General features: G+C 45.5%; 1 protein-coding gene and 1 pseudogene across 2 annotated transcripts; both read right to left on the reverse strand.

Annotated features, from left to right (window-relative positions):
* Window positions 1–33,870: 33,870 nt before the first annotated feature.
* Window positions 33,871–109,744, reverse strand: LOC144823048 (uncharacterized; annotated as a pseudogene). Its single transcript, XR_013608726.1, has 2 exons — window positions 109,689–109,744; window positions 33,871–36,669 (listed from the first exon to the last, which is right to left on the reverse strand). The product of XR_013608726.1 is annotated as an uncharacterized LOC144823048 (transcript).
* Window positions 50,667–110,213, reverse strand: LOC144822985 (uncharacterized). The gene is made up of 2 exons (XM_078681119.1): window positions 110,148–110,213; window positions 50,667–57,223 (listed from the first exon to the last, which is right to left on the reverse strand). The coding sequence occupies exon 2, from the start codon at window positions 56,530–56,532 to the stop codon at window positions 55,363–55,365; it is 1,170 nt and encodes a 389-aa protein (XP_078537245.1). The 5' UTR covers window positions 56,533–57,223; window positions 110,148–110,213; the 3' UTR covers window positions 50,667–55,362.
* Window positions 110,214–128,791: the final 18,578 nt, after the last annotated feature.

A 128,791-nucleotide genomic window follows, 5' to 3' on the forward strand; every position in this document is an offset into this window, starting at 1 on the left:
AATTCCGTCCGGGCCCGGGGCCTTATTTTTACTTAGTCCAATTATTCCCCTTTTGACTTCTTTCAAAGAGAAGTCTAGCTTTGCCGGCTGGTGTTTCCTCGATGTATCCTCCAGGGCTAGGTGATTTGAGTGGTTATATAGGCTCTGGAAGTGGGTCTGCCATTGCTCTGGTAAGATGACGTTTGTGATTTTTGGAGCCCCTTGGTCCTGAAAGCAAGGGGAATTAATCACTTTCCAGAAGCTAACAATATCTTTTCTTTCGGCGGCGTCCCTTAAGTCCTCCCAGGCCTGGTTTTGTAGGTTTTGCTTTCGGATTTTCAAGGCCTTTTTATACTCCGCTCTGCTCTTTATCACCCTGATCTTATCCCTTGGTTTGCAGTGGAGGCTATCCTTCAGTTCTTTAAGCGCTTTGGTGCAGTTCACATCGAACCAGCGGGGATTTGAGTTCATTTTATTAGATCCCTTGGTCGTTAATGAATTATTTACGTGTTGTGCGATTTCTTCGAAAGCCTTGACCACCCGGTCCCCGCATACACTTGGGTCTAAGCATTTGTCAATTGCATCTGACGCATCTGTTAGTAATTTTTTATAAAAACTGACCCCATCAATTTTTGCCCATTTAATTCTTCTTCCCTGATCCACAGCTTTTTCCACGGTGTCAGGTTTCTTTGGGCATGTGTTAAAATCAAAACCTTTGGTTACAATAAAGACCGGGTTATGATCATTCCTCTCATTCTTCCTGACAAATCTGTTTACCCTCCAACATTCTCCTTTGCTCTGTGCTAAGACCTCTATGATAAAACAGTACACCCCCAGTCACCATTTTGTGTTCACAAGCCAGTGAAACCAGCCCCCCTGCTTCCCCCGCTCACCAGCAACAGAACTATTCTACATCAGAGGGTGCTTCTGTGAGCTATTTAAACTGTGCTTACTAGGGCTTGTGCACTTCGTTTTTGGCCAGCAGGGGGAGTAAAGTTGTATTCAAACAGTATTGTTAGACCAAGTTAGTGAGGCCTTCACCTGCAGTAGTCTAAAGTGTGGATTGAGCCTGTCTGTCTCCTAGGAGATTCTGAACAGGAAAAGCAGCTTCTTACTCCCTGGCCTGCAAACCTTGTCTGAGGTGTCTGGGACATTATATGGTCTGCTAGTGGTTGGTACATGTGTACACTGATTGGTGGTTGTATCTGGTGTTTCTATTGGATTGGGGTTAATGTCCTTATTGGTTGGGTATTTGAGGGTTCTTATTGGTTTCTGGGTCTGTGATTCAATCATTGTAGGGTTGGGACTAGGGCTAGGGTTAGGAGTTCTATTGGAAGTAGGGATTAGGGCTTCCTATGTTATTGGTTGTTGGGAGTAGGGTGGGACTAGGGCCAGGGTTAGACCTTTAATTGGAAGTAGCGACTAGGACTTCTAGTGTGATTGGTTTCTCGACTAGTTTTGGAACTAAGAGTAGGGTTAGGCTTTCTATTGGAAGTAGGGACTAGGGCTACCTGTGCCATTGGATGCTTGGACTTGGGTTGGGACTACTGGTAGGGCTAGGGCCTTTATTGGACGTAGAGATCAGGGTTTTTTAACTGATTGGGTGCTTGGACTAGGGCTAAGATTGGCTGCAAGGTCCTGGTCTCCTATTGGTTTGTAGATTTTAGGGCTAGTTTTGTGATTGGATAGTGTTAGGGGTAGGGCTCCCATTAGCTGAAGGGGTCACCTGATTACTAGGGCTATAAAAGGCTAGGCTTAGAGCGTCTCAGCTAAGGGCGGAGAGGACAAGGGCAGTTACCTGTTTGAGCCTGTTCGAGACTGGTCGGGACTAGGGCCAGAAAGGCTGCCCATTTTCCCACTTAGCAATACCCAGCCCACACCATCCACATCCACAAACCGAGCAACACACTCACACCAAATGTACACCACGCACAACACTATGCATTATGTATCTATATACTTTCAATGTACTTATGGATCTATATATTTATCACTTTCTTCTAATTTAGCATTTCCAATGTACTACCCTATTTCTCAGCCTATACTTCGCTCAATATATCTTCTAGCCCAACCTTCTGACTCATCTCAAACTTCTTTCTACTACTCCTTCAAATGCACTACCCTATCTCCTGTTTTATACGTCTATTATTACATCCTCTGCATCCACTCTCTCATTTATCCCAAACCCCATACCACTACTATGATCGCCAAAATAACCCTTTCTAGACTCTCTCCTACTCTACCCCTCCTTGCATCATCTGACACCTCTTTTTACTATACTGATCCCCTAAAACAAACCTTTCTAAACTCTTCCCTCTGACTCCTCCCCTCCAAAACTCCTTTTTACTCATCCAAAAGCCTCCTCCTACTGCTAAGACCTAAAAAAAAACACTCAAAAAACCTTCATTCTTTTATCCCTCCACTATCCTTTTCAATCAAAATTAACAGACTAACATGTTCACTTCCCACATTCCATATTCAACTATACTAATATACTACCCAAATAACTGAATAAAATATCCTCTACTCAAATTACTTCATATTTATACTATACTAATTTCCAACACTAATCCTTTATGTGTTCCGGTGTGATGTGCTACTTTCCAGAAAAGCGCTTCAACACCCATCAGGGTTTCCTGAATAGCGTGCTTCAACAAGCGCTATATTAATACACACCTTTGTCCTCCTCTATCATTCTGCTATCATTCCAAATCCAAATAACTGACTAACCTATCCACCACTTAGAATGTACTAGGATGTCTCACTATACTAATTCAACACTAATCCTCTATGGGTCCCGGAGTAGCGTTCTACTTGCTGAAAAAGCGCTTTGACGCCTCGTCAGGGGTAGTAAGCGCTATATAAATGCAATTACAATACAATACAAAATACCGATTCCTTATTACGATTCCTAATTTACTGATTCGGATTTACCGAACACCCAAATACCAAATCGGTAAATAAGAAACGGTAAAAACGAGAAAAGAGATGTAGAAAAATTCGGTAATACTGAATTTCGACAAATTCGTTTTTTAAGAGTCAGTAATTACCACTGACTCAAAGCAGGTGGCAATCAGGTGCACTGTATTTAAACAGACCCAAAATGCAACAGAGTGATCACTATGGCGGCCCTCTATGTTATTGCAAGGCGGCTACGGCTACAGGAGTGAGGATCTGGAGACGGGAGGAGCGCGTTTACAGGCAGCGCATCACACTCTTCCAACTGACTGAGGCAGAGATCCATGAAAGGTACAGGCTACACCCCCAAACCATCCTGGACCTGATAAGCGACCTGCACCCACTCCTGGATCATCCAACACCAAGGGTGCAGGCTATACCACCACATGTGCCGGTGCTCTGTAGCCTACACCTACTTGCATCTGGCAGTTACCAGGGGGGGATAGCTGCGGTAGGTGGTGTGTCACAGAGTTGCCTGTCACGTTTCTTTAACAAGTTCCTGGATGCCATGATGCTGAGAATGCATCACCACATAAGCTTCCCAACCACACAGGCGGAACTGCAGAAAATCAAGACAGATTTTTACCAAAAGGCACAGTTCCCGCATGTTATAGGACGCATTGATGGGACACACATTCCAATCTGCCCACCTGCAGCCACTGAGTACATCTACCGAAACAGAAAACCTACCCACTCCATTAATGTGCAGGTAATCTGCGATGCAGCTAACAACCACTGACATTGTGGCCAAATTTCCAGGGAGCGCCCACGACTCATACGTATTCCAGAAGAGTGAGATTTACACACGCCTGGCTGCAGGAGAATTTGGAGAAGGATACCTGCTAGGTAAATCAGTGTGACACACCCTGATGTATACTGCAGATGAATGTGTAGGTGACTTTTATTAATGGCACTGTCTTCCCCACCTAGGTGATAGCGCTTATGCTGTGTGGTCCTTCATCCTCCCTCCTTACCTAAACCCATCAACCCCAAGTGAGAGACGATACAATGTGGCGCACAAATCGACACGCAACGTTGTGGAGTGCACGTTTGGACTATTGAAAAGCAGGTTCCGCTGCCTCCACAAAAGCGGAGGCGCACGTCAGTACACACCCATCATCTGCTGCAAGATCATCGCAACTTGTGCTATGCTGCATAACCGTGCCACTAAGAAAGGTACAGCAGTTAAATTAACTGACTGAGGACGATGATGATGAATTTGCACAGCCAGAGCCCAATGCAGCAGGAGTGGCGCCAGCACCAGATGGGAGACAAAGACTGGCTGAGATCACACACAACTATTTTTAAGTAAGTAAGGAGACACATCCAGCTGTATTTTAATGACGTAGTTTAATATATTGGTACTATGCCACCACATGAAGGGCTCAACATGGCAGTCCTATTTGTAAACACCCTACAAAGATGTCATGGGTTAAGTCACCCAGTTAGCTAGACTAAGTGTGGCTTGCATACCGCCTGCGGCCAAGCACAACATTGCTGCTTTCTATTTGCAGACTGTCGTCACTGGCAATCGATCCAGTGCCAGCACCTTAACGTCTGCTGCTCCTCCTGGACTCAGTTTCAGGGGGCGTTACACTGCTGCGACTGGTTGACTCCTCACTGTCCCCCACATCACCTGCACCAGTACTGGCAGCCTGATTATTTAGGAGAACTTCAAGTGCAGTGGTCACTTTCACAAGCCCCTTTGACACATCACGGCTGCAGTGGGCCATCCCTTCCTGCACAGCCACAGAGCGCCTACAGAGCAGAGAAGTGGCAATCGAGAGGCGGTTCACCGCCTTTGTATGATTCTCCATTTTCTGCCTCTCCCTGCGCCGTGCCATCCTGTCCTCGTCAAGCTTGCTGCACAGCAGCCTCACTGACTGGGACATGTCCCTCATGCCCTCAGCCATGTCCCTCATGCCCTCAGTCAGTGTCGTGATCAATGAGCAGATGCCCTTCTCTATACTGTTTGCTGTAACGTGTCTCATCTGCCGCTGAACTGATTGGATTGCTTTCCCTTGAAGGCGCTGGACCTTTAACATGTTCGCCTCTAGACAGTAAACACACCATGCTCCTCACCCTGCAAAGGTGAACTGGGTTCCCTAGCCCTGCGGCGTCTGGCACCTGTGTGTGATCGCTCTGTGGTAGACTGTGATCGTGAATTATTACCACACACTGGCACCGTTGACAGTTCTCCCCCTCTGCAGTCTTACACGGACAACTCCATCTCTTGGAGTCTGGCAACTGCATGCCTCCTGGGTCTTGGTAATGCCAGTGGTGACGCTGCTGGTGGTGTTGTTGTTGCAGGTGGTGGTGGTGTTGATGCTGGTGGTGGTGTTGTTGCCGGTGGTGGTGTTGATGCCGGCGGTGGTGGTGATGCCGGCGGTGTTGGTGATGCCGGTGGTGGTGGTGACGACGGTGGTGGTGGTTGGTGACCTGCAGTTGAAATGCCCTCCTCCGTTCTCTCCCTCCGGGGTGCCTTTCCTGCCTGGACAGAAATTGTACATTAGCTCACTTGTCTAGCAGCATTTTTCATGTCTGCCAATGTATCTGGCTGGCTTCTGCTTGCTTATCACTGATGTGTGTCACATGCCTTTGTGTTCAGTGGGATGACAGTTATGATAGGTGTTACACTGACTACATCTCCTATAATGCATTGCTGGAGTTTACTAAAACATGTACTGGGTGATAGTGAGATTCACACTGCCTCATTGGCGAATGGGGTCAGATAGTGGGGGGCGCTGCTTGTTTGTTGCCAGCTCTGGCTGAGCTGTCTGCATCCCCGATCCCGCTGACACTCTAAGGCTCAATGGTGGACTCCACCAGCAGTTCCACCGGTTAGGCTGGCTTGTTTTTTACTTTCGGCCATCTTCTTCTTTGCTGGGCTCCTGACGTCGTACCACCTTTTCTTGAGTACGTCTATTTCACGGTGGGTCACTCCAATGGCATTTACATGTTCCTGAATTCCAATCCATATTTTTCTTTTCTGGGATTCTAGCACTTGTAGTGACTGTTTCCCAAACAGCTTCTTGCTTCTTGTTCTCTTGCCACCTCCTCAATCAGGACCTCCAGCTCCCTTTCACAAAATGTGAGTTTCCTTTTCCTTTCTGCACCTTCATTTTCACTCTCCTTGCTGGCCATCCTGCAGTTTGTGTCAGGAAAAGTTATTTCAGTTCAGTTCAGTTAAAAAACAAGTTTGTTTAGACAATTGTCCATAAAACATTCTAAACATTACACATTAATTAAAACCTTTAAATGAACCTCCTCCTCACCACCCCATCACATTTCATTTTTTAGAAATTCTGTTTAACAGATCGTAGGAACCGAGCAATCCCAACTGCCACGTCTAAGTATCACATCTCAGACAGTAACTTTACCGTCTTGTTCCTATGAAGAGCATCATATTTATAAAACAAAGGTCTTGAAAATGTAATCCGGTTTGCAAGATAAAAAACACAGTCCATAAGAATATACGTAATAGTGCATTTGGCTTTCAAAGGGCAGGGACAAAGACCACTATTATTTTGCACCCCTATCTTATATGGGTGGGATGAATAGATTGGATTACATCCCACCTGAACCCTTAAGATTTCTTTTCTCAAACCTATCGCCCACCTGGACCTTGCACAAACTTCTCCAACACACTACTAGAGAACCTTGCCCCTTATGTAAACAATGACAGGGATTTTGTACTAGTAGGAGATTTTAATATACACAGCGAGCAGAAAGACTGCAAGGAGGCGCAATCTGTACTAAATGACCTATCCCTACTAGGATTAATACAACGAAACTCGGGACCCACACACCAGGCAGGTCACACCCTAGATCTGATCCTATCTAATTCCCCTACAGTCACATGCCTACCCCCTATCCAGGTTAGCTGGACCGACCATTTTATCGAATTTTACACTCCTCACTCCAAACCTGCCCCCTCTGGGCCAATTTCCCTTCCAAGCGAACGGCGTCAATGGCACAAAGTCAATGAAAGTGCATTTAAAGAAAGATTTACTGAACCCTCCCTCACACCCTCTGAAAATATAGAAAGTGCCCTCAAGAAATTCGAAATAGCATCTAGGACTGCCATAGACTACATAGCCCCCTTAAAACAATTTAGACCCCGACCAGCCAATAAGCAAGAAATCTGGTTTTCTGATGACCTTAGGGCACTGAAACAAGCAGCTAGGAAACTAGAAAAGAAATGGAGAACCTCTTGTCTGACGACTGACAGGAACCACTACTGGGACTCACTATCCACCTACCACAAAGCCATCCGTACTGCGCGAAAAACCCATATTGCATCCCAAATCACAGCCGCAGGAAACTCCCCCAGGGTCCTAAACCAAGTATTACAATCCTTTGTTAAACCTGTAGCATGTGAAAGCTCTGAGCTGGCATCACAACAACTCTGCGACAAAATATCTCTATTTTTTACCAATAAAATAGATACCATCTATGGGACTTGGAAAGTGGAGCCCTCAAGGCTCCGGGCTCCTCTTCTCCGGCCGGGCGCCCTGGCCAATCAGAGCACGGCGGCGGGCGGGACTTCCTTCAGCAACCCGGAAGTCCCGCCTACAGTCAGGCGCGATGCCGCCTGACTTCCGGTTTTGCCCGAGGCTGCGGCGGTGATTTCTCGGGGCATAGCGAGGGGTGGCACCCTCGAGATTAATTAAAACCAGCACAGCGAGGTGGGCACTCGCCAATTAATTAAATAAACGGGGTGGCACCCGTATTTAAGACGAAAGTGCAACGAAGCACTCTGGGGCACCAGAGGGGCAGGAGCGCTTCCCTCAGAGGGAAAACGACAGCGCTCTGCCCAGGCATGAAAAATAAAACGCTCACAGCGCTAGCAGGACACAAAGCGCTCCAATGCGCTAGGGACAGCACACAAGCGCTTCCAGGCGCTAGAAGCCACCAGTCAAGCGCTCCCAGCACCACTAGACAGGACAAAGGGCCTCCAGGCGCCTCAGGGGAACACAAGTCCAGCAAAAGTCCAAGCACAGCGCTAGAGGGGAATAAACAGCGCTCCCAAGCGCTATAAGGGACCAAAGTCCAGCAAAGCTCTTCAGAAGTCCAGGGGCTGGGCAGGGCCCAGGGGAGGCAAGCCTTCCCCCTGGGCCCAAGCAGCAGCACGCCCCTGGCAGATTCAAGCAGCAAACAAGAACATTTTCATGGGGTCACAGCCCCTCTTTTATACACCTTTTCCCTTTGTCTTTAGGTGCAGGGTGGGGGCAGAACCAGTCACAGCTGGTCTGGGAGTACTGTTGATGGCCCAACCACCCATTCTATTCACAGGCAGGGCTAGGGTCATCAGTCACACCACAGGGGGGCGGAGCCAGCATTGTGTGGGGAAAACCCAGCCCATCCAGGACACAGGTACACTCCTCCCACACATCACTCATGCTAATCTCCCACTCACCACCGGGGCAGACCCACACAGACTTCCTGGAGCCTGGCATCCCAGCCAGCTCCAGCCAATCACACGCCAGGCATATTTTACACTAATATGCCAACTCCTAGAAGTGGCGCTTCCGCACAAGACACATACACGCCGCACATACCGTTGCGCAGCATTCACTCTCACGAGTTCGCACATACCAAACTTAAGCATGCACGCCTCACGCATCAGGAACTACCAGGGACACAGACATTCCCCATGCATTCCTATGGGAGGGCAGGCCAGTCTCACTCCACGCACTCAGGGAGCGCACGCACTTTACACTGCGCCACAGTGTCAAGGTGCGCAAAGACCAGAAATCACTACACTTCAAGGCAAAAAGTTCAGGGGTGAACCTGCCAGAAGGCCCAAGTCCAACACGACCCCCTTCCAGCCAAAACGCAGGGGAGACCAATCACCACCGTGATGGACTTCCCTGCTTGGGGCGATAGAACACGGACGCGGGCCCGCACTGCAGGGACACCCTCCGGTTCTACGCCAAGTTAATCCATAAGACAAGCACATCCTTAAAAAAAAACACAGGCCCAACTAGGCTACCCCACTGGTACTCCTTAGCTGTCCACGGCTAGGACCAGGCCCTAGGCCACCTAGATACCACTGGTCCTTGCCAATACACAGAGTGGGGGGTAGTAACCCCTGGCCTGCACTAGCCATTCTCCACTCCCTCTCAGTGTAGTTCCAAACTACCACTGATCCTTCAACCTAGGGTCCGCACCCTCAGGCTGACCAGAGGTCACGGGCAGGAATGCCCCACCCTACCTCTATTTCTGAAGCACCCTCCAGAACACAACTCTCCCACCAGTTTAGGACCTGACTTCCTCAGCAGCAGTGACCACAGTCAGACCAGCACAAGATCGGTGTAGTAAGGCGTTGCACTTTGCGGGTTGCCAGATGCGGCGCAGGCGGCGGCTCACGGACCGCGTCGAGACGGGGACGGCGAGCGGCATAGACTGCGCGGCCGAAGGCAGACGCGGCTCAGTGCGGTGCCTACAGGACACCAGGCTGGTCATGACAGAGTCACAGCTCCCTTAACTGGTCTATCACCTGGGATTCAAATTCACCGGATGCACAGGGGTCAGACTCCCTCTGACCCCCTTCCAGAGTTCTGCATCCTCCCACTGTAGAACAGGGTCCCTCCACTTAAGGTAGGCCCCACCTGCTCTCAGGGTAGTACCACAACACTCAGCCAAGAACCCTAAAGATCCCTGCTAGGCCTGTACCACCCCTTCTGGGAAACACAGGGTCTCTTCACTTAAGATGAGCCCCACCTGTGTTCACAGGGGTACCCCTAGAAGACAAACCGGCCAGGACACTGGCTACAGTCGCCCTGCCGTCCAGGACAGGCAACACCTGAACCTGGCTCCCTAACCTAGGGACGCTACCCTTTGGTTAGATGCCTGGCGCACCAGGACTTCTACAAGTTGAAAACAAAAATCTAAGACTTTCTCTCCTCCTTCAGCAGCAAGGCAACCACTGCAGGTCAATACCCCATACAGCTTACCCGGTTCCTTCTCATCAGGCAGGAGTTCCCTCTTGTAACTTCAGGACACTACATACAGTTGTCCTTACGTCCAGATCCGGAAACACCGGCTACTGGCTCCCCAACCGAGGGACGTACCCTTTGGTCAGATGCCTGGCGCACCAGGACTTCTTTGAGGGTGACACAACTAATGTGTCGTGTACAAGTCTGCCTGACACTCAGGACAGAAGTGGCATCACCATGGTCACTCACTGGCGACACAACCCTTCTGGTTGGCCCCTGACCCACTGGTTCTTCCACTGGGGAACCTATCCCCCTCGCACCCCTCCATCTGGACTTCTGCACCCTCCCAACTGGAGCGGTACTGCCAGACACCAGAACTACTGGAACCCTGGTTACAGAGGTTCCACGTTCTCCAGACACTCTGGAAGATCCTCCTCAAATGACCTATTGGTACAGCCTAGGCCCCCGACCTGATGTTCCCTTCAGAAACATTCCAGGCCCTGACACTGGGTTTCGGGCACCTGGAGACATTTAGTCCCACCCACTCCTTCTCCTCTTGAGACAGGACGTGAGCCCCTACACCGAGACCTAGCTGGGCTACACTGAACCTCTTCCACCACGCAGGGCTGGAAAACACCTCAGACACTCCTTTTGGAATCACTCCATCCCCTATGTCTCCCTACTCCCAGAACATTACCAACTCCAAAATTCTGTCTCTCAACAGACCACAGAAATCAAAAAGCAGGCTCCACTGTCTGCAGACGTTCTTGGGAAAAGTTCAACACACAGGACTTAAATATCTGAGCAAAACTAGCATTCAGCAAGCTCCCCATCCAGAGAACTCACAAACACGTCCAGTGCCACACACCATTCATCCACACACACCCCTCCCCAGACTGGTAAGGCAGTTTCTACCACCCCTGATTTCTCAACCTGACCACACTTGACACAGGTACCATTACTCCAGGGCAGGGACGGGGGACACATGCACTGGACACACTTATGCTGCCACCACTGGATCCCACCCTTCTGGTGAATCCAGAAAACACACTGCACTTAGGGGGATGATCTACCCTCCCGAGCTAGGGACACCTAACTCAAAGTGCACAAGAAACACATTTCCACAGAAATGACATTTTCAGCAAACTCCATACAATAATCCCCAAAATGTTTTTATCTAAAATGCAGAGTTTTGTGGTGCAGCCAGCTGCTACTAAGGTACAGCGCAAACACAAATCCTTATCCCACCGCTTGCCGCCAATGTTGGAAATGGGATCCCCGGCTGGCCAGGGCTTTCGCCAAAGTCAGTCAGAGACCACCACACCCAAGTCAGGGCAAGGGAGTTACACGCCAAGATAACCCCTACTCACCCTCTAGGTAACGTGGCGCGAGCAGCAAGGCTAAACTTGGAGGCGATGTAGGCTAAGTATTTGCGCACGCACCCCAGCAAGAACACCCAAAGGCCCACCACAAAGGAAACTCCACACAAGGTTTATAAAAAAATAGCCTTTGTATTACACCAAAACACATTAGATAAAACACACTTTACAATGTGCCAGAGGCACGGGCAGAATTTACAAGGGATTATTTACAAGACAGGGCCACCTGGACCACTGTCAGGAATCAGCACTTTTAGAAGTAACAATACAATACTTGTAGGCCTAGAACTTAGAACATAGCCTATCAGACAGTACCTTCCGTCCTGGTTGCACGGGATAATGCGAGTGACCTCCTTAGTAAGCTTGAGCGGGCGACCCAGCGAAGCGGCGCGGCTCAGGGGAGAGCGGCGCTGCTCGAGGCTTGGACGGGCTGCCGGCACGGTACAAGCGTTTCTCTGGGGCGACCAATGTGTGCGGCTCAGAAGAGGAGGGGGAGGCAGGATGCGGGCGACCCAGCGAAGCGGCGCGGCTCAGGGGAGAGCGGCGCTGCTCGAGGCTTGGACGGGCTGCCGGCACGAGCTGCCGAGGGGAACGAGCGAGGCACACTTCAGCGAGGCCCCAGGGGCCCAGGGAGATCAGACAAGTCCCATCAATTTGGCAGGGAAGGCACCATAGAGTCCACTGGTCCTGGGACTCTGGTCAGGGGGCAAGCTTAGTATCAAGCCCTTGGGATCACTTATAACAGAAGATCACTGTAACACAAAATAGGACATAAAGCACAAAACCAGTACCCACTGGTACCTGGTAAGTCCCCCCTACGCAATCCTAACCACCCTAGGAACAGGTCACGCAGGGAACCAGGACCTTACTAGCACCACCTGCACTAGCCAGAACAACCACCTCAGTATCACAATACACATAGGGGCATAGACCTGGGGACAAAACACATGATGCAGAACCTACATTCAGCGGTGTAAGGAACACATGACGCATCGACACACGTTCAGCGGTGTAAGGAACAGGGCACATGATGTATCAACAACACATTCAGAGGTGCAGAACACAGGGTGCGCAAAACATACTACACATTGTACATTTCCTAACACCCAAAAGCAATAGGACATAGATCATAACAGCATCTAAACCTTTAGCGTAGAACTCACAAAGTCCAGGTTGCGCCACTGCGCCAAGACCTAAACGTAGCAGCTGCCCACAAAGTGCTGGGCAGCTGAGGGACAGAACAGGGGGCCTAAACGCTGCAGCTGGCACTAAGTGCTGCGCAGCTGGGGAAAGGCCAGGGATGAAGGAGTGCGCCTCACTCCTAAAGTCCACAGTGTATGTCCCTAGGGAAAGAAATACCTACACGGGGCAGCTGCCCACTACTTGCTGGGCAGCTGGGATCAGAACACGCCAGGGGCTCTCACTAGCCCCTCAGGAACACTGCGCCACACTGAGCCATCTGGCTCTCGAAATACTGGGCACCTTAGAGCCTCTCTGGGCTTGTAAATAGGGCGGTGTTTTCGCTGGAGTCCCCCCTCTGGGGACTCGATATGGCCAAACTAGGTAATAAACCTCTCAGGGCTCGTGAATCAATGTGGGACCCAGGGGAGCCTCTCGAGCAAGGTGGGCGGTAGGCGGAGTCCCTCTCGGGGGACTCGAAATCACTTATGGGGCCCAACAGCCTCTCGGGCTCTAGGCATCACTCTGCCCCTGAAGACAGATATGGCCACATCGGGGGAGCGGCCCGCTATCATGTGGGGCCGCTCAAAGAACAATCAGGACAGCCCCGAGGCCCCTCTCCTTACCGGGCACCGGGCGTCCATTCTCTCTGTGTCCCCTCACCGGGGGCAGCGCAGGACTTCGCCTCTGGGGCTCCCCTCACTCCTGGGAGCCCCAACACGCAACATCCGGCTCCAGGAGGGGAGGGGGCATCTTCACCCGGTCCCCCATCTCGGGACCGGGACTTGGAAAGTGGAGCCCTCAAGGCTCCGGGCTCCTCTTCTCCGGCCGGGCGCCCTGGCCAATCAGAGCACGGCGGCGGGCGGGACTTCCTTCAGCAACCCGGAAGTCCCGCCTACAGTCAGGCGCGATGCCGCCTGACTTCCGGTTTTGCCCGAGGCTGCGGCGGTGATTTCTCGGGGCATAGCGAGGGGTGGCACCCTCGAGATTAATTAAAACCAGCACAGCGAGGTGGGCACTCGCCAATTAATTAAATAAACGGGGTGGCACCCGTATTTAAGACGAAAGTGCAACGAAGCACTCTGGGGCACCAGAGGGGCAGGAGCGCTTCCCTCAGAGGGAAAACGACAGCGCTCTGCCCAGGCATGAAAAATAAAACGCTCACAGCGCTAGCAGGACACAAAGCGCTCCAATGCGCTAGGGACAGCACACAAGCGCTTCCAGGCGCTAGAAGCCACCAGTCAAGCGCTCCCAGCACCACTAGACAGGACAAAGGGCCTCCAGGCGCCTCAGGGGAACACAAGTCCAGCAAAAGTCCAAGCACAGCGCTAGAGGGGAATAAACAGCGCTCCCAAGCGCTATAAGGGACCAAAGTCCAGCAAAGCTCTTCAGAAGTCCAGGGGCTGGGCAGGGCCCAGGGGAGGCAAGCCTTCCCCCTGGGCCCAAGCAGCAGCACGCCCCTGGCAGATTCAAGCAGCAAACAAGAACATTTTCATGGGGTCACAGCCCCTCTTTTATACACCTTTTCCCTTTGTCTTTAGGTGCAGGGTGGGGGCAGAACCAGTCACAGCTGGTCTGGGAGTACTGTTGATGGCCCAACCACCCATTCTATTCACAGGCAGGGCTAGGGTCATCAGTCACACCACAGGGGGGCGGAGCCAGCATTGTGTGGGGAAAACCCAGCCCATCCAGGACACAGGTACACTCCTCCCACACATCACTCATGCTAATCTCCCACTCACCACCGGGGCAGACCCACACAGACTTCCTGGAGCCTGGCATCCCAGCCAGCTCCAGCCAATCACACGCCAGGCATATTTTACACTAATATGCCAACTCCTAGAAGTGGCGCTTCCGCACAAGACACATACACGCCGCACATACCGTTGCGCAGCATTCACTCTCACGAGTTCGCACATACCAAACTTAAGCATGCACGCCTCACGCATCAGGAACTACCAGGGACACAGACATTCCCCATGCATTCCTATGGGAGGGCAGGCCAGTCTCACTCCACGCACTCAGGGAGCGCACGCACTTTACACTGCGCCACAGTGTCAAGGTGCGCAAAGACCAGAAATCACTACACTTCAAGGCAAAAAGTTCAGGGGTGAACCTGCCAGAAGGCCCAAGTCCAACACCATCTATGAGAAAATAGTCAACACCAACAAAGCCATGATCACTGACATAGCCCTTGTCCAACACGATACGGAACATAAGCAAAACATACACACCCTGGATATTTTCTCTCCTATCACCCCCGAGGAGACATGAGCACTGATCACGCAGATCAAAAGCGGCAGCCCGGATGACACTACAGCCAGACTAATGCCCACTCTACTTAGAATACTATGCCCGATGATTGAGAAACTCGTTAATCTGTCACTCAGCACAGGCACCGTCCCCAGAGAATGGAAGCGTGCCCTAGTAAGGCCTATTAGGAAAAACACTTCCACACCATGGACCGAACTGGCCAATCTCAGGCTGCTACCTTTTCTGGGGAAACTGACTGAAAAGCACGTCAACCATCACCTATCCAGCTATATCGAACTTGCTGGCGGCCTGGACTACTCCTAATCTGGGTTCAGGCCGAAACACAGTACAGAGTCCACCCTTCTGTCTGTTACTGATGACTTGCACATGTACCAGGACAAAGGCTACTCAGTGATCCTGGTATTATTGGATCTGTCGGCAGCGTTCGACACCGTGTCTCATACCATCTTGGTTGACCGGTTGGCGAACGTGGGAATCAAGAACAAAGCCCTTGCCTGACTAAGGAGCTTTTTATCCGATCGCACCCAGACTGTCACCATGGGTGCATATCGTTCAGCGGAGGTAGAGATTTCAAAAGGGCTCATGTCTGAGCCCAACCCTCTTTAACATCTATGTGGCATCCCTGGCAAGAGTGATGCGCAAATTTGGCTTCATCCCCGTGTCATATGCTGATGACACGCAGCTCCTCTTCCCCTTTAAGACTCTCTCCGCTGAAGTAAAGAGCTCCTCATCAGGCATGAAGGCAGTAGCACAATGGATGTCCACTAACTACCTACAGTGCAACTTCAGTAAGACAGAGGTCATGCTGTTCGGGGAGGCAACAATATTATGGACCCCAGACTGGTGGCCACATGACCTTGGAACTGTCCCAGAACCTAAACAGGTAGTCAAAAATCTGGGGATCCGACTTGATCAGGAACTATCGCTGAAACAACCCAGTAACTACGTTACAGGCTCATGTTTCCACACCATCAGCCTGTTACGTAAAGTCTTTCCCCTGCTACCAGACTCCTTCAGGAAAACCTTAGTCCAAGTCCTTGCCTTAAGTCGAATCGACTACTGCAATGGCCTGTTTCTCTCCGCCAATGAGGGAGTGCTGGCCAGACTCCGGGTAATTCAAAACACGGCGGCCCGTCTAGTCCTCAATGCCCCCCCAAGAACTGCATCTAAGCCCCTCCTTGACAAACTGCACTGGCTCTCAATTCGACAGAGGACTAAATTTAAAATATGCTGTCTGATACATAAGAGTGTTAATGGACAAGACCCCACGTACCTGGAAAAGAAATTTATTCCATATATTCCCCCCATATCTCTCAGATCCAGCAACAGTCATCTACTAGTAGTGCCTCGTGTCAAGAAGGCTAGACACGGAGGTAAGGTACTCTCAGTAGTGGGACCCACACTATGGAATAAACTACCTCTGACTGTCAGATTGTGTTCTGAACATCTGAAATTCAGGAAACAACTCAAAACTCTTCTGTTTAAAAATGAGATCTAGTCCCAGCCAATACCGCATCCTCTGTTTATGCTAACTGGCCCAAAAGCGCAGAGATACTCCAGTTGGAGTCGATTCAAGCGCTATAAAAACCCATAAATAAATAAATAAATTGATCTGGTAACTGATACGTAAGGGAAAATACAATCTTGACCAAGTGAAGGTAACGAGAAGCTTATAGATGGTTTCTTCTCTAAATATAATAAATCACATTTTTGCGACACCATAGCAGCAGATTCTCTCAATACTCGTTTGCCTGGGAAAGTGAGCCAGGTTGTGACTGTACCACTATTTAAATGGAGATTCTTCATTATTTCAGTTGCTCCTGTGTTCTCCTCTGCACTCCCTGCTTCTCCAGAAGATTCTGATTTAGTGCAGCTGCATGGGTGTGGCCACTTCTTGGTTGGGAGGTGGGGTGGATGCACGGGATTGGCTGATTCCTCAATTGCAGGAATTTTGAATTACCGATTCGGTATTTACTGATTCGGTAATACAGATTCAGTAATACCGATCGGTATTAAGGATTCAGTATTTTATTCCGATTTTTACCGAATCGGTAAAAATTACAGATTTTTTACCTATATCGGAAATACCGATTTCTTAATACCGAATCGGTAAAATTCGGTATTAAGAAATCGGTATTTCACATTTACCTACATCTGGCCTAGGTCCTTTGCCATACAGGGCTACATGAGCCAGCACCATAGACTTGAATTTCACTCTCTTCCTAACGGGCAGCGAGTGGAGATGCCGAAATGCAGCATAATGCACAACCGCCTTGGGAGATTGAGCAGAAATCGAACTGCCACATTCTAGATCACCTGAAGTTTGTCCTGGTGACGTTCCGAAGGTCTACATAAAGGGCATTGTCATAGTCAATAAGGGACGTGATCAGTGTCTGAATGGCTAATTTCTTGGAATGGAACGATAAGAGAATCAGAAATTTCTTCAGAGATCTCATGATCCCAAAGCAGGTTCCAACCAACCTGTTAATTTGGGGACCAAATGACAGCATATTATCAAACGAAAATCCCCAAATCTTTTAGCTGAACTCTTGGGGATCTAGCAGGGGTGCATCGCCTGACCGCCTGAAGAGAAGATTACATTTGATCCTCATTACATTTCAACTGCACTTTTAGTAGCAATTGAAAGACTGCGGTAAGACAGGTGTTAACACGAGACCTCTCCAAATCTGTTCTCTTATTCTAGGAGAACAACAACTGTAAGTCATCCGTGTAGGAGATCGCCTTCGTTCCTAATTTTTCTGCTAGCTGGATCAGCGGGGTGAGATAAATATTAAAAAGTATAGGGCTCAATGCCGATCCCTGAGGGACCCCTGTAACCATCTTTTGAGAACTTGCAGAGCAGGGGGAATCCAGATTTGTTGGCTTCTGTTTTCTAAGGAGGATTTTAACAAGCTTCAGGCTAACCCCGTCACTCCTATCTCCTGACGACGATGTAAGAGAAGAGAATGCGGGACTGTTTTGAACTCTGTTGACAGATCTAATAATATTAGTGCAGCTATACCCCCGGTGTCCAGGGTACCCCTAATAAATTCAGATACCTCTACTAGAGCCGTTTCTGTGCTGTACTGGGCCCTGAAGCCTGATGGACTTGGGTGGAGAAGCCCATTAATCTCCACATATTTCTACAGTTGTCCATTTACCTGCCGCCAGCAGGGACAAGGGTCTGTAGTTAGATGGGGGCGGCAGTATCGGCTGTTTTTAAGAGGGACTGTTTCCAGTCTCTAGGAACCGTGGCTGTTCTTAGAGTTGAATTAAGAATCTTATTGACCAATGGATTAATGATATCAACCCCTGCCGCTAGTGGTTTAAGGGGGCATGGGTCAATCAGGGAGCCTGACTTTAAAGTTGTAAGAACCATAAGAGATCCCTCCAAAGAGATGGCTTTGAAGGAGCTCAGTTTTGGGTTGGGTACAGATAACTTCATATTTGGAGTTTCTACATCAGCATCTGGTATTCTGCCTACTCCTAGGCCTGCCTGAATACTTTGGATGCAAAAAAACCTGCCCGTTCTTTTCACCATTTACCCGAGGTCTCTTTGGAGTGAGTGCAGGCAGCTGGGGTAATAAAACTCTTAACCATCTGGTATCCTAGTAAGTTTAGGGGGTTCAGATGGGGCACTGTGAGCTAGTTAGGAATCATGCCCAAACTTCCTGATCATACATGTGAACCGAATTACCATATTCTGACATTTATGTTGCCCAGAATACACAGTCCTGCTTTATTCGTATGAACAGTATAACATTCCCAGGGGTATGAGACAGTCAAAGAAGGAATTGGATTTCAAGTCAGTATAAAAATGAAAGAACATTCTTTCAAGCTAAAAGGAATAACTTACTACCGGGGTCACACTGAGGGGGCATTCAGTAAAGAACTATCAGGCGTCAGACGTGTCTCAACAGCACCCATTATACTGAGTGTGTTGACTTGGATAATGTCCCCCTGTTGGACCCAATCTAGCAGCAATCACCATTTTCAAAGGGGTCACAGACGTTCCTTGGTGCATCCATCCAAGTACATGGGGTCTGTGTTGTGAGCTAGCTTCAAAGGGAGGAAGGAAAACCAAAGGTGATGATGGACGGAGCGTTGACAATACAAACACTCACCCCCAGTCATCTGACTTTACAATATGTAGTTTGGCAGATTTCAATTGTAGTTGTAAATCCTGCTGACATTGTATCCTTTTCTAGAGTTGAAATAATGTCCCTGCAGTGACTTCGGGTCAAGAGCTGGTGTAAATAATGGCCAGCAATGAAATATTTCAATTATTGTCTCATTTGAGGTGTTGAGACATTTGGTGAAATACTGAGACTTCTGGAAATGATCAAGAAACCTGTGTGTGTGGAGAACAGTTGAACTCTGGACACCAATGGTCACATGAAAAGTATAACGGAGTCAGTGAGCCTTTAGGCTTGAAAAGTTACAAACTACAAAAAAACTCTGGTAAGGACAGTAGAAGAAGTGTGATGAGACAAGAGGTAACAGCATGGCAAGAAAGGCTGGTCCTGTGATCCAGCGGGCAACCAACCTGTGGACATCTATTACTAATTCTCATCTGGGCCCATAAACAAACACACACACACACACACAAAATATAGGCCAGTAAACACCGATGGGGATCAATTTATAGAGCTAAAATAATTGTAGATTATTTTGCTCATAAAATTTCTATTCCTTTACTGATCTGAAGCCCTGTTTATGACAAACGGATCTATTTTAGTTGATTAGATTGAATGAGTATGACATCGGCTCATTTTCCCTTTCATCTCATTGAATAACCACAGACTCTGGTGACTTAAATGTTTATCAAAATTATTCATCAGAGCAAAACAAATTACAGAGTTAACTCCATGTCTCCACGGAAGTGTGATCAAATATACCAATTTTAGTATAAGATTTTAGCAATAACGAGTACCTTAGGAAAAAGAGGACAGAGATAGAAGCACATTCACACAAATACACAGAGATATATTTACCGAGGATGGTGTGAAATCAGACCCTCTGGCCAAGAGTTAATGGGTCCCTGGAAAAGTTCAGGTGACAAAAGTATTCAGGACAGGTTTCAGTGCGGGACAGAGGACCTCTTCTGGATTTGACGCCTGCGTCTCACTCCTCCCTGACAATAACTACCTCCTTCATTCTTTCACCATCTTCTTCTAATTCTATTACCTCCTTGAGTCTTCCGTGGTCTTCTAGCCTTAAAATTCTAAGTCTGCTTTTCTATTATTTCTATCAGCATTCGGACCACATCTACGTCTCCCAGCGTTCTCACTGCAACTACCTTCTTTAGTCTAATTAACTACCCCAATTATACATTCCTAGGGGACATGTACCACACCCAAATGCTTCAACCTTATGAAACGCTTAATTCTGATTGGACGGGATGAGGGGATGATCATCACACCATGCTAAGTTTTAATACTTTTTCTTAAGAGCATTGTCTTAGGTTCCTGCCCATTAATTTGTTTCTTCCAAGCTTTATTTCCCATCCATGTTCATAAATGTATCAACAACAATATATAGAATTTTCACGGTTGTCTATGGAAAATTCAGGATGTTCAGCCGGTACCCAGGACATGTAGAGAGAGTGTCCTTGGCCAGTCCCAAGACTGGAGTTCACTGTGTCAGAGCGGTCCCTTCCACGCATGCGGCTCAGCTCACGTGGTTTCAGACTTTAGTACTCTTTTAAGGCCCAAATGCGAACTAATAGAAAGGTCAGGAGAACATATATTAATTTCAAAATAAAATGATGTCACTGCATACCACCTTTCTCTACTCTATTCCCATTTACTTGTAAAGAATACAATTGCATTAGAATTTAGTATATAATTCGCTTTAGTTTCGGCAAGGCAGATGATAAGCACGTGAGCTTCCAAGCGGCCATTTTAAGTGCTATTGAGCAGAAGCAGGATTTTCCCTCCAAGCATTAAGACGTCATATAGCTGACGCATGCAGAGTTCATTTACCCTCGTTAGCAGCCATCTTTAATCACACTCGGGTTACTTGTTAGTAAAACACATAGACAAGCTTCCCCCTTTCTAGAAAATGTAAAATATTGTGAAATTAGTATTACGAACATTATTAATACTTAGTTACATAGTTATATGAGAGGATTGTGTCCGAGCCAGTCTCTTTTTCATGAGTCCTTGCTCTATCACTGTGACTTGCTGGAATCAGAGAGGTCATCTTTGTGAAAATAAACCTGCAAAGGAACCAAGTGCAGTGTAATGCACAGGAGCGGGACGAAGTCCTGAGCAGGAACCCGTCCTGACCAGAACAGCTGAACACACCCAGTAGAACACTCTACCTGGGTACTCTCAGGTATTCTCTGTCAGGTGCAGGAGCTGAAGAAGCATTTCCTTGGGGTCTCGTGATCAGTCAGTGGTGACTTGGCCCTATTACAGGCAAACACAGTGTTTTCAGGGACATCAATGCTACAGCACTTCAACTATATAACCAGGTTACTTTCTTTGAGTAAATGACCCTCAAAGTAGTAAGGTCAAGCAGTTAAGGAATGCTCTGGCACAGGCTAGAAATCATACACAGCACAACATAGTAAATCACACGCAATAAGGCCAATGTCCAACCAGAGCTACAACGTGAAAGAAGAATTTGACTATCACAAAGAGGTACAAAAAGGAGCAGCAAAAAATATACAGAAGGTGCCGGGACCCTCTTGGTGAGATAAAAAGTCAAAAACATTTACTGTGTGTAGGATCACAAATTGGCGTCTCAAATAACATGGAGTCCCATGCACAATGATAACCTGGGGGATAGCGCTTGGATGTTCTCTGAAGTCTTTAGGACTCAGTGGGTCTTCCTACGTTTTTTAACAAAACTAGCCAATAGGAAATTGGTGCCAAGTAAAAACTGGACAACTCATTGAACCCGAGTCCTTGCTTTTATGTTTCATATTATAAACATTCAATAAATCCCTCCTTGCCCACCAAAACATTTAAGACACAAAAGGGCCCACCAAAGTTAGTTTTATGGCACCAAACATCCCAGTGTCCAGTCAGAAAGTCGTTGATGGATCTGCTGATGCCCGACTGCAACGCACAAAAAAATACCTGCCAGGTGTACATTTTTTGACACTGTATAATCTCCAGTCATATATGCACAGAATTACACACACATGGTATGCTTTGTCAGTTTGTATGTGTAGAACTCCAATTTAAATTCTTGACAACTTGGAAAACGTTAGATTTTACTTCAGCAGAATGCTGGGGTAACTCTCCTACCATGGTGGGAAGGCAAATGGATCACCCACCAAACATTGTGGTGTGTACAAGGGTGTCTCAAAGGGAAACTGGGGAAATGACAATACGCACTGGGAAAATGGCATGTCACCAAAATGGGATACATTTTCACTACAAGTGTTTAGACTTTATTTTTTACAGATTGGGCACTCTGTGTTCAGTTTATCAAGGCCCAGTGCTTGGTATTAGGTCAAGACATAGAGCGGGGTTAGACTAATTAAGACCTCAACAGGACTGGTAGCTGCAAGGTACTCAATTTGACACAAAGGCAGTTCTGAATCAGTGCCCTCTTTGCAATCCACTGCAATTGGATTCTGCTGCTGTGTCTTGAAAGCTTCCAGTTGCAGCCGCTGTTTTTAGTGGTGCAGGAAGCTTAAGGACTGAGTCCAGTCTCTAAACAGCTTTAGAAACTTCCTTTCGGACAACATCCACAACAAAAGGAACAAGTTCACTGCCTGCATGATGGAAATCGCCACCAGGATGAATTTTAAATGTCTCAAACTCAACACTGACAAGATAGAAGTGTTGATCTTTGGAAACATCACCTGTCCATGGGACTCCACCATCCAATCTACGACCTACTCCCACCTCCAGCTCTTGCGCACCCGCAACCAAGGGATCATCATCAACAAAAAGGTGGACAGGTTCGCCCAGGTCAATGCCGTCACTGCTTCCACAACCTAAAGAACATTTTCAAATGGTTCCTGAGAAATCACTATAAGACCATCATCCACACACTCATCAACAGTAGTTTGGACTACAGGAACTCTCTATGCAGGAATCATCCAACAGCTCATCAGAGGGCTGCACACCACCAAAAACACAGCAGCCAGACGTATCCTCAACTTCCCACTCGGAACATATATAACAGCTCCCTGGCTCCAGATACATAAGCGTCCACAGTTCAAACTCTTCACCCACACATTAAAGACACTACCCAACAAATCCCTGCCTACTTTAACAACTGCATCTCCTTCCACCAACCCCCTATGCACCTCCGTCAGCCAGCTTCATACTCAGACACATCTCATGCATACACACAAACAGACCCAGAGGCCAACTCTTCTCATACATCACCCCATAAGTGTGGAACCGTAGAAGTAAAAAACCTTTTTAGGGGTTCACTGATGCACCTGGTCCTTAAACCAACAAAGGAGAGATTAGCACAAAAGCTGTAAAATCAAAAGAAGTATTTATTAACCTCACATGAGGGAGACTGCGCCAATACGGTACCCTTAGGCCCCTGTAGGAGGCAGTCTAAGGAGTACAAAGATCATAGGTCTTATATACCCCATTTACCGCTGAGTGTGAGGAAAGACTGAAAAAGAGGCAGTATAAGTGTGCACACAAATACATATAAGGATGCATAAGAATCGCTTAGTCAACAGGGTGGGAGGAGAGACTAAACTGCTTACATCAGTAAGAATAGCCTGAAAGTTACATACTAGGACAGGTGTATTGGCAGCTACAGGTCTTTCTGAGCATGTGCAAGACTCTGGCTGAGTGATGAAGGAGTTAACTAGATCACATGACACAAGCAGAATACAAGGGCAGTCAACAGTGAAGAGGGAGAAAGGACATGGCGAGCACATGGCTAACTAAAATGGCTGCATAATAACAAAGGGGGAGTAAGTGATTTTCCACAAAGGTGGAGGGAGGTACTCCTGGTCCCCTGGACCCTAATCTATATAAGCAATTGAAGGAGTATCACCATTGGACCAAGTCAATGATCCTAAATGGGATGTAGGGAGATGGAGAAATAGCAAAAGAAAAATATTCTTTTGTTAGAATACCCCTCACTCACCAACCTGGTTGGTGACATGCTTCATCATCTGGGTCCCACCGGGACAGCCGAGTGCCATCCGGGAGTGCTGCGACACCTGACTACAGTGGAGCGGGTTGTTTTTGTAAGTGCGGTGCAAAAAAAGTGAGGTTGAAAATTGTCAGACTACAACTTCTTGAAAACATTTTTTATTCTGAAGCTACTGGTCAATGTTAAAATCAGTTGTGTGATACTTCTGTTGGCTAAATTGACCAACAGTATCTATGGGAGTGTAAAACAGAGGTCTACATGTTTCAACCTGTGATGGAATCTACCAGGTTTTCGTCAGGACCAAGTGAGCGGAACCTGGTCAGTATTTTTGCCACCAGCGTGGCAGGACTTTATGTTTATAATTTCGAACTGAAATTCATACTGAATGACCAAAATCCATTCCATAACCACATCAGTTTTTGGAAGCGATATATTGAGGATGTCCTTGCCATCTGGCAAGGACCAATAGAAACACTCCACAAATTCATCATTTGGATTAATACCTGCAACCAAAATCTGAGATTCACCAACACCATAGACAACGACACCATGGTTTTTCTGAACATTACCATAACCAAGGAGAATAACCGCCTTGAAACCAAAACCTATCATAAACCCACTGCCAAAAACAATCTTTTAAAGTTTGACAGTTTCCACCCGCGTCCACTCATAGAAAATGTACTATATGGCCAATACTTGAGACTCCGCCGAAATTGCAGTAAAATAAATGACTACCATACACAAGCCGGAATACTCACCGAGAAACTAACTACCAAAGGATATCTCAAAAAGATAATCCAAAAATGTCAAAAGAGAGCGCGTAATCAACCTAGAGAGGCGCTGTTAGAAGACAAAAGAACTGAAGATAAGGACCTACTACTCACGTGCGTAACTACCTTTAATACAGCATCAAATCTGATGACGAGGTCTATCAACAAGCACTATTCTATCCTAAACACAGGAAATCTCTACTGGGAGAAACCCCTTTTTTCATTCAAAAAATCCCGCAGCCTGAGAGATTCCCTGGTGAATACCCAACCTAAAGACACCAATCTAAACAAAATCCAGTCAATTACAAAAACATGGGGGCTCCCTGATGTGACGGGCCACTTCCGTTGTGGTAACTGCAGTGTGTGCCACCTAACCAGCAACACTAAAACACTGTCTCTGGAGCCTGGAAAAACCTGGAACCAATTGGCACACACCAATTGCAACAGCAACAACGTCGTCTACCTCATCAAATGTCCCTGCAACAAATCATACGTGGGCATGACATGCAGGAAAATTAAACAAAGGATATGCGAACTTCGCAGTACTTTCCGATGCAGAAAGAGTGCTACAAAACTGACAGATCACTTTTTAGAAATGAATCACACCCCCAAATGACATGGAATGGACCGTCATCGAACAGGTCCAGGCAGGGCCCAAAACACAACAACGCCTCTTTGAGAAAGAGCAACGCTGGATTTATAGACTTGCCACACATGTGTCTGGACTTAATGATAACATCCCCTGGGGTTCAGTCCTCCAGAGATGATCTAGCAACACCTTACCATATTTGGTTTATCAGCCTAGTTATCTCAAATGCACCCATTATGGCTAGCACATCTGCGTATCCACACAGTCCACTTTGCACTCCATTAACCTATGATCAGCTCAGACCATTCCTAAATGATTTCCATCAACATATTGTGAATGACCATTATGAGCTTCCCTTGCTATTTCCACCTTGCTCCTTTTTAGGTTTCGCCTGGCGAAAAGCTGCGCAAGCAGCGGTTCGCGCAGGCGAAAACTTTTGTTTACCAGTATGAATGTTCGTCCCGCCTCTGTTTCCCATTGGCTAGCTCCATAAATGGACGCTAGCCATTGGGAAACAGAGGCGTCCGTCATTCTGCGAGGCGACTCGTGGGCGTTTTTGAGAATTTTTCTCATCCGGCCCCTTTTAGGACGTCAGTGCGGCGGTGGGCGGGGTTTATTTTTTTGTTCGTCGAGGTTTCTTTTCGTCATTCCGCGGCCGACCGCCGCCGGAGGAAGTCCAGGTCCAGGTGAGTGCTTTCCATGTGCCCATTCGTTCCCGCACCCCCCTCCCGCTGTCCGTCTTCCCGTTCCTGCCCCCCTCCCGCTGTCCGTGTCCCACTTGTAAATGCTTGTTGGGTATTGTTTTCCCTTCGGGTCCATCTCTCTTGCTTTTCTCTCTCGCTCTCTCGCTGCAGGTTTCATGCAGTGTTTTCCCCTCCTCTTCTCTCCCCCGTGCACTCGTTTTCTTCCCACTGTACTGCTGCACCCACCTGCCCTCGTGCTGGGTACTTCAGGCCCGGCTCCCGGCCGAGCTTAGGCCGGAGGCAGAGCGTGTACTGAGGGCAGCTCTGGCCCAAGTGCGCATTGAAGACCAGAGCGTGCGCCAAGAGCTCATAGAGTGGAGGGTGGATATCTAGATGCCTCATTGCTTTGATGTCCCTCACCTGACGGGTGCATTGTGCACTCAGGGCGTGTGCCGCGAGGACCATTTTCCTATTTACACAAAGGGGTTTACAGTAGGTGCCCAGGGCAGAAATGTGTTCTGAGGGAAGGTCGGCCGTGAGCACTCAGGAAGCACTTAGGGAAAGGGTGTGCACTGTGGTTCAATAACACACATTGTATTCAGGAATGGTGGGGGTGGAGGGGGGGCATGGCCTGTGTGTTGTTTTTGGGGGGGGGAGGTCATAGTGCACCATGGGTTCCAGTCGTGATGAATCTGCCCCGGGGCTGTGTTTGGTCACTGTTTTCTGGACAGGGGATGTGTCCTCCGAGTGGGCCAGGTTGGGGGTCGGAGTATGCACGGAGGATAGTATTGTGCAGTCGCCGGCTGTGCTCCTAGTCTGCTGCTGCTTCTGGTCACAGTGGGGGGTAGTCTATCGAGTATTTTCTGCCTCGCACGACTAATCGAATTTGGTTGGGAGTCTTGCGCTTAGCCTGTGGTGTAAATGACGAACAGATGGGAAATCATTGTTAACTAAGTGGCCCGCCCTGTTTCCAGTGTGTGCGAGTGGTGGCTGAGATGTGTACATCGCAGGGTCCGAGTGCAGCTCTGGCCTGTCACAACGTCATCGCTCAGGCTTCAGTGTTTATAAGGCACTTACACGAGGAGCTGGGCGCAGGGTGCAATCTGTCGGTATTCTGTGTACCTGTCTGCCCATAGCTTACTCTGTAGATTGAGTGTGTCTGTCCTTCTGTCTGTCTAACTCACTGCCTGGCTGACCAAGGGCTACGTGTCTTTCTACCTGCCCGCTGCATTACCTACATATATGCCAATATGTTTTTCCTGTCTAGTTGCCTTTAAGTTTCCTCTTTCTCTGCCTGTCTATCTAGATGCATCGTACTTTGCTGTCTGTCGGTATATTTAACTGAAGTGCTAGCCTACATACCTGCTTGTCTCCTTACCTGTATATATAGCTGCATGTTTACCTGTCAGTCCCTCTCTCTGCTTCTGTCTGTCTTCGTTCCCGTCTCCATGTCCCTCTGTCTCCATCTGGCGGTCTGTCTGTCTGTCTGTCTGTCTGTCTTCCTATGGCCTACTTCTTTCCCTGTCTGACTATTTTCTGACTGCCTCTGTCCCTCCTTATTTCCCTACCTACCTATATGCCAGCATGTCAATTGTGTGCCTTTATATCTGCCTGTCTCTCTGTTTCTTATGTCCAAAAACCTGTTTACCCATCTGCCTGCATGCTTGTCCAACCTTCTAGTCTATCTCTCAATCTGCCTTTACGCTGTGTCTCTATCTATCTGGACTCTTTTTTTTGTATGTGTTATGATGTCTGCGCTGTGAAGCACTCTCTCCTTGCTTTATAATCCTTGCTTTATAATGGTCGAAGTTTATTCGGATGCGTCGAAAGGGTGTTTGCATAAAATGATTGGTACCAGGTGGTGTCTTGATGCCAAACCACTGACTCCTGGAAGCAGGCACCGCTTTTGATGCAGTTGGTGTTAGTTTAGTATGTTTCACATGGTTTACAGGCTTATTTGCCAGTAATGTGAAATGCCACACCGTTATGTTGCCTCCCACTCCACAGTTGCTTCAAGTGACAAGTAATCTTTTTGAACAGTGAATGAGACAGGTTGTCGCGACTGTCATCTGAATGTACATTTCTGTGGATGTATACCACAGACCTAAGGAATGAACCCTGGCTTCAGGGAGCCTGTGTGTGCAGCATGCAAGGACGATTGCAGGTACAATGCAGGCTGCCAGTCTCACTAAATCTGCCATATCTTATTGCTTCCACATGTCAATTACAGCATCTGGCTACCCCAGGGGTCTGTTCAAGTTAGGATCCGTCTATAGCTGATTTACTCAAAGATTTGATATGACAGTGGATTCATGCATTCAGGGTTGTCTCACTCAAGTGTGTCAGTGGAGGCATGTGTTAATTATGGTCTCACTCAGGTGTACCAACAGATGCAGGCAGTGAGAATGGCGGCAGCCCAGGCAGAGTTGCAGCCCGTCCTGTGCTTGCTTCACTGCCTCCTAGCTGTGCTTGCTTCCCTGCCCCCTGGCTGTGCTTGCTTCCCTGCCCCCTGGCTGTGCTTGCTTCCCTGCCCCCTGGCTGTGCTTTCTCTCCTGCCCCCCGTTGCTCGTGCTTGCTTTCCTCCCCTCCCTCCTCATTGCTTGTGCTTGCTGTCCTGCCCCCTCGTTGCTTGTGCTTGCTCTCCTGCCCTACTATTGGCATTGTAAATGACAATGCCATTTATTTATGTTTAAAAAAAAAAACATAAATAAAAATAATGTCATGAGCAATGCCAATAGCTCTAACTTTTGCAAAGGCGAAACCATTGCATTGTAAATGCTTGTTACTAATTTGGCGCGGGTATTTTCACCCAATATAACTAACACTTAGATGTCACGCCTTTATATTCCTGCAGTACCTTTGCAGAATGTCATTTTATATGAATGTCTTTTTCTTCCACCTATATTACAACAGACATTGTTCCCATGCATTTAGTTCTTAATACGCCCTATTTTACATTCACCACAGGCAGGTATTACCTACACCTTCGGCTCGTTTATTTTATTTTATTTAGCGAGCACACATTTATTCTTTTGGAATCGCCAGGCCACCGTTCTCCTTGCTTTGGCGGTTGCCATAGTTTCCAAGCATCACATCAGACACGTGACGCTTAGCCACGCCCAATCCCGGAAGTCTCCGACTCATAACGCTACCGCCCGCAGTATCCCACTGCTACGGGGAGACATAACGGCCTTCTTCCTTCCATAGAAACAGTGAGTCTAGAGAGACCGAGTTATTAACCGGCAACACAGGCACATCCATCAGCTGTTACTGTGAGTAACGTGTTGGCGAGCACTCGGCATTTCCCTGCCTGCTCTCCGACGCGATTTTCGCCCGTATTGTATTTAAGAGTCCTTTCCCTCTTTTACCTTAACAGTATTAGTTTCAGGAGGAACATGCCTGATCCTCGCCCCCATGAAGCATAATCAACTTGCATTTTGAGTAAGACTTTACCTTTCTTCCTTGTACCATCCCGCCGCCATCATCCAATTACGATGCTTTATTGATAACCCATTTAACAATGCATGCTATTGTAACGCTTACACGACTGAATGTGAGCATTGATAGCCACTTTTCTAATGAATGTAAAAGTGACATAATTATAAATTTACGCTCACCCTTGCACGAATATTGATCAGTGTACATTTGTGAGTGTGAGAACTTAATCACAGGCTATTGAGCCTTTCTTCAGAATATACCTTTTACAATCCCTGCATACTTGGATCACAATGCTAGCTCGCGCCAGCATTTTCTGCCACTATTTAGTATGCATTCTTTGGGTTTGATTTCTCCAGCATGAAGGGGAGAGCATGGAGCATGTTGAATACTGAGAAACTACACTACACTACGTTACAGGCACGTAATCTGTTTGTTTGTGATTGTTCTCTTTTTTTCCACAGGTTTCTCAGTTTTTCCTCGCCTATTAAGGCAGTGAGGACACCAACTGCAAGTATACAGTTAGGTTTTAGGGACCGAGGTTTGGATACACCTTAGCGAGTGTATACCGCCCAGGTTCCGCTCACTTGGTCCTGACGAAAACCTGGCAGATTCCATCACAGGTTGAAACATGTAGACCTCTATTTTACACTCACATAGATACTGTTGGTCAATTTAGCCAACAGAAGTATCTCACAACTGATTTTAACATTGTCCAGTAGCTTCAGAATAAAAACATTTTTCAAGAAGTTATACTCGGCCAATTTTTAACCTCACTATTTTGCACCACGCTCACAAAAACAACCCGCTCCACTGTAGTCAGGTGTCGCAGCACACCCGGATGACACTCGGCTGTCCGGGTGAGACCCCGATGATGAAGCATGTCACCAACCAGGTTGGTGAGTGAGGGGTCTTCTAACAAAAGAATATTTTTCTTTTGCTACTTCTCCATCTCCCTACATCCCATTTAGGACAATTGACGTGGTCCAATGGTGATACTCCTTCAATTGTTCATATTAACTAAAATGGCTGCCACAAACAAAAATGGCTTCAGCTGATGCTACCAGCAATGGCAGCTAGTTTTCCATAGAACGACTTCCCTCAACACATCAGAGCCTCCTCCTCACTTCTTGAGCTAAGCAAGAAGCTGAAGACATGGCTCTTCAAAAACATGTCTAGAGTTGGGACAGATTGAGGTGATCTTGGGTGCAAAATTGGTGCAGCTTAAATTCTTTTTCAATGTAATATTAGGAATTTGTTAGACACAGCACTTTCTGGCTGGGATGCATCTAAGCCAGGCAGAATCCACTGTCCTAGATAAGATGAGTACAATACACTTGTCTGATAACCTATGATCACCCTTGGATAGCTTGGCACAGAGCAGTCAGGCTTATCCTCAGGGTCAAAGTGTAAAGTGTGGATACAACCCTCCACCTCACAACACCCTGTGGATGCTACAAAAAGACTCCACACGGTATGTATACAACACTCGTCTTTGTATTGCACACACATTGAAATCAAAACTACATACACATTGGATATATACTTTACAGTTATATTTAATTTTCAAACTCTTCCTTTAGCAGCAGAACGGCATTAACATATATATAATTGTCCTAACATATATATAATTGTCCTGGGTGTTCGCTTGCACCATTATCCCTTCAGCCTTATAAGCAACATACCCACAATACAAGCAATCCCTTCCACATTAAAAGCAACAGAAGCATTTATCCAGGCTGTTCAGAGGTATTCCACTTTTCCGCTAACACATTTGCATAAACAACAACATTCCCATTATCGCGTACTCGGAATACTTGGAATGGTCAAGAAATCACAGGTTATCTCTAGACCTTGTGACTTAGCCCCTCAGCCACTCAAACTACACCAGCCAACGATACAGATTGCCCCTGCTGTTGACACTTCGATTAGATTAAGGGACCACCTAAAGCGGAAGGAAACAGTCACGTGTTTTCGTCCATCCAGATTAGGTCCTCAGGCACCCAGTGGCACCTTCACGAGTGCAGGATCACTATCCTCCCCGCAGGAAAACGACTGCAACACCAGAAGCTGACACCCTCCCAATTTGGAGAAAGATTTCGCCTTTGGCAGAGGTGGGAGCTCCAGTTGCTCCAGGGAACAGGTCCTGAGTGCACATAAGGCACAGCTAGACCTTTCAGTCACACTATCCTTAACAACGTAGTACCTTGTGGCATGGGCCTGGAGAAAGGGAGCCGGTGACCTCAGACTGAGGCCGCGATGTCAGGCACTGTCGTCCTCCCAATCTGGAAGTCAGACAGTCTATGCTGCCAGCTTGGCTAGAGCAGAATCTGAAAACTTTTCTCAACACTGCTCAGAAACCATACACTAAGGAATACTAACTAGCAGAGGTTTCCGGCTGTAAGCTGGAGCCTCTCGGACTCATTAAAAGTCCCCCGCACTGGTCGAACTTGGAACAGTATAGCCACCCCAGGTGTGCCACTAAACTTTACAAGCTCACTCTTGGGCACAATCTGATGACTGCACACGCCGGGAGGGTCCTTGTCCCAACCGACGATCACTTCCACATGTTTACGCCATTCCCTACGGGGTCCTTACGCTCGTGTGGAAACGGGGAGATCTTTTCTGTCCCTGGGAACTCGTGGACAGGATGCCAGTCAACTAGCCCTTGGGGAGTGCTTGGGGACCTGGGCCACAACAGTTCAGTTGCCAATTAGCTGCAGGCCAGCAACATCCAGGCAAAATCCACCAAGTGATAGTCCCCTTCCTAGAGCACAACAAGCCCCAGGCCACCACTAGTCTGCAAATAATCCCGTTGCAGCCCCCCCGCCCAAACAGTTCTTCTTGTTGATGTCGCAGCATCGAACCAGCGTAGTATGTTTCCAATCCCCAAAGTGTCTCTAACTCCTAAGGGCAGAGCCCCAGTGGTTATACCCACAATGACCTATGAAGATGAGATCAGCTCCAAAGGCCACCTTTGAAATGCACGGGCCCTCTCTAAATTTTGTCATGTCTGACATCCTACCCTGGGAGGCTTGATCAGTATCTTTAGTGGGGCCACAACCCTGCCCTTTGGAATACAGGTGCCAATTCCACCCCCTCTTAACCAATACAGGAAGGCCCCTCAGAGTGAGAGGTCTCCAGTATAACTTGAGCCCTTAGTTTGTGGCTTTCTTATCAGAAATGCACAGATGTAGCCATCCCCCCAGCAGCCAGCTGTGAATTGGAGACAGGTGGATAGGCATACAGAGCCATGAGTACAGACATTCACACTTTCCCAAAGTGGTATTTCCACCGTCATAAGGTCACATTCACTCTCACCACCGGAGCAGGTTCGCCATTACAAACTCATCGATATCAAACACTATACTGACACTCTTCTACATGCAGGAAATCCAGCTCAATAGCCTTTCCACAGATCCCTCAGGCCAATTCAATATGGGGAGCAGGCCCTACTGTCCCAAACACACTACTGTGTGCTATTCACTAGCAGTGTATGTAGCAGACACACGCACCTGCCCTGCATCAACATCGCACCCTGTCCCCAGGGAGTACTCAGATATAGCAAGAGACATGCAGAACCTTGGCAAGCGTCTTCTTGAAATGCCAATCCTAGTAACAGTAACCTACACACACAGGCCCAGTCATGGCAAATCTGTGGCACATTTAAAGAACTACCTCTGTGGGTGGCACAACCAGTTCTGCAGGCCCACGGAGAAGGTGTTGAGTTACATGACCTAGGTATAATTCTTACCTTTAGACAATGGATTTACAGCTAACTCAATTTAGCCACTCATGTATTCACTAATAACCAGTATGTATAGGACAAGCAGATCAATTTGGCACTGAATGGCAGTGTAAAAAGCGATCAAAGTCCTTAGGCTATTACATAGATCAACAGAAAACCAGGAGGGACAAAAGCAAAACAATTAAAAAGTTGAGGAAAAGCACCCTAGAAAGGGCCACCTCCAACAGAATTTATTAGGATTGGTATGTGTGAAACAAAGGTATCACAGATCTGTGCAGTATGTGAATAAACACATGTATAAAGGAGGACAGTTGGAACCTGGGACCTCTTAACTATCTCACTTGAGCTGAGATTGGTAACCCGAAAATACATTGATTCCTCCCTTTGGTTCATTTACACCGTTGGCTAATTGGGATTAAATCCCAGATCCAAAGCTATAAAGTTGGTTCAAGTATTGGTACCACTAAACAGCACATAACACCTATAACACTTGAAGACTCACATTCACGTCACACTTAAACTACATTTTTAGCTCCTAAAATATAATTCAACTTTTGGCAATTTATAAATAATGTTCATTAGAGTTCTTTTCCTGGCCATCTTTTAGAACTATCGTTCCCTCCCATACAAATTTCTTTCTTTCACATTTTCGCCGATATCTATTAAGTACTTTTCTCCATCCTTCGTGTGTTTTCTCTCTGTATCCCTTTTATTTCTCTTCTTGCTTTTTTTGCTCGCTCATCCTGTTCTCCCCTTCCTGCTGAAGTGACAACTAGAGCAGAATAGAATCCTGGAACACACCGTTGATGAGAGAAAAAAACTAGCATTTGCACATGGCATTTCTTGAGATCAATTGTGAGTAGCCCCATAGCTTGTCCCATCTCTCCTCAGCGAATTGTTTGCTCTATGTTTCCTTCCATGTTCTACATTTGTATCACCTGGTATAATTCGGTCACAGCCTGACATCCAGTGACAAACCTACAGGTGGGGCTTACTGGTGGGCTTTTAGTAGGGTATTTGTGACGCATAAAATTAAAGCATTTTTTGCTTATGAAATTAGAGGTGGTACTATCTCAAGCAAAGAACCGCCTCTCACTCTGAGAGAAGGTCCACTGTCGAGAATAGTCCACTCTGATACCACCTGCGCCAGACTCCCAGCAGAAAGCAGTCATGCTATCGAGATTTGACCCCTCTATGCCAAATGAACTAGGCTCCTTGCTGACATCAAAAATTATCTTTCAAATTTAGTGAATAAATCACATTTAAGTTCTCCTATACAATCAGCAATCAAATACCATGAATTCAAATAAATGTGTTGTTTTATTACATATCTAAAAACATACATTTCATATTAATATGTAAAATCTAGTCATCATTGTGTACATTTCATAGCCTCATGTTAATGTTAAAGTAAATTGAGTTTGATCCTGGGACACACCTCTGTAGTGTGGTTTTTAAAGGCTCTTGGATGTCCATACATGGGTGGTGTTTGGATGTTTGGTTATGTATCATTCATACAGATTTATAAAGTATTGGGTTTCAAATGTATTATGCAACTGATGGCCGTACAAACCACTTGTTCCTAAATATAATTTGTTCAGTTTAGAACTTGTTGCTGATAATGTGTAAGGAAAGAAAGTTTGACCCTGGAGCAAACCCCTGTAGTGTGTTATGTATAAGGATGGATGTGCTGCAGAGCAGTCTCGTTCCTTGACTGGCAGTGTGGTTGGGTGGTGGTAGTGATGATGATGATGGTCGGCAGCAGGAAGAACTTCCCGGACTCAGCACTTTGGTAAAATGAACTCGGTGGAAAGCATTCGTTTCTACTATCTTTGGCTACTGAAGATGTAGCCTTTCTTCTGATGTACATATTATATCGAAGAACTCCTTCCTCTAGACAAGGCTTGTCTATGAGAACACTGTGCATTTGGCAGCTCCAGCAACACAGAAGCACCTTACAGATCATTAAGAATGCTACGATCTAGTGTGTGTTCACTGATGTCGCCGCAGAATTGATAACATACTAAAGCTCTTCATACATTCCTGGCACTGTAATGGCGTTTCCCCTATGTGTGTTCGGTGATGATTTCTGAGATTTGAGGAATCACTAAAACTACTTCCACATTCATTGCAATGGTATGGTTTTTCACCAGGGTGTTCAAATATGTTTTTGTATGTCTGATGACCCACTAAAGTGCTTCACACATTCACTGCAATGCTATGGTTTTTCTTCTGTGTGTGTTAGCTGATGTATTGTGAAGTTTGAAAACTGACTGAAGCTCTTCACACATTCCTTGCAATGATAAGGTTTTTCCCCTGTGTGTGTTCGCAGATGTATTTTGAGGTGTGATAATCGACTGAAGCTCTTCACACATTCACTGCAATGGTATGGGTTTCTCCTGTGTGTGTTCGCTGATGATTCCTGAGATTTGAGGAATCACAAAACATACTTAAACATTCATTGCAATGGTATGGTTTTTACCCAGTGTGTGTTCGCTGATGTATTTTGAGGTGTGATAACAGACTGAAGCTCTTCACACATTCAGTGCAATGGTACGGTTTTTCCCCTGTGTGTGTTCGCTGATGTATTTTGAGGTTTGATAACTGACTGAAGCTCTTCACACAGTCAGTGCAATGGTATGGTTTTTCCCCTGTGTGTGTTCGCTGATGTCTTTGGAGTTGTGATGACAGACGGAAGCTCTTCACAAATTCAGTGCAATGGTATGGTTTTTCTCCTACGTGTGCTCGCTGATGATCTTTTAGGAGTGCTAACTGACTAAAGTTCTTCACACATTCATTGCAATTGCACGTCGCTTCTCCTGTGTGTGTTTGCTGATGGCGCTTTAGTAGTGATGACAAACTAAAGCTCTTGATGCTTGTGTATGATTTCTCTTTCTTGGTTAGTGTCTCTGGGTCAGGTTTATATTTATCTGCATCCCGTGACTGGGTTTCCTGAGGAGCTAACATGGTTGATAAAGCACTTGTGTTACTCTCACATTCCTTGTATGTGTGTGGTATTTTGGATGGTTGATTTCAGATTTCACAATTAAATACAAGACTCACCAACCACACATATTATAATTGTGGAAGGTAAAGCTTCTTTGTAGGTGGTTTTGCATGTTTATGAGTGAAGATTAGTCTTCCTTCTAGTCGAAGCAAATTGGGACAGTCTCAGAGACTCTCTTTCCTTTGCCCCTAGTTGTCTGGCTCCACTCCCTTGGGCTTTTCTCTTGCTACTGTGGTTTGGCCAGGAAGAGTTTACAATATACCTAGCGTGCTCAATGGTGGTCTGTCATCATCACAGGAAGCAGAGCAATGCTGTATCCACCTCATACCGAACACATTATCAAAGCTGGTGGTGGAGGCCCGTTAATACAGGAAGTGGTTTGCCAGTGTGGTTGCCTTAATTTTCTAGAGGTAATTTCTTAGTCCTGTTCCGTGGAGGTGCACAGCTCAGACTCTTACATCCACTGAATTGCTCTTGACTGCCTCTTCGAGGATCTATCAGTTTATGTTCAGGTTTCTCAGTCTCTGACTGTGCAGATCTTTTCCTGAATATTGGAGCTCATTTTTTTACCACTTTTTTCAGATTTGCACGATTACTGTCATTATTCACGATCATTTGTGCATTCAAGGCTGGTTTCCTATTGGATGTAAAGAGATTTAAAATCACTAAATGGAAATGTAAGAATATGTGAATACACAATATTTAACTAGTTGTAAAATACATCTCGTCATGACCATTTATGAAAGTTACCAAGAGATATTTCCCCATACACAGATATTTAACTAAATGTTCTACTGAACATGTAAATCTTACTTAATTCAGAAAAGGAGGTGATTTTTCAGTGTTCACAGAGTAACTTAGTACAGAAAGAGCACACATGGAGCGCCCACTTGCTAGAAGTACAGCTTTACGAAGACACACATGGCTAAGATTTCATTTAAACAAGAAAGGATTGTGTAAGAAGAGATGGATCAGGATGTGCTGCTGTCACTTCAGTTTCAGGAAGTGTATAACAGCAGCAACCCTTTCAAGACTAAATGACAAAGAAAACTCTTCATGAAGTTTATAATAAATGTAACACTTCAGGAAGTATATAACAAAGCTAACGCTCCAGGAAGTATATAATAAAGCTAACGCTCCAGGAAGTATATAATAAAGCGAATGCTCCAGGAAGTATATAATAAACGTAATGCTTCAGGAAGTATATAAGAAATGTAGCTCCATTCACACTCTTCTTGACAGTACTTCACAGTTTACATTGGAGGAGCTGAAGTTCTAACTCCTGTCTTTACTTTTCTGTTAAGTTATTTTTGCCACATTTCTAAGGATGGTTAAAGCACTTGTTGGAAGATTGCACAATTTATTATAGTGATCCCATCACAACTAATAATATACCTGCGATATCTCTGCTGCCAATACATGTCTGCTTTTTGTCTTTTTCTGCCTTTACCAGGGTATCTGACTAAATGTCTTCCGTTTGGTGCCAGCATGCTCCTCGGTCAGTGGATGGAGCATTGGCAGAGTAAGACAAGATGTCCATTGCTTGAGGGTGAGTGCAGCTCTTACACCTCTGGATATTTCTTACATTCAGCTCCCTTATGGCTGCATACTCGCTCAGCAGGGTTCATTGAACGCTAAAGCAGGGGAGTGAAACAATGAACACAGCAGACATCAGGTAATGAAGTAATAGACAAACGCCATGATAGCGTAGAAGGATCAAAAGCATCTTTAGAGAAGCTCGCCAGGGACATAAAAACGGAGGAAGTGCACAGGTAGCTACTTAAGAGGTACAAACAGACGAGGCGAACATGTAGGTACATGCTCCATTTTGGGTCTGTTTCAGGCTTTTACTGAGCTGGGAATTGGGGTGCACTGTATCTTAATCCTGCGGCTGATAAAGGCACTTGCTGAAAGGGTGTTACCACTTTGACCCTTTACAAGAGGGGAGCCGAGCCTTAGAAAGCACAACACCTGAAGGATGCCTGCCCTGAGGGGAAGGTGAGGGTCCGGGTGTCAGAAAATATCAGCAACGGACATAAAAGGATCCTAAGAAACACAGCGGCAGAGAGGCAAAATCGGCAGCCTAGATGGAGAAGAGCTGGGTCCTTCACTGGTTCCAGAACAGTAAGTGATATTGAATCTTTCTAAGGTTAGGAGGCATAGAATTTCATTGGATCGGAGCTAAGACAAGGAAGGAGAAACCTTTCGTTCTGTCTCTCCTGTGACGAGGGATGTGGGCCAGGTTTAGATTGGATGGAGCGTAGCGTTCTGGAGGGCATGTAAAGTTGCATCCAGGCAGCTAGGCTGGTTGCTCCTTAGAACTCTGTTTTTTACATTAAGTTTTAAACAGTTGTCATGCATACATTTGGCCAACGCTGATACACAGTTTTTAGATTTGACACAAAAGCCAGTCGACTCTGCCGACAGTGAAATAATTAGCTGAGTGTCATCAGCATACACTAGTGAGATATTCCAAAATATTTCACTACTTCTGCCAGAGGTCTGATGTAAATATTAACAAGCATTTGCAATGCAAATAGGTCTCGCATTTGTGAGTTAGAGCTATTGACATTGTGAATGGCAATTATTTTTTACCTACACATTTTATTTTTAGAGTGAATGTATGTAGTGTGCAATATCCCTTGGAAAGGTCCTGCACTTTGTAATAAACATATTGAAAAAGACGCAAAGTGTGGATTGTGTCAACAATTGCTTGGCAAGTACCTCATGGGTGAAGTGTCGCCACACATGTACACCGTGGTGCTTTACTAATGAGAAACTCATTAATAAAAGTAGTGTTTACAGACTAACCAACGCGATCGGGGCATGTGAATCCAAATCCCTGCTCCTCTTTCATTTTCTAGACTATTTGACTCACTCTCCTGCGTCTTGGTTATTTCCCCAAACACTTGGAGGCAATGAAGTTTGCCAAGGGGATGGGGGCAGGGGGGCTTCGGAGGTACATGAAAATGTATTCATTGCCTAGTTGTCAAAGTTAGCCCGGTGCTATTAGTTAAAAGTGTGCAGATATCATTAAGATTACTTTACTCGCATCTATGAGAAAAACAACGTTAATTATACAAAATGCCAGAATGCGTGTCAGTTTTCACAGCGCTGGTTGATTAGTTTCCTTGCATTAATGTTTGTATTTAATCTTTTACATAACATCCTAAGTAGGTTACCTAACCCCAAAGCCCAGAGTTGTTAAATGACCCATAGTAGGGAGTGTTTTACAGTTGATCAAATGTATCGAAATGTAATTTTGGTAGTGCCATGGAATGATCAGCCAATGAGGTACTCGATGAGCAGGTATTTAACGACAAGTTCAAAATGTTCAAAATGTACGGTATTGTGGCTGTTGTTTGTTTGTACACAACCACCTCACTGAATGTGTTTATTAACACAGAGCTCCATCTAGCCCAAGGGTGAGCATGCGCTTTATAAATGCTAATTTCATTTCATTTCATCTACCAGACAGTGCTCACAGAGGGGCGACTAAAGCACAGAACAAAATGTATTCATTTATCCTGAGTGTGAAGGCACCCAGAAGGTTTAGGTGCCCGCCCTGAGAGGGTGAGAATAGGTGAGGGGGATGAGGTTGGAGCATGCACGAGTTTCCGGCAGGTTTCCAGGTTATTGAAAGTGATGATACTGACGGGAGGCAAAGAAGTCTGACTTTGTCTTTTTGCCTGCACCAGTCTATTTCTCTACCATCTACGGGGCTCACAGTCATTTATCCATTCATCTCTCTTTGTTAGAGGTGTGTGAGCCAATATATTAATTAGCAGATAGAGCCAGCCCGAGACAAGCCAAAGCGTATACGAGCCAGTGGGCGAACCGTGAAAATGATCGGCATCTTAATCATACAGTAAACATGATGCAAATGTGTAAATGTGCGATAACATCTCTTCAGAATTCAAAAAAGTGCATTTCGCTAGCGCGTCATTTCAGTAAACAAGATTAAAGTGCTGAATTGAGAGGAAGTTATTAAAAGTGCTTGTTTTAAGCATGAGTTAAAACACTGCCGCTCCTCCGGTCTGACAACAATGCCAATTGGGAACTAAGGGGCGTCAGTTGCCATGCATACCCCGAATGTTGCTTAGAGTCCTAATATAGTTAGAGTAACATCAAAATCCAGTTAATTAAACAGAAGAAGTTTTTGTATAGCACGCATCGTGAACATGCATATTTCAAAGTGGCAATAATAAAGATGAAAACGGAAGTGCCGGCAGGCAAGAAAACACGAACGGCAGTGGGGGGAGGGTGTAAAGTCACAGAGCGAGGGAGGGGGCGGGTGGGGTGGGGAGACAGAGAAGAAAATAGTGTTAGCAGTAAAGGGGCAAATAGCCGTGGAAGGATACAAATGATGAATGAGGAGGGACAAACAAGCCTCAAACCAATCGGAAGGCAGCATTTAATCTGTTTGCTGCTACCGCGATTTCGCTGTAGTGCGGAACTTCCGCAAAACATGCGGGGCTGCGTCGGCCGTTGGACGTGCGCAGCACTGCGAAGGTAGTGCTCGCAACGTGCAACGGCCAACAGCAGCACTTACGGGGTTAAGACAAAAGCCAATGGGCATAGAGAGGGCAGAGCTTCCATGAAGCTTCCACACTACAGTGTATAATGCATGCCTCGCAAAGCTATGGTAGGGCATTCACGCTGCTACGCTAGGCAAGACCTAAAAAGGGTGGGAATGAGCTCCGAACCCCGAGGGACACCAGGAGCCAGTCCTCTTTGTGATGAGGCGAAAGGGGAGAGTATAACTTTAAAAGACCACTTGTTCAAGTAGGGGACAACCAGACGTCAAATATGAAGTTATAGATAGTTTTATTGTAGCTTCTTTCATCAGACTGAGCTCCCACACTCCTGCCTCAGCAACCACCACTCCTAGAATGACCAGAAGACCTGGAACAAACTAGAGTTCCAAGGATGACCAGTCAACCTCACGCGACAGGTCAATGAGGAAAGAGAGAGAACCATCATAACACCACTCCTTTAAAAAGTAGGTAAACCAGGCCAGACCTTTGCCCTGTACCCCCAGGTCAGTGAGGCGCGTTAATATTATTGCATGTGAGACAGTGTCGAAGGCCATACTTAAATCTAGGAGTATCAGAGCTTGGGATTTGCCAGCATCTGCCGTACTGCAAAGGGATTCAGTAACTGTTAAAATAGCAATTTTGGTGCTATAAGATCTAATTCTATTTTGGAAACAATCTAATAGTTTATATTGTTCTAATATTTTAGTTAGGAGATTGTTTACATGTTTCTCCCCATCCTTGGACAGAAACGACAGAAAATAAATAAGTTGATACTTTTCTGGCTGAGTGGCATTTAGCGAAGCCTATGTAGAAGAAGTCAAACCTTGGCATGTTTCCATGATATTGATACTTCTTCAGTGCTCAGCAAGAGTTTGGCTAATTCTAGAAATATGGGTGTGACGCTCTCCTGAAATTTTAAAATATAAGCAGGTTTAAATAAGTCATTGGGAGATCCAGATTTCACTTGATGCATTAAGGTGGAAATAGAATCCGTGTCAAGTAGAGCCAATTGGTCCAAGGTAGCCCATTGTGAGTGGTAGGTCCCTGTGTCAAGAGAGGCAGGTTAGACTGTTTTCTCACCTCTGTTAAAGTAAAGATAAAGAAAACTGACCAAGCTTGCTGCAGTGGCTGTTAGAAGCTTCCGCTAATCCAGGAGAGGAGGTGGGTTTAATCAGGTTGTTCACAACAAAGAAGATTACTTTTGAAAGCTTGCTGCTGCTTTTGTTTTGTCGGCAAATAATTTGACAGAGAAAGTTTTAATCAGTTTCATGTAGCATTTAATCGCTCTCAAGTATTGAATTCATGCGGCAGCATCACATGATTTGTAGCAAGCGCACTCTAGTTCTTTGAATTGCTTCTTTTATGAGCAATGCTTTATAGAACCAAGCAACTGGGGGGCTGCTTCCTACTTTTATAGAGCTTGGCAGGAATAAAATGATCCAAGTCAGAATAGAGCCATGCTTTGGTGGAAGTCTCCGCACATTCTATATTGGAGTCTAATAGAGGCACACTCCTTTCGATAAACCTTGAAAAGGCAGATGGGTCCAGTTTATGCCACTACCTTCTCATTGTGGGGTTACCGGTAATGTTTTTTTCAACGCTAGGTGTATCAATGGTCATAGGCACCAAATAATGGTTTGACCAGGTCACTGGAACAGGGGGAGCAGTTTGAAGGGTGGCCAGGTTGTAAAACTCAGGGTTCAGCAGATGGCCAGCCTAGTAGCTGAATGTTTTAATAACTGAACTAATTGGAAAGTGGCCAGGTCATTAGTAAAGTCATGGATTTCTTTCTTGTTGATTAGATCAAGATGAAGATTCAAGTCTCCAATTATGCTCAAGTTGGACAATTGAAGTGAGTGCAAGGTAGAGCACTCTATTTGAGATTCCCTGGGGAAGCATCGGAGCAGAGCCGGGGCACTGACTACAGTCCCCAGGCTCCACTACATGCCGCATCACTCTTCCTGTGCCCGGAGGCGCTTAAAGGTCCCGCTGTGCGGGACGCTGACTACAGCCCCCAGGCTCCACCACAAGCCAAAACACTCTTCCTGCACCAGGAGATGCTGCAAGGCAGCAGCGTGGTACCTCTGCACGGGACTCGCGCGGGGCCATCCACGCTCGTCGGAGGAGGCTAGGCTGGGACCCCCCCCCTTTAACTTCTACACTCCCCTGTTACAGGCCCACCATGGGCAAGAAAAATCTGAGAGCAACAGAGGAGGTAACTATTACTTCTTTAGATACCTTTCTGACCAAGGCAACATCGGCTTTAGAAAAATAAATCCCACTTATAGAAAAGAGACTTTGGTTGGGGGCAGGGCAGTCATCTAGTTGTTTCTCCAACCAAAGGGGGGTGTAACAAAGCTAGATGGGGTTTCTCTTGTAGAATTGCCGGCAGTCTTTGTACCAACCCACGAACATTCACAGCCTGCCTCTACCTTTAGTAGGAAACCAAACGACGCTACCTCCGTCAATGGTAAATGAAAACAAGGCCATGCGACACTGCCCTCCAAGTGTCCTGCCAAGAAGATCAGAAAGGTCGCTATGCCAGCGAGTTCCACATGTATGAATGGGCACCAACATTCAGAGACTACATTTCCCTCATATCAGTGTGATCTTCTTGATAACTTTAAACAACTCTTGCGACCGATCTATGCCGGTTTAGATTCTATAGCTCGCACCTTACAAGGTTAGCACAACAAATGACAGTAGATTCCAGTGGTAGTTTAGCTACTTCTATCCTCTAACCACCAACTAAGGTCATCCCCTCCGATGTCTGTAAAACTCTTAAAAACTATGATTGTGAAAGTCATAATTTGTGTACTAATTGTGAAAACATGATCCTTGGTCGTGAGTTAGTTAAATCGCCCTCTAATCCTATTGGTCATCCTCGTGTTGAAAATCAGTGGCTCCCAGCAGGGATCCAATAGGTCCAGACCATGTAGATTTGGTCCCTAGGTGTTGCCCACCGCAGGTGACCATATAAGAATCAATGGGTAAGGGGCAATCACATGACTTATCAAGACTACAGGTTAAGGTAAATCCCCCGTCTACTCGGGCCCATAGCAGACCAAATCAGCAATACATGAACTTCCCTCCTGCAGCGTGTCAGTATGTTAAAATTTTAGTCAACGTGCCTTTACTATGTCCCAATCTTAGAAAATCTTCAATTCAGCTGATGGCCAAGGCCCGACACTGGGTGACTCAAAACTCTAATCAAGGTCATCTCATCCAAAATCATTTGATAATGGCCAAAAGAACGCAATGAATTGGGTCTGATGTAAAAACAACCAATAATGACTGGTTATTTTAAGATTTCATCGTGAATGGCTAGTGAGAGACCTATTAGGGAGTGTACCGGTTGCCCCTTCACTCCATTCTAAGATGTATGCAGTCTTGTTGGGCATTTTTTTATAAGTCCGCACCAGTACGTAGTTCCACCGTATTCACTCAGGGCCTTTCTTTAGTGAGAACCGGTCATAAGCCTGTGCAGGTGGCTTTTGATGTCCTTGCCCTATCACACAGGTAGGGTGGTGCATAGCTAAGGGTGGTGGCGTCCTTAAGGTCTTGTTTAGGGACCTGCAAAAGCTGGAGACTGACTTGCATGAGCTGGAACACACACTCACTCACGGCCCAAACGACAACACAACTAAAGCCCAAATGCAAGACAAATTAACTGAATACAAGTTGGTTGCAGATAAGGAATATAAATTCCATGGGAAGCTGTACATGGCACGCATTTATGATGAGGGAGACCGCCCGGGGAAGACACTAGCGAGCGCAATTAGACCCCCCAATTTTGCCAACTATGTCATTGAAATTCATGATGCACAAGGGGACACCTACAGGAATCTTCCGGACCAACTCCGCATTTTTAGAGATTATTATAGCGTACTCTATTCCTCTCATAGGGGTATGCCGCTTGATTTAAATACCTATTTTGAAGATACTGCACTAGCCTGGCTGGGAGACACCCAACAAAAGTTTCTCAACTTAGAACTGGAGCTCGATGAGATTACTGAAGCCATCATGAAGATGAAGTCGGGGCGTGCCCCGGGTTCAGATGGCCTCCCGAGAGAATTTTATAAAGCCTATGCTCCTTTATTGGCTCCCATACTGAAAGAAGTCTTTTATGCAGCGCTAGAGGAAGGATGCCTACCAAGCAATATGAGAGAGGCTCTTATTACTTCATTGCTCAAACCCGGCAAACCTCCCACACAATGTGATTCTTATCGGCCCTTGTCCCTGCTGAATTGTGATACTAAAATATTAGCGAAGGTCCTGGCAACCCGTCTCAAACTCCTGATGGAACGCCTAGTTTTGCCGGACCAAGCAGGGCTCATTCCCACTCGTGCAACATCGTATAACTTACGGACCCTTAATGCAGTGCTGCAGGTTATAGACCCCAACAGCGAGGCAGTAGCTGTATTTCTGGATGCCACTAAGGCGTTTGAATCGCTAGAATGGGATTACTTGCTGGGTACGCTGGGGTGCATGGGAATACCCCCCAGCTTTCTAAATTGGGTGCAATTGTTATACTGCCAACCGAATTTATTGTTTAACGGCTCTAGATCTTCTCCTTTCTGGATTTACAGAGGCACGTGCCAGGGATGCCCGCTGTCCCCTATCCTTTTTGCGTTGGCTATCAAGCCTTTTAGGTAGGGATATTTCAGACGGGGAATGGGCACATATATGGAGGGACATCTCCAAGCACAACAAGTCCATGGCTCTCCGAGAAGCTCACTATAAACCTTTATATGATTGGTACCTATACCCTACTAAGCTGCTACGCATTTTTCCAGACACCTCAGATCTCTGCTGGTGGGGATGTGGGCTACAGAGGGATTTCAGGCATATATGGTGGGATTGCCCTAAGATTTGTCCTTTTGCGAAGAGATTTTATCTCATATCAAAGACATATTGGGTTACCCAATTCTAGTTTCCATTGACTTTGCCCTCCTTGGACTTAGAGACCCCACCCTGATCAGGCAAACTAAGACTGTTAAAGCGATTATGTGGACGTGTCTGGGGGCAGCCAAGCTCACTTTAGCAGCTGCATGGAAGAAGACAGATGCCCCGGCGATATCGTTGTGGCGTGCCCGACTGTGGAGGATACTTTCCATGGAGCATCTTGCGGACATTTTCCGGAAACATTACGAAGATTTTGTGCTCCGCTGGGGCCCTCTGGTGACCTTTCTGTCTCAGGGTCTGCCTTCTGCAGTTTGTCCTCCGACGGTGCGGGCCATACACCTTTTCCAACTATAGGTTTTCCTTCTCTGACTCGTTGCCCCCCAGGGGGGGCCCTAAGCTATATTTTAGGTTTGCCTGAATCTCAACACTAGTCAATATGCCAATGCCCAAATTTGCCTCCTCTATATTATTTTCTTATTGGTTCATTATAATTTATTTACCACCGGGTGGGGGGGGTGGGAGGACTTTGTTTGTGTTGGGGGAGGGGTGTTATATGTTCTTTAAACTAGCATCATTCACTTTGTGCAGGGATGTAGCAGGCCTGGGGATTATGTGAAGCTGAATCCACCATAGCTGTTTGTAATGCAACCCCGGAAACTGCACGCCCTCTGGTACCCTTGTGGTCACCATCCTCTCTGTTATCCTTTGTTTGATGCTCAATAAAAAGAAAATTAAAAAAATAATAATAATTAATCCGTAACAAATAAATTTTCCCAGAAGCTTCAGTCAAGATAACATGAAAATGAGGCGAGTTATTGATAAAGGTCACCTTACCTAGGGTGATCGTGTTTGCTATAATTCTGAGTAAGCCCCCCTTAGATCTACCTGCCGCTGATGGAACTGCTGGCGTAATAAAGGAGCTGTAGCTATTTACCTAGACAGACTGCTCTGCCCAATTTTCCTGAAAGCAGATAATATCAGAATTCTAAACACTTTATGCCAATTTTGATTATCCTTTTTGTATTCATAACCCTCTATATTCCTAGAGAGAAACTTTATATCACTTGGGGACTCCTGCGACCGAATCGCTGTCGGTACTGGTGAGAAGGATGATGTAGGGTCAATTGCTAAGGATGTAATACTGCTTAGTTAACCTAAAACGACCAACTGAACCCTCTCCACAGGTACCAAACCAGAAACCGTTTGATAATCGTTAAAAAGAACAGACTGTGGAGGCAAATTATTTAGTAGAGAGATCAGTCAATCACATGCCTCCATATCTTCCAAGAGTGAGTACCCTCTCACAGTAACTTTGAATGCCTCCCATACCGTCGTAATACTGGAGACAGAAGTCAGGTTACGATCAAAGAAATCTTGAATGTCCTGTTCCAATTCGGTCTTGAATACAGGGTCACAGAGGTGAGAGGAATTGAGACGCCAATTTATATATGGGGAGCATTCCAGGGGAATCTGACGGTCGGCAACAACTGGGGAGTGATCGGAGAACGTGAGAGCCAAGTGTGTCACTTGGTGTAACCAATGCGCCATTCCTGCCGACAGAAACACGTAATCAAGGTGGGCCCAGGTCGAGTGAATCGCCGAATGATGTGTGCCCTCTTTGAGTGTGGGGTGTTTGTACCTCCAGGTGTCTATCAGGCAATTTCGGTCCACTATGTCTTTTAGCGTCCTATGTGTGACTGTGTAGTGGGCAGGGAGGGCGCGTGACCTGTCCAGTTGTGGTTGCAAAGACGTATTGAAGTCCCCTCCTAGGATTATATATTTGATACCTAACGTTTGAATCTTACCCCATAGCAAAAGCAGAGTGTTAGGGTTGTCAATATTAGGACCATAATAACAGGCAAATAATACAGAATCAGCCGTCCGCATCAGTCTCCGTCCCTCCGGGCACAATTGCCACGCCGCGTTTAATCAAGATAGTCACTCCTTTAGAGTAGTTGGAATAGGATGCAAAGCTTCGACATGAAGCCCATCTAGAGGCGAATTGGGGAGGGCCACCAGGCGCCAGGTGTGTCTCCTGTCGGAGGGTGACCGTTACCCCATGTCTATCAAGATATCCCAATACCTGTCTACGTTTCCTAGGGTCATTAAGGCTTTGAACATTCCATGAAGCCACTTTGATAGTCCGAAGAGCTTGTGTTTCACCCATAGTCCCTACAGCGGGTGGATGTCTAGAGGTATATGTAGATTGAGTACGGTCTCCCCTTCCGCGCATATCAGCATAATTGCAATAACACAATGTTTCTCCAACCTAACCAGTGACCCCATCTTGCCGGATACCACCCTCCCACCCCCCTCCCACACTGGCCCCCCCAACTAGCCAGGAATAACAATCCCTCCCCCTTCTCTCCCCCAATCCTACAAATGGCATCTGTACCCCAAAACATTCCCAGACAATACAGAGAAAATATAAAACCAAACCCAAAGTAGGGGAACGCCCTCAGTCGGGGACTGCTAGGGGCTTTCACCGCACCCACTCAGCCTCCCTATCTCACCCATCCACAACCCTAGTTATCTTAGGGGTCGTTCTGGCGGGACGGAGGCGAGTGTCCGGGCGAGTCAATAAGTCAAGCAGGCAATAAATTGTGTAGCAATACATCACCAATCGGCAAAGTGTCCAGAGAGCTCTTGGCCACTGCTCTGCTACTGTCCTTATCTCATTCAGCGTCTCGGTGTCAGCCAGGTTCCGACAGCGGCGAGTGAGACCGGGAATGCCGTCGGGCAGACTTTTCCCGAGATGCTGATCTACGATCATGTTTGAGGTATTCCTCCACTTGCTGAGGAGAGCTGACGAGATGTTGTTTCCCTCGGTGATGAATCCTCAGCCTCGCAGGGTATAGCATAGCATATGTTATTTCTTGCGCTTGTAATTTCTTGTTCACAGCTGTGAATTTACGACGGGCGTCCTGTACGGCTTGTGTGAAGTCATGGTAGAAGGCTAAAGTGGTGTTCTCATAATGCACTGCACCTTTTTGGTGTGCCAAGCGTAGAACAGTATCTCTGTTGAGATAATTCAGAATTTGCATTATCACAGGGCGCGGTGGGGTACCCGGGGGGGGGGGGGGGTGCCGATAAGGATCTATGGGCCCTTTCGGAGACCAGATGTGCAGAGAGGAGGCGTCTTTGTCAAATAGGTCAATCAGCAAGCGTCCCATAAAGTCCTCCAATCGCCCTGTGTTGGTAGATTCCGCAAGGTCTAGCATCCGCACGTTGTTCCTTCGGGAGCGGGCCTCCATCTCCTCATTTTTGTCTGCGATAACATTTAGGAGTTTGTCCATTTGCAGCACATATTGTTTATTGGCTACCGCTCCATCTTCCAGCCCCGACACTCTGTGCTCCGCTTCTTCTAGTTGTTCTTCATGCAGGTCGAGTTTAGCCACCACTGACTCCAGCCTGTTGTTCTTCGCGTACATTTTAGCGTCAATTGAGGTACGGCTTTATTGCATCCCCACCAGTAATGCCTTCCACCCCTCATTTCTTGTCTCCGGCGGATCCTCTTCCTCCCGCTCTCGTGAGTTGGAGCCAGTTGCCTTACGTGCATCAAATGTGAGTTTCACTTGCTTAAGTTCCGTTCCCCCATGTCTGCTTGTTAGCTGCGATACGCGGAGTTCTGATGTACGTGACACGAGGGGCCAGATGTGCCAGCTACAGCTGTGAGCCCATCCACCACACGCACTTTCTCAAGTCCTGTAGGCCGATCTTGATCTTCTCCCAGCCAGCTGTTCCACTTATCCCCTCTGGGGATAAGTGAAACAGCAGTTCTCAGACAACACCCACTGGTACCTCAGGGCAGATGGGGGTCCCCGATGTCCGAATGCGCTAGCTGGGTGGGTCACTGTGCCTCTGGTGGGTTGTGGAGGCCAGTGTCTTGTATGCGCATAAGATGGCGGCTCAGGGTCTACAAAACAGTACAATCAGCCTCCAGTTTTGAGCTGTAACTGCTCACACCCACTCACGCCGTCTGCCTCACTTGCTGCAATGTGCCACTGTTGTTCGCGCCTACGGGGCCTCTAGCCGTCAACGCCACTCGCCGCCACCTTTGCCCCTGCTGAGTCAGAGGGGACGGCGCCTCACATGTGCAGAAAATGGCGGCTCAGGGCTTGTGGTATAATACAGTCAGCCTCCAACTCAGAAGTATGCGCTTTCGCCTGCTTCCACACCGTTAGGCTCCTGTGTAGCAGCGCGCCACTGATACCAGGGCCCCCGATGTCGCCGGCAACCTCAGCTTTTTACCTCCGTTGTAGTCGGGCCTGCGGTCCAACCTCCGATCTTTGGCTGCCGTGCACCGGTACAAGGGCCTCAGTAGGACCGTACGCTAGGGTCGCGTCGGCACAGCTCCCGCCGGGTTTGTATCCTGCCAGGGTAGATCGAGCTCGAGAGGCTGCCCAGACTTGTCTCAAGAGCTGCACCGAGCCGCAATCAGTTCCGTAATGCGGCCTAATTTGCCCCGGCCTCGCGTGATTCATCCAGCCGGTCGAGCGATCCAGTCCGCCCACACTCCTCACCACCGCCAGGTTCCGTGGCTCGTCACTCTGTCCCATCGGCACCAAACTCAGGATTCAGCCACAGGATACCTTCTGCTGCCCAATGGTGAGGGTTTAGGATCCCGCTACTTAAACAGGATGGGGTTTATGATTGATAATTCGCTCAGGACGGCGGGAGCCTCACAGCAGTGCGGCCTTTACGGTTTAGCGCCACCTAGCTCCCCCTCTGACAAATTCATGTTTAAATCCCTTGTGTGGCACACTGCTTTCAAGTACTCAACATTCTGTGGTATTTTTATTGATTATTAACATGAGTAGTTCCAGGATACATATTTTTAGGTTTCCTAAACAATTCGGGTATGAATTGGGTAGAAATGACTGAATTATGTTCCCAAAACAGGAGTGAAGCCCAGATCTTAGTATTAAAGGTAGAATTTCTCTCTTCATTATCACAGAAGGAGAGGTAGTACCATCTGAAGCAAAAAAAACAACCCTCACTCTGAGAGAAGGCACACTGGCCAGAATAGTCCCCAATGATTCCACCTTCACCAGCAGTCATGCTATTGAGATTTGACCCATCTGTTGCCAAATAAACTAGGCTCCTTGCTGACATCACAAATTATCTTTATAGTTTAGGGAATAAAATACATTTACGATTTCCTATACAATCAGCAGTCTAATACCATGAATTCAAATAAATGTGTTGTTTTATTACATTTCTAAAAACATACATTTTGTATTCATATGTAAAATCTAATCATCATTGTGCACATTTCAAAGCCTCATGGTTGTTCTTGCTGTATCATAATTTAGTCATGTTAATGTTAAAGTAAATTGAGTTTGATCCTGATACACACCTCTACAGTGTGGTTTTTAAAGGCTCTTGGGTGTCCATACATGGGTGGTGTTTGAATGTTTGGTTGTGTATTATTAATACAGATTTCTAAAGTTTGGGGTTTCAAATTTATTATTCCACTAATGGCCGTACAAACCACTTGTTCCTAAATATAACTGTTCAGTTTAGAACTTGTTGCTGATAACGTGAAAGTAAAGTGAGTTTGACCCTGGAGCAAACCCCTGTAGTGTGTTATGTATAAGGATGGGTGTGCTGAAGACCATTCTCGTTCCTTTTACTGACTGGCTGTGTGGTGGTGTGGTGATGATGATCATGATGGTCGGCAGCAGGAAGCATGTCCTGGACTCAGCACTTTGTTAAAATGAACTTGGTGGAAAGCATTTGTTTCTACTTTCTTTGGCTACTGAAGATGTATCCTTTCTTCTGAAGTGCATATTATATCAGTGAACTCCTTCCTCTGGGCAAGGCTGGGTTATGAGAACACTGTGTATTTGGCAGCTCCAGTAACACAAAAGCACCTTACAGATGATTCAGAATGCTACGATCTATCTTATTTGTGGTTGGAGGACGTCCCAACTGCATCACAAAGTGTTAATGCTTGCTCACAAGGCAGCACATACTTTTTAAGTCCATTCATTCACCGGCAGTCTAAAAAACAAGAGTTTCTTTTTACTTGTAAAAATATAATTTGTGTCAAAAATCTGTATCTTTTGTGTTCCTTTACTTCTGAATCCATATTTTTTTCCAGTGCCAAGGTTCAAGAAATGTAAATGAACAAAACAACGATGACCTAGACTTTATAGGCACTTATAAACTCTTGTAATTCTTTTTAGGTATACTGTATGTTGCATACATTTTACAAAATTCCTCCCCATTCATTAATTGTTGGGGTAGTTGGTATATCCTAAAATCCTAAAAGTGTGCCTCCTTTAATAATCGCCCATTCCCTAATGGTAATGATAAAATTCCAATTGCGAAACATACAACAACTACACATCTTAGTGTCAAAACTATACCCAAAACACGATACAAAAAAGTGTGTAGGAGCGAGATGGCACCTCACGGGCGCACCACCAACGGGAACCTGGCAGGTACTCACCAGGGTTGCCCTGTTCTCATCATTGGCACCTTCAAGCTCGGAAAGGAAAATTTGTGTCCAGAAAACACAAACAAAGGCAAAGTGTATTGTGTAAGAATGCAGTGAGAATAGACCACAAAGCGATCAAAACAGTGTCAAAAAACAACATATAAAACACACACGACAACACAGATATGCAATTTTATTCTGACTCTTGTGTTGAGGGTGGAATCTAAAAAAAGTGAGTGTGGTTACTAACTATCCAACCAACACCACTTTAATTGCCGACGTGTTTCATTGCCATCGATTTTTTGGCAATTTCTTCAGGGCGTCATATGTATTAAAGCCACTGCATAAGGACAGACAAGTCTTCGCAACTGAAAACAAATGAAAAAGGAAATAAAGCACGTTTTTAGAAACCTGTCTGTAGAGCATATATTCCCTCATCCCAAACACATATAGTTCCGCCTTAATTACCCTCACTCGGCCATCTGTGCTCGTACCAGCCGGGAGGGTGGTGACCTCATGGGACAGCAACCCCAAATGTGGGTCGTTGATCCTTCCCCTTCAATTTGCTGTAAGGGTGTAGACAAAGAAAACAATATGCGAGTATCACACTTGTAATCCTTTGCTATTTATAGCAATCTAGTGACATTGTATTGTCCCTAATCGTTTTCTGGGTATATCAGCCAAAGATTTCTGAATCTCTTTGTAAAAAACTTGCCTGATCATGCCCGGGCTCTCTATTTCCTATAGGGCTCCCAAGGTGTATCTGGCTCGAACCTGACACTATATGTTGTTCCCACAGAAATCTACTCAAAGATTCTTGTTGAGCTGCCCATTATCGTCAGTATAAGTTCGCCCTATTTAGTAAACATGAGCCAAACGGTCTTAAAGGGTGCCATGCTGTCACGTCGGAAAAGGTTCGCACCTAGTTTACAACATGTCAGGCTACTAATATTATAGAGTACCCGACCCTCATATCGAAAGATTACCCAAGAGCCCGTACTCCTTACCGCGATAGTGGAAGGTAACCGGCATGAACTCCGCCTGTGTTTAGTCTCGGCAGCCAATGTATTTTATCCCTGAGTTACGTAGCCTAGTCTCGCGATATAACGCGGCCTCCATTTTAGATCGGTAAAGAGTTCAATGGAAACAATACTAATGTGTGTTAAAAGCCGGAGTCTCGCGAGATCTCGGCTTTGTATTGAAGTCTTTGAAATAGCTTTATCAATCTTAACGATTAGCATAGGGACATCAATCAATATATTTCGATTTTGTTTATTTAAAAAAAAATTTGAACAGCATTTAAAAAAAAAGAACAAGTATCAAAAACGAAGTGGATGGGAGAGGGAAACCTCGTCACACCATTTTTTGTTTAGGGCGTCTCTTGCATTAAGTATTATTTTTATTGAGGCGCTGTAACCCAACATTGTGTATATGGGGTTTCATAACCAACAGTGCACCAACAGGGATAATGAGACCGGATTCTGTGTGCTAGAGGTCCACATGGAAGGAGAGACTTTCCATATTTGAGGGCCAGACTAAGTTTGTGCAAAAAACAATAGTTAGGGCAGCAGAGTTGAAAAGCTGTAAGTCAGTGACTGCCACTGGGGGTATCGGGGAACCATTATTGCTATGGAGTGGAAGCATTCAAGTTACATTTTTGACATGGTTAAACAGTGTGGACCCATCCAAATGCCAAAGAACTGTGTTATTAACTGTCCCAAATCAATGTATTTTATTCCATTCGAATAATTCGTTCAGCCCCAATTTTTCGCTTCTTTCTTGAAAGATCCATTTGGCCTCTTTCGTGATTAGTAATTGCTCCACCGTGCGTGCGTCACCAGTCACTTTTTCTAGAACTACCCATTTGAATGAGTGTTTGTTGCTATGGCAGTGTTGCACCAACTTTGTCGTTAGTTTTCCCTTCTTAATGGTGCTTAAATGCTCCTGAATGCGGGTTTTAATTTTTCGTGTGGTAAGGCCTATATAGTGTAATCCACACTCACCGTCCAGCCTGTATACCACATTCGTGGTGTTACAGTTACTGAACTGTCTCAACTGCCATTCCTTGCCTGATTTCAACGTGATGCTAGTAGTCTTTGAGGTTAGAGGGCAGACTGAACAGGTGCCGCATGGATGGTGGCCTGTAGGTAGTGTCCTGCTGGTATCTTTGGAGATTTGGGTGCGAGTATGCACTAATTTATCTTTCAGGTTACTAGATCGTTTAAAAGCAAATCTAGGAGGTGGCATTTCAAAGTCCTTATTAGACAGGATAGCCCAGTGCTTCCGTATTGACTGCCTGATTTTGGTAGCTAAGGGATCGAACGTCAATACCACGGGAAGACAATCTCTTTTTTCTTTTTGGTTTTTCTCCAATAAGGCACTTCTGGGAGTATTAAGTGCTCTCTTCCTAGCATGGTTTACGATTTTTGCTGGGTAATTCCTTGTCAATAGTTTATCGCATAAGAAATGTAAAGCAGGGAGTCGATAGTTCTGGACTCTAAAACCTAGAATTCTTTACTGCTCAAGATTCTTTACTTAACTTTCAAGCTTTCAGAAACGTATTGATAACTAAACTTTTAGTCAGCTCTCTCTCCGATCAATACTTTCGCCATCATGCACGGATTCTGTCCTTTCACCAGATAGGAGTTGGTTGGTTGATTATCTATAAATAAGAAAGGTCTAAAATATACTCATATACAATTAATATGACTGTGAATCACTGACATTGTCAGTGGAGTGTGTTCATAGGTTTTTATCACTAATCCCTGTAGTTAGCTGAAAATCCTTCCCACAACACTTCAAAATCCACTACAATGGTATGTTTTCTCCCCTGTTTGTGTTTGTGTAGTGCACTTGAACGGCTTTTCCCCTAAGTGGGTTCGCTGATGATTTCTTAATGTTGAAGGGGCACTAAAACTACTTCCACATTCACTGCAGTGGAAGGGGTTTATCACCTGTGTGGGTTCGTTGATGTCTTTGTATTTCTGATAATTGACTAAAGCACTTAACACACTCACTGCACTTGATGGTTTGTTACCCTGTGTGTGTTCGCTGATAATTCCTTAATTTTGATGAACGACTAAAACTATTTCCAAATTCATTGCAACCAGATGGTTTTTACCCTATGTGTGTTCGCTGATGTCTCTGCAGAATTGATAGCAGACTAAAGCTCTTCATACATTCACGGCACTGTAATGGGTTTTCCCCTGTGTGTGTTCGCTGATGACTCCTGAGTTTGAGGAATCACTAAAACTACTTCCACAATCATTACAATAGTATCTTTTTTCCCCAGTGTGTGTTCGTTTAGGTTTTTGTTGTCCAATAACCGACTGAAGCTATTCACACATTTACTGCAATGCTATGATATTTTTCCTGTGTGTGTTCGTTGATGTCTTCGAAGATTTGATAACACACTGAATCTCTTCAAACATTTATTGCAATGTTATGGTTTTTTGCCAGTGTGTGTTCGCTGATGTGTTTGGAGTTGTGATAACTGACTGAAGCTCTCCACACATTCACGGCACTGTAATGGCTTTTCCCCTGTGTGTGTTCGCTGATGACTCCTGAGATTTGAGGAATCACTAAAACTACTTCCACAATCATTGCAATAGTATGGTTTTTCCCCAGTATGTGTTCGCTGATGTCCTTGTAGATGTGATAACTGACTGAAGCTCTTCACACATTCAGTGCAATGGTACGGTTTTTCCCCAGTGTGAGTTCGCTGATGTATTTGGAGTTGTGATAACCGACTGAAGCTCTTCACACATTCACTGCAATGGTATGGTTTTTCCCCACTGTGTGTTCGCTGATGGATTTGGAGATGTGATAACCGACTGAAGCTCTTCACACATTCACTGCAATGGTATGGTTTTTCCCCAGTGTGTGTTCGCTGATGTATTTGGAGATGTGATAACCGACTGAAGCTCTTCACACATTCACTGCAATGGTATGGTTTTTCCCTAGTGTGTGTTCGCTGATGTATTTGGAGTTCTGATAAGTGACTGAAGCTCTTCACACATTCAGTGCAATGGTATGGTTTTTCCCCAGTGTGTGTTCGCTGATGTATTTGGAGTTGTGATAAATAACAGAAGCTCTTCACACATTCAGTGCAATGGTATGGTTTTTCCCCAGTGTGTGTTCGCTGATGTCTTTGGAAATTTGATACATTACTGAAGCTCTTCACACATTCAGTGCAATGGTACGGTTTTTCCCCAGTGTGTGTTCGCTGATGTATTTGGAGTTGTGATAACTGACTGAAGCTCTTCACACATTCAGTGCAATGGTATGGTTTTTCTCCTGTGTGTGTTTGCTGATGTCTTTGAAGCATTGATAACTGACTGAATGCCTTCACACATTCATTGCAATGGTATGGTTTTTCCCCAGTGTGTGTTTGCTGATTATCTTTAAGGAGTGCTAAATGACTAAAGTTCTTCGCACATTCATTGCATTTACCCATTGTTTCTCCTTTGAGTGTTTGCTGATGGCTCTTTAGTAGTGATGACAAACTAAAGCTCTTGCTGCTTGTGTATGATTTTTCTATCTTGGTTAGTGTCTCTGGGTCAGGTTTATATTTGTCTGCATCCCATGACTGCATTTCCTGAGGAGCTAACATGATTGAAAAATCACTTGTGTTATTCTCACATTCCCTGTCTGTGTGTGGTATTTTTGAAGGTTGATTTCAGATTTCACAATGAAATATATATCTCACCAACTACATATATAATAATTGTGGCAAGCAAAGCTTCTTTGGAGGTGGTTATGTCTTTAGATTGCGGAATGGTTTTGCATGTTTATGAGTAAAGATTAGTCTTCCTTCTGGTCGAAGCAAATTGGGACAGTCTCTTGTAGATCAGAGACCCTCTCTTTCCTTTACCCTTCAGTTGTCTAGCTCCACTGCCTTGTGCTTTTCTCTTGCACCTGTGGTTTGGCCAGAAAGAGTTTACAATACACCTGAATGGTCGTCTGCCATCATTACTGTATCCACCTCATACCGAACACATGATCAAAGCTGGTGGTGGAGGCCTGTTTATACAGGAAGTGGTTTGTCAGTGTTGTTGCCTTAATTTTCTAGAGGTCAATTCTTAGTCCTGTTGCGTGGAAGTGCACAGCTCATACTTTTACATCCACTGAATTGCTCTGGACTGCCGCTTCCAGGATCTATCAGTTTCTGTTCACGTTCCTCAGTCTCTGACTATGCAGATCTATTCCTGAATATTGGAGCTCATTTTTTTGAACCACTTTTTTTCATATTTGCACGATTACGGGCATTATTCACGATCATTTGTGCATTCAAGGCTGGTTTCCTATTGGATGTAAAGAGATTTAAAATCAATAAACGGAAATGTAGGAGAATGTGAATACACAATATTTTACTAGTTGTAAAAGACATCTCGTCATGACCATTTATGAAAGTTACCAAGAGATATGTCACCATACACAGATATTTAACTAAATGTTCTATTGAACATGTCACATTTTACTTAATTCAGAAACGAGGTGATTTTCCGGTGTTCACACAGTAACTTTGTACAGAAAGAGCATACATAGATTGCCCACTCGCTAGAGGTGCAGCTTTACGAAGACGCACATGGCTAAGATTTCATTTAAACTGGAAGGGATTGTGTAAGAAGAGATGGATCAGGATGTGCTGCTGTCACTTCAGTTTCAGGAATTGAATAACAGCAGTAACCCTTTCAAGACAACATGACAAAGAAAACTATTCATGTAGTGTTAGAACTGGGGTCTCTAGTTGGCAATGGTGTACACCTTTGACCAAATAGGGACCCTTGCTTCTAAGTCAGGACAAGGGGATTACACTCCTAAATAACCCCTGCTCACCCCCTGGTAGCTTGGCACGTGCAGACAGGCATATCTCAGAGGCAGTGTGTTAAGCATTTGTTAATATACACAGTAATACAGTGAAACCACTACAGATGGACACAACACAGGTTTTATAAAAATAAATATTCTTTATACAGACTTAACACAAGACCACAAACGACAAAAATCCACAATACTGTACTTAAAGTTGACTTAAAGATGATAAAAGTTGCTTAGTTCAAGTTGATGATAAATGCGACAAAGTTCTCAATAAAGTACCTGGATCTGTAACGCAAAACGACAAAAGACTTGCAGAGGGTGATGCGTCGGTTCCGTACCGGATCCGGGGATGATGCGTCGGGCTTCAATGCTTGCGCAGAGTAGGGGATGCGTCGTGATCCTTACCGGTGTGGAGATGATGCGTAGGTTCTCGGCATGCGGCCCGGTAGCGATGCACAAGATGGCGCCTCAATGCGATGTGATAATTAAGCATGGGCGAATTTTGCGAATTCGTAGTTCGCGAATTCGTGCAAATTCACAAAAAATCCGCAAATTCGCGGATTTCCTGGAGTACTTTCTAATGGCTAATCAGTAAGTGCTACCTCGTTGGGTAAATGTATCGTGCTGTTCCTACCCTACAGCTGCGTAAAGGCCCAGAAGAGTTGTCTCCAGTAACCCTGTGTGTGTGTAACTTTGCCACCACGCCCATAGGCGCCGAGGTCCCTCGAGTGAGCTGTCCATCACAGTGGGGGAAAGGGCGGGAAGAGGTTGCATAGCCTAGTGTGTGTGGGGCCGGGCTTCTGTGCGAGTTGTCATGCCTCTTGTTTATAAAGGTCAGAGGCCGATCAGTGCAGCAGATGAGGAGAAAGCAGTAAGTGCTACCTCGTTGGGTAAATGTATCGTGCTTTTCCTGCCTACAGCTGTGTAAAGGCCCAGAAGAGTTGTCTCCAGTGACCCCGTGTGTCTGTAACTTTTCCACCGCGCCCATAGGCGCCGAGGTCCCTCGAGTGAGCTGTCCATCACAGTGGGGGAAAGGGAGGGAAGAGGTTGCATAGCCTAGTGTGTGTGGGGCCGGGCTTCTGTGCGAGTTCACATGCCTCTCGATTATAAAGGGTCAGAGACCGATCAGAGCAGCAAATGAGGAGAAAGCAGTAAGTGCTGGTCACTGGAAGTACAGGGGGATTGCGCTCGAGAAACTCGAGGATGCCTAGACCCCCATCACGGATTACAGCTAATTGTAGACGGTAGATCTGGGGAGAAAGCACACCTGCCTAGTATCGACCGTGCTCACTAGATTCTTGGGCTGATTATAATGCGTTACTGAATTTGAGCTTCAACTCGGGCACCTGCTTTATTTATCTGTAAGTGCTTCCTGCTGAGGTTTAATTTTAGTGACAGGAGCCTCGTTGCCTAATTGTAACTATTCTCTGACCCTGCTTCGAGGGTCAGAGCAGGGTCAGAGAATAGTTTCAAGTAGGCAACGATGCGCCTCTCAGGAAGCACTTACAGGGCTACAGCAGGTGCCCAAGTTGAAGTTAATTTCTTTGTAACCATTTTGTAAATGGTTACAAAGAAATTAGCTTCAACTTGGGCACCTGCTTTAACCCTGTAAGTGCTTCCTGAGCAAAACTCGTCCCGCTCGCGGATTCGCGGATTTTGCGTGATTTACGGATCGCGAAATTGCGGAACAATCTGCAAAATCCACGAGCGGAACGAATTTTACGCCCATGCTTAGCGATAATCCAGATGCGATGCAAGAAGATTGGGCCCTTGATGCGACGATGCGTTTACGCCCTGGCAGGCTTGTAACAACTCGGTACTTTGGAGCCGCGACAGGCCCTGCGACACGCTTCTCCGGTGATGCGATGGCGACTCCCTCGATGGGGTCACGCTTCTCCAGTGATGCAACAGCAGGCATCTTCGACGAAGACGCACTTCCTGGGAGATGCAGTGGCGGCACACTTCTTCGGCGATGCGACGATTTCAGCTGTGGCGGCGACACGCTTCTTCTCGATGTGTCGCGCTTCCAGCTCCTAGCAACACGCAAAATGTCTGGAGATAGAATTCCCAGCAAGGAAATTCACAGGGGGAGCTGGTAGTGACGTCTTTTGTCCCTGAGACTACAGCAGGAGGCAAGCACAAGTTCAAGCCCTTGGAGGAATATTCTGCAAGATGATTGTTGCGGTTCAGAAGGAGGGACACTGAGGCGGGAGCGTGGTAAAGAGGGTTTTATTTTGATAAATGTTTTTTTTCGTCTCTGAGTAAGTCTTTCCCTAGCCAAAGCCGCCGGATCCAAGGTATCAGCTAGGGTGTTGGTCCGTCCTGGACTCGCATGCCGGCGCTCAGGTTCTCTGGGTGTGTGGTCGTCCTCTCTCACCGTGTTCCAGCGCCACATGCGGAGAGAAAAGGAGACTCTCAGTACGGTGTACAAATGTGGGTGGTGTCAAAGAGGGAACCCGGGAAGTAGGGACACCGGTGCACTATGTACACGACGTGATGGGGCTAGGGGCGGAACAGAGGAATAGCCAAGAAAAAGAAGGGGGGGGGGTTTGGTGCTCGGGAGGAAAAGTGCCAGGAAGACAATGAGGAAGGGGGCTGTACAACATTACTCTGAGGCGCCCCGCCTCCTAAGCCACCCAGCCACCCGGTCACGCACCTGGGAGAGCCACACTCCTCCTTGAGCGTGGCTGGGCGCAGAGCGGTAACGTTGGCCTCCTGGCTTGTTCCCTCGGTCCTCGCCGCTTCCGTTGTCTCGCTCTCCACTCTTCTCTCCGGTACGCCTCGCTCCGCTCTCCTCGTCGATGCTCCTCGCTCCGCTCTCCTCCTCGATGCCGTAGCACCCCACACTTCCTTGTTCCGTGCCTCTTAGAGGATTCATTGGATGTACGTCATCCGTGGGCAGGTCCGCTTCCTCCGCTCTCATTGGCAGGTACAGCGATGACGCTGTAGGGGGGTGTGACTCCGACTCGGCCCCGTAATAGATACACGCCTCTCCTTTCTTTTCTCTGTTCCCACCAGCTGGAAGAGCCTGTCTCCCACGGTTCCTGGGACGACGAAAAAGAGGTAGGACATGAGTCATGAGTCCACCAGTCGGGACTCGGTGTATTGTTCGATACTGTCCCGGCCTCCCTGCTACAATGATGAAGTTCTTAAAAAGTTCCTTCTCCTTTCCTTGGCAATAAAGAAACCACTGCAGGCCAACCCAGCAAACAGCACACTTGCAGAGGGGCAGTCCAAACTCCTGCAGCTTCCTTGGTTCTTCTCCTTGGCAAAAGGTTTGTCTTGTTCCCAGAAGTGATCTAACGTTCTTGGGTATGGGTCCCAATATTTTTATACCATCTATGTTGACAATAATGAAATAAAAACTAAGACTTTCTTCAAAACTACCTCCAAGAACAGCTTGATATCATTCAACAGCTTTCATCCCCGGCCGCTTAGAGAAAACCTCCCATACAGCCAATTTTTACGTCTTAGACGAAACTGCACAGACGTAGGAGTATACAAGACACAAGCGAAAGATCTTAACCAAAAACTAAAGAAACAAAACTATCCTGAAAAAATAATTAACCAATGCCAAAAACGGGCATGGAACCAACAGAGAAAAAGCCTCCTCGAAACCCCCCAGAAAGAACCCACCCCGGACTTGATGACATGCGTCAGAACTTACTGCACCAATGATCTAAAAAAGATCATTAATAAAAATTGACGAATCCTACAATCTGGAAAATTGAATTTGCCTAAACCAAGGTTCGCGAACAAAAGGACCAAGAACCTGGAAGACATCTTAGTGCATACAAGACCAACAACAGCCACTATGAACCCATCGACAGGCATCCTCTGGAATCTACCACCAGTCACAGGGCATTTCCCATGTGGATCATGCTCGGTATGCCCACTAACAACCACAAAACTACTACCAGACTTGAAATGGACTATTAGAAACCACACAAACTGCAACACAATACACGTGATTTATATGATTACATGTCCATGCACCCTACATTATATAGGGATGACATGCCAAAAAATCAAACAACGTGATTGGGTCTCCGGAGTGTCTGCGCTGTAAGGCCTCAACTGGTACGCTGCTGCATACGGTATGGTCGTGTACTGGACTAGTTGGCTTCTGGAGGGGTGTGTGGGGCTGCCTGTCTGAGGTTCTGGGTTGGGATCTCCCCCGTACTCATCGGTTGGGGTTGCTCCATATACTGGAGGGTGTTGGTGGAAAGATATATAAGCGCCATTTATTGTTGCTGGGGCTTGTTGTTGCCAAGAGAGACCTGGCCCGAGCGTGGAAGGGAGAACGAGCCCCCCCCCTGTGTGCATGGAAGGCTGGCCTTGACTACTGTATGGGGCTTGAACGACCGGTGTTTGAAGCGAGGGGATGCCCCCGTAAACACTTTAAGATCTGGAAGCGGTGGGCAGATTACAGGAAGTTGATATTGGATCCCCCGGTGGAACATGAGGAGGACATATAGATGGATGATGCCGTACAGGCTTGAGAACTGTGTCATACCTATCACACTACGACCAAAAACTAAATGCTTTCTTTACACACGTGCAGGGGGTTAGGGTGGGATAAGGGGTGGGTAGTAGGGTAGTTGGGCGGTGGGAGTTGGTGGGGGTTGGGGTGGGTAAGGGGGTTACTTTTTTTGGCTTTTCTCCTCTTATTGTTTGAACATTGTACTTGCGAGATAAAACTGTGCCAAAATGCTTGGTGGTGATCTCCTGATTGTGGGGAGCCGCAACTTTATTCTGCTTAATCACTCAATAAAATTTGTTATGAAAAAAAAATCAAACAACGAATTTGCGAGCACAGGAGCAACGTGAAGTGCAGGAAACTGACAACGAAAATGAGTACCCATTATGTTGAACATGGCCACACTGTAAACAACCTCAAGTGGGTTATCCTGGAAACTTTGCAGCACAAAAAACAGAATGCTGAACGCATTTTATTCGAAAAAGAACAAAGATGGGTGCACCGCCTAAAAACTAACAGAAGCGGTCTGAACGATAATGTTCCATGGTTGAGTTTGAACCATTGAACACGACTTAGAACATTTACTACAAGGATATCTTGAGAAATTCTAGACACCACGGGGATACCGCCTATATCCAAAAGTAACAATGAGTAGAATGAATCCCACTATAATAATATCAATCCTTGTATATCGTGAGGTTTGATATACTCTCAAGTATCACCAAAGAACTACAAAACAACCATTTTTTGTGGAGGGACTCTAGCACTAAATCCCTTTATAGTTAATTGGGCCCTGGTAAAGCTTGTCCAGACTGCTAGAGAAACAGTACCTTCTCCCAAATTTTATGTTGCTTGCTTCTAATATAAATCTTTCCAAACACATATTTATTTAACCCATTTTTTATTCAAAAAATTCTCAGCAAGAAAATAAATACAATTCTTTTACATAAAGAATCCTCATTAAGGAATTGTATATCAATCACTTCTGCATAACGAACATTTGGAGTATTTCTTCTTCCACCTTGTTCAAGGTGAGCATAGTCTGCTTTCTGTTTCTCCAAAACAACCCTTCATTTACTCGCTCAACCCGCGGCGCCGACGTATTCCAGCGTGCCGTGGGAAGAGCGAGCACAAGTCGCCGCCACCCTACACAGCAGAAGGTGCAAGCACGATGAAGCCATACTACGGAGATAAGTACAAAAACCCCCTCTCCCTTACTAATAACTTTTCCTGCATGGGTCCGTTATTATTCTAACAGATACAAAGTGCCCGCCGGCCCCCTGTTGAAGCCCGCAATGTCGAGCTTGGAGGTACGCATTATACACAAAAGTTAACACGCGGTACCGCATATGTAGAGCTTTCATGCATCAAATTAGCACAATTCCTTTTCTTTTTAACTGCCAATTGACATGCATATATCAGTCGCACTTGCGCATATGGGGATAACTATGATTGGATGGTGATTTCTGCGTGCATGAGACGGGGCTCATACAGAACCACAAATAATACGATAACCATTAATTCTAATGTACTCTTAACCATTAATGAGAAAGGATACTAATGAGACCAACTACCTCTCCTTGCAATTATATAGCCCGATGTTATTAATCACCATGAAATGCGAGATACATGAGTGTAAGATCAAATGTGTGTGTACTAGCAGAGCTAACTGTGCCACATCGCTATGTGTTATCTCTTCACCACGGGTCATTTTGTGTATGAGAATGTTTGTGTTGATCACGTCACTGGGACGGTAGGTAAGGATAAAGAATTGCCATTTTCCAGTTACTTATTTCTACACTACTCTATAGTGTGTTTTTAAAGGTGAGCACTGCTCATTGAAACATTTGACTGTCACATTGTAAAATAATCTAGAGGCAACATGGTAGTAACATGTATTCTTTTCTTATTCCCCCTCCCTGATTTTATATATATTTTTTATAGAAATAATTTACTCTCCACACAGAATGGAACCAGTGTAGTTCCTAATAGGTACTTGTGTAATACGCAGGACACTTCCACACTTCTTTTTGAGGTCCTGAAGCCCCATCAACCGTCCAGGCGTACACACAGGGCTGAAACATGTTGACCTATTCATTGGACACTAGTATTGCGTAGGTCTAGTAACCCGTCCACATACGCATCACGTTGTTTTTATTAGTACTTGATTCCTGACCCAGTAAAACATTTTTGGTCAAGGACATACAAGTTTTTAAATTAATATTTCACTTCACTTGAGCACTTTCACACTATCTTCAATCACTACTTCAATAACCAGTGGTATTCCTCCTGGTGGAGGTAAGCGAACTACAAAAAGGGAGCCCAATGATGACGCTTACACGTTTTTAGACTTGGCAGAGAACCAAGGTCTACCGCCTTACGACCTTGCGAAACGTGATTGAGGGCTTTTCATTACAAAGTTGCTAGCCCTGGTTACTCAGGTCGAGTGATTCATTCCCTATTGATTTTGAATACCCCAAAAACCTTTGTTCTCTCTGCCTAGTCCAAACCAGTTCCTGAGCACTTTGTTTACATGACTCCTTCTTTCCTTTCACAGTGCAGGGCAGTAACATCAGACGCCCCACAGGGGGTGGAGCTAGCATTGTGGAGGGAAAGCAAAGCCCTGGAGCACTTTGTTGACATGATTCCTTCTCTTCTTTCACAGTGCAGGGCAGAGACATCAGACGCACCACAGGAGGTGGAGCCAGCATTGTGGAGGGAAGGCCCAGCCCTATTCAGGTCCCAGGTGCAACTCCTCCCTCCCATCTAGATGCAGATCTCTCTATTCACCACTGGGCTGCCTCAGCCTGTCTCCTGGAATCCCCCAGCCCTGTCACTAGACTCCAGACAAGGAATACACAACCTAGCAGAGGCAGGCCTGGACAATAATACAAGAAAATACCTATTTTCTAAAAGTGGTATTTTCAAACAAAGAGTGTTAGAACCAACTTAACCAAAAGATTTATTTTATCATTCTGAGTTCAGGCATACTAAATTAAAATGTCCACCATGTTCTCCAAGTCAGTTAGGATTATAAAATGTAATAATCTAACTGCCCATTCTGGCCTACGGAGAACAGTTAGCCTTGCAATAGTGAAAAACTGAAATGGCTATAGTCACTATTAGGACCTGCTACACACATCAGGGCATGTCCTACATTATACTTCCAATGTACCCTGCCCTTGGGCCTACCAATGGGGTGTCTGATATGAAGAAAAGGGAAGGTTTAGGGACTGGCAAGTGGGGGCACTTGCCAAATCGACATGGCAGTCACAGACTGCACACAGGCCTTGCAACGGCAGGCCTGAGACACACTTTACAAGCTGCTTCTGTGGGTGGCACAACCAGTGCTGCAAGCCCACCAGCAGCATTTGATTTACAAGCCCTGGGCACACATGGTGCACTGTACTAGGGTCTGACAAGTAAATCAAATAACCCAATCATGGAGTCACAAATCAGTACATCAATTTAACATAGGGAGCACATGCACTGTGGCACTGAATAGCAGCATATAACCAGCAAAACAGACTAGGCAATCAGTAAAAATGGAAGGGAGACTCACACCAATGATGCCAAGTCTAACATATAGTATATAATAAAGTTAACGCTCCAGGAAGTATATAATAAAGCTAATGCCCCAAGAAGTATATAATAATGGTAACGCTCCAGGAAGTATATAATAATGGTAACGCTTCAGGAAGTATTTAATAAAGGTAGCACTTCAGCAAGTATATAACACATGTAGCTCCATTCACACTGGAGCAGCTGAAGGTCCCACTCCAGTCTTCACTTTCCTGTTTGTTAAGTTATCTTTGCCACATTCCTAGGGATGGTTCAATCATTTGTTGGAAGATTGCAGCATTTATTATCGAGATTCAAACACTACCAGTAATATACCTGCGATATCTCTGCTGCCAATATGTGTCTGCTTTATGTCTTTTTCTACCTTACCAGGGTATCTGACTTAATGTCTTCCGTTTGGTGCTAGGTCGGGGATGGAGCATTGGCAGAGTGGGACAAGATGTCCATTGCTTTCAAGGTGAGTGCAGCATTCACACAGTTGGGATTTCTTAAATTCAGCTTTACCGGAGTCCCTGTTCATCACCTGCCATACTCCCCTACGTCTGCGTACTCGCTCAACAGGGTTCATGGACAGCTAAAGCAGGGGAGTGACACGATGAACACAGCAGACATCAGGTAATGATCTGATAGACAAATGCCAGGGTTGGCATGAGAAGGATCAAAAGTGTCTTTAAAGAAAGGACATGAAAACAGGACATAAACACAGAGGAAGTGCACAGGTAGCACAGAGGAGGCGAGCATGTAGGTACAAGCTCCATTTTGGGTCCGTTTCAGGTTTTTACTGGGCTGGGAATTTGTGTGCACTGTATCTTAATACTGCGGCTGATAAAGGCCCTTGCTACAAGGGTGTTACCACTTTGACCCTTAACGAGAGGGGCGCAGAGCCCTATAACGTACAACACCTGAAGGTCGCCTGCCCTGAGGGGAAGGTGAGGGTCCAGGTGTCCGACAATATCATCAAGGGAGATAAAAGGATCCTAAGAAACAAAGCGGCAGAGAGGCGAAATCGTCAGCCCAGATGGAGAAGAGCCGGGTCTTCCGCTGTTTCTGGATCAGTAAGTGATATTGAATCTTTCTAAGGTTAGGAAGCATAGAATTCCACCGGGTCGGAGCTAAGACATGGAAGGAGAAACCTCCTTTCCTGGCTCTGCTGTGACGAGGGATGTGGGCCAGGTTTAGATTGGTGGAGCGTAGTGCTCTGGAGGGATTTGTAAAATTGCATCCAGGCAGCTAGACTGGGTACTCCATGGATCTGGTTTTTTTTTAGTTAATTTTTAAACAGTTGTCGTGTATCCATTTGTCCAACGCTGATACACAGTTGCTAGATTTGACACAAAAGCCAATCGACTCTGACGACAGGGAAATAATTAGCTGAGTGTCATCAGCATATGACACTTGGGAGATAGTCCAAAATATTTCACTACCTTTACCAGAGGTCTGATGTGAATATTTAAGAGGGTATGACTGAGCTGTGAACCTTGAGGGACGCAGGAGCCAGTCCTCTTTGTGATGAGGCGAAAGAGGGTTATAACTTTAAAAAGACCACTCCTTTAAAAAGAAGGTAAACCAGGTCAGACCTTTGTCCTGTACCCCCAGGTCATTGAGGCGGGTAATATTATTGCATGTGAGACAGTGTCGACGGTTGCACTTAAATCTAGGAGTATCAGAGCCTGGGATTTGCCAGCATCTGCAGTACTGCAAAGGGATTGAGTAACTGTTAAAAGAGCAATTTTTGTGCTGTATGATCTAAATCCATTTTGGGGACAATCTAATATTTTATATTGTTCTAATATTTTGGTTAGGAGATTGTTTACATGTCTCTCCCCATCCTTGGCCTGAAACTACAGAAGAGAAATGGGTTGATGGTTTTCTGGCTGAGTGGCATTTAGCAAAGGCTTTTTTAGAAGACGGATAACCTTGGCGTGTTTCCATGATATTGATACTTCTTCAGTGCTCAGCAAGAGTTTGGCTAATCCTAGAAATATGGGTGTGACGCTCTCTTGAAATTTTTGAAATATAATCAGGTTTAAATGTGTCATTCGGAGATCCAGATTTCACTTGACGCATTAAGGTGGAAATAGAATCGGCGTCAAGTAGAGCCAATTAGTCCAAGGGAGCCCATTGCGAGTGGTAGGTCCCTGTGTCAAGAGACACAGGTTTGACTGTTTCCTCACCCCTGTTAAAGTAAAGATAAAGATCATTGACCAAGCTTGCTGCAGTGGCTGTTAGAAGCTTCATCTAATCCAGGAGTGGAGGTGGGTTTAATCAGGTTGCTTACAATAAAGAAGATTTCCATGCTTTGGTGGAAGTCTCCGCCTGTTCTATATTGGAGTCTACTAGAGGCACACTCCTTTCGATAAACCTTGAAAAGGCAGATGGGTCCAGTTAATGCCACTACTTTCTAATTGTGGGGTTACCGGTAATGCTTTTTTCAACGCTCGGTGTATCAATGGTCAAAGGCACCAAATAATGATTTGACCATGTCACTGGAATAGGGGGAGCAGTTTGAAGGGGACCAGGTTGGAAAAAACAGGGTCCAGCAGATGGCCGGCCTCATAACTGAATGTTTTACTAACTGACCTAATTGGAAAGTCGCCAGGTCATTAGTACAGTCCTGGATGTCTTTATTGTTGATTAGATCAAGATGAAGATTTAGTCTCCAATTATGCTCAAGTTGGACAATTGAAGTGAGTGCAAGGTAGAGAACTCTATTAGAGATTTCCTGGGGACGCATCGGAGCAGGTCCGGGGAACTGACTATAGTCCCCAGGCTCCACCGCACGCCGCATCACTCTTCCCGTGCCCGAAGATGCTTAAAGGCAGCAATGAGGTCCCAATTTGGGGGACGCATCGGAGCAAAGCCATGGCACTGACTACAGCCCCAAGGATCTACCAAACGATGCATCACTCTTGCCGCACCCGAAGGCGCTTAAAGGCAGCAGCGAGGTCCCGCTGTGGGGGCTGCATCGGTGCAGAGCCGGGGCATGGACTACAGGCCCTAGGCTCCACTGCACAAAGCATCACTCTTCCGGCACCCGAAGATGCTTAAAGGCAGCAGCGTAGTACCTCTGCACGGGACTCACCCGGGCCAAGGGCGGGCCCATCCTCGCCTGTCAGAGCTCGGATGAGCTGGGCTGGGCCCCCCTCTAACTTCTACACTCCCCTGTTGTTGGGGTGTAACAAAACTATATGGGATTTCTCTAACAGAATTGCCAGCAGTCTCTGTACCAACCCCCTAACATTCACAGCCTGCCTCTTAGATTCTATAGAACGCACTTAAGGTCATCCCCTCTGATGTCCATAAAACTCTTTAAAACTATTATTGTGGAAGTCATAATTTGTGAAAACATGATCCCTGGTCATGAGTTAGCTAAATCACCCTCTACTTCTATTGGTCAGCCTTGTGTTGAAAATCAGTTGGCCCCCAGCCGGGATACTACAGTTCCAGACCATGTAGATTTGGTCCCTAGGTGTTGCCCACCGCAGGTGACCATACAAGATTCTATGGATAAGGGGCAATCACATGACTAATCAAGACTACAGGTTAAGGTATATCCCCAGTCTACTCGAGCCCATAGCAGACCAAATCAGCAATACATGGACTTCCCTCCTGCAGCTTGTCAGCATGTTAAAATTTTAGTCAACATGCCTTTACTACGTCCCAATCTTAGAAATTCTTCACTTCAGCTGATGGCCAAGGCTCGACACCGGATGACTCAAAACTCTAATCAAGGTCATCTCATCCAAAATCATTTGATAATGGCCAAAAGAACGCAGTGAATTGGGTCTGACCAATAATGACTGGTTATTTTAAACTTTGATAATGAATTGCGAGTGAGAGACCTATTAGGGAGTTTACCTGTTGCCCCTTCACTCCATTTGCAGATTTATGCAGTCACGTTGGCAATTTTTATAGGTCGCACCAGTACGTAGATCCACCGTACTCACTCAAGGCCTTTCTTTAGTGAGAACTGGTCATAAGCCTGCACAGGTGGCTTTTGATGCTCTTGCCCTATCAAATAGGTACTCATGGTTGGAAGATTTGGAGGCATGTGATTGATTGATCTCTCCACTAAATCATTTGCCTCCTCAGTCTGTTCTTCATAATGATTATCAAACGGTTTCTGGTTTGGTACCCGTGGAGAGGGTTCAGTTGGTCGTTTTAGGTTCACTAAGCAGTATTACATCCTTACCAATTGACCCTATATCATCCTTCTCACCAGTACCAACAGCGATTCTGTTGCAGGAGTCCCTAAGTGATATAAATTCTCTCTCTAGGGAGTATAGTGGGTTATGAAAACAAAAAGCATAATCAAAATTGGCATAAAGTGCTTACGAATTCTGATACCTGCTTTCAGGAAAATTGGGCAGAGCAGTCTGTCTATGTAAATGGCTACAGCTCCTTTGTTACACCAGCAGTTCCACCAGCAGCAGGTAGATCTAAGGGGGGGCTTACTCAGAATTATAGCAAACCTGATCACCCCAGGTAAGGTGACCTTTATCAATAACTCGCCCCATTTTCATGTTATTGTGGCTGAAGGTTCTGGGAAAATTGATTTGTTATGGATTAATTTTTATAATAATATTTTTAAGAATCCTGCATAGGTAACAGATTAGTTGGCGGGAATATTGGAATCTCTGTTAACATACCACACACGTTCAATTTTTTTTATTTGAGCTGGGGATTTTCATGTGTACTGTAGCCCCAATTCGGACCAACGTATTTGTGGGCTAACAGACACTAATGATTTGTTGCTAGTCCATTTTATCCATCATAACTACGCAAGCATTTCAAACAGTTTTTCATTAACTTGGGACCTAGTTATAATAAACCTGTGTCACCCCATGACTGGTCAACCCCTCCCCACTTTTCAACGTACTGGAGTTACCTCGACATCTGATTTTACAATTATTCAGACTAATTTTAAGAGATGTATTAAGTCCTACATAGCCGAGTTGACAGAGTTCAGTGATCATGCTTTCCTTCTTTTTTGTTTAGTTTGGCCTCTTTCTGCTAAGTCAAGCTCTATATTTACCCCAGAACCGATTTGGAGTAGGAAAAATTGATCTACTCTTAAATGGGAGAAAATGAACCCTATTTCCTTCCTCCCAAAGGTTGTAAAGGACGTGTTACCTGACATTGAATCCTGCTTAGACACCAACACTGATAACATTCAAGTAGTAATGCATTTAGTAACATCTAGAAATTCTAATCTTTTACATCCAGCTACAAGAAACACTCCATCGACGATAAAGGGGTTTGAGACAAATTGCTCAAAGGCCTCCATAGATCTTCGCACTGCTCTTAAAACAAGTCCCAGAAACAAAGATTTGATAAGGAAGCTACGAGCTGACTATAAGACAGCTAGGGCGGTGAGAAAAAAGGATTTACGGAATGAAGGATGATAAATTTGTGTGAGGCTTCGAGGAGTAAAGATAGCAAGGCATTTTGGAGGGTGGTAATTGCCCCTTTTCTGTAGGATCATGGCGGCCCCCTCTTGATATTCATATAGATCAATCGACCTGGGTGTCTCATTTCCAGAGCATTTTTAATGTAGAGATGGATAGCGCTACAAAAATACCTTAGGACTTGATGACTGCCCATCTGGGGATGGAATTCTCATTAGAGGAAATTGAGCTTGCACTCTCTCAATCGCCTGCCCTAAAGGCAGCAGGGTCAGATGGGGTTCCTCTGGATATTTCTTTGTACATAAAAATTCATGGGCTCCACTCTTGACCCAAGTTTTTAATACTGTTTCCAAAATTCCCTAGTATCTTGGAAACAATCCGTGATTATCCCCATATATAAGAAGGGGGATCCCTTGAATCCAGCAAATTACCACCCAATCTGCCTGCTGGATAGCGCTGCCAAACTAATGGGGAGATTGCTCCTAAATAGACTGGAGGAGTGGGCATTTGTTAATAATGTTTTAGCTGAGACACAATACGGGTTTAGAAAGGGGAGGAGTACGATCGACCACGGGCAAAATTCACACTTACTTGCAGCAAAATATATTTGTGCCAAAAAGGGCCAGTTTTATATGGCTTTTATGGACTTGTTCGCGGCCTTCAACTCAAAATTGTGGGTTCTTTTGGAGTTGATGTGCGTGGACAGCTCCATAATTCTTTTTATTAGGGAGACGTATAGAGAGCCAGGGGCAGCAGTCAGGTTTGGTAAACAGGGGGAATGTTCGGAAATATTTAAAATTGAAAAGGGGGTATGTCCTTGCCCTCTTTCTTTTTTCCTTGAACACCAATAAATGTAATGAAGTTTTGACCGCGCAGTGCAGAGATGTTCCATCAGCAGGAGGCTTATCGCTGCCTGCTCTCTTCGATGCAGATGATGCAGTTTTGATGGCCAGGGCACCTCTGGCCCTACAGCGCTTGATTGGCTCTTATTCAACTTTCAAGGAGGAACTGGTTCTGCTTGTTATCAAATCAAAATCCTTTGTTATGATAGCGGGACTGGGTGTTCTCTGGTACGGGTAGAGTCCTTTATTAGGTCGAGCCTGAGCAGGCGTGTAGCCTCTGCTCTGCGGAGATCTGTGGTAGTTCGCTCACTCCACCGCCCTTATTTTTGATTGGCTTGTGTCTTTGTCCTGCTGGTGTCTGATTCATTATGAGGCTTATTAGTCCCTCCTTAGTATGGGCATGTCGCCATTTGTAAACTCCCATGGCTAATAGCACCTTTACTTGGTTGTTACATGATGCGTGCTCTATTTTCTGTAATGAGTTTTTCCTACTGCAGGCAAAATGACATGCCCACCTGGGACAATGGTGCCGCCGATTTTCAAAGCGCCGCACTTTAATTTTATTTGCAGCTTCACATCTTCATCAGCGAAAAAACCTCTTCCGGCAATAGTGATCAGCCGCTGAGCTGGGCTCCGACCGGCCCGCAACAGCTGACCAGCAGCCCATGTGGCTGCCAGGAACCCGATGCATGGGAGTACTGATTTTGTTAAATTTAAAATATCAGCTTGCTTAATTACTTGCATAGACACGCAAATGGTACACTTAAGCCATCTACACTGCATGTACACGTTAATTCTCTGAAATGCATCCTACTGCTGAAAGTGTTACTATGGAATAGAGGATTAGGACATAAGATTTTTTCTTTACTAAAACGCTTCCAAGTTGGACATAAACACCTAATTAGAAAGCTACTGTTTTCAATAAAGGTTGTTGAAAACAATGGGTAAGAGCTCTCCTGCAACCAACCTTGTTAATCTCCCCCCCCCACCTTTGAAGCCATTTTGGCCAATCAGCAAGGAGATTGTTGTCCTGCAATCAGCAATCATGGTGCTTGTTCCACATGTGCAGGTCATGCTGGGAACGCGAAGGTAATGGCTGCCTCCTATTGCTCCAACATAAAACTGCAACATCTCGGGACACAGAGGCTCGCGGATTCCGGGGAACCAGTCGCTCTGCAATCTGGCCTCCCTCTCTCCCGTGCGGTTCCGAAGAGCAGTCACCATGATCGATAGCTGCAGAAAAACAGCAGAAGCACCAGCAGCAGGACTTCCTGGACATCTTACCTGCCGAGGATTTTAAAGCAGTCATGAAAGACAAGTAATGCTTTGATCTGAACAGCCAGAAAAGTCTGAAGGAGGGTCAGTGAGGCTGTGGATGGACGGGGGCGCGAAGGAAAGCCATGCAGAGAGGATTTCAGCCTGGACTGAAAATCCTCTGCATTAAACTGTGTCTCTCTGCCCCTGCTGCACATTCCTGCCCGCAGTGCACATATCCCACCCCTTTCCTGACCTATGCAGATCAACTGGCCACACCGAGTTCGATGTCAGAAGCCGGGGGGGAGGGGTGCATAAATGTTTTCTGTGAGGCACTAGATAGATACAGGATTTTGCCAACAGTCACTTGGGACTTTTCTTACCTACTGCTGTGCCGCAGAGCGGAGGACTCTGCTTACCATCGACCCCTGCGGCGGCGCAGACCGCACTTGTCATTCCAGCGCCAGGAGGCGCTACAAAGGCTGTGAGCACCCCGCGTCGCGGGACGCGAGCGAGATGCCGGGCTAAGCCCAGGCAAAGGGCGGGCTCTCTTAGGCCCTCATAGGCCTGATGAGTCTGGAATGGGCCAGGGACTCTGATCTCATCCCCCACTTCGGCTACCAGAACTATAAGCTTAATTTTGCTTCTACTGATTTGTCTTTCATCCTTTTTCGGGGGACACACTATTTACCAAGCGCCATCCAATAGCGAAACCAGCCTGGGGACTTTGTTTGTTGTACCTGTTGGTTACTCCTTTATTTAGTAACTAGCAGCCCGTCCCGACCTTGTCCGGGAGCTTTCAGGCTTCCCCCTACCCCCGCCTGCCCCGACATTGCCCAGCAGCCCGTGCCCCCGCCTGCCCTGTCCCCCGCCTGCCGCCTGGCGCGACCCTCGCGTGGCCTGAGTCAATCCTCGTCCCCGTCCCCCTCCTTCCCCGACCCCCGCCTGCCCCGACATTGCCTTTTGTAACTCCCCGTTCCCCGCCTGGCCCGACACCCGCCTGCTTACCTCAGCCGCCGCTCCTGAGTTGACAGCTCCTCGCCGCCCTGCTCCTCACCGCTTGTCCGCCACTGCTCCTCCCCCGCACAATGTCCACCACTCTGCTGGTCGCACCGCCGCATGTACTGTCCGTTGCAGTTCACGTGATCGCTCCTCCCCCCGCGCCATGTCCGGAGCTCCTCTGACGCCGCTCTGACGCCGCTCCTCAACGTGAGCATGCACGTCGCGGCCGGCACTATTTTTGGGGGGACTACTTTTTTTTAATATAAATTTTTTAAATAAGGTTTATTTTTAAAGTTTATATAGCCTATAACCATCTACACACCCTGACGATTTCTACGGTTTATCGGGTGTGTAGATTGGCACAGTGGTTCCGGAGTTTACCCGCCTCAAAGCCTGAAAGTTTCTCCTTTATTATAGTAGTATAGAAGAGAAAGGTCTACTCCTGAAACTAGAAGCAAGGCTGCGGCGGGTGGTTTAAAGTTGACGGGCACATTGGATGATTTTATTGTTCGTACTAATTCATTAATTTATCAGGGAATTGTACTGATGGAAAGAAGGGTTTCTCAAGACCTCGCATTAGCCAAAAGGTCATCCTTGGGCCATATTGCCTCTGCTCGCACCCCTGATAATTCCAAAACAATACCTAATCCCTTGCAGATTCATGTTGAAGTTCATAATACTCCTAGTCCTGTACCAGCCATTCACGATCTGTCTACCCTTGATCCCCAGGCTCCGGACTCTTTAGAAACTATTCCGGTAGTCACACTAGTTGATACCCAAGCTGAGGACAGTAACAACCGCGCAAGGGGAAAAAAGGAGGGTTCAATTCCCAAACGTAAGCGTACTAAGAATAACAACTCTGGAGTTAGGAAAGTTAATTTAGCCAAGGCAGGGAACACTAGTAACAAGGGCAGCACAATGGTGATGAGTGAACCTAATGGGCAAAAGACTGGGACTGAAGTGGCCAGATCTCAAACCATATCACTACCCTTGAGCATTGTAGATGACACCATTCTAGATAATACCTTAGCTGACATCTTTGGCGACAGTACCTCAGCCGATAGTACAGCTGATAGCACAGGAGCCAAAGAACAAAGGGAAGATCCACTAGTATCCACCTTGATGAAACATATTAAAACTTTACTCACTCCCCTAGAAATAAGGCTTCATAGTATAGAAAAACAGCTTCATGATTTGCATAAGGATATTAGATCCCAAAATACTAATCACGCTAAAAGAGCAAATCATGTAACTATACCAGCTAGCAAACTCCAGTCATCGAATAAATCTTCATCAGTGTCAAAAAATCTAACATCTAAGACCACCCCACTGAACCCCGCCAACTCAGAAGGCAAGAATGTATGTCCTAAACCCAGTGTACAAAACGAGCCCACCAATAACAAATCAATTGGTCCCATCACTCCCGCCCCAAACCCTGATTTAGCCCAACAAGAAAAGACCCGGAAGCGTCGAAATATCAATCTTCCACCAGATGCCTGCCCCTATGTGGTCGTTTTGACAGGGGTCCCGGAATTGACTCCCCCAACCACAGAACCCTTTTGGGCACTTAAAAATAAGGTATCCCACTGGTTAAACAACAATCATCCCCTACCACCAAATATATCCAGCAACATCTAAATGGTCGCGAGAGCACCATGGGTGGGATTTAACAGAAAAAGATAACAGGGGGATTGTGTAGTTGTAACCTTTGAGGACCCCCGAATGGTGGATCATATCTGCACGGGGTTCTCTAGAAATAATGGAACCACGGTCATGGCTGGACCCCTATCTTATTTTTATACGCCAGTGGAGCAACCAGACAATGGATGGAGTTGGACCAGGGATACTAACTACGCCGGGGGAGGGAGGAGGCACAAGGTGCCCAGGGACTTGAACCCCTATAGCTGGGGAGGGGGGGGAGATGATGGTTGGAATCTAATTCAACGAAGAGGTGGGAGGATCAACCAAGGTGTTAACCAGCGTAGTGCTGAATGGTTAGGCCCTCAGCTTATTCCACCCTTTATCCCCTGCTATAACCGGTAGAGCGAATTGGATGCCGTTGACTGACTCCCGATAGACGTAGAGGCCTCTCAGGTTTCCCCTGCTCCACCTGTTGTCTCTGATATCATAGATAGAAGCCGATCTGGGTCACCAGAACATTGTGACAGCTTACCTTTAACTCTGCCTCCCTCATTATACGGGGATAACAGTAACTCTAATGCCCCGGGCTTAAACCACTCCATGTGCCTGATGACGGCTGAGGACCACTCTGCCCTGATAGGAGTTGGAAAAACTGAACATATGAACCATATAGTATCTGAAAAACCTGTTATTCGTTTTTGACCGACAGTAGTGGCAAAGACCTTGCTTCTTTGCCCGCTGACGGCCTAAACGGTCTCCTGAACATTATTTCATGGAATATAGCGGGTTTGGGGAAGAAAATCATGCTTCCCGACTGGAATAATTTAATTGAAAAATATGACCTGTGCATTTTCCAAGAAACCTGGTGCACCGAGCCAATGTACAAGTCTGGTTATTCCTCCTTCTATGTCCCGGCAATTTCCTCTGGACTGGGTCGCCCGTCTGGCGGTCTCCTAATTTGGGTCAAAATTTCCCTAAATTGTAAAATCACCCACCATCATTGTACGTCATCAGACTTGATGAGGTTAACGATCCGGGTCCCCCAGGCCACAGTGACTCTGGAGCTTTACAACATCTATGCTAGAGGTCTGCAAGGGGGGGCCAAATCCCCGACCATCTCCTTGCTTGCCGATTCACTCCTCATTTGCCCCTCAGATTCTCTGCCCATAATTGCGGGTGACCTTAATTGCACTTTCGAACCGCTGGCGGTGGATGGTGCTGGAGGCTTCTCTGACGAAGACGCCAGGTGTGGAATTCCTCAATTGTCGATTGTGCCGATTAAAAAATGGACACCGGTAGTCATCCAAATGAATGCCTTGGTAATGGAGCATGCCCTTGTAGCTGTGAACGGGCGCACCCCATCAGATTTTGCCGGTGCCTGTACCTATAACAGGATCACTTGCCCCAGCAGAATAGACTATATTTTGGTGGATAGGAGACTGTGGAGACATGTGAGTGACATGATCGTCACCCCATCTATCCATAGTGACCACAATCCCCTATCCCTTAGCCTGCGGAACCTTATAAGCAAGGGGAAGCCCTTCTCCAGCAATAGATCAAGGCTGGTGACCAGAGAAATTGTACCCTCTGCCCAGGTTGATGTGGTTTACGCGGAGACAATAGATAGGATGGCCGCTCTCTTTCTTGATTCTCGCTGGGAAACCCACAGCCAAGTGGTACAACCAAGATTGTAGGGGGGCCAAATCTAATCTGAAATGTGCCATCCAGACCAAAGATACAGCCAAGGTCCGCTTAGCACGAGCTGAGTATAGGCGAGCATTATTGGTGGTAAAGAGGGCCTGGGACGACTCGCACTGGGAGGAGCTGAAGTTGGCTAGCCAGTCAAAAAATGGCCAGCAGTTCTGGGACCTAGTAAGAAGAGTAAATGATGGTAGCACCGAACCAATACCCAATCACATCACCGATGGAGAATGGTTTGACCACTTCAGGAGACTCTATGAAGGGTCAGGGTCTCCAGATAACAGTGTGCCGTCCGCATATTGCACTCATCCCCCCCCCCCTGACTGCCACTGCGACCTCCATTGATCCTACAGGCCAAAGAGAGGTTGAGTTAGCCATTAACAAGATTGTACAAGGGAAGGCACCAGGCCAGGATGGCATCCCTGTCGACTTGTTTCGTGCTAGTACTAAGCAGTGGACCAAGTTTTTTTCCCTTTTGATCAATGCCCTTCTCCATGGGTCCCCAGTTCCGAGTTCATGGAAGGGGGCCGAGGTGATTCCAATTTATAAGAAGGGACAAAGGGGTGACCCTGCCAACTATCGACCAATTAGCCTCATTGATGCTGGACAAAAGGTTGTTGGCAGGGTCCTCCTGGAAAGGATCCTCTCCTGGGCGGAGGAGAACAACATCATCTCCCAATTCCAGGCAGGCTTTAGGTCATGTACAAGCACTGTTGACCAAGTATTTAGGCTGATGCTACTCCACTGGAAGATGGTATCCTTTGGCAAGGGGGGTTTGTACCTGGCCTTTATTGACCTGAAAACCGCATTCGATCTGGTTCCCCGAGAGGGGCTGTGGGCCGTTTTGCAGGAGATGGGGTTCCCCTTGCCCATTTTGAACTTGTTGGCCCGCATGCACGATGGAACATATGCATGTATTCGGTGGGGTTCCCAGGAGCAGAAAACTGCCAAAATCCCGGTAAACAGAGGTGTCCGCCAAGGATGCGTCCTGGCGCCAACCCTTTTTTCTTTATTTGTAAACGGGGTAGTTTCCTTTCTATCGAACATAGATGCTGATGCCCCTAGTCTGGCGGGCGCTAAAGTACCTGCCCTCCTCTTTGCGGACGACACATTACTGGTCTCTAAAACGCCCATGGGGCTCCAAAAGCTTTTGGATCGGTTCTGTGTTTTTTGCAACTCTAGGGGCTTGGTCATCAATACCTCAAAACCAAGCTCCTCTATTTTAACCCTAGTAGGAAAGCCAATCGTACGCTCAGACTTAATGAGGAGCCATTAGAGCGCGTCAAAACGTTTGACTATCTAGGGATTAGGATATCGGCCCAACTAAATTGGAACACACACATTGAGGAAAGGGCCCTAAACCTCAAACGTGTAGTGGGTGTTATTGGTAGGGAGCACAGAGCTTCATTATCTAGACCCGTAGCCCCTGCACTGAAGATATACTCCGCAAAAGCTATAAATAGTGCACTCTAAGGAGCGGAGCTCTGAGGTTTCAATAATGTTGACCCCCTTGTTACAGCTGAAAATAAGTTCTTTAGGGAGCTTCTGTCCTTACCTAGGGGCACCCCGAACAAACCCCTTCAATACGACCTCGAGCGCAGATCCATTAAAGATCTTATCATCTTGCGACCGCTTCTCTATTAGGCTCGCCTGTGGCGTACACCTGAGCTAGCTAGCTACGCAGACGGCCTCAGGGAAGTCATGAATATGCAGGGGTCGCATAAAATTGTTTGGTTAACTAAGGTAAAGAAGTGGCTAATGGCTATTGGTTTGAATGTTGTGTGGGAGACCGGTGCATCAGTTTCCAAACAGGAGGTAAAGCGAGCCTATTGGTCGTGGGTCAATGCCCAAGAATCTAGAGCTGCTAACTTGGGTAGACTCACAGACGAGTTTCGTCTTCATAAGTCAGTACATTCCTTTGAACCTTATATGGATCTCATTAGAAAACCCAAAGACAGGGCTTTATACATTCAGTTTAGATTGGGAACTTTACCGGTACGGGAACGTACCTCCAAGTGCAAACCTCCCAACCAAACATCCGTAATCTGCCCGTCATGTAATGATGCACTCGAAACCATTCCGCACTTTTTTTTGTGGGTAGTGCCTACAACAAACCAAGATCTAAATAGCTAAAACCTGTCTGTCTGCAGCTCGAGACTAGGAGCCACGCCTTTGCCCTAAGAATTCTTCAGAGAGATCCCTGCACTACACTGGTATGTGGGGTAGCCAAATTCCTTAGCTGGGCATGGGTGATTAGACTCAGAGTTAAGATAAAAAGTTTACTAGGCTGTTGCGTTTTTAAATTATGATCAAAGCTGTCAAATGGTTTAATGTCTTTTTTATTCCTGTCTTTTTAATTATTTATGATTGGTTCTTAAAAAATATGTACTGTATTTTATCGGTGCTGTGCTTTTATGATATGGTTTATATCGAAATAAAGCTTTGGACATTTGTTTTCTGTAGAACCACACAAAAAACATGCACTTCTCAAAACATTTAACAATATAGTTGCTTTTCTGCACACACACGATCAATACACAAACCCAGGGCTATCCAAAACAACTTTTGTTTTGCGAGGTAAAATCGATCCATACTATGAATTAAATGACTCTAGCCATCATCTGTTGTAAACGAAGTAGGCACCATATGACCACCCATGCAATATAAATTAGGTGGTCACTTTATTTTTTTTAGAAACTTGTTGTGTTTTACATATAATGCTAAGGTGGCATAATTTGTCTTTCAGTTTCCCCCAGGTCTAACTAAATGGCTCCTTCATCTGAAGTGATTATTTATTTATAATTCTGTACTAGCAGCTGTGCTTAAAAGTCTGTCCTAAGCAAGCTCAGTCAAATGTGCGTGAGTCAATAAATCAGTATTATATTCTGCTTTCTGCTGGTGAATATTTATTTTGCTAATTTGTAATATCTGTTACTTGGTTTGTGCAGGACGTGTTATGCTGTATCCCGGTGCCGCCTTGCAGCACTCTAGTTTCCGTCGGCTCTCTGCTGATGAAGAGCTTGTAAACACACAAAAAACTGTAAGATGTGGTTAAGCATTAAATGGGCCATTCGGTGAATTATGTTACACTGGATATCCACACCCCAACTGATTTAATCGAACAAAGGATCATTCTGGAAGGCCATTTGATAAAGATGCAGAATTGGGCAAAGTGAACCTGTTTTTTATCGCTACACTGGATGGCCTCTTTAAATACATTTAGAGTGAAGGCTTGTAGCTGGGTTCGAGTCTCAGCAGGGGTGCTCAACATCCTGTGATTCTGGGCAAATCACTTAATCTCCCCATGAATAACAAACCAAAAAAATGAATGTGTCCGTCTGTAAGCAACTGGTGCTTATGTAAAGGGTTCTGATACCTTCAGTTCTAGTTTGAGCTATATTTAGCTCCTCAAAAAAAGTCATCAGGCATATGTTTGAGAACCTGCAACTACCTGTTCTAGAAATTGGATATTTTAGGTGGGCTACAGACTTGCAAAAACAACTTTCTTCTTGAAATATTAGCATTTAAGAAGCAAGCACTCTTAATCGTTTTCAATCTTGGCGGTGTGTTATATAAAACTGCAAATAGTACAATTACAAGTTCGTACACCCCACTCTGGGCTCTATGTCTGTTTTGAATGTGGCTTCTCACCAATAAGCCACACCCAACCCCTGCACTCCCACCTGGGAGGCAAATATACCACTGTGCCTTTAAATAATAAACACTTTTGAGCGTTTCTTACCACCCTTGGCACAGCAAGACTTCAACACAAAACAGACAGCACCTTTTGAAATGGGGTTTTATTTAACAAAATGAAAAGACTCTATCACTTTTAGAATAAGGCTTGGGGTTTATTACATAATACTCTCTAAACAAAGGCTATCTCAGATACCAAATGCATTAGATTCAAATATATGTAGCAAACTTATAATCTAAAGGCATGAATTAATAACTGAGCAAACTATAATACTGATTAATAAAGAAGCAATAACTGATATAAGATAAGATACACTGGACGTCCTACAAGAGATCAGAAAGATATATACACAGAGTAGAGGATCACTCTGGATGTGCACCTCCCACACCACAAAGAAACACCTCAAACGATCACAGCCGCTGGCTCACATCACAATGGCAATAACCACAAAACTCAATACATCACCTGATGCATACACTGCCCACTTCTGGCCGGGGGAAGTCTTCACACAGCCGGGGATCAGAGCTCAGCAATCAGGGTTCAATCCGAGATAGACATGTCTGTCCACCAAACCTCCACTTCCACCTGACCAGTGGAGGCTCCCCCTTTTTAATACAAGTGGAAACATTCATTGTAGCTTCTAGCAAGCCATGCCTCCTTTTCCCATCAGATTTCGTACTACTCTGTGCTCCGGACACAGCATTGGTTGATCAGGCCTTTGCTATGACTTCGAGAAGGAGCCTGCACATTCCTCTGATAAGAACCGGTTTCTACTGGCACACAGAGTGCAGAAAACAGATGAAAGCAAAATATCACTTCTCACCTAGAAAGGCTCAGAAGATGGAGTCGCTTAAGCATAGACCACTAATGCAAGATGGCATAAGATTATGCTAAAGCCAATAGGCAAGCCCTGCCATTAAGCAAGGTAAAGTCAGAAAACAGAATGGTCAAAGCCAATAGTAAGAACAATAGTAAGAACACATAATTCTCACCAATGCACACACATTCCTGCACACCTTCAAATACACATCCCACACGCTCATTACCTCTCGACCCGAAGGCTCATGGGGCATTGACTCCTTACGTTTCTAGTATGTACTTGATTTCCAAATAAACTCACATCAATATTTTTTTCAGTTAGCAACAGCCTACTCTAAATTCACTATATAGAGTATGTGTTTTCTGTTTTATGTGTTTGTTCTGTTATTTATTGTCTCTCCATTTACCCTAACAGGTCACAGCACCTATGTTTAACTATAGGATATTCTATCAACCAAAGTCACTATATGTCATCTTTTCCTTCCTAAGGTGACCGGTACCTGCGCATTGGGAAGCACACGTAAAGTAACTGTGCTCTTTATTTTACAGGCTTATTTTCAGAAATACTGACAGAGCTAAAACAAAACATATATTCGTACCACATAGGTATTGTATTTCTAACCACTTGTATATATTTTTCATAAATTGATAGCAACATAGTGAGTGACAGAGGGATCTTACTCCGTCCTGACGAAGAAGCTTCCACAGCTTCGAGACATGTTGACATCCCCAGGAGAACCAGCACATTAATAGCATTGGCTCTCCGATACACTGCTTTTAACGGTACCAGCCTATGACCAATAACGTTTTTTTGAATCCATACGGCCAGGTATTTTTTAACATCACTTTGCCATTCACCCCTGACCCTACTTCACTCACTTCAAATACACCTCACATAGCACTTACAAACTTAAAGTGCTCCAGCGTAGTCGCCAGTCCCAGCACGCCCCGTCCCGCAGCGGGGCGGGAAGACCCCGATGATGAAGCAGGACACCAAGGGCCCTTTTGGTGTGTGAGGGGTATTTTAGCAAATACTGTGTATGCCTTACATCTCTAGACATACAGTAAACCTCTTAGAGATTACTCAAGTGTAGCATTGGTTTTGAATCAACAGGGCACAATATTTACGTCCGACAATATTACGACCCCAGTTTTGTGGCACCACACCCACTCTGGAAGGATATAGGAATTCACAAATAGGGTTCTTTGTTAATTTAATTTTTTGAGAGTTTGTTAGTCTTCATGCACCTTGCATTGCTGCTGGATTTTGTTTTCCTCAAAATGTCCATTCTATTTTAAGGATAACAGTCTGTATCAAAATGCTTAGCCAACACCCATGGCTTGACTTGTGGAATAGGCTGATTTAATTTCCTGTTGATGTGTAAGTGGTTGCTACCCAATGACCCTGAATTGAATGACTTTATACGTTTGGAGTTTGAATCTGCTTTTTGCTTCAGAAATATTTTGAAAACAAGTAAGCAACTCAGAAACAACAGTCATGTGTGGATGAAGACAATGGAAAATGAGTAAAGTGCTAAGCAAGTGTCAGTGTATCTACTTTTGCTTATTGCTGGCGATATGCCAACATCTTTATTAATGTCTTTACTTTGTTTAATAGTTTAATAACGCTTTAACTCACTGTATATTTTCAGGAGAAAGGCATTAAAAATCACTACTTTTTTGAGAAAATAATCAGATAAAAAAAATTATGATTACATTTGCATTCAGTTGGTAAATTTAGTAACTTACAAAGTGATTGGTTTGGATGTAAACTGAGTACTGGGCCTGGACATGCATTGAGCCCATATATAAGCATAGACTACTAATCTCCTGCATTTGGTTCAACTTTAGGATAGAAATGTGCTATTGACCTAAAATAATGTGGAGTCAGCAGTGTCTTTCCCAGTAAGTCCAAGACCTGTTCCAGAAATGTAACAATATACTTTTTCTGTTTCTTAACCTTGAAAAAATGCCCACCCTCCATACTGAGTATTGGAAGCTGACAAAAGCACATCTGTGTTACATGTCATCTGTATTAAAGCCACCTGGCCGATTGTTTTCAAAAGCCTGTTTTATTAACAACACCGCCACCAATAATACCACCACCAGTACCAATACCACCACTTCAGTGCCTCTCGCTCACCAGTAATAGTGGGGGCACTGTACAAGGCTGGAGCTGCAGCCGAGACCATCCCTCCCTCCCTCCATGCCTGCCATAAAGCACCGCCCGCCCTGCACCAGGAGGTGAAGCCAGGGCCCTACGACAGCAGGAGTGTTTTATATTAAGCCAAGAATAGCAATGACATTACGCAATACCACACAGCACACTCAAATCACGGAGAGTGCAGGAAATAGCCCCCGCTCTTCCTCCTGAGCCATGGAAGTGTAATCACAGAGCAAAAGGTGTTGGAGTGCCTTGTTAGTGGGCCCGATTCACAGAATTAACTTAAGACTCAATCCTAAACTTACTACTATTTTGGTATTCACAGAATGCACTTACTACTTTTGGTATTCACAGAATGAACTTACTACTTTTGGTATTCACAGAAGTTAGGATTTTGTCTGAAGTCTGTCTTAAGACAAACTTAAGACAGATTTAAGTTAGGATTTTGTCTCAAGTCTGTCTTAAGTCTGTCTTAAGACAAAATCCTAACTTCTGTGAATACCAAAAGTAGTATGTTAATTCTGTGAATGCCAAAAGTAGTAAGTGCATTCTGTGAATACCAAAGTACTAGTAAGTTTAGGATTGAGTCTTAAATTCATTCTGTGAATCGGGCCCAGTGTTTATAGCTCGGATTATATGCAACTCGCACTTCACACTTCGTGTCTGTGTAATTTACAACACTTACACATCTTTTTCCCTGCACCATTTATCACTACTTTGAAGATGTCGCAGGCCGGTCTCATCCTCCGATATTCACAATCTAACAAGCGGTCGAAAAGGCCCTTTATTGCAATGCAATAGGTCTTGCATTTGCTAGACCTTTAGCTATTTGTATTGTAAATAACAATGCCTTTTATTTCGGTTTTAAAACCCAAAACATAAATAAAAGGCATTGTCATTTTACAGTGTCAATAGCTGAGACTCGTGTGAATGCAAAACCTTTTGCATTGCAAATGCTTGTGTTTCTAGCTATCTTCTTCGATTCTAAACTTAACTGGTCTGCTATGGTGGAAAACAGAATTAATTTGTGTGCCAAGAAGCATTGCTGCTCTGTGGAAATGTGCCTCTAAACTGGGTTCAAAATTCAATTAGAGAAATGGTAGAAGTTTAATTGGCAAAATCCATAGCCCCTTACGGAACAGAAATATGGGGCACAGCTGAATTGGGTGCTCTGCAGAAAGTGAAGGATAAGGTCATTAAAAAGCTGCTTTCAGTTACTCTTGCTTGCTCGAATCTGATTGCCCACAAAGAACTCAATCTCCCTTTTATTACTGACTCGATCAAACTGGCTCCGCTCCTCTTATGGTTGCGTAGTTGGAAAAGGGACACAGTTATGTTGAATCACAAGCGGTAATAAAAGATATAATCAACCTTGACCTAGCCATGTCAATAAGTCTTTCACAGATTTGGGTCTAGCTTTTCTGTACACATTACCCTCTAAATGCTTATCTTTCTCCAAAACTCATTTAAGAGAAGCTTTTGTTAATAATTGTGAGTTAGAAAGATGGCAATATAATAAAAGTAAAGTCACGGTTATATTCTTCCAGACACTGCGTAGGGTGCCCACAGGACTTGATTTATATCTCTCCTTTGTCTCTAACAACATGCATCGATATCTTTTAACAACGATGAGATTTGAATTTTAAGAACATTAACTAAATCATTTATTGCTATGTCCTTGTGATGGCTTGTCTACTCAAACAATGTCTCATATTTTATTCTTCTGTTGTTTTTATAAAAATTTAAAGAAAAAAATTCATTCTCCCAAAGTTAACAAAACAGAGTCTATTTTCTTACTCTTCAGCCCTTACAAACCCCTTTCATCTGTTTTATGACTGCAAATTTGTTATACTCAGTAATTCGGACTAGGAAAAGTTCATTGGAGAGGGGGGTTGTTTTATTTGATCATTTTCATTAGCCTATCGTCAATGCCCAATTACTGATAATGAATTGTTGTATGGTTTTAAACATGTTAACTAGAATTCGACACAGGATTAGGAAGTGTTTACGTACGCGTGGCATAATTTTAAATTGCTTCTCGTAATAATTTGTTCTTATTACTTTTATACATCCATAATGAATTGTTGTTAGATTTAGTGGCAAGGATTCTTGTAAATATTTGTATTTTAAAAATAATTAATTAACTATTGATTCTAAATGCTTTTCGATCAATTTGTATTGTGATATTTCTTTGTACTTTGATGCTCTCAACAAATGCAAATAAAGTTATTTGATTGATTGATTAATTGAGTACAATATAGGGCACTCTATTAGAGATTCCCAGTATTATTTAGAGGTCCCTGGTTTTCTATCAATCAGATAGCTTGAAAATGTAAAAGTTTCGCTAAAATGCAGTTTAAATAGCATGCTTTCACAGTCCTAAATATGGCCAGGGGGCAGAATGCACTTAATATAGGTACTGTGAATGATTGTGAACCAACCCCTCTGCCACAGGGTCTATCGCGTCTTTGAATGAGATATCCTAGAGGGGGAGCCCAAACAGATTCAACATATGTAGATTGAGTGAGACATGTTTCGATGAGGAATAAGAAGCTGAGCTTGTGATCCAGGACACGGTCGTGGATATCAGAATAGTGGCGGGTCGGTGACTGCAGATCATCAGGTGGGAACACCACTTAAACTGGCTTGAACGCAAAGGAAAACTGTGTACCATCTGCCTCATTGTGATGTAGCACAGGTATGTCTTGGACTTATTACCTCAATGGAAGGGGGAGTATGCGCCAAGATGGCTGCAGATCATCAGGTGGGAACTGCTGAACATGATGAACACCACTGAAACTGGCCTAAACGCAAAGAAGATATGTGTACCATCTGCCTCATTGTGATGTGCACCGGTATGTATTGGACTTAATACCACTATGGAAGGGGGCGTATGCGCTAAGGTAGGTACAGTGTACTGTAACTTCATCCCCATGAAAGACCTGGACAATGACACACTGTCAATCACCTTCCAAATACTGAACAACCTACAGCAGATCATGATTAAAGAAGGAGGTGCCCCAAACATAGAATGCTTTACAGGTTTGTTTACCTGGGTACCAAAGTGGATCGGAGGCCTATGCAAGGCCCCGTTACCAGTGGTTGCAATCTTGCTCTTGCTGTGCAGCACCCTGCAACTAATACGGGCCTGCGTGAAGAAGGCTAACCTGGAAATAGGGGGAATACACCTGATTAGGACACACAATGTCAAGGGAAACACTCACACCACGAGCCAGAAACAGGTACCGTCCATGCTCAAGACACGGACACAAACAGCTAGGGTAGTAAATAACTGAATTTGTGGGAGGGAATGTCCGATTCGAATTAATTTATAGAAAGGGCCCACTCTTAGGAGTCCAGCCCACCAGAGAACAACTGTTGCCTGCACTACCTAAATCACCATAAAACACTTGTTACGTTCCCAGAGTGACCCTTTATTAGAACAACATAACACGGTTGTCCTGTGTTCATCTCTAGCACTTACCGTGCTGGAAACCCCAGACATGGAACAAGCTTCAAACACACCAGGAAGATTGCAACAGAAAAATCACACGTGGTCCCAGGATCTAATACCTAAAGAAACAAGTCAGATACACACACTCAAACACAAATAAATGCATAGCTGAGAGCATGCACTCCGGCCAAGGACGATGCCAGAGCAGCCAGTCAGTTGCACTCATCAGATAAAGCCCAAACAATGCATAGCAGTAAGCGTTACCCTAGATAACGAACACAACACACCTGGACCACCTCAAAATGTGACATCCTGTTGGTATTTATGGTCCCTTCCATGAGAGTGGAATAAAGTATCTACAAACAATATTTATGACCCACTTTACCAGAATTTCCTGCCCAAAGGGGGACAAGCTTCACTTTATTGCACCGGGTGTGCAGAATAAAGCATGACATGTACCTAATGCAAAGTGAATTCCAGCACAAAGCTGTAGGAGATGTGGCTGCAATTCCAGGCCATTATTGTTTAATTAATTTAAACTGTTCCTGACTGCCAAGCCTCGCTGTCCTACTTTTTGATAACCCGAGTCTGCTTCAACACAGCAATGGTTACAACATTCCACATTATCTGCAGTTAAGGAACATCTAATATTTCCTTCCTGATGACATGGATTTACAAGATTTCTTCTTGGGTCCTAGGTCATGTAGATTCATATACGCCACTTACAATGAACTGCAGAAAACTTCTCAGCAGGACCCTGCTGAACACTTAAGACAAATTAACAGGATTAATTTGAAAATACATTGGCTGTTGTGGACAATGGCATGACTGCATTGTCAAATCACATATATTCTTTGAAAAATATTGTATCATATGCATTCTATGTTACACTTAATGACAAATGTCTCAAAAAGATGGATGATTTCAATAGGATAGGTAGTGTTAGGTAGGAGTAGAATAATATAATCATATAACCACACCGTAATGTCATAATGTGTGAGCAGGCACTTCCGGTAGCACTAGGAGCGGTTAGCGCTCTAGTGCTTCAACTTCTGGGGCTATTTAGGCGGAGCACCAACAGAGAGACGCTGCGGGAAGGTGACGGTGGCAGTGTCCCCGACCCGCTGCCGAGGAAGGTTGGCTATCCTGCGCTCCATGCGATTTGAGATTTTTTAATATTTACATTGTGATATTCTGTGTTTTTAAACTCACATTGCCTGTGCTTGCTGAGATTTACATCGCACTGCACTATTAGGATTGGAATTAATGGCGCCACATAGCCGCTTCACATAGCCGCTTCCCTACCTGATCACGAGGAGGGTGAGCAGTAGCTGGATTTGTTTTATTAGACTTTTGATTTGCCAAGGCTCTACTTCCTTCCTGCCCGCCTTGTTCCGACAGGGTGACTAGCACCGTTGAGCGGAGGGCGGACAGGTGTGAGCAGGCACTTCCGGTAGCACTAGGAGCGGTTAGCGCTCAAGTGCTTCAACTTCTGGGGCTATTTAGCCCTCGCCCCTCCCCGAGCGCGCAGCGATCGCGCGCAGCCAAAGACACGCCGAAGACCAGCCAAAGAGCTGCCCGTCTGCGCCCGTCCGCGACAGGACGGGGCATAGGGGCAATGGGCTCTATTCCTTCGGACCCCGTTATCACAGGTATCAACACAATTAAATACTCCGCTCAATCCCTACTAGATTTAAAAGCATCTGGAGAATGCTGCACTAAAATACCCTGGCAATGTCTTGAGGGTTGTTTCTCATGTATGAAGTGTCGGATCCAATCATCTTTAGTCAGGGCGATTACGAAGGAAAATACACCTAAAATTGCACCTCCAGAGGGACTGAAGAGCTTTCTTTTAAATGTTCGCTCTTTTCCAAAGCATCAACATCAGGTATGGGATCTAGTTCACACCATACAGCCTGATATTTGCTTCCTAACTGAGACTTGGATGAAACCTCACACGGTTACAGCTATAACATTAGGGGTTCCATCAGGTTACAAGTTTCTACATTTTGATCGAGCCAATAAAACAGGTGGTGGCCTAGCCATCATATATAAAGATGCACTTAAAGTCACAATTCTAGAACAAAGACGCAGTTCACAACTTGAAATAATGGTTTTTAAAATTGCCTCGGCAGGCCACATCTCTTGGAAAGGTGCTTTAGTTTACCGTCCACCAGGATCCAATCCGGAATTTGCTCTCTCCCTTTTGGAGCTACTAGCCCCCCATTTTAAATCCAAGGAGGACTTCATCCTCCTAGGAGATTTCAATGTGCACATGGACAACCTGGTACACCCTGAAACAATCTCATTAATCGCGGATCTTTCCACTTTGGGACTAAAAGCACAGAATAGCGGTGCTACCCATATAGGTGGCCACACTCTAGACTCACTTTTTTCTAACTGCACTAAAGTAAGATGCTCACCTGCTAAAGAAATTCAATGGTCAGATCACTTTCTGATAGAGTTCATTTTAACAGGCCCGACAAAATTATTAAATAAAGCGCCACTCCCGCCAATTTGGCGATGACAGTGGCCTAAAGTATCGGTGAAGAAGCTGCTGGAAAGCTGGAAACAACCAACTTTCACAGATGAGGATTCAGCGGATACTGCACTAGCTAGATTCAATGATTTACTTAAGCAAGCCATCGACACTCTGGCCCCACTAAAGCTACATAAGCAATATCCCTCCTCCAAGCAAGAAACCTGGTATACACAGGAACTCGGAATAGAGAAGCAGAAATGCAGACGAGCGGAAAAAGTATGGAGGAAATTGAGAACTGAGGAGAACAAGAAAATATATCAAGAGGCCCAGTCAACCTACTATAAAAATATAAAACAAGCCAGGAAGAACAGTCTCACCCAACAACTCGCGGAGGCGGGTAATTGCCCAAGGGAGCTGTTTAAAATACTACAGAGCTTTGTGAAACCAACAGCCTGTGAGAGCCCCGATGAATTCTCTCAGACCCTCTGTGATGAGATCTCAGTGTTCTTTGAAAATAAAATCAATCTCATTTATGATAAAATAATGGCCTCTAGTAGCGCTGGGAATAAGAATTTTCTCCCACACAACTCATCCAAACAAAACAAAAATCAATTATTATCCTTCCCGCCAATCTGCGATACAGATCTTCCCCCCCTCATTAGCCATATAAAATCTGGGTCCCCCAATGATTTCCTTCCTGCTAAAATGGTCGCCCCTCTGATCACCCTCTTAGGACCTTCCATTCAGTCTGTGATGAACATCTCACTGACAGAAGGACAGGTCCCAATGGAATGGAAGAAAGCGGTGGTGAACCCAATAAGGAAAAAAGCTGCATCCCCATGGACAGATCTTTCGAATCTCCGGCCCATCTCCCTCCTGCCGTACATCAGTAAGATGACTGAGAAGCACGTGAACACCGATTTATCCAAACATATCGAAGCAACGGAGGCCCTGGACTACTCACAATCTGGGTTCAGGCCCAACCACAGCACCGAATCAGCCCTCCTAACAGTGACCAATAACATCAGGATGACGCTGGACGGAGGGGGGTCCATGATTCTGGTGCTGTTGGATCTATCCGCTGCTTTCGATAAGGTGTCACACGAGGTGCTTCTCGGTCGTCTGAGGGATGTGGGACTAGGGGGTGTGGCTCTGTCCTGGATGGAGAGTTTTCTTTCAGGCCGCTCTCAAGAAGTCAGGTTGGGCTCCCACAAATCCATCTCTAGGGAGCTCACCAAGCGAGTGCCACAGGGCTCATGCCTAAGCCCCACATTATTTAATGTGTACGTGGCCCCCTTGGCTGACTTAGTGAGATCCTTTGGGTTCACCCCGGTATCGTATGCCGATGATACTCAACTTCTGTTCCCTTTTAAGACCTTCACGCCTGCACTAAAAAAATCATTTGCAGATGGAATGAGGGCAGTGTCTGAGTGGATGGCTAAGAACTGTTTACAGTGTAACGTAGGAAAAACAGAAGTAATGTTGTTCGGGGAGGCAGCGACACTATGGTCCCCCGAGTGGTGGCCCTTGGAACTGGGACCTGTCCCCAGTCCTAAACAGACCGTTAAAAACTTGGGGGTGCTATTAGATCAAGCACTAACATTGAAAGATCACGTAAACCAAGTTGCCGGCACCTGTTTCCACGCCATTGGACTGCCGAGAAGGGTTTTTCCATACTTACCTGACAGTCATAGGAAGACACTGGTCCAGGCGTTAGTCATCAGCAGATTGGACTATTGCAATGGTCTTCTCTTATCAGCTAATGAAGAACAGCTCAACAAATTGCAAATAGTCCGAAATACCGCGGCGAGGCTTTTCCTTAACGTTCCACCTAGGACTCCCTCCCGCCCTCTGCTGACTAAACTCCACTGGCTCCCAGTGCGGCAACGCATTAAGTTCAAAATCTTATGCACTATTCACAAATGTCTGTCAGGTACCGGTCCCAAGTATCTGACAAAAGCTTTCTTACCTTATGTTCCTGGACGCTCCTTACGTTCCAGCAATCTGCAGTTGATACAGGTACCCAGAATTAAAAAATCCAGGCAGGGAGGCCGCGCCCTGGCCCACACTGGACCTGTCCTCTGGAACTCACTGCCTCATATACTGAGACAAATCACTAACCACCTAACCTTCCGAAAGTCCCTCAAAACTCATTTATTCATAAACATCTAAACCACATAATCAAAGTCTAACTATCCCTCTGACCATGGATCAGCACGAGCTATATTCTTCAACTGGCAAAAGCGCGGAGATACCCCTTCGGGGGTCGAATCAGGCGCCATATAAGAATATAAAATAAAATAAAAAATAAATGGTTGAACCTGTTGCACAGATTGCGCTGGTAAAGCAGAACTGTGTGTTAGGATGACAGGACGTCAGAATGCAGGGTCTGAGGGCCATAGGTAGGTAGCCCAATTGCGCTCGCAAGTGCTGAAATTCCCAGAATTTCAGCATTTGCTATCGTAATTAGGGCAGTGTGCTATGTAGCACACAAAAACCCACATGCAAAATAAGTAATCGCAAAATTAGCGATTCCTTATTTATTTATTTTTTTTAACTTTATTTATCAAACTTTTTCTTCGTTGAACAGCACTAAGAAGAACCAACCATAGAGGTCACACTTGTACATATTACAATCTTTTGGATATCATATTGGCATCTATACACGGGTTAGTGGCCAGTACGGGCAGACAATCGGCACACAAGAGAATACAAGCAGTACATTGAAGCAATCAATACACAGTAATAAGCATGCACGTGCAGTCATATCTATATTGAGCATGGGCAGTGGCATTTAACAGTCAGTCCATTAGGAACAACCTTCCGGTGACATGTCAATAAACCAAGCTCTCACGATGTCATTGCAGAAAAAAATGTAGCAGACACAGATCCTTGAGTAGCCTCTGATCCCGGCTATGGTCCGGGAATGGCCATTCCCCCCCCGCAATCTACTCACTACAGCGTCCCGCATCAGTGTGTTTCGGTGTGCCTCTCAAGGTGTACCTCATGAGGGTCTTATCTAAGTGATAGGTATAGCCATATTACTCAACTGTCGACCTCTGAGTCTATGGCTGCTGCCGTGTTGCGTAACAGATAAATTTGTAGTGGTCCCCATATATCATTCGGCCTACTTTGCACTGGCGTCAGTTCTGCATAAATATTATTCTGATCCTGACAATAAACCAGGTCCTCGAGCCAGTCCTTAAACTTAGGAGCCCTACCTCTTCCCCAGCGACAAGCGACCCGTCTTTTGGCTAGTAATAGTACAATATCTGTGAATTTCCGAGTCGACTTAGGCACATCCCGTGTGTATCCCAGCAGCATAATTAGCGGGTCTTTGTCAACTGCCCCGGATGTCATAACCTGTAACGCGGTCTGCACCTGTGTCCAAAATTCAAAAACTCCCGGGCACTCCCAAGCGAGATGGAGGAATCCCGCTCCTGCTGCATTACAGCGCTCGCATCTATCTGTATCTGCCAAGTGAAAGCGCAATTTTCTCTCAGGTGTATAATAGAAACGTTATAAAAATTTTAAATGAATGATCTTTAGCCTGCTGCTAGATGCAATATTGGCCGTAACAGCACAGCAGTATCGCCCATCGGGCCCTTGGCGCTGTGTTCTTATTGCAGTATATAGTCGAGAGACAAGATGGCGGCCGTCCGACAATAGCATGGTATGCAGTGGCAAAACCACACCCGGTTCCTCCGGAAAGGTGGGCAACACTTCCCTCAATCCCTGTCTAAGACGGATGTAATAGAACACCTCTAGAGGCGTAGGAATAACTGCCTGAAACAGCTGTTCCTTGGTACGGAATCGTCCCTCACTGAACAAGTCCCCCCAGACCGAAATTTTCGCACGTCTACACATCAATTTAAATCCTGTTTCCTGCAAAAGCGATATACGAGGGTGGTACGCAAGAGGAAGTACCGGGGAATATAAGCTCGTGGCACCGACCAGCCTCACCATCCTACTCCACGCGTCAATGGTGCACGTAACCGTGGTAAACGCCGTCTCTATGTCTTTGACTGTACCCAGTATGAGGCCATTAAGAGGAAGAGGTCACACGATCCAATCCTCTGCAGCGATTTGGGGCATGTATGGCGAGGGTTTCAACCAATGATACGCATATTGCGCTTGGGCAGCGATGTAATAAAGTTCAAAATCCGGCACATCAAAACCTCCCTTCTCATAGGGCTGGGTAATAATGTTCCAACTCAACCGAGGTTGTTTGCCTCCCCAAAATAGACGTAGGAGCTCCGAGCGCAGCTGTTTAAAGAAGAAAGCTCCAGGAAAATATGGCACATTCTGGAATAGGTATAGGAATTGTGGTAGCACCACCATCTTTATAAGCGCCGCCCTCCCTGCCATCGACAGCGGCAAGGCCTTCCAGCGCGTTACATTATCAGCTAAGTTCGTGATGGCCACTCCATAATTCGATCTGAGTGTCACGTCCTTGTCCAGAGACACGACGATACCCAAGTACCTAAGATCTGTGTCACACCATTCGAGCGGATAGTCCAGCTGGAATTTCGTAACAGCAGACGTCAGCGGGAAAAATTGGGATTTCCTCCAATTCACATGTACCCCCGACAGCCCACCAAAGACAATGAACTCCCGCAATATGGGATTAAGGTTGGTTTGAGGATGTTTCACATATAGCGTGATATCATCTGCATACAGCGATATACCAATTTGGCGCTGAAAGCAGTGAAAGGCACTAGCTCTGTGCAGCTGACGGATACGACACACCAAAGGCTCGACTGCCATAGCAAAGAGCAGAGGGGATAGAGGGCACCACTGCCTGGTGCCTCTCGTTATCAACATTGGTGCCGACAATAATCCGTTAATTACCACTTTGGCAGTCGGTCTGGTATAAAGCAGCTCGACCCAGTTAACAAACATTTTGGGGAACCCCATCGTATGCAATATAGTAAATAGATACGGCCATTCGACCGAGTCAAACGCTTTCGTGGCGTCCAAAAAAACAGCAGCGACAGGCAATTCTGGGGCAATCGTCTGAATCAAGGAGAACAGCGTCCTAAGATTGTGGGTGGTGGCGCGACCCGGCACAAATCCAGCTTGGTCCGGCAGAACTATTTTAGACATAATCAGCGAGAGACGCGTTGCCAGCACCTTGGCAAGGATCTTCGCATCACAATTTATGAGAGATAATGGTCTATATGAGTCCGTGTCCGTCGGTTCCTTACCCGGTTTCAACAAGGAGGTAATTACCACCTCCCTCATCAACCCCGGCAATTCCCCAACTTCCAACGACTCCTCATAAACTTCCTTAAGGACCGGTGCCATGATATCGATGTAACATTTATAAAACTAAGCGGGGAGTCCATCCGATCCTGTCGCCTTCCCATTGGCAAGTGACATAATGGCGTCTCGGATCTCATCGGTCTATAATGGTGCACTTAGGAATTGTCTAAGCACATCACTGAGCCAGCACAGTGCTATATCATCGAGAAAACCTCCCATATCTACCTCGGTAGTTTGTTGAGAGGTATACAACTGTTTATAGTGCAAAAGAAATTCCTCCTGAATCCCTTCGTATCCTGACAACGTATGCCGTTTGATGTGATAATTTCTAATATATTGGCACTGAAGCGCGGCTTTCTCGTGATCGCGGCTAGTACCTTACCAGGTCTTTCCCCTTCGCAATAACGCCTTGCTGTCCAATACTTCCCCTTAAACTTTACTTCTCTTGCTGCTTCCACGCCAAACTCGGACAATTTTTCACTAAAGGTATTATGTAGTTCCGAGTCAGCTCGTCTTGTCATCTCCAGTTCAAGCTCCTTTAGCTCGCGTTCCAGCCTGCCTAACGTCCTCTGAATGTCTTTCAGTATTCCCCCGCCCTTGGATATGCAAATACCTCTGACCGTGACCTTGAATGCCTCCCACACCATCTCTACACTATTAACTGAATTCTTATTCCTGGGGAAGAACTCCTCAATTTCATCACCCAGCTCCGTCCTAAAGACTAAGTCTAGCAGCATAGTAGGGAGTAGTCTCCACGGAGGTCTTACCCTCTCGCTTCCCGGAATCATCAGGGATAGTAACACTGGGCAGTGATCCGAGTAAGTTCTAGGCAAGTGTGTTACCTTATCTATACTCGCACAAAGCCCCCTTGACACAAAGCAATAATCTAATCTAGCCCACGTATTAGTGTATGACGTAAAGTGCGTGCCCTCTTTATGTGCATGATGGGTATATCTCCAGCTATCCACCAGCCCCGCTTCCTCTATGACTCCCAGTAGCACATCCCTTGCTTGTCTATTATATTGACCACAACCATCTGATCGATCCATGCCAGGCACTAGTGTAACATTAAAATCTCCCCCAAAAATTATGTGTGTAGCACCTTTCACCAATACATGTCCCCAAAGTGTGGTAAAAAATTCTGGTGTGTCAACATTCGGAGCATAGCAGTTCACAATAGCAACATTATCCATGCCAAATCTACCCCACAATATCACAAATCGCCCATCAGAGTCAATAATCTCCCCCAACATCTGAAAGGCAATTGATTTCTTGATCAGAACTGCGGTGCCTCTGGAATACGAAGAATATGAGGAGAATTTTCTGACTGAGGCCCACTTACCAGCATATTTAGAATCCGATCTAGGGCAGAAATGTGTCTCTTGTAACAAAGCAATATGCACATTATGCCTATCTAGATAGGCAAGGATATTTCTCCCTTTTCTAGAATCATTAATGCCCCGCACGTTCCATGTCATTATCGTTAATTTACTCCCTGCCATATCAGCCATCATCAATGACATCAGTCTTATCGATACTCACCCCTACCCGCACTCCCCTCCGCCCATGCGTGCCAGCCAACATAGTCCAATGACTCTGCAATATCGTGTGAATCCTCTGTACAGTGCAACCAAACACCCACCCTTCCCTCCCATTCCCCTGACTCCCCCCAATTATCTCAGGCGTATAGGCTATCATCTTCCATACGTTCTCCCTAACCATCTGAAACGTCCCAATCCACCCATCCCATACAATCCGGTGAACCCAGCCCTTAGCATTCTGCAACATCCGCAGCCCACAAGGATTCAATCCAGATACAACCCCATTCACTCCCCCCCTCCCACCCCACAACCATCCTCGTGCAACAATTCAAACTCCGGTCCCGCCCCTCCCACCGCCCACTGAAGTAACCCCAATCCTCCAGCATTCATAACCCGCCCCCCTCCCATCACCGCTAGCAAACACCCAACCAGCCGCAGTGTAACAAACAAGTTCAAAGGGGCACACCCTAGTAGGGTCATCCAAGGTACAAACTTTGGCACCCCCCGCTCCCCGTCCCCAGATCCGATACCGCCCTTGGAGGGGCAATACGAGGGATGGGGGGTGTCACCTGGCATACTTTACCACCCATAGTCCAATGCCGTCGTCAGCGCTCACGAATGTCCATAGTCGAAGTATCTCAACAAAGTCTCGAGTTCAACTTCACGGAAAAGCACGCTCCCCGTTTCCATATTCAATGCATAGCAGGCTAAGAGGCTCCTCAGCAATCCATACATGCATATCAGTCCTCCTCATTCTCTGCCTCCTCCTCCGCAGGACGGTTCCCACGTTCGCGTCGCAGTGACTTAGGGAAATCCTCCACCTGTTGCGGGTTCACGAAGAAGTGCTGCCTTGCCTGATACGTGACCCGCAGTTTAGCCGGGTATAGTAGAGCATAGTCTATTTGCAGATCCCTTAGCTTTTTCTTCACGCCCAGAAATTTTCTCCTTTGGTCCTGGACAATTGGCGTGAAGTCCGGGTATAGTGTGAATGTAATGCCATCGCACGTCAATTGTTTAGCAGTTCGTGCAGCACGGAGTGCAGTGTCTCTATCCCGATAATTCAGCAGTCGAGCTATTATCGGTCGAGGCGGGGCACCTGGCTGGGGTTGCGGACCAAGGGAACGGTGCGCACGCTCAACAATGAATTGCTTGGAAAAGGCGTCCGCTCCAATCGCCGTCTGGAGTATCCGTTCAACATAGTCCTCCATTCTTCCAGTGTTCGTAGACTCCGGCACTGCCACCACACGGACATTATTGCGGCGACTGCTCGCTTCCAATTCCTCGTTCTTTGCAGCTATTACTTTGAGGATGTTATCCATTCGCGACAGTCTAGTAGCATGGGACGCTGTGGTATCATCATTATCTGAAATCCTTCTCTCCGCCTCCGTGAGGCATTCCTCGTGAACATCCATCTTCTGTACAATGGCTTCCATCCTGGAGGTTAAACGATCCACCTTATCCACCACCGTCGCAAACCCCTGCTTCATTTCCTGCAGTAGTAGATGCATGTCCGGTGCAGCCGCGCCACAGCTAGGCCCCGCTGTTGGAGGGCTCTGAATCCCAGTTGAATCCGTCCCCACCTTCATAGTCTTCTTCGACGCCTGGGCTGAGTCAAAAGATAGTTTCGGTTGTCGAGTATCCTGTCGGCCCATGGCGGTACCTCTCGCAGATCTTTCCGCTGCTAGCGAGTGCGTTCGTTTGTTCCCACCTCGCGGTGACTCAGAAGCCCCAGACATGCAACGTTACGGTCGCAGCAACCAGCTCCTTCTTTCACCAGGTATTACTTCAGTAGGGTCCACCAATCCTGGGTATACACTACTCCCGCTGCCGAGTTACGGAGATCCGCCCAGTCGCACTCCACACCACGCTCTGTCAGTGCGTGCCTCTCAACCACTGCATTCAGCATCCAATACGGTGGGTACAAAGTGTAGAGGGATCAACGCTGTCCCCCCGGTGTCTTTGCACTGCTCAGGCCCAGCATCCAATGAGCGCCGCGATTTCAGAAGCGCCCACAATCATCAAGATGCGCATTAACGTCACCGTTCTGCGTTGGCGCAATAGCTCCGCGCCAGTTAACAGAAGCCAAGTCTAAGTGTAATCTTCAAGCGGGCAAGTCGCCAGCACTTCAGTATCCCTCAGTCGCAGCGAACATGCCAGCATGTGTCCGGTGCAGCTCCAATAATCACAGCCAATCTGGGGTCAGTGGGCTTGCAATAGTTCCGTTCAAAAAAAAACCAGCCTACTAATTCCTGAGCACCCACTCTGGGTCTGATACGCAGGCAAAATCCTAGCGCATTAAATACACTCCTTGCACAAACAGCGTCGCCTCTGCCTCCGTCACAAGTGGCCGCAGAGCAGTGAATGCACGCGTAGGTTACCACTCGTCAATCATTCACCGCTCCATGAAATTCTTGAGCACCAACTGTACTTCAAATGCAGTCTTTTCCCTCGTCGCCTTCTTCATCCGCTCCCTCCGGCGCTTGCAGGCATTCAGGCCGCAGTATGAATACCCCCGGCTGCAACTCTCAACCGCACACTTTACCGGGTATGATGGGGGGCTGGGGGGGGAGGGTCCGTAGTTTACCAGCAATAGCACAAGGTCTGTGCACCAGCGCCAGGCTAATCTATACCTCCGGCGTCTCTCACCGGTCTCCGCAGTTCATGTTGGTTCGCCCCGAGTATGCTGCAGAGGGGATCGCAGCAATTCAGGCGCACAGCGGCCGCGGCCCACACACCACGCCCGACTCAGCTACTTCTCCGGCGTCTCCTACCCCAACTCTTGCCGCAGTTTGTGATTGTCCGCCCTCTCTGTCCCGATGTCCCCGCAGAGGGGATCGCGGTGGTTCAGGCGCTCCTCGGTCACGGCCCACACACCACGTGGGAGCCACGGGATCGCGTAGCGACTGCGTCCCAGCTCGCGATCAGCCAGGCTCCGCCTCCACAGTCGGTGCTTCACTCACTACAGGATATCTCCAGACTCCGATGGCCGAATCGCTCCAAATTTGCAGCGAGTGCCGGGTCAAGGGTCTTCAACAATTGCTCCAAGTTTTAGCGGCATTGGAGGTGGTTATCGTAGGATAATTAGCGGATGTTGGCACAGGCGGCAGGAGCCTCACAAAGGTGCTCGTGCGCCCTCTAGCGCCCCTCTAGCGATTCCTTATTTTGCTATTGTATTTAAGGAATCGCAAATTCCTTAAATGCAATATAGGAAGCACACAATTTGTGCGAATATTGGCTTAAGGAAACGCAAAATACCACCAACTTCAGGTTGGTGGTATTTTGCAATGTTTTTTTAAAAATGCCCTTTTCGTCATTTTTCAAAGTGACATGTGGGTCACATATATGCCCTTAGGGCATGTATGTGGGCCACATGTGCACATATGTTAATTTCAGGGGTGCAAAAGGGTGTCCTATTGACACCCTTAGAACCCTGAAATTGCATTCTCAATTTGCGATTCTCTAATTGAGAATCGCAAATTGAGAATGTCTTCCAATTTATTCCTATGGGCCTTCTAGCCCATAGGAATGAATAAGTAGTTATTCCTTCTTTGCGAATCTCAATTTGAGAAATAAGGAATAAGTGGGATTCACAGAAAAATGTGCTAATCCTAACTACATTTTGTTTTGCAATTCTCTAATTGCGATTCCCTAAATATCGCAATTTGAGAATCGCAAAACGAAAATTACCTACATATGCCCCTGAGTCTCTCTACAATGTCAGTCCCTGTTGGCCAAATCCTGCTAGCTCACAGTACCTCACATGAACTCCTAATCTTTCCAGAGTAACATGTGATTTTGGCAACTTCAAACATGACCCTCTATCCCCAAGGGCACTGTGGAAATGGATCCTCCTCTTTTGTTATTCACTTACTCTCTCATGCATGCCCATAGTAAACAAAAGAAAGACACAAAGAAAGTTTACAAAACATTTATTAAAACTATCGAAGTCTATTATGAAACAAATGTGCTGCAATAATTAGGTAGATGCAACTAAACAAAGTAATTTGAATTTCTAACAGACTGCATAGGGCAAACATCCCAACCATTGCAAATTATATATCTGTCTAGTTCTACCCTTATTTTGTGAGCGTAGGGATATATTTGCGGTCTCTGGGATTGGTCTAAGCCCCCATACCTGGTGTATGTAGTAAGGTGGTCTGCATGTTGAGTGTAAACTTAGTTTTACGCAGAGTTGCATGTCAGGCACTGCTGTCATTCCAGAACAGTCCTCTCTGTCGTATTTCTCCTCTCTTCATCCAAGGGGATGGAACATCATTTATAGGATAAAGCGATTGTGCTGGAGATGCCACCAGGTTATGGATAAATACTAAACGCTGTTGATAAACACGCAAAGAATACAGTTTACCAAGGTATGTATTCTAGACGACCTTGTACAAAATGTGTAGATAAAATCCCACGAAGAGTCCCTGAATAACAAACATGGGAACTCGTTGCCTGGAGGCCAGTCAACCAGCCCTTGGAAAGTGCTTGTGGAACCGGGCCATGACAGTTGGCAATTAGCTGCAGGCCAGCAACCTCCAAGAAAAATCCACCAAGTGATAGTCCCCTTCCTAGAGCACAACAAGCCCCAGGCCACGACAAGTCTGCAGATAAACCAGTTGCAGCCCCCGCTCCAATAGTCTTCTTGTTAATGTCCCCGCTTCGAACCAGCGTAGTATGTTTCCAATCCCCTGAGCGTCTTTAACTCCTAAAGGCAGAGTCCCAGTGGTTATACCCACAATGACCTATGAAGATGAGATCAGCTCCAAAGGCCACCTTTGAAATGCACGGGCCCTCTCTAAATGTTGTCATGTCTGACATCCTACCCTGGGAGGCTTGATCAGTATCTTTAGTGGGGCTACAACTCTGCTACTTGGAATGCAGGTGCAGATTCCACCCCCTCTTAACCAACACAGGAAGGCCCTCAGAGTGAGAGGTCTACAGTATACCTTGAGCCCCTAGTTTAGACCTGTCTTATCAGAAAATGCACAGATGTAGCCATCCCCCCAGCAGCCAGCTGTGAATTGGAGACAGGTGGATAGGAATACAGAGCCATGAGTACAGACATTCACACTTTCCCAAAGTGGTATTTCCACCGTCATAATGTCAAATTCACTCTCACCACGGGAGCAGGTTCGCCATTACGAACTCATCGATATCAAACACTATACTGACACTCTTCTACATGCAGGAAATCCAGCTCAATAGCCTTTCCACAGATCCCTCAGGCCAATCCAATACGAGGAGCATGCCCTACTGTAACAAACACACTACTCTGTCCCATTCACTACCAGTGTATGTAGAGCACACACACACCTGCCCTACCTCTTCCCGACACCTCATCCTGTCCCCAGGGAGTACTCAGATATAGCAAGAGACATGCAGAACCTTGGTAAGTGTCTTCTTAAATGCCAAGCCTAGCAACAGTAACCTGCACACACAGGCCCCGTCATGGCAAATCTGTGGCACATTTAAAGAACTACCTCTGTGGGTGGCACAACCAATTCTGCTGCCCCACGCAGGAGGTGCCCTAGGTATATGTCTTACCTCTGGACAAGGTACTTACAGCTAACTCAATTTAGCCAATCATGCATACACTAATCACCAGTTTGTATATGACAAGCACATCACTTTGGCACTCAATGGCAGTGTAAAAAGCGATCAAAGTCCTTAGGCTGTTACATAGATCAGTGGAAAACCAGGAGGGACAAAAGCAAAAAAAAGGAAAAGCACCCTAGAAGGGGCCACCTCCAACAAAATTTATTAGGATTGGTATGTTTGATACAAAGGTAATACAGATCTGTGCAGTATGTGCATAAACAGATTTATAAAGGAGGACGGTTGAAACCTGGGACCTCTTAGCTATAACTCTTCAAGACTCACATTCACGTTGCACTTAAATCACATTTTTAGCTCCTAACATATAATTTAACTTTTGGCAATTTATAAATAATGTTCATGACATCTCTTTTCCTGGCCATCTTTTAGTTCCCTCCCGTACAAATTTCTTTCTTTCACATTTTGGCCGATATATATTAATGACTTTTCTCCACCCTTCGTGTGTTTTCTCTCTGTATCACTCTTATTTCTCTTCTCTGGCCTCTTCACGCTTTTTCTGCTCGCTCATCTTGTTCTCCCCTTCCTAGTGAAGTGACAAGTAGAGCAGAATGACTTCAAGAGTCTTGGAATCCTTCATGTAGGCTACATATCATAGCACAATCCTCATCAACACACCATAAATGAGAGAGTGCAGCAACTCCTTGTAGCACTGTCATACAAGTAGCCCTGGGTGCTTGTGGGCAGTCACACATTTGAAAGTCGGGCTGAAGTCTCACTCAAAGCTGCCTAATTCTTCGAAACTATGGGGAAGAACTAGAACTTCACACATGACTTTGCTCAGACGTCTGCCATGTGTCGAGTAGCTCCTGACTATTCTGCACAGAGCAGACCCTCTTACAGCAAGTGATCCTAAAGATTTCCGTACAGAGAGGAGAGGCCAAGAAGAATGACTGACAGTCCCGCCAACATCTGCTAAGACAGACACCCTGCAAAAAGACTCACTGTAGACGCGCCTCAGACACACACACACACACACACACACAGCCTGCAAAGATAACTCCACCCTGTTCAGATACACACATCCAACCTGCAGAGGTACATTAAAAACACAGACATGTATGTTCCACTGCTTGAAAGGAGACCCAAGGTCAATGCACACACACACACACACACACACACAATCCTTGCAGCAGACACACAACCTCTGCAGCAGATAATGCTATAAGCCAACCTACGCCGCTGAAAACTATTGCAAGGACTGAGGTTTTACCTAGACTGAGATATGAAAACAGGGGCATGGGGCAGCAGGGGAGCCTGGACGTTCAGCTGCCTGGGGGACATGTTTCTGACACACGGAGCAAGTCAACAAACTAACAGCGAGAGCCGAGCAAAGAGTGTGCAAAGATTTCTCAAGGAGCGCTAAGATGCAGTGCAATGTGAACACATTTTTCACAGTGCAGTAAGATGCAGTGCAGTGGCACACATTTCTCAGTACAGTAAGATGCAGTGTAGCGTGCACAGATTCCTCATAGTGCAGTAAGATGCAGTACAGCTTCCACCGATTTGTCATAGTGCAGTGAAATGATGTGCAGTGTGCACAGATTCCTCATAGTGCAGTAAGATGCTGTGCACCGATTCCTCACAGTGCTGTAAGATGCAGTGCAGTGCACAGATCCTCTCTTTAAAACAAATGATGACCACAAACGCCCCCAGGGCTGTACGGAAAGGCCTCTAGAGGTCCCTGGATACAAGAGCCCGGCTCTTGTAGGAGATTTCCTCCAGGATTATTCAGTCTATTTCTACAAACACAGCACAAGGTGCTGACAATCTCCTACCTGAGCAGAAACCTGTGCAGACATTTCCAGGCTCTCTCCTCCTCCTATGGCTGGGGTGGGGCTGGGGCTGCTTTGGGGTCTGGGAGAGGTGGTGGAGGGGGCTGTGAGGGTCTGAAGATGAAGATAACTGCCAGTTTTGCCAAGTGTCACACATCTCACGGTAAACTAACGCATTTTAAGTTAGGTTACCGCATTGCCGCATGTAAAACAATTGTCACGCAAGTCAGCTTACTTAAAAGCTGAGTGTATCACCAGTTTTCATGGTTCGTAGAGTCCGATATTTTGTACGGTTAAACTTTAAGGAAACACAAAGCAGGCAACACACTACAGCCAATGCGAGTTCTGCTGTGCTTTGTTGATACCAGTCTGGTTTACCCTGATTGGATGGTGTTTTGCTTGTGTTACGTAACTTACGTAGGTAGGCTGACCTGACTAAAATCGCCCGGTACATGCATGCAGCGGTATGGCCTGCCCACACAGGGAAGTTATGTTTACTACTCAGCAGTCTGTCACCGTGCAGCATTAGTGCTGCGAAAAGAATAAAGTTAATCTAAATCAGTCAATGTCTGCCTAGTTTTGAAAGACAGGGACCAAAAGGATTCAGTCGGATCAAACAGGAAGTTTTCAGTTTAAAATCTCTGCTGCAGCCAGTGCGGGCCACCAGGAATTGCAGCCCCTGGAATTAAATTAAAGGACAGGGGAGTCCTCCTCAACACATGCTGTCTTCCCATAATGGGGGCGTGGCAGAAGCAGGAGTGTTCTATGGAGGCTGTGTCTGGTCACAGTAAGAGGAGGTGTAGACAGCATGACACACCATGCCCTCACTCTTCAAATGTGGCAAGTATTTGCTACAATTGCGCCGCTGGGACCATCACATCCTGCTGCCAAGAACCACAAAGTTTTGAGGAAGGCACGCCTCCGCGCTGGCTGGTTTGCGGGCGGCTCCGCAGTAACATTAGGCAAGAAAGAAACCTGTTGGCAAGCTATTCTCTCGCATTAACCAGGGAAACGTCATAAGCTAGCCTCTGACAGTATCAACTGGAAAAGTTGATATCTTTTCAGACAGCGGACTTTCACTTTCTGGAGAGATCAGAGAGCATGTACCCGGTGGACTGTCTTGACTGCGTGGATGAGAAGATGTACTCTGCAGTAGGAAGAGAGGCTCCGCTGCAGGGTAATCCGTGAGAAGCTTGTCTGTTCTAAAACCGACGGCAAAGCATACATGCAGTAAGTCTGTTTAAAATGACAGAAACTGTTTCTATCTGCTAAAGAGTACATGCAGTTCTCTTAAGTTATTAACTCGTCCAAGTAAGTTAACTGTGTAGGTGGCGGTGCCCCGGACCCGGGGCCTCTCACTATACTGGTGTGGCATTTCAAAATACTACAGCCAGCTGTGTGCGTCTCACAGCCTCTCCTGAAGTCTGCCCAGCAATCATTGCTGTAACACATAAAAGTCCACATTTGTAAAGCGCACAATCACCCGTAAGGGTCTCTAGGCGCTGGGGGCCGTCGGGGAGATTAAGCGAGCTATTGCCCAGAGTCACATGGTGCTGGGCTAACCTGCCGCCGGAGCCGGGGATCGAACCGTGGTCCCCAGATTCCAGCGTCAGTCGCCCTGGCCGCGGCGCCACACCTCTCCCACTACATGTGCGGACTGCGGCGGCTGCAGTCCGTGAGCCAGCTTACTCTGATTCATTTATGGTATATGCCCAAGGCAGCTCAGCTTTGTGTTAGGGCCATCACATCTGGTTTAGGGTCATATGGTTCTGCACTCTAAACGCTAGTCCTTTCTCTTTTTGGTATTAATTCTTAGAAGAGCCATGTGACCTATTTTTTAGATGTCCGCTTTTTATTGTTTTGTAGTGTTGGCATCTGAGGCTGATGTTAGACGTTACTTGAAAAGTCTTACTTTCCAGATTACAGCATTTGCTTATGAATAAGGTGGCCCCTGCAGTGGCAGCTTTACAGACTCCGTTCACTCCAGTCCAACAGATAAACCTTTTCCCATCACATTCATTTTTTGCATGATCCCGTCTTGGACAACAGACACCACATGGTAAAAGTGATTTGTTTTATTCTCCTTGTTTTTACATGCTCCTTATCTTTTATTTTTGCCTAATTAGCTTAATTTTTCCCTTTTTCCTTATTAGTCAATACATTATTCTATCCAAAATTCACAAGTTTATTATACAACCAGCATTGTACAAGGGCAGCAATTAAATAGCAATAGAATAAAACACATACTTCCTATCGGCACTTTTGTGAAATATGTAAGTATGGGTATGGTCTTCAAAGCTTTGTCATATGAAGTGATGCCCACACTCTTTCATAGCTGCCAAGGTTTCAGATTGCTATGTGTGACATTTTGATAATTTAGTTGTAATTGTGAGTCAGCTATCTCAGGCATTTGAAGCAGTTTTAAGATCTTCTTAAAGTTTCTCGATGCTCAAGTGAGTCTAATTTCAAATATTTATACCTTTCCCTCGTCTTCATTGCTTGATTTTCTGCTTGCAAGACAGTGTCACTCATAGTAGTTGATGCCACTCATAATTACACTGAAATTATGAAAATGTCACACATAGCAATTTGAAACCTTGGCAGCTGTGAACTGCACAGACAGGCTGGGGGGTCCTTGCTCCTCTTCTGCAGGCTGGACACAGAGGGAGAGGCCGGAAGTTATATCAGCATCCGCTGCTGTCTCTGCCACGCTGACCCGGAAAAAGAACCCCTGCTCCCTTTCATACAATGTGCTTAATGCTGTGGTTCCCAAACTGTGCGCCGCGGTGCCCCGGTGCGCCGTAATGAGGTGCCAGGGGCGCCGCGCACACTAGGGTGACCAACTGTCCGTAAATTCCACGGGCCTTTTATCTGTAATTTTGGCCATCACAGGGAGCAGCGCTGCTCCCCTGTGAGAGGCCTCACCCCTGCTGCTGGAGGCGCCTCGCACTCCTCCAGGAGCACGAGAGCAGCCCCTCCCGCCAATTGTCATTCAGTATGCTGCTGATTGCCACTTACTGAATGTCAATGGGGCAGTCTGGGGGTGTGACACCATGTGGCGGCCTCCTCCTGCCTCGGTGTACAGAAGGGCATTCTGTACGATAAAACGCCCATGCTGCAACGTTAGAAATGACTTCATTCAAAGAAGCCTGTAAAATAAGTTTAAAAGAACAGGTTATCGTTCTCTCACTGTCCTGTCATTTTAGAACTGAAGTATTTTCAATATTGTATTCAGCAAAGCCATGGTTGCTCCTTTTAATTTTTTTAAGGAACTAGCAACCATTGACAAAGCCAATAGCCCTGGCTTGTTGAGGTGTAATGATACTTTCTGTATTATATATCTGGATGCAATGACAGAGACAAAATAATACCAGTGAGGCGGAACACTATGCTAAGCGCAGATTTCTAGCCTAGGTGTTTTAAGCTGCGCTCTTAATTACGTCAAACACCCCCTTTGAAGAGACCCCCAGTTTTTTTACACCGCTTAAAGCCCTGGAAACAACACCATGTTACAGTAACCTCACATCCTGACACTGTGCATCATGCATTACTTCTACGTTTTCAGTCTGCCTATGTGCAGGGGCATAGTGAACTCTCCACCAGCCCACCCCTTGCTGTAGGTCATTCTTGATGGGACTCTTCTGCCTGCAACTCTGCAAACAAAGGCTCAGCTCATAATGTGAAAAGGTGGGTGAGTAAATAAGTGAAGGAATGTCTGAATGGCTGGATGGATTACTGAAAGGATGAATGCATGAATGAAAGGGGGAATGGATAGATAATGAAAGAAAGGATGGATGGATGAGTGAATGAATGGAAGTATGGATGAGAGAAAAGGTAAATAGATGGATGTATGGATGGAAGGGTAGATGTATGGGTGGAAGGGTAGATAGATGGGTAAAAGTGTGGATGGGTGTGTGAAAGGACGGATGGATGAGTGAAAGGGCAGCTGATGGGCGAGTGAATTGGTGGATGGGTGTGTGAAAGGATGGATGGGTGGATGAATGAAAGGGTAGATGATGGGTGTGTGAAAGGATGGATGGGTGGATGAATGAAAGGGTAGATGATGGGCCAGTGAATGGGTGGATGGATGAATTGATAAGTGAAATGGTGAATGGATGGATGAGTGAAAGGGTGGATGTAAGGATTGATGAGTTAGTGAAAGGGGGTAGATGGACAAAAGGATGGAAAGATGAGTGAAGTGAAAGGGTGGATGGATGAGTGAACGGATGGCTGGATGAGTGAACGGATGCTTGGATGAGTGAAAGAATGGATGAGTAATAGGATCAATGGATGGATTCATGAATGGATGAGTAAATGGGTGGGTAGATGGATGGATAAGTGAAAGGGGGATGGAGAGAGAAAGGGAGGATGAATGACTGAAAGGTGAATGGGTGGAAGGATAAATGGCTGGGTGAATAGATGAGTAAGTGAATGGGTGGATGGATGAGAAAGTGAATGGATGGCTGGGTGGAAGAGTGATGCATGGATGATTGTACAGATGGATGGGGTGAAAGGGTGGGTAGATGAATAATGGATGGATGAGTGAAAAGGTTGGATAGAGGGTTGGATGAGTGAAATGATGGACGGAAGGATATATGGTGGATAGGTGTGCAAATGGTTGAATATGTTTGGATATAGATGGGCACACAGATGGAAGGACAGAACTTTTTAGTGTAAAAATTAAGCTGGGGATACTGATTACGACAGACCAAACTCAATGTTCCATTTTCTTAGAGCGGGTCTCAGTACCAAAAGGTACTGGAAGCAGCAGCTGGCATAAATAAGGGTTTGGGACCAGGCACTCTGTTGGGGAAAAAAACGATGGATTGGGATGCAGCCAAAGTGATTGCCAGTGGATGAGATTAATAATTCAAGCATTCCAACCAATATAATACCTTCATTGCGTCCCAAATACTTTAAGGAAGATAACAGGAGGTACACACCACCCACCCACCAACCGGTAAAAAAATGGTGGGGAGCCACGGCCAACTGCCGATTAGGTCAGGGGAGCCACAGGGCAAAAAAGTTTGGGAACCACTGCCTTAATGGATTTCAACAGCAGGCGCGGAGCGCCCTCTGGTGGCCAATGACAGAACCGCCGGCGCCGGATGTTGTGTCAAGGACGAGGGTTATTTAAAGGTCACAGACATGAATGTCCTGCCCTCAGTTTGTCTCAACCTTGGTTCAAAAAGAACCGTGCATATTTCAGACTCCACAAAATGTACCTGTATCAATCAATCAGTGCTGCCACAGGCCCCAGAGAGCATTGATTTCTGATCTGAAATAGATAGAGGACTCACTGTTAGAACTAGAACGAGTCCAGATCAGAGTCTGCAGGAACAAAGGGGAAACAAGCTGAATTATTAGTGTCTCAGATGCCTTAATTATGCTGCAAATACAAAAAGAACTCATTCAGAGAGTGACAAAACAGGTTAAATATGATCTTGTATTTGCTATCAGAGTTCAAATGGGAAGAGAAGTACTGAGACAAGAAGCACTTCATAAAATATTTAGAGACCTCTAAGGAACTTTATATTCAAGTGTTGATAACCTGAATGCGAAAAGCATAAAACCTTTCTTAGATGATTTAATCTTTCCCCGAGGGCTGTAGTATATATCACGGAAGGCCTCACAGCCCCCATCTCACAGCAGAAACTACTCCAGGCTGCTTGTTCCCATCTTACCTGGGAGGGGGTCTATGAGGGTCTGAAGATAACTGCACAGACATACAGGGCGTCCTTCCTCCTCTGCAGCAGGCTGGACACAGAGGGAGAGGCCGGAAATGATGTCACCTGCTGCTGGTGCTGTCTCTGCCACCGCTGACCTCAGAACAGGAAACACTTCTCCCTTTCATACAATGTGCTCAGTGGATTCATCTCAGCAGGCGAGGAGCGCCCTCTGCTGGCCACTAAAGAACCATCACATCCAGTGTCGAGTGAGAAATACACAAGCAAGCATTTTGTGGCAGGAAATGCCTGGGTTTAGATGTCACAGAACGAATGTATTTAACATACACACACAGTCCTGGTACAGGGTCTCGCCCTTGGTTGTTTCATATGACCATCTTCAAAACACTGATGCAGAGAACTAAAGAGTATTTACAGAAATTGTCAAGTGGAAATGACAGTTTATATTTCATTCAATATATGAGAATACTGCTAGTGGTGCAATTAAACTGGGCAGCTGATTAATTTTTTCATTTTCTTTTTGAAACACTTTATTTATCCGATTTTTCAAATACACATCATGGTACATAGCAAAGTAAATAGAGAAAAATACCATGCAATTTCATACACCAGACGAAATACAGTTTGGCATAAGTCATATGTCAAAGCGAAAATTAAAAGAACAGATTTTTTCTAATCTTTCTGTGTTTTTGGGTTATTCCTTATCATAGCTGCCAAGGTTTCAGATTCCTATGAGTGACATTTCAATGACTATGAGTGACACTTTCTGGCCAGCATAATTAGGCGAAGAAGAAGAGGAAAGCATATAAATATCTGAAATTATACCCATCTGAGCAAAAAACGTTAAGTGCTGCATAGCACCAGAAATGGAAGGGCACTAACCTAGTCAGAGGCACAACACTACTATTAAATGCTGCAACTCGTTAAAATATCTAAAACACTCCTAAAACCATTTATAAGCAAAAAAATTTACGGACTTTTATTTAGCGCGAACTTGACCCGGTATCGGGTATCAGAGCGCTTTACATAGCACCAGTTGCGTTACATGAGGACACATTCATCATTTTGTAAGGCACAGGGAGATTAAGTGATTTGCCCACAATCACAGGATTTTCATTGTCATTTCCGAGACTCGAAACCGGTTCCCCATATTCGAGGTTGACCGCCCTAGCTGTTAGGCCAACTATGGTTTCACCATTAAATTTCGCCATGCATGCAATGGTGTCAAGCTATTTCTGTGATATCGACTGATGGAGCTAAATCTGTTTGTATATTTCTGTATTAAACATGCAGCGCAAATGGTGTAATTCATAAGAATATATGCGGACTGCTGTGATTTCTGTCTCGAATCAGGAGGCACGCTGGACGTGAGAGGAGCTCTCTCACCTGGTGGATATCACCAGCTTCAAAGTACTAGTGTTGCCAGGCGACAGTAACAATTCCAGGGGCCTGGGCAGGTGGGAAATTGAACTAGGGACATGTTGCCACAGCCTCAGATACCTGTTGGAGGACGGGCTGGTGTTCAACGGGAAAAAAAAGACAGGAGCTCAAAACAACGTGACACCCGCAGAAAAGGAATTAATCATTCCAGCTTTCACCAGCCTTAGTACAACCACTAGGCCCTAGGCTTTTTGCTGGTAATCCATCTAGGCAAAGGAGGAACATCACTGGCCAGGCAGCTCTATCTGTCCCACGCGGGACCCAGGTCCAGTCTTGTACGATGTGAGTAGCCCGACACAGATTTCCTATGCCTCACCCGTCATCATTATAGTCAGCTAACAGAGTCTAGGTCACAGCCTGGCAGACTGCTGTATTTCAAAACACACTCACTAGCAAAATATATATCATTAATTATAGCTGAGATTCTGACTGCCACATGAGCCGGCGAGCCATGTGCCCACGACCTCAGTTTAGTGCCATGAGTATGGCCATCCCTAACATGTACCAAGCATCAGGCGTTAGACTAATGCATTTCAGTGTGGTGGTCCGCATCACTGCACTGAAATGCGAAGTGACGCATTATAGCCCCTCCTCAGCTGCTATAATGGAGGTATGTCAGTACAACGCGATCTTTTAGATCGCGGTACATGACAAAGCTGCCATTACAACGCAAGTCGTTACAACGACTTGCGTTGTAGGGCGTGGATTGTGGAATATTATAATTTTATATTCCAACACCAGTCCACGTAACAGTAGGGAAGGTGTTGGAATATAAAATTGCAATATTCCTTATACAACAACGCCATCCAGCGCAAGTCGTAGTAATGACTTGCGTTGCAATGGCATCGTTGTAAAGGCATCACGGTGTTTTCGCCGCGTTGTAAACGATGTTCCCTGCTATAATGCACCATGATGAGGGGCAATGTGTGTTGCGCCCTGTTCCCGTTAGGTTTCAGGGGCGTGCTCATGATCTGTTCCTCGCATCGCTCTACTTTTTTACAATGTATTAGGACAGGACACACCCCGGGCCGATACCACACGGCATCACTGAGGAGTCACTACCCAATAAGTGGGGGGTGAGTCACAGGGTCAGTCCTGCAGTGTGGCCGGCCCGCGCTAAACGCAGCGGTGCAAGTGCGTGGCATTTCAGGAATGGTTCACTGACACTTGTCAGTGTGTTGGGCAAAATAATGTTAGGAAAGATCCTCTTCGCTGCTCGCACCACGGCATTGTGGATGAGGATCGATTCCCGGACCCAGAGTTGGCCAAGCCTGACTTGCCATTTTGGTGAAGCTGGTCAGAACCTCCATATGCTCCCCTGCCCGGCAATATGGATTCCGTGAGTTACCATGTCACACACAGGCTGAGCCCACCAGCATTGTCAAAAGAGCTGATGCCAGTCCGAGTCAGCAGCCTGCCCCCCTACCAGAGTGAGTACTGTCACCGCAACACACACAAAGGAGTAGGAAAGTGGATAATAAAAGTTGGCACGAGCTCAGTGAGAAAAAACTGCACTCGCACACAAAATCGTGACATGCTCCATCATTGGGCTTGCTTACTAAAAACCTTGTGTTCCATGATACCCCCTTACAACATGAGCATCTATATGTGATTAAAGTAAATAAAATATGAGAAATACAAACAACTGAACATGCTGTTTGGCTCTAGAAAAAACTTGATGAACAAAAACATAGGAGAGACACAAGTTAATGCGAACCTTAGGAGTAAGAACACAGAAGTACGATTAGATGTCATAAATCCAATACAAAGTTTACTACACACTACCTAGAGGAACACCACACCGTAAATGACCTATCCTGGACGGTGCTGGACTAACCCAGAATCAGACCACCTACAGGAGATAAAAAGAGATTACTCCTGATGAGTGAACAGAAGTGGGTGTACAGACTAAAAAGCCACGTGTTGGGATTGAATGATGATATTTCATGGAACAACCTGAATATATGAAGTTGACCACTATATAGACTCCAGTTTTGATTAGTGGGCCCCCTTGCCCCATGAGCATCTATCGGTGAAAAAAACGAAATACAATATGAGAAGTCGGCAATAGAAAAAACTTGATGAAGGAAAACGTAAAAGAGATACGAGTTAATGCGAACCTTAGGTGTAAGAAGGTTCCCTACATTTTAGATTATCTATATATTGTATCGGTTTAAACATGTATAGGAATTATCCCCTTGTCAGTACGACTAGTAAGCATAATTACACATCAGGTACTGTTTTTATAATTTATAACACTACGATGGGTGACCCTCAGCAAGAAACAACATTCCTCCAGAAGGGAATCTGTATATTACATTTACGCTTCCAGCCAATCATAATTCATCGGCAACAAGCTGGGGGCATATATGTTTATACCGCCATGCAACCTTGAGGAATGGACAAGCATTCAATAAAGTTATTTTTCTAATAACCTGTAAAAAAATCACACCATAGATCTGAAGTTCGGAATAATGACGCTGTAAATGTCGAGATCATGTGACTCCTACCTTCCCCAAGTTGCCGGACCTTCTCCCGTCTTAGGGTAGGAGGAGGACAACAACTTGCCACCTACACGGCAAGCGTTGGAGAATGCCCCGGAAGTGTACCCACCATGATGAAGTAAGGTGCTAGGGGTGGGGTTCCATGGGACGGGACCACTCTACAAGATGTGGACAAAAATTACGGTACTGGGTGTGCAGTTACACCGACAAAGTAAATACATTTTTGCTTACTTTAATTATGACTATGTGTGGTGATATATACATGTATATCATGAACTGGAGCATTTCCACTGTTATCCAGGCATTCTTTCAGCGGTCATAACCCTTAAGACTGTGTGAAATGACACTATGTTTTATGAGTTGCTTCTGAATTGATTGATTTTCCACATTTATACTGGGTGGGCAGTTACACCGACAAAGTGATTGCTTACTTTAATTTTGACTCTGTGTGGTGGTATACGCATTTATATTGTGAACTGGAGCAGTTCCACTGTAATCTAGGTATTTGGTTAGCTTCATGACACTTGCGACTGTGTGAAATGGCAACATGAGTTGTTTCCCGATTTATTGATTTTCCCAAGTTATAAATATTACCATTATGTATATGTTTTATCTCCTTATAGAGTTTGACTACATAGGGTCCCTCCCAACCCCTCGCTAATTATAGCGATTTACTTGGTGAAACTCGGTGAGTGAGATTTTCTTGCGCAGCATTAGTGGGGACATTTGATTGAAACTGATTTAGGTGATGGTAAAAGCGTTTTCCTGAGTGTAATGTGGCATGGACACTGTTCCACGATAACTGTTTAGTCCAATTTGGACGCAATGCTTGAAATATTATACCAATAGGGTACTGCGGTGGTGCGTGGATGTGGTGCAAAGAGGGAAGAAGCACCCAGGGGTTTGGACTTTGTAGAGGATCAAATAGCAATCTAGTAATAATTCTCTCCCCTCCGTGTGCGTTTCCCACAGATTACGAAGTGTGCGTGAAATAAGGAACCCCATGTTGGAAGGAATGCATTCAATAGATACCTAAGGCAGGATCAGAGGGGACTACATTTTGGGATCCGGAGGGTCCTGATGAATGCTGGAGTGACCCGACACTGTGGGCACGATTTAAACAGCAGAAACATGTTGACACCTTGGCAGTAAGGAGGGGTGAAAATCTTCTCCTGTTACCATCATCCTTCACGTTTTAAAAACTAGCCAGATGACCCAGGAATAAAGTTTTGAATGGGTACACATCCAAGCTATTTTTAACTTTCATTAGCTGCACTTTTCTTCGGTGATCACACATTTTCATTGGTTTTTTTTTTCTTCTTTAGAGTTTTACATAGCGCGAACTAGACCCAAGGAATCGGGTATCAGAGCACTTTACATAAGCACCAGTTTCGTTACAGATGAAAACATTCATTTTTCTTTTGTTAGGCATGGGGAGATTTAGTGATTTGCCCAGAATCACATGATGGTGAGTGCCAGTTGTCGAGACTCGAAGCCGGTTCCCCAGGTCCAAGGTCGACCGATCTACCCTTAAGTCTACATCCTCCCCTCCCCTTTGCTCCACACCAGGCGTTGGTCTGCGCATGGGTGTTAATAAGCAAGCCCAATGATGAAGTACGTCACAATTTTGTGAGTGAGGGTAGTTTTTTCTCACTGAGCATGTGCCACCTTTTATTATCCACTTTTCCAATCCTTTGTGCGTGTTGCAGTCATAAATTGGGGAGGTCAGAGTAGAGATGTCACCTCTCCCTCCTTCAGGTTGTGTTAAAGTGAGTACTGTCACCACCAGTGTGTGTAGAGTGTCTCAGGACCATGAATCATGCAGGGTTGGTGTTGGGTGCACCACAGGCCCGGGAGTCCACAACGAGTTGTTTCAGGCTGGCCATGCAGGGGGTCTGTCTGTTGCAGCAGCGCCAGTGTTCCGTTGTAGAAGTTAGTAGCTGAGAGCGAGCCGGCATTCTTCCGTCTTCATGTAAACCTGTGCCATATTTGTTATTTGCTTTAAAAAGACTATCCATACATAGCTACCAAGGTTTCAGGTTGCTATGTGTGACATTTTCATATTTTCAGTGTAATTATGAGTGACATTTCAATGACTATGAGTGACACTATCTCCGTCACAACTGACCAGAGTCACCCGACGTCACCGGCGCGGCCAAAGACACTTCTGATGCAGATAGATAAAAAACTAGCATTTGCCCGTGGCATTTCTTGAGACCAGGTGTGAGTAGCCCAGTAGCTTATCCCATCTCTCCTCAGTGAATTGTTTGCTCTATGTTTCCTCCCATGTTCTACATTTGCATCACCTGGTATAATTCGGTCACAGCCTTACATCCAGTGATGAACCTACAGGTGGGCTTAAAGTAGGGTATTTGTGACACATAAAATAAAGGCATTTTTTGCATAAAAATCATGAGTATCCCGCCAGAATCAGGTCTGACGATATGTATGTTTCTGTTCATTGGTCAGCGCATTCTGCCATGTTGTCTTCTGTTAATTTCGACCTTCTCTGAAGCGTGCTATAGTACTTGTGTATCCTTCCACTGTTTGGGTTGTAGGATCTACTTTTCCCTGCTCCCTTGATGTCTGCTTACAAACACTTTTAGCCTCACACGCATACTCTATGTGAATGTATTTCGTTACCGGAGGCTTTTTTTTCCTCTTTTTAATACCTCATTCAATATTTTTTTTATGATATTCACGTATATATTTTAAACTTGCCTTCTAACTATGCCCTTAGCAGATGCACATCCAGACCCCGTACTTTAAATACTTTGCTCAACATTCTTTGTTTATTTCTTAATTTCAATCGCATGTGCACTTTAAACTCTCCCTGTGACTGTATGTCATTGATAGATGCACATCCCAGATGCATACATTTCTTTCAACCATTTAAAACCAATTTCCATATTATATATTTTTACCACCTGGAATTGCAACAGATTTTTATTTTTAAATATCTCTATTTACACAGCTAACTAGACTTATAATGCTACATCTTACCCAAACACCCGTAATACCAACCTGCCGTACGAAAATAAAGAGCTATGACGCATCCAGTGCTTGCCACGTTAGAGCGCTTTTTCCTAACTGTACTATTTGGTTTAATTTTTCGTGAAATCGGTTGATGTTTGCACATATTCGAGACAACAGTGTTGCGTAACAAAAGTGTTTTTCAGAAACTGATATAAGGTTTCTTTGGCTGCTATACGCTAACTTACATTTATTTGACAAACTAAATATATTTTCAAAAGCTCACAAAGTATTGCAATCTGTGCTCTCACAATCTTTTCAATTCCTTCTCTTAACTGACCTTACTGCTGCAAAGAACCTGAAATATAAGTAAGGGCACTCGTGAGAGGCCCCTGCGGGGAGGAGTACTGAGCCAGCTTTAAGAAACTGAACAGAACTCAACTTGTTGTGCAGACAGTCAGTGACTGCAGAGCTCTGAGCAGTGTCACTTTCACAATTGCTTTAGGGGCTCCCAGCTGTGAAGTTACTTTGTGCAGCTGCCTGCATACAGGGAAATGCAGAGCAGAATCTAAGCTAAACTAACAGTTACAGGCCTAATGAAGACGTGCGCTTGGCGTCCTGTGCTGCAGGAGACAGTACAGGCTACAAAGCAGGTTGAAGATGCGATCCTTCCTCCTGCCCCAGCAGACAACAGGTCTCCTGGGACTTATAGTCCCAATAGCAGGCAGTTCAGTTCAGTTCAATAAAACTTTATTCGGCCACGTTTTGGCCATAAAAGTAGATTTCACCGTAAAGGACACAAACAGATAAAATGTATAACTGCGGTACGAATGTGGTTAAGAGCACAAATAAAATTCTTCCATATAATAATAAAAACATTTCCAAACAGAGCGAAGTCATTGCTATTGTCAACCCATTTTTTTCTTTTACTTATAGCCCCTGATGAAAAACTTGCGACCCCATTACAAATAAGTGGGGAGTAGAACACTTGCAGGTAAATCAGTGCTGGTCTTACTTGTGCAAAATAGCAATTTCTTAAAAGTGGTAGAATATATTTTGCTCGCAGCTCAGTATAAAAGCAACAGTAGAACATAAAGTGCAACAGATCTTGGTTAGAAAGTGTCACATTCACATGGCTGTAAGGTTCCTGGCTTTGAGAAACCTTTAGGTACAGTAAGGAACCAATGGATACAGTTAAATCTAAATCTAGATAAAAGAAAATGATGATTCAAATTATTAACAAAAGATCAAAAATGTTCATCTAAAATGCCAGGACTTCTAATCATAAAATGTCTGCATGTAGGTTTCTTAAGTTCATTTGCTTCCCCATCCAGATTTCTCCTAGTTAAGAATTGAGTTTTTATAACTTTCACCTCCATGAGGTGCAGCTTTCTTGGTTGATTAAATAGCTCTGGTTGTCCTAGTGCTGAAAGCTGCCGAGAAACATAGCTTAACCAGGGAATATCTGCGGCTCTATCTAGCTTCATGCAGTCATCTAGAATAATTTGGTTTAGGTTCGCCACAGTTCTAGACCATAGTTTTAACCACCATATCAAGCCAGTCTGTTGACAGTGCGCATGGCTCTTTGTTGATAATTAATGCTTGGCACAACAGGGTTCTCTCTAGATCAGGCCGAACAGGGCTTTTTGGGTGGTCAGTAATAGCTCCGATCCTGTGCTTTCCCGTCTCCTCTGATTCCGTACTCTTGCATGGACACTAATGATTGGGTTGTTACTGCTTTGGCCTTTTACCATAAGAGAGCAGAGCCACAGAAAGCACAGTCCCTAGAGACTGCCTGTCCCTAGGGGAGATAGCCAGGCTAAGGTGTCAAGCACAGGAAATACATGCCTATAAGAAACACTTTGCTTCGGGGGGCATTCCCACCACTGGTCCAAGGGTTCATTTGGTGTCAGTCCACTCTCTCAAACTCAGATGCCTTTTACAGCACCTTTAGTACTACAGCTGCCTCCAGGCCTCCTCCCCGTCATGCTGGTTCTCTCTCTTCCTACAATGTAGGGTACAGAGTTGGTATACATAATACCCTACCAAGAGTCTTATCAGACAATGAAAGCCTCAATGTTATTAAAGACAGCATTACTCCTCCACTACTGTGACGTATAGTCATAATGCTGTCCTTGTTGTTCAGAATAAAGATATGATAATAACTCTGTGTTCGTCGGAAGACTGAGGACGTTATCCTGACAATAAATGTGTACATTAAATAAAGGTATACTTATCTACACTAATGGTAGGCTGAGACATAATGCAATGATTAATGATACACAATATAAGTTCGAGACTCTTTCATTGATTCAGCACACGTATTGTCAATTAAATTAATCTATAAGATATTTGGGGGATAGTGCAAAATATATTATTGTTTAAGTCAATTGCTTGATGGAGAAATATTAAATATGAATGGCTATATATTTAACAGAGACAAATCCTGTGACATAACTTTCAGTGTCATATTTTACTAAGAAAATAATTAACCCGTTCGGTGCGGAGGACGGCCCCCTAGCTGGAAGAAAAATTCCCATTTTAATGTTCGCTGATAGTCTCCAAAACATCGGGTGGATTGCAGCGTGCCCTCGCGCGTTTTGAAGAGTTCTGCCATCTGAGGGGGTCTTAAAATCAATACTGCGAAGACAAAGTTTATAGCATTTAAGTAGCACAGATCGTTTAGAGAGAAAATGATGATGGATGGGCTACCCCTGGAGCAGGTTGATGCTTTTGTCTATCTGGGCATCAAACTGCAAAAGGATATGAGGTGGAAGCCACACATTGAGGTCATAGAGTTAAAGCATTGGCAGATGGTAGGTATTGTTAGAAAATAATTTAAAACTTCCCTGACAAAGCCCTTATGTCCGGTATCTAGAGCACCAAAGTACTGAGCTCAGTCCTATACGGGGCTGAGCTGTGGGGCCTAGATAACTTGACCCCGCTATCAACAACCGAGAATGCATTCCTGCGTGCAATCATTAGTCTGCCTCAGAGTACAACCACCCTCCCTCTAAGGAAGTACCTAGGTAGGAATGCCCTGGCGGATTTCGCCAGATTACGGCCAATTTTATTCTGGCGCAGAATATGGTGCACACAGGAATTAGCAGTGTACGCAGAGGACATAAGGGACATAGTCAACTTGGATCGCTTTCACAAAACTGGCTGGTTATGTGATTTGAGCAGCTTGCTCAACAAAATGGGCTTCTCACACCTGTGGGACTCACCTTCCACGAAATGTTTCTGACAAAAAGTAGCCTGAAAGAAATGTATTGGGACATGGTTGCACAAGATGAGGTTAGGTGCTATGACCAGACTTCTCTCTCTGGGCTTTTCCTCCAGATTAACCATTCCCAATACTTGAGCCATACTGGGATACTATTCAAAAACCTCTGGATCGAAAACTTTACTTCCAATTTAGATCAGGCAGTCTGCCCCTGAAGTTTTTTACATCCAAATGGTCTCCCACTGGAGACAACCAATGTCTTGCTTGCGCCAAACATGCAGAGTCATACGAGCATGTGCTTTTTGCCTGTCCTGCCTATGCCGGACCGCGTAAAGCTTGGCTGGCCCAGCTTTGTAAGAACATGGGTATAAGGTAGCCCTGTGAATCTTCTGCACTAATCCATCTCCCAGGTATGCAATTGTTGCCCAAATACCTCAGGTGGATGTGGCACAGACATTCTAATTAAATCAAGGCTGGATAATGTTTAAGATTTTATTTTATTTATTTATTTATGAAGTTTTGTATAGCGCTAGCCTGACCGGAGGGTATTGGAGCGCTTCACAGCAATTGCATAGCAAAACATGCGGCAGAATAACATATTACAATAAACCGAGCAAAAGGGAGCAGAATAAATAGAAAAACAGTGAGACAGTCCGGGTGGGAGTCGTAGTGAAGAAGATGTTGAGTGGGTCCATTACAAGGACTTGTTATCCCACAGCCGGGAGAGGTAACGTGTCATTTTCAGCACTCCGATAGGTCCTATCTGATCGCTGGAAATCGATCGAGGAAAAGGATTTTGAGCTGACTTTTGAATTAGCGAAGGAGGGAATAGTTCTGATGTGGGGGGGGATAGCGTTCCATATTTTGGGCGCATTGCCGACGAAGGATCTGGCCGCGTTTTTTTTTCTTCTAGGTTTTAGCGGGATAAGCAGTAAGGTATTGGAGCTTATGAGGTTCCTGTTCTGACCAGCTTTTTTGAGTTTAGATACCAGATATTGGGGTTTGCCTGTGTGGAGGGCTTTGTGGGTGAGGCAGGCCGTTCTGAAGTTCGCCCGCATTTCTATGGGTAGCCACTTGATTTCTTTGAGGGCAGGAGAGATGTGGTCAAATTTCTTTAATCCTGTTACCATTCTGGCAGCCGTATTGAGAGTTGTTTTTAGCGGAGCAAGGTGTGTTTTCGCAATTCCAGAGAGGACTGCGTTTCCATAGTCCAGTCTTGACAGCACCAATGCTTGAGTGGCTTGTTTAAGGTCGTTGGGTGTAATGAAAGGTTTTATTTTGTTTAGTAGCTTCAGATTAAGGAAGGCGCTCTTAGCCAAAATCTTAATGTGTTTGGTCATGTCCAGTTTTGAGTCTAGCGTGATGCCTAATGATTTGACAGAATCGGCCAGGGAGAGGTTCCCATTGAGCGCATCGATCTGCTTTAGCCACTCAACCACTTGAGGGTTCTCTTCTTTGTTCGAGATGAGGAGTAGTTCGGTTTTGTCCGGGTTAATTTTTAAATGGTTGCTTGATAGCCGTTGCGCATCTCTTAGGGTTTCATTGAGTCTTTGTATGTCTTTGGCAGAGGAGATTTCCAGGTAGATTTGGGTGTCGTCAGCATATAGGTGAAAAGGGATGTTAGCTTTCCTGAATAAGGCGGCGAGGGGTTCCATGTAAATGTTAAAGAGTAGGGGGGAGAGCACTGATCCTTGGGGGACTCCCCTCAAGACTGGTTGCAGGTCAGATTCGAAGCATCTGATTTTGATTTTCTGTGAGCGGTTGAGAAGTAATGAGGAGAACCATTTAAGGACTACCTCGTTTAAACCAGTCCTTTCTTCGAAAGCTTTGAGGAGAATTTTGTGGTAAACTGTATTGAATGCTGCCGATAGGTCTAGGAGAATAAGGAGGCAGCATTGATTTGTGAATATCATCAATTATGTTGAGGATTGCGGTTTCGGTGCTACATCCTTTCCTGAAACCCGACTGATGGGAGTCGAGGAGGTTGGTACTGTCCAGGTGTTGAGTTAATTGTTGGAGTACGCATCTTTCCAGGATTTTGGAAAGATGAGGAAGGTTGGAGTCAGGTCTGAAGTTGTTTAGGTCATTTATGTCTAGGACTGGTTTTTTTTAGCAGTGGGGTGACTTGACCCACTTTCAGACAATATGGAACGATTCCGGTTTTTAGGGAGCTGTTTATAATCCTGCACCAGAGTGGAGCAAAGGAGAGTTTCAATTTTTTGATGAGTTGAGCCGGGAGAGGGTCTAGGGTGTGAGATGAAGGTTTAGAGGTGGAAAAAGGTTTGACTATCTCTTGCTTAGGAATGGGTTCGAAGAGTGACCAGGATTTGGTTAGTGGGAGTGGGGGCGCAGCTGAGCACCCCAGCTGGGTTGCTAAGGTGAGGTGAGGAGCAGTTGATGTCTAGTGAGCGCTCGATCTTGGAGATCTTGTCATTGAAGAAGGTGACGAAGTTGTCGCACCGTTCCTTGGAAGCTTGACCCAGGGACGTATCAGGTTTGGAGGTTTGTTGTTTGATGATCTTAAAGAGCTCCTTGGGTCTGTTTTTTGCGCAATCCAGTGCAGATGGGAAATATACAGATTTTTTGTTCTTGATATGACTGTTATATTTCTTCCTGATAGATCGGAGTTGATTGTGGTGGGAGGTAGTGGGCATGCTCCTCCAACGTCTTCCTGAGGCCCTTAGTTGTCTCCTTTCGTCGTTGATGTCAGAGTCGAACCAGGATCGGGACGGGATGGCTCATTTTTTTTACGTTTCAGGGGTGCTAGTTGGTCCAGCAGGGATACCATATTTATGTTGTATAGCGAGGTGAGGTCATTTGTGGAGAGATCCTTGCCGCTGGGTTGGATCAACTTTAGCCTTTTTTCTAGGATGTCCAGGGGGATCTGGGAGAGGTTTCTGGACCATTTGGGGAGATCTTGAACAGGAGGCAGGGATAGAGCTTTTTTGTTGATGTGGAATAAGATCATGTGGTAACCTCCCACCACTGTGCAGGTATGTGACTGCGCAAAGCAGCTATTGGTGGGTATACCACGCTCGTCAACGTGTTTTAGATTGCCTTTTGATTGTTGTTTGTGAATATTGTCTCTTAACTCGGTTTACACTATGTGTAACATAACGATGGTTTTGATTGCACTTTTGTATTAATGTCTTAACCAAATGTAACTTTTGTAATATAGTTTTTAAAATTCTTTTTATCTGTAATGCTTTTATCACTAGCGCAGTCTAATAAAACTTTTTTGAATTGATATTGACCCATCCTTACAACTTGCTGGTTGGATATGCCAAATTCCAATCTTATTTGTGCAGGTGATGCATTGGTGGAGAGCTGAAACAAAAATGTTAAAACTTAGGTAATAGCATTATTTAAAGGTCGAGGGTCCTTGCCACAGAGTGCTTCACTGCAGTAGGGTAGACGGGGCAGCATTTTTGCATTTATTAATTTTAACAGTGGGCGATAACAACACCCCACCAAGGAACTCTGCAATGTACGAAATGCCATTAGTAGGGAGTTAATTCTCTTCATCAACTCTGCTTTATGTAGACAACAGGATCCTTTATCGTCGAACAAGATCCCAGGTATATATAGGTTTTCAATTGTCAGTTTTGTAAAAAACATTTATATTTATTGCATTTCAATGCCTTGTTATTAACTTCCATTACTTCGTTTTAACTTCATTTATTACCATCCTGTTCTCCATAGAGTATTTTGATATTTTGTTTATTAGACATTGTGATCTTATTTTTGTTTCACTTAATAAAATAAAGTCATCAGCATATAACAGATTTGAAATGTGTCTATCTGGCAATTTAGCTGGATGAGTGATCTTGTTATCTAACACTTCTGTTACATTAGATAGGGTGCAAGTACGCACCCTTGTTTTAAACCCTGAGATGTTTCAATATTTCTAGATAATTTTGTGCCTTTAACTAATCAAACCCCAGTCCTGGTCTAATTATATAGTAATTGAATTGCTTTTAAGAGGCCCGGGCCGATACCTTGTTTCTCTAATTTTAGACAGTCAAAAGCGGATTTAAAATCCACGAAACATAAGTATAGCGGTTGTTTCCTGAGTTTGTATTTTTCAATTAGGATTGCAAGTATTAAAATTTTGGTTGTTGTACCTTGTCCTTGCATGAACCCCTGTTGATTTGGTGGAATTATCTGCATTTATGTTGCCCATTCTGTTAATTCTGACAGGAGGATTCCTGCAAAAAGTTTGGCTTCCGTATCTTGCAACATTATTAATCGATAGTTTGTTGGTTGTTCCCACTCTTCGCTTTTATAGATAGGTGATTCGGGAATGATCGACGTTTGCAATGCTTGGTTGAAAACACTTGTTGTTTAATCTGCCCAGAGAGGCACATTTTCTTTTTTTCTTTCTAGAGTGCAGCTGAAATCCCATTGGGCCCAGGGACTCCATCAAATTTCTGTTAACACATAAGCTTACATACTTGGTCTTCAGTTTTATGCAATTCATTTTCCTTATTATCCGTCACTCATATTGTATTATCTGGACCTGGGTTGAACTCCATGTCTGGATTGCAATTCAAATGAAGTTGTAAAAACTTAATTTAACCAGATTCAGTTAATATAGAGGATGTTGTTGTCCTACTAACTCTATTCAAGTTGTTAATCAATTTCCACAATTCTGTTCTATTGTTCTTTTTGCTAGTATATAGGGCTTTTGCTCAAAGGGCCTCATTTACTTATGATTTCTTTTCCCAAATTAGTTTTCTCACATCTGTACTACATTTTCTTTAATTAATCACCATAATCTTGATTGTCTGGCCACTTCTTTACCATTCTTGATATTCTATTATGCTCACTTTTTAGTAGACGGCCTTCAAAGGACAGTTTTACGAGTACCTGCGACTTTTTATCTTGTTGCTTTCTTTTTGAGTGTAGTTTGTCATTAATTATTTGTAAAATAGGGTCCACTTTTCAATTGCACAGGGAGTGACATCTTCAAAACAATGTTCAACCATCTCTTCTAGTTTATTGTAGTTATGTCACCTTGAAGAATCACATAATTTTCATGTCGTACACAGTTTAGTTTTAGCTATGGTCACTCCCATTTGCTTCTGCAATCCGAAAAGATTACATCTTCTTGAATTGGTGGATGGTTAGGGATCACCCATAGATAATCCCGTTGTTGTATTAATTCATCTCAAATACATGACCACAGCAAATTCATATTGTAGTCACCTGAAATAATAATCTCTGGTTGCATATCTTTATTCAATTGCTGTTGTAATATAGCCATTAAATTACTAGCCAATGCTTTCCCCAAATTAGGATCAGGGTGAATATATATGTTTATTAATAAAAGCGATTTTGTCCTGTTTTTAACTTGACTATTAGAAAGTTACAAATATTTAGAACTACTAACTCACTTTCAACTTTTAATTCTATTGAAATAAAGGTTGCCATACCCGCAGGTCGTACCATATTTATTTACTTTCTTAGCAGGTCTGTAATATCCCATAACGCCTTCTAATTTAAAAGGATAGGAGGCCCAGGTCTCCTGGAGAGGAATAATTTGAAAATTGGCCGATGTTGTAGTCAGATGCTCATTTTGAGACTTTTATTGTATACCTTTTATATTCCAATAGCTTATATCTATCCTTTCTCTTCAATTAGATACCTCTTCCTGGACACCATTAGATTGATTTTGTCAATCTTGGTTTGCTGCATGTAGGTCTGCTGTCAGCCACCCAAATTGCAGTTCCTCCACTACTTCTCTTTTAGTTTCTGTAGTGAATATAGAACCTTGGCCAATAGTTTTACCAATAGGATTTTTCAGTATTGAATATACCTGCTTGTTGTCTGACCCTTTACATTGAACCACTAATTTTTTGGGGGAAATAAATGGGCTTGGATAGGACGGTTGAAGTGGCCTTGTGATTTTTATTCCCCAGGTAAAAAAGACAATATATTCATGTAGGATTAGGTCTACTAAGCCAGTAGAATTCCAGGATACCAATGTCAGTTCTTGGTTATCGACTTTATTGGGTAAAAATTCAATTGCTTCTATATCTTACCTTCTAATTCCTTCAAATGAGGGAATTACCTTACAACGTTTAAGGATATTACCCCGGTTCAAGATATCATGCTTGCCCCTGGACTGGTATTTTGGTTTAATAATTAATTGTATACCTCCTTTATGTATCTCGTTTTTACTTTCGAGTTCTTGATTTGTACCAAATTTGTTTTGCTGATTCAAGTTCAAGTACAAGTTCGGAGATTTGTATAGCGCACTACTCACCCATAGGGTCTCAAGGCGCTTGAGGAGGGAGGAGGGGTTCTTTACTTATCGAATATCCAAGTTTTAAGTTGCTTTCTGAAGGAAAGGTGGTTCTGTACAAGGCGAAGGTGGATGGGGAGGGAATTCCAGGTTTTGGCCGCTAAGTAGGAGAAGGTTCTTCCCCCCATGGTGGATCTATGGATGCACGGAATTGCGACGAGGGCTTGATTGGATGATCGTAGTTGGCGGGTGGGGGTGTAGAAGGATAGTCGTGTGTTGAGGCATTCGGGTCCTAGGTCGTAAAGGGCTTTGTGTGCGTGGGTGAGGAGACGGAACGTTATTCTCTTGTTGACGGGGAGCCAGTGAAGGTCTGTCAGGTGACCGGAGATGTGGGCTTGACGGGGGATGTCCAGTATGAGTCTGGCTGAGGCGTTTTGGATGCGTTGGAGTTTTTTCTGTAGTTTGGCTGTAGTTCCGGCGTATAGGGTGTTTCCGTAGTCCAGTCGGCTTGTGACCAGTGCGTGAGTGACTGTCTTTCTTGTTTCGGTGGGGATCCAGCGGAAGATTTTTTTGAGCATGCGTAAGATGTTGAAGCATGATGATGAGACGGCGTTGACTTGTTTGGTCATCGAGAGGGAGGAGTCCAGGATGAAGCCCAGGTTACGTGCGTGGTCCGTAGGTATGGGTGCGGTTCCCAGTGCTGGTGGCCACCATGAGTTGTCCCAGGCGGAGGGAGATGACCCTAAGATGAGGACTTCCGTTTTGTCCGAGTTTAGTTTAAGACGGCTGTTCTTCATCCACTCGGCTACTTCTTTCATTCCTTCGTGTAAGTTGGTTTTGGCGGTGTTAGGGTCTTTGGTGAGGGAGAGGATCAGCTGGGTGTCGTCTGCGTAGGAGATGATGTTGAGGTTGTGTTGGCGTGCGATGGATGCGAGGGGACTCATGTATACGTTGAAGAGGGTGGGGCTGAGTGATGATCCTTGTGGTACGCCGCAGATGACTTCGGTGGCCTCTGATCTAAAAGGGGGGAGGCGGACTCTCTGGGTTCTTCCGGTGAGGAACGAGATGATCCAGTCCAATGCTTTTCCTTGTATTCCGATGTTGCTGAGGCGTTGTATTAGGGTGCTATGACAGACTGTGTCGAAGGCTGCGGAGAGGTCAAGTAGGATGAGGGCAGCTGTTTCTCCGTTGTCCAGTAGAGTTCGGATGTCGTCAGTAGCTGCGATGAGTGCGGTTTCGGTGCTGTGTTTGGCTCGGAAGCCGGACTGTGAGGGGTCGAGGGATTTGTTTGTTTCGAGGAAGGCGGCGAGCTGACTGTTGACGGCTTTCTCAATGACTTTGGCAGGGAATGGGAGGAGCGATATGGGGCGGTAGTTCTTTAGTTCAGTGGGGTCTGCTGTGGGTTTCTTCAGAAGGGCGCTGAGTTCCGCATGTTTCCAGCTTTCCGGGAAGGTAGCGGAGTTGAGGGAGCAGTTGATGACGTCTCGGAGATGGGGTGCGATGATGGAGTCTGCTTTGTTGAAAATGTGGTGGGGACAAGGGTCGGTTGGCGATCCTGAGTGGATGGAGTTCATCAGGCGAATGGTGTCTTCAGTGGTGATTGGGTTCCAGGCGTCGAGGTTGTTATAGGGGGGTGCTGGTTCGGAGGTGGGTGGAGTGGGCTGGTCCCCTGGCTGGTTTTCAAAGCTGTTATGTATGTCGGCGATTTTGTTGTAGAAGAAAGAGGCTAGGGAGTCGCAGAGGTCTTGGGATGGAGTGATGTCGTTGGTGCCGGCGGTGGGGTTGGTGAATTCTTTGACGATGTTGAATAGTTCCTTGCTGTTGTGGGCGTTGTTGTCAAGTCGATCCTTGAATGCTGATTTCTTGGTGGATCGGATCAGTTGGTGGTGTTTGCGGGTTGCGTTCTTGAGGGTGGTCAGGTTGTCAGTGGTTGGGTTTTTTCTCCAGGCTTTCTCGAGGGTGCGACAAAGCTTCTTGGATTTCTTCAGGTCGTCGTTGAACCAGGGGGCTTTTTTGTTACCTTGCTTGATTTGATGGTTTTTCAAGGGTGCAAGTTCGACTGCGCTGTGGGTGATCCATTGTGTGAGGTTGGTGGCTGCTTGGTTTGGGTCGGATGATTTGGCAGGAGGGTTTTGGTGAAGCGATGCGAAGAGTTGGTCGGTAGTGATTTTGTTCCAGTTTCTTCGGGGAATAGGTTGTGGGGGGTTGTGGGTCGAGGTCTTTTTGTAGTCGAAGTGAACGCAGCTGTGGT

This window comes from Lissotriton helveticus, chromosome 1_1, assembly GCF_964261635.1.
Source record: "Lissotriton helveticus chromosome 1_1, aLisHel1.1, whole genome shotgun sequence".
In the NCBI taxonomy this organism is placed as follows: Eukaryota; Metazoa; Chordata; class Amphibia; order Caudata; family Salamandridae; genus Lissotriton; species Lissotriton helveticus.

Coding starts and splice junctions, on each gene's coding strand:
- LOC144822985 (XM_078681119.1), bottom strand. CDS start 56,532: ATGTTAGCTCCTCAGGAAATGCAGTCATGGGATGCAGACAAATATAAA.